Consider the following 134,042-nt stretch of genomic DNA (forward strand, 5'->3'; position numbering starts at 1 on the left):
CAGCCCGAGGATGTGTAGATGGGGTTAGTTTTCATTGTCTACTCCGATCCAAGATAGAGTTTCCGCATCATCTCCTTGTTTTTCTCCGGATACACAATCTCCCTGCCGGGACGTGTATTTGGAGAAGAGCAGGGAGGTGCTGCCGAAATTCTGTCTCGGATAGGAGTAGAGCACTAGTAGAGAACCGAGCTTTACTCCCGGTGGGGAACCCCCTCTAGTCCCGGTTCCCCACCCGGGAGCAAGCATCCGGGACTAAAGGGGGGGGTCCTTTAGTCCCGGGTCAGGAACCGGGACTAAAGGAGGACCTTTAGTCCCGGTGGGTAACACCAACCGGGACTAAAGGTGCCTCCTGACATGCCACGATGGCCGGCACCTTTAGTCCTGGTTGGTAATACGAACCGGGACTAAAGGTTTTTTTCTTTTTTCTTTTCTTTTCATTTTTTTGTTTTCTTTTCAAAATAGGTTTTCGAAGTCGTATTGTACGCTGCTAATTATACATTTATATGCGCATATAGTATGTTTCGGTTCAAGCACAATGAACGTATTAAATCACACAATTCAAGCATAGAAATATATATATATATATATATATATATATATATGCATGCATCATATATATATTTACATGCATGCATGCATATGTGTATTTTACATTATATTATTTCATGTGCATATATTACAAAAGATTGCATTATAGTTGTTGTGACATAACAAGTTTCTTCTCATCCTCTAGCTTGGCTTCAATGGCAGTGTTGGGTCGAAGTAGAACTCGCCCTTGGAATCGATGACCTGCTCATTAAAAAATCCGGCTATAGACTCTTGAATTGCTTTGATTTGGTCTTGCCGTATGACCTTTTCCTCCAACCATCGAGTCTACAGGTTTGAATTAAAGGAAAATAAATTAATATATGTACATATATATATATAAAGACATAGTAACACAATCAATAATAATAATTAAATGAATATATAGTGTATTTTTAACGTACTTTGAGTCTCTCTGTAGGAGTTCTTTGGGAGAGCACCTTGATAAACTTGCAAACATAGTAACCACAGTAGTTGTTCCCCTGTTCCTGCCTCAGACACCACTTTACGAGAAAAAGATTTGTCATCCAATCTGGTGATCCGGTGAAAGCTATATGTTTAATTAATAAAGATGATGCGATTCAGGGGACTTACTTTCAATGGGATTACATTCAGTGGCGCTTTGCATTTTTCCATGTGTTGCTTCTCAATAAAGGTTTTCCAAACACTGCCCAATAAAAAATTTGCCACATCATCAGATATAGTTAATCATCATGTTTGTGTGTATATATAGTTGCTAGAGATCCCGAAATTACCTCTGGATAATATCTATCATATCTTGGTAGTCTTGTTGTGGTTTTCTCATCGAGTCATAGATTATCAAGTGACTTTTCACCAGATCGATGTCCATCAATATCCAGTGATTGCTGCATGTGTTTATAGGATATAACGCATAACACTCATTAATTAACTAGAATCAACATATGAGCCATTAAGGCTATGATCGACATGATTAACACTCACTTGAAGTTATAGGGAAAGAGTATATCCTTCTTGTGGCGTTGGTTCACTAAGAAGTTCATGATGTTACTCTCTGACTCAGACTTCCAATTAGTCATTGGAGTAATTGGGTCTTTGAATACTATATGGGGATCAACAAAACCAATTTCATTGCAGCCTTCCTTTCTGAGCTCTGTCATTGTAAATCTGCATATATATAGTACTTGTTAGGATAATTTATATGCATATGCACACATATGATGAGTTTAATAATAGATCGAAAGAATTATTACTTACAGGCAATAGCAGCTAATGATAACTTTGTCCAGAGAGGTAAGGTGGCATAGTTGATGAAATTCTGCAAAGTCAACATACATAACATCATCGCCACGGAACCAATGTTCGTCTCTAATTCTGACACCAACGCAGAAGTCTCCATTGGTAGACGCCTGCATGTACCACTTGTTTAGCAGGTACATTTGCGTCCCCAGATCAGATAAGGCTTGAGGGTTGTATAGACTCTGGCCTAGTACAAATTTTTTCTTCCAAATATCAACCTCCGCCGCACTCTCAATTTTTCCATCACCAAACATCTGGTAAAGGTCGAGACCAGTCTCATCAAGAAATTCACCAAGGTGATCCAAATCGACATCCGGAGGTATGTTTGCCTGATGCATTAATCCTAAATTCGAACCATATTCATTACCAACAACTAGCGGGGGGATTGATTGGTGCGCTTGTTGTCCGAGTTGGGCAACTCCTTTCCCTGCCCGCTTCTTTTTCTGTGCCGCCTCAATTGACTTGGTGAGAGTGCGGTCATAGTCTGATAACGTTGATTTGGACGGCTTACGAGATTCCCGCTGTTGATGCTGGTAAGAAGTCACCTTTTTTCTTAAAATATCCGGAGCTACGAAGAAGTACGGTTTCTCTGGGTTTCTCCTTGCTTCTTGATTCATTTTAAGTTTGTCATAGAATCTAGACATGTCTTTTTTATATGCATCAGTTCCTTCTTCCTTCTCTTCAGATATTATTTTGGGAATAGCCCTTGGTTTCACGGTGGCTTTCTTTGCAGGCGGGGACTGATTCTTCGTTTGAGGGGCTGGCCTCTTGCTAGGCTTCTTGGTAGGCGGGGGCGGGGGAGGCGTTGGAGACCTCCTTGGAGGTGTTGGCAGCGGCGTTGGAGACCTCCTTGGAGGTGTTGGCAGCGGCGTTGGAGACCTCCTTGGAGGTGGCGGCTGTGGCGTTGGAGACCTCCTTGGAGAGGGTGTGGATGCAGCCTCGTCTTCCAACACAATGTCATCGTACAGAGCACTATGATGATCTGGCGATTGAACAATTGGATTTAGGTTGGGGGAGGATCTGCTACAAAAAAAGGAATGACATATTATTATGAGCAGATTGTTAATTATTTAAGCCAATACAAATTAATGATGTAGTGTTTTCATCCGCACGTACCTATGGTGAGGTAGTTCAGAAGGAGGTGGAGCCGACATCCCTGGAATGATGATGTAGCGCTTGCGCCATAGAATGAATGTCTTCTCCGCTTCTCCTAGAGTCTTCTCGCCATCACCTCCAGGAATGTCAAGAGGCAAATCACTAAAACCTTTTTCAGCTTTATCTACCGAGATGGTGGCATATCCTTCTTGGATTATATTCCCATGAATCCTTGGTGTCTTGGTTCGGTCGATAGGATTAACAAGACCGATAGCCGCCTTGATTGTGGAATTCTCCTTCGGAATGTGTAGCTCACACGTTGTACAAGGTTCAGTGACGTCATCCACAGGGAAGCGCAGTCCTGTGTCCCCTTGATTTGGTATCTCCGTGGAAGCGCAGCTGCTTTTCAACTGAACAGATTGGCTAATGTTGATTCCTGGCTCTGATGCCTGCTTGCTTGCACTCACTGCTATTTGCACTTGCCTTTTGATTTCCTCCTGCATTCTCGCTTCAAGGTTTTTTTCCCGCTCCTGTGCTTCACGCACCGCTTCCTCCAACCTCTGGAGCCGGTGTGCCTCTTCTTCCTTCTTTCTCTGGCGACTTCTGTAGGAAGGTCTGTCCTGAGGGAATCCATGCTCCCACGAGACACTTTCTCTGGCGACTTCATTAGCGGATGGTTCGTAGCGTTGTTTCCAAATAATATATAGCGTGTTTATTATACAAGCCATGGATTTACATCGATCTAATTAATTTCTAAAGTAATTTCATTGGTGATCCTTAATTATACTTGTCATTTAGAGTTCCAAATATTCAAAACTTGCCTTAAGATATGTTTTTATTTAAAATCATTTAGAGTTCCAAATATTCATTTTTAGTTTCTATAGATTTTGTGATTCAAAATTTGGAATTTTCAATCGACCTCGACCGTTGACATGGCTTACACCAAAGTTGTAGTTTTCGACGTGATCTATAACTCGGCAGTGGAGGGCTCGGACGAATGTACAAAGAGATCAACGAATATATCACCTCGAAGCTCGGCAGTGTACGTACTGGAGGGCCTCGGGCCGGCGCGGTGGGGCAACGCGCGGTGGAGGGCCTCGGGCGCGGAGGAGGGCGCGGTGGAGGGCCACGGGCAAGCGCGGAGGAGGGGCACGGGCGCGCGCGGTGGAGGCCGCACGAGGAAGAAGACGGCGGCGCCGGTGTCACGGAAGGCGAACGGACGCGGCGCGAGGTCGAAGAAGAGGGCGGCGGTGTTCGACGAGGAAGAAGACGAGCAGATCGATCTGCCAGGCGCTGGAGGTTATATAGCAGAGGAGAATTACTCCCGATGCCAGCCACCAACCGGGAGTAAAAACCCTTTACTCCCGGTGCGTATTACCAACCGGGAGTAAAGGTGCCTTTACTCCCGGTGCGTGTTACCAACCGGGAGTAAAGGTATACCTTTACTCCCGGTTGGTAACACGCACCGGGAGTAAAGGCTTTTTTTGGCGGGCCACGAAACTGCAGCCCACCTTTACTCCCGGGTGGGCTTCCCACCCGGGAGTAAAGGTGGCCTGCAGTTTCGTTTCCCGCCTGTTTTAAGCAATAGTCTTGTTAAATACAATAGAAATGCAATAGTTTTTATTAAATACATAGTAAATTAAATAAAAGGCATAAAATTATTTTGTTAAAAATATGAATTTTATTTTTGTTTATTGCACATAGGAAAAATCGATAACCTAACTTTTTTTATTTTTTGTTAGAATTATAAAACATAATGTAACTAATATTTATTATTTCGTTAATGCAAAAATGTAGTATTTAATTAAAATTATTAAAATTATTGGTTTTGGACAGGAAATTTGTTTTCACATCATTTTAACGTTAATATTTTAATTTTTCATCACTCAGTATCCTAATTTACCTTTTTGAGAGAGAAATCCCACCAAATCAAACATTGATTTAATTTGAAATATGACATAATAAACATCTGAATTCACAATTATTACATAATATCTCAAACACACACTATATTAAATCACTATATCATCAAGTGGGCACAGCAGTGAACTTCTTCTTTACGTATGTCCCTTGGTTATGATCGCTTCGTAACCATGGAGTGTCCTCATCATTTACCAAGATGCTAGGGTCTTTGTTCACTTTGAAGGGCGGAATTCGGTCATCCTTTTCATATTCTTCTGACATGTCTGACTTGTCCTCAATTCCCACGATGACTCTTTTCCCTGAAAGAACTATGTGGCGCTTTGGCTCTTTGGTTGAGTCATTATTGTTTTTCCCTCTTTTTGGTTTGGTAGACATATCATTGACATAGAACACCTGATTCACATCCTTGGCAAGGACGAATGGTTCGTCTTTGTACCCAATATTACTAAGGTCTACTGTTGTCATTCCATACTCGTTGTCTACTGTTACTCCGCCTCCGGTCACCTTGACCCATTGGCACTTGAACAATGGGATCTTCAAAGTAGGTGCATATTCTAGTTCCCATATTTCATCTATGCGTCCATAATATGTCTGCTTATTCCCATTCGGGTCTGTGGCATCTATGCGGACACCACTGTTTTGGTTGGTACTCCTTTTATCTTGGGCTACTGTGTAGAATATGTTCCCATTTATCTCGTACCCTTTGTATGTGACGATATGCCATGATGGTTGCATAGCCAATAAATACAGTTGCTCATGGATGCTCTCATCACCTTGACATTTTTTTCGCAACCAACCGCCGAAAGTTTCCATGTGCTTATGCGTAATCCAAGCTTCAGTCTTGCCTGGAAACTCGGATCGTAAGAGATCCTTGTGTGTCTCAATATACGGATCTACCAAAGAGGAGTTCTGTAGAACTGTGTAGTGCGCTTTATTGAAATAATCATCATCCGTACCAATATATGTTTTCCTCCCTAGTGTCCCCTTTCCGCTTAGTCTCCCCTCATGTCTCGATTCAGGAACACCAATCGAGTCAAGGTCGGGAATAAAGTCAACACAGAACTCAATGACCTCTTCTGTTCCATAGCCCTTGGCGATGCTTCCTTCTGGGCGAGCACGGTTGTGAACATATTTCTTTAGGACTCCCATGAATCTCTCTAAGGGGAACATGTTGTGTAGGAACACAGGACCGAGAGTGAAAATCTCCTTGACTAGGTGAACTAGGAGGTGTGTCATAATATCAAAGAAGGAAGGAGGGAACACTAACTCAAAGCTGACGAGACATTGAACCACATCATTCTGTAGTTTAGCTAGATCAGTTGGATCAATTGCCTTCTGAGAAATTGCATTGAGGAATGCACATAGCTTTACGGTGGCTAGACGTACATTTGGAGGTAGAATTCCTCTTAATGCAACTGGAAGTAATTGCGTCATGAGAACGTGACAGTCATGGGACTTTAAGTTACAGAATTTCTTCTCTGTCACATTTATAATACCCTTTATATTCGAGGAGAATCCAGATGGTACCTTGATGTTGTTTAAGCATTCAAACATGATTTCCTTCTCCTCTTTGCTTAGAGTGTAGCTAGCAGGACGTAAGTAATGGCGTCCATCATCTGTCTTCTCTGGATGCAGGTTGTCTCTTTCTCTCAAACAACGCAGGTCCTGTCGTGCTTCAAATGTGTCCTTAGGCTTTCCATACACACCCATAAAGCCTAGCAGGTTCACACAAAGATTCTTCGTCAGGTGCATCATGTCGATCGAGCTACGGACCTCCAGGACTTGCCAATAGGGTAGGTCCCAAAATATAGACTTTTTCTTCCACATGGGTGCGTGACCGTTAGCGTCTTTCGGAATAGGTTGGCTTCCATGTCCTTTTCCAAAGACGACTTTCACATCATTGACCATATCGAGTACATCCTCACCGGTTCGGTTGCGAGGCTTGGTCAAGTGGTCTGCTTTCCCTTTAAAATGCTTACCTTTCTTTCTTACGAGGTGATTTGCAGGAAGAAATCGACGATGGCCAAGGTACACGACCTTTCGACATTTTTTCAAGAATACACCTCTAATATCACCGAAGCAGTGTGTGCATGCATTATATCCCTTGTTTGACTGTCCTGAAAGATTACTTAGAGCAGGCCAATCATTGATTGTTACGAACAACAATGCTCGCAGATCAAAGTGTTCCTGTTTGTACTCATCCCACACACGTACACCTTCTTTATTCCACAAAATGAGAAGTTCATCAATAAGTGGTCTCAGGTACACATCGATGTCATTGCCAGGTTGCTTCGGGCCTTGGATGAGCACAGGCATCATAATGAACTTCCGCTTCATGCATAACCAAGGAGGAATGTTGTAGATACTTAGAGTAACAGGCCAAGTGCTATGACTACTGTTCTGCTCTCCAAAAGGATTGATACCATCTGTACTTAAAGCAAACCTTAAGTTTCTTGCGTCATTTGCAAACTCCGGGAATTCTCTATCGATTGCTCTCCACTGGGACCCATCAGCAGGGTGTCTCAACATATTGTCTACCTTACGGTCTTCTTTGTGCCATCGTAACAATTTTGCATGTTCTTTGTTTCTGAACAGACGTTTCAAGCGTGGTATTATAGGAGCATACCACATAACCTTGGCAGGGATTTTCTTACGTGGACGTTCGCCCTCAACATCACCAGGGTCATCTCGCCTGATCTTATACCGCGACGCATGGCATACCGGGCATGCATCCAATTTCTCGTACTCTTTGCCACGGTATAGGATGCAGTCATTAGGACATGCATGTATCTTCTCTATTTCTAGCCCCATAGGACAGACAACTTGTTTTGCTTCGTAGGTAGTGGCGGGCAATTCATTATACTTCGGAAGCATCTTCTTTTGGATTTTTAGTAACTCTCCAAATCCCTTGTCAGATACACCATTCTTTGCCTTCCATTGCAGCAATTCTAGTGTGGTTCCCAACTTTTTCTGCCCTGCATCACAAGTTGGGTACAACAATTTCTTGTGATCTTCTAGCATCCGCTCGAACTTGATCTTCTCCTTTTCACTTTCACATTCTCTTTGTGCATCACGAATGACCTGACAAAGATCATCAGCCGGCTCATCTTCTGCGGCTACCTCTTCTTCAGCTTCTCCCATTGCAGTATCATTGAAGCACGCACCATCAGGAATAATATCATTGTCGTCCCATTGTTCTTCTTCATCTTCTTCCATTACAACACCGGTTTCTCCGTGCTTTGTCCAACAAATATAGTTTGGCATGAAACCCGACTTGAACAAGTGTGAATGAAGAGTCCTTGAGCAAGGATATTCCACCGTATTCTTACATATGGCACATGGGCAGCACATGAAACCGTCGCGTTTGTTTGTCTCGGCCGCACGTAATAAAGAATGCACGCCGTCAATGAACTCTTGTGAGCGGCGATCAGCATTATACATCCAATGACGGCTCATCTGCATTACATGACATAAATATCATATTAAAACCTAAATCATAATTAATTATTTATACAACATGCGTGCCACCACAAAAGATACAAATTTATGAAAGCATCGCTACAATGTAGACAATCCCAACTACCACTAAAAGAACTAAAGCTAAAATACATTTCAGGAGCACAAGGATTTCGCGACCAATCTCAACTAAAACAGACAGATCCCCCGATTGTGCAACATCTTTGGGCTTCTTCGGCTGGATCACTGCCTCATTAGCCGCCGTATCTGCCTGTTGTGCAAGATATTTTTGCACGAGTTCAACATACTCTTCCTCCCAGTAGAAGCCTGAACATCGTCCACTGCCATCCCACTGAAATTAAAACAAAAAACTAGAACTTTAATCACAACCATCATGAAAATAGGTATAAACTAACCATAATCATTAAATACGATAAAATAACTCACATTGCGATCCGGACACTTGTAGAAGATACGATCCTTGTTGGGACCCTCCTTCTTCACTCGGTACTCCATCACAATCTTCATCTCATCACGACACTTGCCGCATGGAATGAGAGGAAGGCCCGGCCTAAGTCACTTTGGAAACCCATGAGAGGCCGAGGACCCGGAAGCAGTTGCCATCTACTCTCTATACTCATTTTTTAATACACTATAAATTTCTTCTTTTATAAACAAATAAAATTAACAAACTATAAAATTATCTAGATCTCTAAACAATGATATTTTTAATGGTCATTGTGTTCTCGTCTTTTACTGCGGCAGGTAAGTAATTCATATGATATTTCCGCAAATTAACAGAAGAATGGGAATGTACACACATAACAGACTACTACGACGATATCGGGACGTGTGAATAAATAACCATCCGTACTAGTTGACCTTGCTTACGTGATCATCTCGGCGAGCATTTCTCCACCGGACAGCACCGTACTTGGTCAAGGAAGAGCTCCGATTCTATGAGGAAGGGAACACGGTCTCCCACGACCGTTGTCGCTCTCCCTCGTAGAATCAAAGCTCCTCCTTGATGTCCGTTACCGCTCGACAGAGAACATGCTTGCCGAGCTGAACACGGTCCGCAAGTTCAACTAGTACGGATTTTCTATAATTTTCTAACTATTTTCTAAGTTTTTATTTATATATACTACGTTTAGGTACGGTGATTGACAGACTACTACGACGATATCGGGACATGTGAATAAATAACCATCCGTACTAGTTGACCTTGCTTACGTGATCAGCTCGGCGAGGATTTCTCCACCGGACGGCACCGTACTTGGTCAAGGAAGAGCTCCGATTCTACGAGGAAGGGAACACGGTCTTCCACGACCGTTATCGCTCTCCCTCGTAGAATCAAAGCTCCTCCTTGACGTCCGTTACCGCTCGGCAGAGAACATCCTCGCCGACCTGAACACGGTCCGCAAGTTCAACTAGTAAGGATTTGCTATAATTTTCTAACTATTTTCTAACTTTATATTTATATATACTTTAACCTTCTTTCATGTAAATATGCAAGCTTAAAGTGATTTTGAGCTCAAATTGCTTACAAATGAAAAAAAAACCACAATAAAGAACCATAAATATATATAGTGAATAAAATGGTATAAGAAAATGGTAAAAAATGAGAGTATGAGATTGGTAACCTTTACAACTGAAGAATCGACGGAGGAATCGAAGAATGGATGGAGGAACAATGGAGGGAGGGAGGAAGCAAGAACACTACTGCAGTGAGCTTCAAAATGTGCTGAGCTCGGGCTCGGGGAGGAAGGAGGAGACGGCCGATTTATAAAGGGAGAACATTTAGTCCCGGTTGATAGATCCAATCGGGACTAAAGGTAACTTTCCAACCCCGGGCGCAGCCACGGCCCGGGAGTAGACCTTTACTCCCGGTTGGAGCCACCAACCGGGAGTAAAAGTATACCTTTAGTCCCGGTTGGTGGCTCCAACCGGGACTAAAGGTCCCTGCCACCTCTGTCTGGCGCAGTAGCCGTTGGGCAGGAACCTTTAGTCCCGGTTGGAGCCACCAACCGGGACTAAAGGTATTTCTAGTCCCGGGGGCAAAAAATTCCGGGACTAGAGCCCATTTTGGCCGAGGATCAAAGGTCTGTTCTCTACTAGTGGAGCATGGAAACTAACCTCATCTACGCATCCTTGGGTGGGATTAGGACCTATCTTCACCTATTAGATAGTCAGATCCTCGTGTAGATGCAATGGATTCTTATATTACTCGCGTATATGGTAAAGGATGGATGACCGTGAGTGGATGTACACTGGCCGAAGGGGTTATGGAGACTGGACTGATTAATGGATGAAGAAGACCAATGCTTTCTTGGAAGCAGCATTTCGGAAGGATTTAGAATTACTTCGGCGATTAGAATTAGGCAATGACAGTGATGACAACATTGCTCCTCGGGATGGTCATTATATCAACATGGAAGTAGACATGCATGATAGTGATGGTGAGACTTGTGATCCAGCTAATACCGATCATGATGATTATTTCTAAGAAATGTAATATTATGTTACCTTCTAATTATGTTTTGTTCATTTTGCAATACGTCTTATTTATTTTACATCTCTTTCTAATTTTGTTTTATTCATTTTGTATCTCTTTGTAATTGCAGGTGATTGAACATAGATGCCAGGCGGCGGGGGTCTCTTAAGGAGTTTAAGGAAAGTAAAGTCGAAATACAAGAGGGTGGAGGAGGTAGCTCCTCCGCCATCGCCAAGGAAACGCAGGGGTCATCAGGTTCCTCCGCCACAGAGGCAGGAGGACGAGGTGGAGGAGGAGTTCGAGGAGGAGGAGGTGCCCGAGGAGCACGAGGAGGCCATGGAGGAGGAGGAGGAGGAGGTGCCCGAGGAGCACGAGGAGGTGGTGGAGGACGAGGAGGAGGTGGAGGAGGAGGACGAGGAGGACGAGGCTGAGGAGGCGGCGGGGGGTTCCTCTTCCTATGGTGCGGCGGCAGGGGGCTCCTCTTCCTCTAGCACGGCTAAACTCTATCAGCGAGGTCCCTCGCAACTCCCGAAGCGACCGATGGTTCGACCCGGTGGTTCAAAGTAAGTAACTTTACATGCTGTCACTATTTTCTAATTTGTTATGTTGAAACTAATAATTTTTCTTGATCACTTGGGCTGGGGTTTCGTGATTGTGGGTGCAGGTGGTCACGGACGCCATCCCAATGGCGTTCTTGGTCTTTTGTGCAAGACACACTTCCCTGGCCTTGTTGACTTTGTCGGAGTGCGGCAGCCGGCTTGGACGTTTGCCCACTACGCCGTCTGCGCAAATGCATATGATCGGGATGGCAGGATCTATGGCCACAAGGCAGAGCGGGTGATTACGGAGCTGTGGGTAACTCTTCGTCACACTACACTGCTCAATTCATCGCATTCATTGGACATTCTTCAAATAATGATAGGATACATTGCGTCTACATACAGGATTTCTTCAGATGCGAGCCGGGATGGGAGGTGGCGGCGAGGGCAGCGGCTAACAAAGCTTGTCACAAACTCGTGGGTGACATGCACTAAGAGGCGCGCCTCTAGGCCATCGTGACATACAACGCGACCTTCGAGTTTATGAAGGTCACAAAAAAGAGGCAAGAAAGGAGACGCTGACCAAGGCACAATACATGAAGGTAAATATATAAGATTAATACTGATTTTTTCTAAGATTAAATAAGCTTAATTTGATCTACATATACTTGATGTCGTGTAGGTGGTTCCGTGGTGGTGCACTGGGCACAAAGACTGCTGGGAGGCAATGGTGGACAAGTGGTGCAGCCCCGAGTGGTGGGAGACGCACAACTCTTGCCGGGAGCGGCGTTTAATGATGCCTTGTGCACCACACCATCAAGGCAACCTTTGCCTCCCGGCCTACGTAGTTAAATGGGTACGCTGAATCCATTTCTTTATTCTAAAGCTCAACTATGCAAATTTCTAATCATCCTGCTGTTTCTTTCGCAGTCGGCATCACATGGTGGCGCGCCCGTCTCCCAGTTCGAGGCGTGGGCAATGGCCCACAAGGGCAAGGTGATGTCTGACGTCCACTACAACCCGGAGGACCCGCTCGAGGCGTACAGCAACTCGTCCGTCCACACCCGCCTCACTGAGTACACATCGATGGCAAGGGAGGTCCATGGGCCAGAGTAGGATCCCACCTCCGAGGACCTTGATGGAGAAGTCGTCATGAGGTTGGGAGGAGGGAAGAAGCACGGGCGGTACTGGATTGGCGACGGCGCAATCGACCCGGCCCGTACTAGGTCTCTCTCCGAGATTCGAGCAAGGAACACGAGCTCGAGCCCGGCCATACGCACATGGCCGGACTATACACAGCACACGGTGCAGGCACTCAAGGTTATTTCTGTTTTATTCGTCGTTCATTGATTTTTACATACCTTTGCTTTGCGTTGTATCATTGGGGTGAAATATTGTAGGCCGAGGTGGCGGAAGAGAGGAGGCGACAGGAGGAGGCTGAGGCGAGGGCTGAGGAGGATCGACGGAGGATGGACAAGATGTTTCAGTATATTCAAGGTCTTGGAGCTTACTCAGGCTATGTTCCGTCACCGATGATATTCACTCCACCAAATGATCCTGCTGTCACTCCTGTGAGTTTCTCTACCTTAAATCTAAATATGAATGTGGATATGGATATATGAATGTGAATCCAAATGATATGTTGAGACAAATGCACCATGATATGTGAATATGCATATGTGGTTGTCGGTCATCGTACCGTTGTTTTGTTGTATGTTTTGGACACCTCACCGTGCAGGGGAGGTGCTGCCGAAATTTCGAACTGACACTAATATGTTGCTTTTTTCAAGTTTTTAGAACCTACCTTAAATCTTGTCTCACACATGCAATCACTTCTCTTTTGTGCAGGGGCAATCGGCGGCGTCGAATGATGTTCATGGCACACCTCCAGCTCAGGGCACACCTCCGTCGCAGTGGGACCGGTGGAGTGGCCGTCAACAATAGAGGTAGATGGACTTGTGCTTGTGATGCTTATTTGTAAATGGTGGCAATTGTGGCGGCACTTGGATGATATTTGTGGACTATGTGATACTTGTGGACAACTTGTGATGATATTTGTCATGGTTATGGATTATTTGTGATGGCTGTGTGATATATGTGATTGTTGTGTGATATGTGATATATATGTGATGGTTGTGTGATATATGTATGTGTGGATGCAATAAACAAAAAAAATGCAAAAAAAAGCAAATTTCCCAGCTATGCCGAGTGCTATGGTCATTGCACTCGACAAAGGCAGGGAGGCTTTGCCGAGTGCCACCAGTAAGGCACTCAGCAAAGCCTCCCTGCCTTTGCCGAGTGCCGCCCATTAGCCACTCAGCAAAGCGGCCACCTTTGCCGAGTGTAGTAGGACTGACACTCGGCAAAGAGGGCGGGCTTTGCCGAGTGCCCTCCGTTAGGCGCTCGGCAAAGCGACCGTCACCGTCAATTGGCGCCGTCAGGCAACTTTTCTTTGCCGAGTGGTTTACAGGCACTCGGCAATGCCTTTGCCGAGTGCCCGACAAAAGACACTCGGCAAAGAGGCCTTTGCCGAGGGTTACACTCGGCAAAGGCTTTGCCGAGTGTATATGGGGATTTGCCGAGTGTCACAGGCACTCAGCAAAGAGCCTTAGTCCGGTAGTGCCTATAGCCTAAACGCGTGTTTGGGACATCATAGTCGCATGTTTACAATACGCGTCTGTAATACTTGCTTATTACATGCGCAATATAACAGATGCGCCAAGGCGCGTCTATAATGTGCCTGAACGCGCTTCTGTAATGTGCTTTTTTTTACATAGTGTACTGTTGTTGCTGGTGCTATCACTCGACGCGGCCTCCAATGTAACGTTGCCCCACACTGTGACTCAGTGACTAAATCGTTTCACAACACAAGGCAACAATTGAATTATATGAATTGCATGTGAAAACCGTTTAATGAAGTTGGGCATTAAAGTCATTGTTTCATTCATTGACTACCATATCTCTTTACACGATCCGACGCTCAAAGAAAACCTGAAATATAATGAAAGTCCTCACTAAAAGGGCCACACAGAAGTTTGAGGGGTAAGGAATGGTAGGGGGGAGGGCGTTATATATGATGCCTACGGTACAGCTTGTCAAGGAAGGAAAAGGTAGAGGCATATAAATGGAGAATGAGCAATGACTAGCATTGAACCCAATCCAAACAGCATTCTTCTTCCTCTCGAGTTCATCTCCTGATCTCCGGCCTCTTCCTTTGTCCTGTACGTGCATGCTACTATAATTCCAACCAAATAAACGCTGGACACAGAACAAGGTTGCATGCCATGTAACCTGCAATGGTGTAGACAGAAGTCTTGGCTAGGGATGGGATGTATCAGTAAGTTTTGGACAAGCCGATGAGTAGCAGGCTGATAAGACGATCAAGTTAGCTGTTCTTCTGGGTAGTGAACTGGTATCCGTCAAATGTCTTATTCTCCCTAAAGAAGGCCTTACAGAGCTCAGGAGCAAGTGGGCTGCATTCAGAATCCATGCCTAGACTTGGAGCTCTTTAACAGTTGGTGTCCTGCGTGCTATCATCTGCGAGCGAGATTAACTCTGTCCTATGATGTAACTGATTGGAACAATTTGGTACTAATGTTAATACATGGGGGCATTAAGAATGTGTACATTTTTTTCCAAAAACAAAGCAGACAAATACAGTTGTAACAAATTAAAAAAAAAATCGCTCACTCCATGAGAAGTAATCATGCACATGCATCTTCTTTTGTCCGGCTAATTAATTACTTTTCAAAACAAAATGTATGTATACGATGCAGTAAATTAAATAGAGTGTCTCGCAAAAAAAAAATTAAATTAAATAGAGTATTTTTGGCAAAGTCAATTCGAAAACTTTGATCCTATTGTGGGTGTATAATTTTCTAATGCAAACTTGGCAAAGAAATCTGCAAATATCTTAGTTAAGGAATATATTTCTACTATACTACTCCGTAGAGTTGAAACTCGGTGCCGTGGGAATGGGTTGGGTTGCCCTAGTTTAGAACACTCTCCAACCCACTTCAACCCGTCCGAGAGATGTCACAGCTTATCCGAGCGGCAGCAGTAGAGATTCTGTGCCTCGTGCCCTCATCCAGCACCGAGTCCTGCGGGAAGAGACCTCGTCTCTCGCCTCTGGTCTGTGCTAGTAAGAAATTGCTCCGAGTAACTCTTGCTTGCTCGGATTGATTCCTTTGTTCGTTTCTCGAAGAATCAAACTCAGATTCTTGGTTTCTCTGCACTGAGTTCCTTGTGAACTTCTCTGCTGCGTGCTATCCTACTAATCAAACCCTTTGTTAATTACGTGGAAAGGACTAGTGTAGTAGGGACTTCAGTTTGACTGAAATTCAGTGTTATTAATTCATTGTTTATTTCAGCTTGGTTCATATCAGCTATGTGTACTGCTGCTGGTCGTTATGAACTGAATGGCCAACTACTTAGCTATATATATATAGGAGAATTCGATAAGCAGCGTTCCGTGCAGCAGGCAATAGCAGTTTGAAGAAGCAAGCCAGTTTCGAACTATTGAAACTGTTGAACCATACCGTCCTAACCTGTTCTGCTTCCAGCCGCCACCGGTATTGTGCCAACCGGGCAAAACCAGTGCAAACCGTGATTGAACAAATTAATGCCAACACAAAAGCACCACTGTGTGGCCTAAAGTAGCACACTTTTCACGAGTTGATTCAATATGGCTTGAACTTCTAGAAACAAAAGAAAAGTTCCTGATTGCACAAATTTCACTCCTGGTAGGCCAATGAACACTCATCTGAGCTGGGGCAGAGGCAGGCCGGTGCAGGGTGCTGACTGCTGAGACACCCATACTAGTATGTTAATAAAATCCTTCCTTTATAAAAAAACGATAATAGTACGTAGTTTGCCTTCAGTGAATCATATAATATCTGGTCCAAAACTCTAGTTTGTGTTACTAATTTCAGTTTAGCTTAGCACCTGCTCACTAGATAGCACCCCTTTGAAAGTTTCTAATTATCTGTGGCTAATGGCTACAACCCTGCATCTGAGAATTACCGTTCAAGAAACTCCACCTTAGGTAGTCTGCTGCAACACGCTAGAGCGCTGTGCACGTGTGTAGAATTTCTTTTCCCTGTGCCACCCATTTCTGTCTGCATGCTAGCATAGGTGGACTCGCATTGCCTTGGTGCTAGCCCCCATTCTCACGCCCGCAGTCATCTCTACTCAAACAACAGCACTCTCAGTCTCTCACAGATGAACGATCGAATGGGAGAGAGTGAGGGCCGGGGGGCGGGGGAGGGAGGGAGGGAACTGCAACAGAAAATATAGGCATAGAGCATATGAAGTGCACTATGCCTGTTATATATTGTGAGGGATCACAGGCTACAAAGTCAGATATGTTAATTAGTTGCACTGATCCGGCAATATATATAGCACGAGCCAGAGCTACTGTTTTCTCTGCACTGCATTTTTTCATTAAGACTGAAGTCAGCTGTCACTGGATACTAAAAACAGTTTGGCTAAAATGCCTTTGATCAACGAACCAAATACCGTTTTAATTTGCTTCCAAAGAAACAGCCTGCCTTATCAATGGACAATTTTAGGCTGATAAGTTTGATCTACAGTCTCATTAAAATTGTTACCAAAATCCTCCTGACTTGATTGGCACCGCACATCAACCGTTTGAATTTGTGCCTACAACTCAGGAATGTTTGTGAGTTGCATGACAACAACCACTTGCACAATGGTATATAAATTGTCTTAAAGTCCTAAATTTTAGCTTGTGAGGTGGTCACGAAATAACCACCTCTTTTTTTTACCTCGGTCTCTCTCTTCCATGTCATAAAAAATTCAATGTGGCACCATATGAGACGACCTATGAGACTGCTTAGGTAAACATTGTCATGCATTTTGCCCTCTAACAAACTGCCTCATACTTGATCCACGACATCCATAATTTCTTGTACTCTATGCCTATCGAGTTGACCGAGGGCAAACTGCACGCCGTGGCCACCGCCAGCGCTGTCATCTCTCACATCCTCGCCGCCATCTGAGCATGCAGCCGACAGACATAAAGAAAGTGATTGTGGCCCTCCTAGACAACATGCTCATGCGTTTCTCATGCACTATAGACATAACTGCACGAGGCTTGAGCTGGTTGTGGTGACAGCTACTTGATGCATTACCTGTGGTTATCGACATCAATGTACAGACAGGGGAGCGCCACCAACGAGTGTTGTCCAAGAAATTAATGGACAAATTTCATTGAAATGCGTCAGGCGTTTTGCAATACATTAGGGAGAAGTGTTTACTGGATTGTTGGTAAAAAATAACACAGGAAAATGGTTTGTGATGAAGGTTCCTTAGGATCAATGAATAATGCCATCAGTGGTTCGTTATCATCATATTCAATAGTCACAGTAGACCACGCGGTAGCCCGAAAAAAAAAATTAATACTCCCTCCATTTCATATTATAACAAGTTTTGGCTCTTCTACCTACATTGCTTTTACTATATATCTAGATATATTGTATATCTATAAGTATATAGCAAAGTCAAAGCCAAAACATCTTATTGTTAGTTTTTACTGATAAATAGCATCATTAGTTACTGACTGATAGATAGAAGAATTTTTCGCTTTCCTATAAATATATACAATAATAAATGGAACTATGTTTTAGCTACATGCCTAGTGAAAAATAGACTACTAGAGGGAAGCTTGATCCCATGGAGCTGCATGTAGAGCTAAAGTAAAAAATACTGCTCCACCAATGAAACAGAGCTGTACCAAATAGATCTTTGATCAATTGTCTGGGCATGTTCAGCAGCTGGTGAACCACCTCTAAAAATTTCAGTAATTATGTACATGCTTCCACTTTGTAGTTTTTAATGAAACAAAATTACTATGGTTTACAGCACTCTCCCTCTGTATTTCTCACCTTGATATGGTTCTTGTAGAAGCCCTTGACAACAGGGTTAGTGAAGAATCCAGCGTCAAATGGAATTGCCTGCCCCTGCCCCTTCGCCCAATCCACGTACTGCTTCCTTCCTCAATACTCATGGTAATAATTCACAAGGCTCAGAATCATCTTAATCCCATACTTCCTAGCCTCAGATAGCTCAAAATCGAACCACGGAATGAACAGCAGAGAGAGAAAAAATGGCAATGCATGTGCATGAGCTCACAAACAACACAAATAAAGATCCAGAAGCCCACAATATCTCAAGAAACTTAGTTGTCTTTACCTGGAAAGTCCTCTCGTTGTAGCAGCCGGGAGATCACAGCTGTGCACTGCTGCGGTTGCCGTCGTTGAACGCCCACGTCCTGGCCAGGGAGATGACAGCGCCGGCAGCCTGGCTCAGCCCCGAGGTGACCTTGCCCCTCTGCGCGTGGTTGGCGCCCAAGTTCATGAGCCAGTAGGCATTGAACCCGTTGATGAAGAACGGCTTACCGTTCCGCACGAAGCGGGTGCCCTGGACCCTCATGAACACATCCCCACGGGCCTCCACTGCTTGCTGCTGCCTCCAGCATGGACGAACAGGAGCATAAGCAGAGCAAGCGCTCCACCGCCGTGAAGCCTCGTTTCCTATGGCGGAGCCAGAAATTACATAGGGGGGTCCGACCAAAAAGGTCTAACTTATAAACACAATTGGTTAGGTTTCTCGTGATGACCATCTAGCTTAGTTCATTGACTTGACATGAATGCTCATATTTTCATATATATATATATATATATATATATATATATATATATATATATATATATATATATATATATATATATATATATTAGTGTAGGATCAAAGACGTTATTTTTTTAGTGGTAGACGACAACTTAACAGCAATGCATCTGGGGTAATTTCATAAACCTCAAGATCTATGTCTTGGTCTTTCTAATGTGCTTCATAGTATTATCTAGTTGTCTGAGAATATTAATAGGTGTATATGACAAAATTTTTGTTATATTCTACCTCTTAATATAAATAAAAATTATAAATTTATACTAGTAAAAAAAGTTTTTTGTCACATGTTAGGGGGCTGGGGGCGGGGGTGCTTCCCTCTGCCATTGCTCGTTTCTCTCATGTTTCCTATGTGTTTCCGCTTTGTTCTCAATTGGATGGCAATGGTGGTGAGGTGAAGCGAGGATGAAGAATGAAACTATGGGAGGAGCTGAGGATGCCTGCAGGTCTCTAGCTAGCTGAGGTTTAAATAGGCCAAGGGTTTGCTGGTTTCAGTGATTCTTCTTGAGGTAATCTGCATCATCACTGGGAAAACAGTCCCTGAACCAGATAGGCCAACTTGTCAATGTCACCACTATTTTAGCGAGCTTAGCGGGAGAAGACAACATCAATTTGTTGATATAGACACTAGTCAATTAATGTTGTCTTTATTAGAGAACGCCCTTCAATTGTATGATTGCGTCTTACAAACAGGATATTACTAATCTTGCTAGGTTAGAGACATTATGGATATTACTAACATTATATTGCTAGGCTATTATTAGACACTATGTATATTACTAATAAACCATCAGTAGGTATGAGATGTAACCTTGCTAGGTTAGAAACATTATGGATATTACTAACATTATATTGCTAGGCTATTATTAGACACTATGTATCTTACTAATAACCATTAGTAGGTATGAGATGATGAAAGGCGACAAAAGAGGGCATACACTTTTGATACTGACTCTATGGTGCTTATGGATGGAATCAACGAAATGCGATAATCTTCAGGGAGCATCAGAAACCTGCGCAAGCTGTGTGTGCCGAAATAAAAGACACGTCATACTGCTGGTCGTTAGCAGGGGACTATTTCCTCATGGTTGCTCATTTAGGTGGCGAGTAATCAGCATTGTATTTCAACCCTACGCAGCCTAGGCTTCTGTAGCTAGGGAGCTCTTCTCGTGCATGTAACTTGTTGTTTGCTATTCCCTCCTTAATAATCAAAGCTGGCTAATACCAGATCTTTCAAAAAAAAACGTATGAGATGATCTACTAATGTTACTAACCTTTTTAATGGGTGGTCGTATGGACAGAGTTAGATCGAGAACAATGCTCGCTCTTTTGTTGACAAGAGGTGTTGCCAATTGCTAGACTGTTGCTTGTAAGAAATGAAGTCGATCGTTTTTGATAAAAGGCAATCTATTTTTTCATCTCTGCTGTGTGCTTGTGTCTTCACCATACCTAAATGCCTGTTGATTGTACTACGTCTCTTGCCTTACCTTTAATTATCCTGACGAATGGACGACGACAAGAGTACGTGACAAATCGAGATTTCATTTGGAGCGTCAGTTACGTGTTGCTTTCTCTGAACGACATCGACCGACTATATATGCGGAGGAGCTCTGAGCTGCAGGCGTCTGACTGTCTGTCTCTTGCGGCCAGCAAATCCTCGAACATTTGTCACAAATAATTCACGATGATCGATCTAGGGCGCTAGCTAGCTAGTAGGCGTACGTACCGACATGATCGATCCTGATACCTTTGCGCCTGCAGTGGGGGCATGCACTTTCTGGGAGATTGATAATAATCCCCGTTCCGATCGATTGGCAATATAATCACGCTGTGCCATCGGTCGACGTGATCGGATTCCAGAAGAAAGAATAGAAGAATGTGTCGCCGTTCGTTTTTGGAATCTTATTTACTTCCTCGTAGCAGCAACAGCCAACAGCAAGAAGCGAGATCCCAGCCGGCGGCGAAGTGCCTTGCCTGCCAGTTTCAGGCAAACCACTGAGGATGCCCCGCTGACTTCATCCGCAATGATTTTGCATATATGCCACAAACATAAATAGACATATGCTGTCTGTGCGCAACAGCCAATGTCGGCTGGCGGACTACTGGAGCGTGCATGACTTGTGTGGAAAGCATCCAAGTTAAAGGCATGCATGATAGAGTTTTTGAGGACGTACGTCCCCTTTTTTAGATTAAGGAAATTGTTTCCGGCCTACCCCATTCACGAGTGAATGAGTACAGCCCTGCAATACAAACTCAAGGATACTTAAGATCCAAATCCGTCGACTCTGAACTGAAAACAACAGAACACCTAACACAGACGGAAAAACACATAGTTCACACAAAGCCACAAGAAACTAGTTCTCAATTCGTCTCCTATATATGTCCCCATTCCACCACCCCCCCCCCCCCCCCCCCCAAAAAAAAAAAAAATCAAGCACCAAGACTTCAACTTGTCTACAGCCTTCCTGCTTCAAAACCATTCCCTCTTCCTCTTTAGACAACTGAGGCCAGTGCCTGATCCCATATATATCCCTCTGAAAATGACCTGCAGGAAAGAGTTAGTATTCGACTTATTAAAAACTACATCATTTCTGCACAATGATAGAGCCCAGCACAATGCTGCTATACCCACTATTACTTGGTTCCTAATCAACGCATCGAAACTCAATAGCCAATCGCCAAACAAATGGGTCATATCTCTATAGGTGGCTGAAACCTGAAGGTGATGTGTGACACATTACAAAGAATTCGGGCTATATGGCAGTCAAAGAAAAGATGTTGGATCAACTCTTCCAATCCACACAAAAAAAAACATTTTGTATCTCCTTTCCATCCTCTCTTTAAATACCAAAGAAAGATTTTAATCTTTATGGGTAGTTTTGTCTTCCAGAAGACCGTCCTCCCCAGGATATTCGCTCTCTTTTCATAATATCTCTATGCTAAGATTGTGTAGTAAACATTCCATCCTTCCTCAACTGCCAAATAAACTTATCCTTATTCTTCTCTCGTTTAGATTGACCGGTAAAACAAGAGCAACAAGATTAATAAGCCTACTGTAGCTTTTCCCCAACTATTGCTCACTACGTAAAAAATGATTTTTAGCAACGGTTCAAATTTTTTGTAGGGACGGCTGGTGATGGAGCCGCCCCTACAGTGGCATGCTCGGGTGCCCAGACACCAGCCGCCCCTACAAATGGAACAGCAGGGGCGGCTGGTGATACGAGTCGCCCCTACAAATGGGGTCTGATTTGTAGGGGCGGCTCAATCACCAGCCGCCCCTGGAAATGGTGTTTGTAGGGGTGGCTGGTGATTGAGCCGCCCCTACAAATGGCCCCGTATTTATAGCTCCGATTTGTAGGGGCGGTTCAATCACCAGCCGCCCCTACAAATGCCCCCATATAAAACACATGCAGCACCTTCTTCCTCCTCGGGTCACTCACTCCAACCTGTGAAAGAAAGGTGGGGAGGCCTTGAGCACCTCCCAAAAATTGTTCTACTAAGGAGGGAAGGTTTTGGTCTCAAATCTTTTGGTGGAGAGGTTGTAGAAGGTAAGAAAATGCTATTCCACACTTTTTTTGAAGTTTTAATGGTTGGTTAGTGAGTAATTAGAGATTTGTTTTTCTCTCTCTTCTATGGTGCTTCAGCTACTTATGAAGCAAATTAGACCCAAGTTTTAAATGTACTAGGGTAAATTAAGGAGGGGAACAAGATCATACCCTTATTTGGTCCATGTTTCATGATTTTAGTGAACAATTAGTTAGTTTTTTGGATGTTTCGTGTGCATGATGATCTAGATCTAGGGTTTGGTTTTTTTATTAATTTCATTTTTGTAAATTTATGTTTGATGAAATTGGACTAGGGTTTGTATGAAAGATATTGGGTAAAGTATAATTATTGCTAATTGTTGTCTTTGAAATTGTTTATTGTAATCAATAAATATGTATTTTAATTATTTATGGATAAATGGGCCATTAATTAATTTTCCTCTACCATGGTGTGTTTGTATGCTTCATGTAATTATATTAGATTTATATTCATATATATCTGAAGTATATACAATTATTCTCAAATAATTATTACTTTGATTAATTTTTATATATATCTGAATAAGTAGTACTTTAATGTTTGTTTTGTTGTTGTTGTAAAAGATGGAGTACAGGAACTCTTGGATGTATGGTTCATTAAGGCTCAAGGCAGGTTTCCATGAAGAGGTGGATAAATTTATTGAAGCCGCAACGAAGCATGCAACGACATTGAAAGAGAATAAGGATACAATTATTTGCCCCTGTAAAGATTGCAAGAACCGTATGGCATGGACAGATGTGACTATCATCATATCACATTTGATTATGCGAGGATTTGTTGAGGACTACACAGTGTGGATTCATCATGGTGAAACGGTTATTGTTAACGACGATGATGAGGAGGAATACGACGACGAAACCATAAAATCCCTGTCCTAATATTCAGCAGAGCTTGATGCACGAATGGATTTCGAGTTTGGTAATGAACAAGGTGGTGATGCTGGTGGTTGGGATGGTAACGACAAAGGTGGTGCCAATAATGATGGTGGAGCACGTGTCGGGGATGAAGATGATTTAGAGGACATGATTCGAACCGTTGGACCAGAGATTTTACTAAATAGCCCGAAATGTCTAGAAATTTTGGAAAGAGTGACAAAAGCATTGAAGGAGACTGTGTTTGGTGTTGAAAAGGGCTGTCCGACACATTGGACATTGCTACATTTCGTGCTTGAGCTACTCATCCTGAAGGCTAAGTATGGCTGGTCAGACTGTAGTTTCAATGATCTATTGCATCTCCTGTCATGGGTGCTGCCACAACCAAACTCAGTTCCCGCCAACACATACCAAGCAAAGAAAAAATACATGCATGCCCCAACCACTGTATACTTTTTCATGGCGAAACGTTCAAGTCACTGGAGAAATGTCCCTGGTGTGGGGCCAGCTGGTACAAGAACAATGACCTTTATGGTGGGGACGAACCCTCCACGGGGAAAAAGAGAAATAAGAAGGGTACAAAAAAAGTGGTACAAGAATCTCAGTCCCTAGAGGACACTCCATTAGGCAACGATGCAAAGCAGAGAAGAATTCTTGCCCTAGTAATGTGGTACCTGCTAGTGACCAACCACTTGAGATGTATCTTCCTAAACCCTAAAGAAGCCGCACTCATGACATGGTGGGATGATGAACGCAAGGTGGATGATGATAAGATTGCACACCCGGCTGATTGTAGTCAGTGGCAAAGGTTTGATGAGAAGCACAAAGAATTCAACGATGACCCAAGGAATGTACGGTTTGGCTTGAGCACCGATGGAATGAATCCCTTCAATGAGAGAATGAGCAACCACAGCACATGGCCAGTGATCTTGACCATGTACAATATCCCAACATGGTTGTGTCAGAAGAGAAAGTACCTTCTCACTATTCTTATTTCTGGCCCTAAACAACCAGGCATTGATATAGACGTGTTCCTCGAGCCCTTGATGCAAGAAATGGAGACGCTATGGAGGCATGGGGAGCAGATGTACGATGTGTTCCGAAAGGAGGACTTCATATGTAGAGCAATAATATTTGTTACTACCAATGATTACCCCGCGCTGTTTGCTTTGTCTAGACAGATCAAAGGGAAGACATGATGCTTGGTTTGCTTGGATGGTACTACATGGGTGTACCTGGATGCATCCAAGAAGATAGTTTACCTAAGGAACCGACGCTTCTTAAAGACAAGTCACAAGTACTGCAGCAAATTGTTCTTTAGATTTTATGACAACACCTTGGAGATTGAACCCCCTCCGGAGAGACGTCATAACGGAGAACATGTGTACAGAATGGTGAAAAACATACGCGTCGTCTATGGAAAGAAGAATCCGGATGGGACGAATAAAGATAGAAGCACACCTCCTGTCGAAGGCGTACCTTTCAAGAAACAATCGATCTTCTTTCAGTATCTGCCTTATTGGCCAGACTTGGAGGTCCCCCATGCCATTGATGCTATGCATGTGCAGAAGAATGTCTTTGAGAGTCTCATTGCTACCTTGATGGACACAGGCAAGTCAAAGGATGGTCTGAAAGCACGGAAAGACATGGTACAGCTAAACGTGATGCCACAGCTTCACCCAGTACCTGAGGCTAATGGAAAATACACTCTGCCCGCGACGTGCTTCAACCTAACACCAGACGAGAAGAGAGCTATATGCACTTTCCTGAGGGGGATCAAAGTCCCGACTGGGTTTTCAGCAAATGTGAAGAAGGTAGTGTCGATGAAGGACATGTCAATAACACACTACAAGGCTCACAATTGCCATGTGATGCTGACAGTGTTTCTACCTATTGCAATCAGGGCTATAAAGCTAGAGTTCTTGAAAATGGCCATCACCCGCATGTGCTACTTCTTTTTGAAGATGTCACAGAAGATGATTGGCAAGGAAGAGCTGAGAAACCTACATGAATTTGTGGTGGAGACACAAAATCAACTGGAGATGTGTTTACCTCCTGCTTTTTTTGATATAATGACACATCTCATGATTCACATGGTTCATCAAATACAGGTGCTTGGCCCTTGCTACTTGCATGAAATGTGGTCCTACGAGTGGTTCATGTCGGTTCTAAGTCGATACGTGCATAATCGAGCATACCCAGAGGGCTCCATGATAGAGGGTTATAGTACTGAAGAAGTCATCGAGTGCTATCAAGAGTACCTAAAAGTACAGAAAGGGATTGGTAAACCTGATTCTCGTCACAAGGGTAGGCAGGCTGGGAAGGGCACCAGTGGTAGAAAAGTGTTCATTGACCATGATTACAAAGAGGTGAGTCAGGCGCATTACAGTGTCTTGCAGAGTACACAACTGATGCAACCGTATATTGATGAACACTTGGCTATCATTATGGCGGAGAGAAATGGCCGTTCGGATGATTGGGTCATGAAACAACACAAGCAACAACTAACTACATGGTTGAAGGACCAAAACATACCGCCTGGAGAAATCATAGACTCTATTACCATCAGTAGGTTGGCGGAGGGGCCATCGAGACAATTGACATCTTGGAATGCTTATGACATCAATGGGTATACGTACTATATCCACGCAAAGGATAGTAAATATGTGAACCAAAATAGCGGCGTTCGAATAGAGGCTCTCAATGGATTAGGGCGAAAGATCTAATACTTTGGCATCATTGAAGAGATGGGAACTTGACTATGGAAGGGATATAACGGTGGCCCTGTTTCGATGCCGTTGGATCAAACAACACCAACTGAACGAGATTGGATTGAGAGTCCTGGACCTCGAGAATCTAGGCTACCAAGATGACCATTGGGTGCTCGCTTCATGTGTCGCACAAGTTTTCTATATGTTTGACCCATAAAGTAACCTCCCTCCGAAGAAGAAGACAAAGCACGTGGTTGCCTCTGGGAAACAACACATTATTGGAGTTGATGGCGTGGACGATGTTGAAGCTTACAATAACTACGATGAGATGCCGCTATTCACAGACTTTCCTAAGAAGATCAGTGTTGTGGAAAAGAACCTCCCCAAAAACATAATACCGTGGGAACAAAAAGGTGTCAAGGGGAAAGTCGTTACAGCAGGCTAGCTAGTTGTTGAATGTGGAGTGTTTGTGTAAGTGTGTGTTTGTAAGACTTCATTTATGCATGCGTGTGAGACTATATATTTATGTACGTGTGTAAGACTACATATTTTTGTATGTGTGTGAGACTACATTTTATGCATGTGAGACTACCCTTTGCAACATCCAAATGACTCTATTTGAACATCCACTCTATTACAAAGTGATAGTAAACATTGTTCACAAATCAACATGTTTCTCGTATAGTTCATGAAACTATGAGTCATATGTGAATTTATGAACAATGTTTACTAATACTTTGTCATATGAAGAAGTGGCCAAAATAAAAGTTGTAGACAATGAGGAGTTCAACAACTTTTATGTTCACGACTTTTATTGTTGAAATCATTTAAGGTTTTAAAATCTTCTTTGAAGTTGCCATTTAGTAAAATTCAAAATTACAACGGTTCCAATTTGGTCAAATGAAAATATGATCAAAATAAAAGTTGTACATATTGATGAGTTCTACAACATTGGTATTCATGAGTTTTTCATCTGAAATCATTTACTCTTTCAAAATATTGTTTCAAGTTGAAATTGTTTGAATTTCAAAATTTGAATCGTTCAAACAAAGTCACATGACAAGATGACCAAAATAAAAGTTGTACATGTCGATGAGTTATACAACTTTTATGTTTACATCATTTTTATTTTATTTCATTTAATGTCATAAAATTGTAGTCGAAGTTTTAAAATTCAAATTTTTAATTTTTGTTTTTTTTTTGTTTTTGTTTTCTATATTGTTTTGACTACAATTGTTTATATACATATTTCTTCATATATATATATATAATAATACAAAATATTATATTTGTGCATATACACAATTATTTTTATATTACTTTTATTTTGGTCACAATTGTTTTATATATACACATTTGTTTTTATAATACAGAATTAACAATTTAAAAAAATAAAAATATATTTCTAGGGGCGGCTGGATCAGGAACCGCCCATACAATTAACAATTTAAAAAAATAAAAATATATTTCTAGGGGCGGCTGGATCAGGAACCGCCCCTACAAATGCATTTGTAGGGGCGGCTGGATCAGAAACCGCCCCTACAAATCATCCTGTCTATAAAAACGAGGGCGCATGGGTGTTGTCTTCATTTGGGCGCTCTCTTCTCCTCCGACGCCGTCAGGCTGCCCCGCACCCGCGCCCCTTCCCCGCCAACGCCGGCCCGTGCCCCTTCCCCGCACCCGCGTGCCCCATCTCCGCGCCCCCTCCCCGCACCCGCGCCCCCTCGCCCCCTCCCGCACCCCCTCCCACACACCCGCCCTAGGGTTTCCAGAGGAGTGGCACCCGGTCCCGCACCCGGCCCCAGGCGCCCGCCTCCACGCACCGACGATGCCGACTCCCGGCGCCCCATGCCCGGCCCCCGGCGTCCCGCCCCCGCACGTCGACGACGAAGGCTCCCGGCGCCCCGCTCCCTTTCACCTCGCCTGCCCCAGGATTGGATTCGGTCGGCTGAACACGGCCTTGCCGACCGCCGCCGCCCTACTCCTAGCTTCCCAGGTATGCCCGCCCCCCTCTCTTCCCTTCCTTCTGGGCCAAAACTGAGCACCCAAACCCTAATTTTGTTTACATGGTGCTGGTGATGAACATGAAATTTGAAGCAGCAAGTACACATGTTATTTCTTTAATGAACATGGTTGGATTGATACATGACGTTGCAGAGAAGAATTTAGTTTTCATTGTTGAGTTATCAGTTTGACTTCAGCGTAATGAGATGTGCTAGATTGCTTGTCAAAATATTGCTGCATTGTTCTAGCATGCTTTCAACTGTCTTGATTGGGCTCCATGGCACTTACACTGCATCATAGACATCTAGATCTTTAATGAAATACATTTTAAATATCATTTTGCGTTTTTGTAGTAATGTAATACTAGGAATCAAAGTTCTAACTTAGACCAGTCCTAGTTGGGCCATGATGAACTATATTGCCGTTACCTTCGCATGTCGGCACTCTAGTCACTGAAATTATTTGCCAGGTCTTTACTGAAATTATAGGCTGATGCTGACATCTGGCATGATAGCAATAATATGCGAGCAAATGTATGTTAAGAACCTAAGATGCCATTTTTTGAGGGACGACTTAAGATATCATTAGAAAGAGTTGGCTACAACCATTGTTCAATAAAATAGAAAAACTATATAGAAGTGTTTTTTTGGGGCATGTATAGAAGTCGTTTTCTATTACGAAGGAACGAAGCTATTTTGAACAAAAAAAAGAAGGAAAGTAGGAAACGTGCATTGATGAATAATTAAGCTTTTAGAAAGACTTGTACATCTTTAATGAAATACTATTGGATTATATACTAGACTTGGAGGATATACTATCGTTCCTTGGAGTCCATCATAACAAGCTTTGTTTGCCAATCCGTCATTTGCTCTACTTGTTGCTTCTCCACATCATTTTTAAATTTCTCCAGCATCCTAGAAACAACACAAGTACTTATCATGTTTGACATAGAAGCTGGAGGATATTTTGTTCTATGTTTTGTGTTTGGTTTTGATTGGGCTCCATGGCACTTACACTGCATACTTTCAACTGTCTTGTTGCTTACTACTTTTAGCACATGCCACTCTGTAACTGTCTTGATGCTTACTACTTTTAGCACATGTCAGTGGTTGTCACTATCTTGATGCTTACTAGAAGTGGTTGCCACTGTCTTGATGCTTACTAGCAGTGGTCGTCAATATCAAATCCTTAGTACCACTGCTACTAATACTTAACTACTACTTAAGCTGTCCTTCCTACTAGTCTGTACTCTTACTCTTACTACTACTTCACTACTCTTACTCGTACTACTCTCTATACTACTACTACTACTGCTCTACGCCTACTACTATACTACTACTACTCTACTCCTACTCCTATACTACTACTCCACTACTACTACTCTACTCCTACTCCTATACTACTACTACTCCACTACTACTACGACTGCTCTACTCTACTACTTTTACTACTACTCCTCAACTCTACTATCTCTACTACCCTCTATTTTTCTATACTATTACTACTACATAACTACTACCACTGCTCTATACTACTACTACTACTCTGTACTACTTAACTGTTGCTGCTACTCTATACTACTACTTAACTAATACTTAAGTTGTCCTTGCTACTACTCTTACACTACTGCTCTATACTACTACTACTTTGTACTAATTAACTGTTGCTTTTTTTGCCAAATCTCCCAGGACTCGCCCAGGACTTGTTGTCCTGTCTTTTGCCATCAGCTGCTGCACTATGTTTGCTAAGCAGCTATTGGTTTTTTTTGCCAAATCTCCCCTCTCATCTCCTCTCCTCTTCTTTGTTTTGCCGATGATGAAATTGTCCAAGTCCATACATTATATGGAATATGAGCTGATGATCAAGAACTTGTGAGGAACTTGGCATCATTAGCAGCCGCCCCTACATTACCTTCTCCTCTCTTCTCTGTTATGATGCTTTGATGCTCCAAGTTCAAGATCAGATGATGATTGACATGTTTCTGAGGCCTCTACTACTGCTACTACTAGTTTTTTTGATATATTGTTGTTTTATAGGACTACTTTGGTTTATAGCCCTTTTTATTTCTTATACCTTCTCGCATACCTAAAGCACACTTTCTTGCATCTTTTAGAACAAAGCGCGAAATAATGTCGCGGACAACAGACAGTGCAGCTCAATGCCCCGAGCATGATGAGCAGCCAACCCTTGAGGAGCAAGCACTAGAGGACCAGCTTACTCAGGAACAGTTCGATAACGAGGTAGAAAAGGATCTAGAAGTGATGCTTACTCAGGAGGAGTGTGACGAGGAGGAAGGCCCCGAGGGAGAGGCTGCTGAAGGCGAAGAAGAAGAGGATGATGATGATGATGACTCAGAAGAGGGATATGAAAGTCCCGAGGATCCTTTCCCACCTGAAGCAAGAAGGAGGCCAACGGAGGAAGATTTGAACAAGGATTTTGACCCAAACGAGGAGGTAGGGAAGAAGCCTTAGCTTGTAAATTTTGCTAAAGCTTTGGCTGTGTTACCTCTGCTAACACTTTGACCTATCCTATATACAGGTCCCTCCTGAAACTCAGAAAAGACGACGTCGATGTCCGCGACATCTCGCTGGACAAGACGGAGTAGAGCAAAGGCAACAGCCACAGAGACGGATCACGATGCCTCTGCTCCACAAACTCATGACACAACCACGACTACCAAGCCTAAGAGGAAATGAGGGGATAGAAAAGGAAATCTATATCCAGATAAGGCTTGCTATGTGATAACGGAGGTCGGGCCAGCAGGGGAGATCCTTGAGCCAAAGGAATTAAGAGGATGATTCTGTAATGCGATCGAGGCCCTAGTAAGAGATAAATTGAACCCAGCAATCCCTAACTGGAAAGAGGTACCAGAGAACATAAAGAATGCACTATGGGATAGGCAGCTGAAGGTCAATTTTAGATTTTCGGAGGGTAAGCACGAATTGGTAAAAAAATGCTATCAGGATGATGGGAGAGTCATTCCAACGTTGGAGGTCGGAGCTAAACACGAAGTATATCCAAAAGGGGTTAACTCCCTTCAACGAGTTCAGCAAAATAACTCTTAGTCAATGGGAGGAGCTCGTGGCTCAAAAGACTTCACCGGAGGCATTGGAGCTCAGTGCCCGTAACACCGAGCTGGCGAAGAGGAACAAACACCACCATCATCTAGGCCTCGGTGGCTACTATGCCAAGGAAGAGCAGTTTAGGAAGATGGATGAAGAGGCCGCAGCTGCTGGGAATATCGATGTGATGAACTTGAAGGTACGCTCAAGGAACTGGATATATGTGAGGAGTACAGAATCATCCGGCAGTAATCTTAAGTTTGATAAGCCAGAGACCCAAGAGGCGGTATCAAGGATACTGAAATATGCTAAAGACAAAGAGAAGGGCTCATTCAATCCTTCTAGAGAGAGGGACGAGCTTAGCCTTGGCTTGGGAAACAAGGAGCACACAGGCCGCACCAGGGGGCTAGGGAAAAGGATGACCTGGAAGTAAGGATTCGAAGAGGACAGGCACATGTACAAGAAACATGGCCGAGACCAAGAGACTAGTCTTGAGCTCCAAGTGAAGGCTCTAGTTGCGAAGGCGCTGGAGGAGCAAGGACTGTCTATGGAGCCATGGATATTAGTGACGCCACCGGGAGAACTGGCATTAGTTGGCAGCCCTCCGAAAGTTCCTAGCAGCCAAGGTTCCACTACAGCCACAACCCTAGTTGATCGCATACGGCAACCAACTAGTTGCACCTTGGTGTTTCTCAGCGGCCGGCAGAACACTGTGATGGAGGTGACAACGGGTGTGGCACATCCTCCCGGTGGCTTACACCACAATAATAAGATACCGCCGGACTACACTAGGGTCGAGATGCATACAGTGAAGCCCGAGTTCATGCAGTGGAGGATAGACTACGCAACTCCTGAGGGGCTGGTGTTACTCGAAGACGTTATGAGGCAGTTCATCCTCTGGCACAAATGGGATATTATATTGACTGCTTCTTCGCCGCCTCCCCCTCTCCCAAATTTGGAGCGAGTTGTTGAGGTCGGGGAGATATTTTCACCGTCTCGTGACCCCCACATTCCTGAGATGCTACATTCTTCCCCGCCTCCTATCGAGCATGTGCCTGATGAGATGCCACAACCTTCTCCAGCTCGTACCGAGCAAGTGCATCATGAGATGCAACAGTTTTCTCAACAAGCACAACCGATACATGAACAACGAGTGCCTACTGAAGAAGGTGATGCACAAGAATATGAGGACGTGCCTGAATGGGAACTTCAAAAGAAGATTCCAATCCACATAAGGCCAGTTTATGTTCTGATCAAAGACATCTCGTCGGTGTCCAAGTGGTATTCCCATGACCAGTTCAAGCCTGAGAACCAAGTTAAAAAAAGTCTCATCACGGGGTTCTGAGGAGGCCGTCACTAGCAAACTCCACCAAATTGCAAAGCAGTATCCAAATTTTGATGCCATCAAATGGTCAAAGGATTGCCCGAAAACATATGAAAGAGGCAAGCCCTTCCTACCAAACCGGGACATCCAGCGCCTACCACTTGGAATGAGAAGGTTCCATGATTGGTACTTGTGTGTTCTCCCAATGAGCATAGATATCATACAAGCATGCTTTCCCGCCAGCACATTTGGAAGCCCAGCCGGGAAAATTGTCTTTGACTTCAATGACATGCTAACATGCTTTCACCTGGGAGAAATGGAGATGAATCTAATTCGCACATGGTGCCTGTAAGTCCTTGTCCTCCCGATATGATATGAATGTAATCTTTGAATTTTGTTGTAACTAACCCACACCGTGATTTGTAGAATGCAAGTGCACATTGTCAAACAAATTTTAATTACCCTAAATAGTGGACACTGGATGCCAAAGAGCTAGTAGCTGCAAAGACTCTTCGGGAGAAAGAGCGCATCCGTAGTGCGAAGCTAAGGGAAGAGTCCCTTAAGGTTGCGGCATACATTGCCTTGGCTTTCAAAAATCTCCAACACCACTCTACTATATGGCTACCATACAACTTCGAGTAAGCTCAACTCTATACTTAAAGCTTTGTTTGATATATTTTATTTGATGCAAAAGGGCTTATCTAGTTCTATGATTAAATCCATACAACAACCACTGGATTTGTATAGCCGTCAATGTCGGGAGGAGCATGGCATGGGTCTTTGATTCATTAGATAAGGACACGGTGACATACAAAGACTTCATATCTATTCTCAAGACGTATACATATCGACAATCCTCATTAGCTTATATGTTTGTATACATACTTGTAACGTTCACTTTTGGATACTAACAAGTTGTATTTGCTAAAATAATTCGAACAGGGCATTTAGGTTCTATGTCACTAATCATCATGGAAGGCATGATCCAGCAAGGAAGGAAAAGTTGGCTATAAAAACACTATGTGCGGTAAGTGTAACTTACTTCTTCAGTACTCCGTTACATGGCTGTCAAAAGCATTACTTAACATTTTCATATGCAAAACACACAGTGCCCCAAGCAGAAGCCTGGGAGTGTACATTGTGGATACTATATATGTTCTATAATGGGTAACACCGGTGCCTACAGGAGACACCCCTTAAGGGTAAGTTTGAACCTCTTCACCCGTAGTATAAAAACTTCGTAAATGGTATGAAATACTAAACCGAAACTTGTTTTCTTGTAGTTGAGAGAAGAGAAAGGAATGAAAAGAGACCCATACAAGGATGACCAACTCTTAGAGCTCGTCGGCGACCTTTGCAACTTCATATTGGACCATATTGTACACGTCAGAGGCGCCTACCATGACCGAGAGTCTGAGTTAGGTACAAATCCTCAGTACCAACACATTCATGAGACTGAAAGGCTAGCTCTAGGACGTTGATAACAATGTGTATGGAATTTGTATATTTAATGATGGATTGTATATATTCTTCTAAATTGGACTTGTAATTGTAGTTTATAGAATACTCTTGTGCTTGTAGTCGCGGTCGCGGGGTGTTCGGCAACGCGAACGCTGGTCGCGGGGCGTTTGGCAACGCGAACGCGGTTCGGAACGTTGGTCGCGGGGCGTTCGGCAACGCGAACGCGGTTCGGAATGTTGGTCGCGGGACGTTCGGCAACGCGAACACGGTTCGGAACGTTGGTCGTGGGACGTTCGGCAACGCGATTTTGAATTGTAAATTTAAAATTTTTTTTTTGCGGGAAAACGTACTGTAGGGGCAGTTCTAGATTGAACCGCCCCTACAAATACCTATTTGTAGGGGCGGCTGGTACTACAGCCGCCCCTACAAATCGATTTGTAGGGGCGGCTGGTAATACAAGCCGCCCCTACAAATTGATTTGTAGGGGCGGCATGGGAACCGCCCCTACAAATGCATGATTTGTAGAGATCCTTGTGTAGGGACGGCTCGGCAAACCGCCCCTACAAAGCGTTACCAGCCGCCCCTAGAAATGCTTTTTGTAGTAGTGGCTCTCCTAAAAGAAACGTTAACAGGGGCGTACTTAGTACATTAGCCACTGTGTCATTCTTCCGCCTCACAATATTGTACAACATTGGAAATCTGTCCATTAAAGGTTCCTGGCCCAACCAAATGTCTTCCCAAAATCAAGTTTGAGTTCCACTATTGACCTTAAATCTTCCATTTTGAAAGAAGAGGTCCTTCACGTCCATGAGACCCGCCCAAAAAATGTGAATCACTCGGCTTCCTAACAACGTACTTGTCATAGGCATTTATTTTGTAGATATTTCTTTCGTAAGACCTCTTACCAAAGACCATCTTCGTTGTGCAGTTTAAATAACCACTTGGCTAAAAGGCAGGAATTCTGAACCTCCAAATTCAAAATGCCTGGGTTCCTGCTCCGGGTCCTGGTGAGATCGTCCTCTTCATTTCCTTTGTCCGCGGCGGACTTTGCCTTCCTGTTTCCGCCTTCCTTCATCAGTTTCTTGGTTATTTCAGGGTTAGTCTGAACCATCTAACCCCTAATGCCGTTCTCCATCTTTCCGTTTTCGTTCATCTCTGTGAAGCTTTCCTTGGAATCTCTCCTTCTCTATCTCTTTTTCGCTACTTCTTTCGTCTGAAACCTCAACCCCGCCGCGAAGAAACCAGCGTTCTTAGCAGTTGCGGGATTCAGTTTCGCCAGGGTCTTAAGAGCAAGTTCTTCGACTATGACCTGGTTGATTCTGTAAAAGATTGGCGTGCCGACTGGTTTTATGCTGCCAATTTGATCCCTTCCCTTGTCGTCCACTATGGATCACCCATACATCTTGGTTTACACAAGATGTTCCATCGAGCCGGTCTATACTTTTTCTTATGTTCATCACAGTGCCAGAAGAATCTGGAACTATAGTAATCTAACTTTTTAATTACTCCTTTAGGAATAGCGAAGCACTATGTAAAAAACGACATTACAGACGCGCCTTTAGAGACATATAGACGCGTCTTGGCGCTCTGTTATATAGCGTCTGTAAGATATCATTACAGACGCGCCCCAACACGCGACTCTAATATGCCAACACACGTCTGTGATCTGGCTTAAGACAGACTGGTGGTAGTAAAGACACATCTGTAATGACCTTACCACAGACGCGCATAGACAACACATGTCTACGACGACACCTTATCACAGACGCGCGTAACCAACACGCGTCTGTGCCTTACCCTTGCCACAGACGCATATTGTTAACACGCATCTGTGATAATGAATTAAAAAACAAAAAGAAAATTCTGCTGCCAGGATCTTATATACATCGCAAATGATACTGTACATCTTGTTTATTACATGATATTATACAACTCATCATACAGTACTGATGAATTATTAGTTCATAGACAGTAGTAGTATTGGCGAAATACAGAGTTGTAGAGACCAAAAAGTTAAGTGAAGGCGATTCACTTGTATTAGCATGCCAAGGACAAATGCCAGCTGTGGTTTCACGGTTTTGCATAGCAGAAGGGAAGGCAGGACAAGGGGCGAGCATACGCATACCTGATAGGTGCAATACTGACCTTTCAGAACCATGCTTTATCAGAATAACCTAATCAAAACAAATAGTCAATCTTATCAGTTAAGCACTAGGTTCTCATAACAAAAAAGATTTATATGGCTCTCTAAATTGCAAGATACATAGTAGAACACGCTTGCCACAAATGCTCTAGAATATATATACACATATGAGCCTAAGACAGATATCACAAAGTATTGTTCAATTGGGTAAAGGGACTAGATTTCAGCACTAGTATATATATGCTTGTGGTTTTCACATCTAATTTAAAAAGTTCAACGACAGAGGCAATTGAACAGAGGCTATAAGCATCTTTCGGAGTTTTAAAAAAGTCAGCATCAGCTCTCATAGGCCATCCTAGCCGGAAACAATCAACTGACCTGACAAGCCCTTTCAATCACTACCGGATTCAGCTTCTTTGTCGAGTGCCTGAGACACTCGGCAAAGGCCGATATACACTCGGCAAAGCCTTTGCCGAGTGTTACACTCGGCAAAGGGCACTCGGTAAACAGTTTATCGGCAAAGACCTCTTTGCCGAGTGCACTTTATCGGGCACTCGGCAAAGACTTTGTCGAGTGCTAATCTGACACTCGGCAAAGAAAAGTCGCCATGACGACGAGCGCCACCGTGACGGCGGCTTCGCCGAGTGTCAAGGTCAAGCACTGGGCAAAGGACGCCTCTTTGCCGAGCGCCGTTGACTCAGACTCTCGGCAAAGGTGGCCACTGTGCCGAGTGCCACCGACAAGACACTCGGCAAACAGGCGACCTTTGCCAAGTGCATGGCCTGTGGCACTCGACAAATCTGTGATGTTTGTCGAGTGCAATGGCCTTTGCACTCATCAAAGCATGTTCCCAGGCATGTTCTCAGGTCATCACTTTGCCGAGTGTCATGGCCATTGCACTCGGCAAAGTGACTGAAAACAACCTTTTTTATTTGTTTTTTACATTCCATCCAAACAAACATAAGATATATATAACAAACATCACCAACATTACATATATATCATCAATAGCACATATATATCACCAACACCACATATATATCACAAACGTCACATGTCTCACAATATATCACAAATAAGTTCACAAGTAATCCAAGTGCTCCATCATCTACAACCACAATTACAAATAGAAGTACCATTAACTACCACAAGTATCATCACCTAGCTTCCTCATCCCACCGCCCACCATCTATGTTCAATCACCTGGAATTAAAAAGAGTAAACCAATATGCACAGATAAACAAGAAGTACTTAGAAAGAGATGCAAAATAAACAAAACATAATTACAAAATAACATAGTATTACATGTATTAGAAATAATCTTCATGATCGGGACTAGCTGGATCATAAGTCTCATCATCACTATCAATCATGTCGAAATAATCAACACTATCCGAATGAACAATGTTGCCATTGTCATTGTCCAAATGTAATCACTCAAGCATTTGTAAGTCCTTCACATTTTGCACCTCATCTCCAGCATCCTCTTCAATAACCGTTTCATTGTCTACTTCCATTCCGATCGCTTCGGTTAAGTCTATCTCAAACCTCCCTTCTAGTCCCTCTTCTTGAAAGAACTCTTCGTCATATGTGTTTGGGTCTAAGTTGTAATCTTCATCGTTTGGGATAGGCACTTTACCGTGTGGCGATACCCTGTGCACAATATCCCAACCCTTAAGACGAATTTTGGTTTGACACGCATATGGGAGATAATAAACTTGTGTGGCCTGTTGGGCCACAATATAGACATCATCTCCTAGTAAGACGGAATCCTGTTGAATTTTGACTAGCCGAAGATTAGAATATGTTCGTCTCGTTACTTCAGGATCAAACCAATAACATTTGAATATGACGGGATTAAAAGGTTTGGAACCATGAAACTTGAGTTCGTATATTTCTTCAATTCTTCCATAATACTCGACCTCATCAACGCCAGGCGTAAAAACTCTGGAACTTGTGGTTCTTCGATTGGGCCGACTCTGCTCATAGCTTGTTGTGCGAAAGCGATATCCATTCATGTCATAACCGGAAAATAACCTGACCCTATAGGCAAAGCCATCGGCAACCTATCTCAACTCGGCACGCATAGATGCATCCCTCTGGCCCTACAAGCTCAAGCAGGATACAACGTTATATTATTCGCATGTACAAGTAACTTGGAATGTCAAACTAAATACGAGCTAAATTGGACAGTACCTTCCGTTTGAACCAAGAAATGAAATCGGGCATTCCATTTCCCGCACCCTGTCTAAGAAGGGTATCTACCTATTGCGGGGTAGGATCCCTTGATTGACGCTAGAATTCATGAAGAAATTCCCTGTACCAACGAGAAACAAGGGGGTTGGATGCAGAATAGTGACGGCGTATTTAACAAGTTAGTTGACAACTTACTGCATGTATGGCGCCACTTCGTCAAGGTTGGTCAACACGTATAGCATGATATGGCGCCACTCTTCATGATTCAAGGTCTTGGGGTCGATGCACTTGTGCTTCCGAGTTGCCCTCGACAAAGACTGAGGTTCGATTCATTTTCGCCAGCATTGTAACGAGGGGGTGGATTATGCATGCTAGGGAGGTTGTCACCATAGTATGTTGTTGTGAAGTTAGCCACCTCCTTGCATACTGGGCATGGGAACTTCCCGTGAACACACCAGGCGCAGAATATCCCATACGCCAGGAAGTCATGCAGGGAGTAGTGCTACCAAACATGCATTTTGAAGTTTTTCTTTGTAGCTCGGTCGTATGTCCATACCCCTTCCTCCCAAGCATGGACCAATTCATCAATCATAGGCTCCATGAACACACCCATATTATTCCTCTGGTGTCCAGGAATTATCAACAAAAAGAATACGTTTGTCGTTGAAAGCATATGCCGGGGGGAGATTGAGGGGGATAACAAACACAGGCCAACATGTGTATGGGGCAGCCATCATTCCATAAGGATTGAACCCATCTGTTGCTAGCGCAACACGTACATTATGAGCCTCTTTAGCATTCTCATGATGAATGCCATCAAAGTGGGTCCATGCTTCACCATCGGATGCATGTAACATCCTGTCGGGATTGTATCGTTTGCCATTTTTGTGCCATGCCATCTATTTTGCAGATTCCTCGGTCATGTATAGCCGTTGGATCCTCGATATGAACGGAAGGTGCCGTAGGATTGTCATGGGAATGTCAAGCTGCCTCTTCTGGCCATCACCAGAATCTACCTCCAGCAACCTAGAGGATTAACACTTTGGATAGTACTTTGCTTCCACGTATTCTTTCCTAAATAGGACGCACCCCTTTGGGCAAGCATGTATCTGCTCATATGGCATCTTAAGTGCACAAAGGAGTTTCTGTGACTCGTGCATGCTCTTTGGCAGAAGGTGACCCTCCGGAAGTAGACAACCAATAACTGTCAACATACCATCGAAGGCGTCTCGACTCAGGCTATACTGAGACTTTAACGCCATTATGCGTCCAATGGCATCTAGTTGAGAAACCTTTGTCTGGCTGTGAAGGGGTTTCTGTGCCGCGGCAAACATGTCGTAGAACGCCTTTGCGGTTGCCTCTGGCTCCTCCTCCATACGTCCTTTAGTGAACTCTGCCTCGTGATAGTCATCTAACTTGTTTGCTACCCTGGCATCAGCATCATAATCCTTGACGCGTGGTCTCACCACCTCCTCTCTCATACGATTGGCTTCACCATGGTAGACCCACCGGGTATAGTCTACTATAAATCCATTCTTCCAAAGATGTTCCCCTATGAACTTCTTCGTTTGTCTTTTCCTGTTTACACATTTGCTGCAGGGACAGCAAATTTTACTCGCTCCTTTAGTAGCCACACCAAATGCCCGTTCCAAGAAAGCATCGGTCTTGTCGATCCATTCATTGGTGATCTGACCCTAACTTGCGCGGCCCGTGTACATCTACTCATGGTCCTCCATCCTCTAACATATAAAGCGGCGAGTAATATAAACATCAATAGCATCTACACGTTGTTCCTACTATCTAATAGGTGAGGATAGGTCCTAATCCCACGCGAGGATGCGTAGGTGGGGTTAGTTTCCATGCTCTACTCCTATCTGAGACAGAATTTCGGCAGCACCTCCCCGTTGTTCTCCAAATACACGTCCTGCCAGGGAGAGTGTGTATCCAGAGAACAACTGGGAGATGATGCCGAAACTCTGTCTCGGATCGGAGCAGACCATGGAAACTAACCCCACCTACGCATCTGCAAGCTGTCCAAAAAACGTGGATAATTCGAAACAGATACAGTTTTAGATATGAAAATATCTGCATATTTCCAACCATATCTCTTTCGAATGGGAGACGCCTAACTGGGTTACGTGATCTACGACCATGATACGGAAAGAGGGGTTATACCTAGGGTGGCGGTGGAGTCAGGCTAGTGGGACCGTGGTGGGTCGGTGCAGTGGCGAGGCGACATGGTGCAGGCAGACCCGCAGCGGCGAGGAAGGCGATCAGGGTCGCCGAGGTACTCTGGCTCCGCTCCGATGGGCTCTTCTCTGCAAAAAAAGAAACATAAAACCGTCAATTCAAAATTTCGGCAGCACCTCCCCTGCACGGTGAGGTTTCCAAGACCTACAAGAAACCAACGGCATGATGGCCGACATGCATATATATATGAACATCACGATGGCCGACATGCACAAGATTATGTAAGGAACACCTAGCAACGTAATCAGGATAAGCAACGAGATGCCCGGATGTGGGTCGTCGCTGCTGTGGGGCCACGCCGTGCCCCGGCGGTGTTGCTGCGGCGCCGCTATAGGAGCGCGCGAGGGCGAAGGCACCGTTGCTTCGGCGGCCTCCTTCTTCCTCCTCCTCCTTCTTCCTCCTCTCCTCCTCTCCTCCTCCTCCTCTCTTTCTCCTCCTCCGGCGGCGCGGCACGGGCGGCGCCACGGGCGCGGGCGGGGGCGGCGGCGACGCTGGCGTGGGCGGGCGTGGGTGTGGGTGGCACTGGCGTGGGCGGCGGCAACGGCGCTGGCGCGTTCTGCCTACGTGCGTGTGTGTGTGTGTGCGGTGTGTGTGGGCCCGCTGGGCCGGCGGGGTTAAATACCCCCTTTGACGAGTGCCCCCGATCTGGCACTCGGCAAACTATTTTTTTTATTTTTTTTAATTCTCTGCCGAGTGCCACCTGGCCTGGCACTCGGCAAAGAGGTTTTTTTTTTAAAAAAAAATTCTTTGCCGAGTGCCCCCGATCTGGCACTCGGCAAACTATATTTTTTAATTTTTTTTAAATTCTTTGTCGAGTGCCACCCGGCCTGGCACTCGGCAAAGAGGGTTTTTTTTAAAAAAATTAAAATTCTTTGTGAGTGCCATACGTCCTGGCACTCGGCAAAGAGGCTCCTTTGCCGAGCGTCAAACTCAGGAACTCGGCAAACCATATTTTTTCACTTTTGATCTCCAATCTTTTTCCACGGTCCTCATATAATACCTGGTACTCCATGTTCCAATGTGGCACATTTCTCAGACTTTTTCTATATTTCTTTAATTTATTTCATTTAATTGAATTTTCCTGGATAATTCAAATTATAACTGCTAGTCATTCGAATAATGAAAAAAATGAATGAAAAAATGATATTCATGTTATTTAGTATAATGTGAGGCCGTATCCACGAACAGACCACCAATTTCGAACATCTTGTTCACGAAACATGACCACGAACTTGCGGTCGAGAATCATGAAACTTGTCAAGATGTCATGATACCATATGTGGAGGCTGTGATAAAAATTTGAGGAGGTTTCGCGCAGGTTGTCACGTGCCCTAATGGAGGCGGTTACGTTACGGCAACCGCCTCGGTTAACAGGCGTTAACCGAGGCGGGTTTCTTACGTTGCCCGCCTCGCTTAACGTATTAACCGAGGCGTTTGCTGGCCTAGCTGTCCTGCCTGGAATAACCGAGGCGGGCAACCAAGCCGCCCGCCTCGGAGCCCCAAACCCAAACGCTATGCAAAAGATTATGTGTAGTAGTGTTCTCCATCAAAACTATAGTATCATCCGCGTACCAGAGAATGGAAAGACCATCCTCCACTAGATTAGGCACTAGGCCCTTTGAAATGGTCATTGGTCTTAGCTCGAGAGGCTAAGATGGCCAACATATCAGCAACTAAATTAAACAAGATGGGGGTAAGGGATCTCCTGCCTGAGACCATTCGTGGTCTGAAAGTAATGGCCAATTTCCTCATTCACTTCAACGCCTACGCTGCCTTGACTAACCACCGACACAATCCACTTACACCAACACGGTGAGAACCCTTTCATTCCTAAGGTGTGGTGCAAAAAAAGCCCAATGAACTTTGTCGTAAGCCTTCTCCAAATCTAGATTAAGAATGACTCCATCTTTTTTCATCCTATGCATTCCTCGCATTGCTCTCGTGAAGGGAGCCGCTCATGGAGCCACGGGCCCAATTAGTTGAGAGTGGTGGCGGCTCTTTGCCTCCCCTTCGGATCTGGCTGGTGCGGATCCCCTTCCTCCCTCGGCCACCCACAAGATCTTCTAGTCTCAGCTAGTCACGGCTCTGCCCCCGGCCATAGGCAGCTGATGATGAGACAGAGCGACTCGATGAAATCTGCAACAGCATCAGCCTCCACTATGGCATGGTGGCATTTGTGTTAGTTTTTTTTATTGATGATTGATTGGTCTTTACCCTCATGGGTTTTTTTTGGAGTTCTATGTATTGTTTCTCCGATTGCCGCTAGGAGCCTAGGGCTGTGCATCCTAGTATATGCTTTGGGAGCTGATGTGTTCAGCTTAGGATTCAGATATTTTTCTTTCCGTCGTCAAAGATATTTGATCGATGGCACGTAGGGTCCATATATCAAAGGTAAACATAGGTTAGCGACACCACGAATCTATTCCAGAGACGGCTAGAGGCCTCTATAGGATTAGTATAAGGAGAGGCAGCAAAAAAAAACAGCAAAAAAATTTGCTTTTAAATATTACTTGCAAAATTGCCCGTGCGTTGCACCGGGATACTAGTTGCATGGTGCTCGTGCAGTTGTGCCAATAAAAATGAGGTAACTATTTTTGTTGAACTTAATTGGACTACCATATATCAAATAGATTCCAAGGCAATAAATGCTAGTGCATGCAGTAAAGTATTGATTATGTGTGCAAATTAATAAAAGATTGATTTAATTTGGAAAAGATAATTATTTGCATGTATCTGTTGTGAGTTTAGAAAGGTAGAAGGCCAGGCACACACATGCACGCGTGCCATGATGCGAACAGGCTCTAACAGCTAGGCCATGACATTAGTGGTGCGCCGTCAACAAACACATATATCCATGTGTTACAACAAAACGTATCAAGCGTTTACTTAGATAACTTATGACTCGAAAATTTGAAGAGCGTAGTTGACTCTCTGGAGTGCGCAAAAGATACAGAAAAACAGTTCAAGGGGTAGTGTCGCGGGGTCGATCGAAACCGCGGCAAGCATTGTTGTTCGAGTTGGTGTCAGAGTACGTGTCTCCGGTGGTGGCCGGTGGGGAACGAGATCCTCTAACTTTGGGCTCTTTCTACTACAGAGGACGTAGGACCTCCAATGCGGTCTGTTCCGCATCCTACGGCACGAAGAAAAGCAAACAGAGGAGAAGGAGAAAACAATTACAGCGTTGGATGGACAGGGAAGGCATCCAGTCTGGTCGAAAATGGCATCCAGTCGCTCGCATCTGGGTGCCATTTCCCGCGTCATCTGCCGTTTCAATTTCAAATGCTTGTAAATCAGAATTTTTCCTATGTGTCACCAATAAGTGAAAGGTTTTTGGTAGGTGCAGTTTGTGATTTTGTTCCAAAATGACATCAGATACTTTATAATTTCCCTCCTTTCGATCCAATTTAAGAGTCATGAGGACTTGACAATCCGTTCTAGTTTCAGCTCGAGGGCATTTAGTTAAATGATCCCTTTTGTCCTGCAGCCTATGACCCTCATTTGCACAAACAAATCTACTTGATGTAAGCATGCCATCAGAAGGTCTTTTGTTTCTATACCTTTTTCTATCTTCAAAACCTTTTTCTCCACCGTAGCTAAGCCAAAATGCACAAGCCTCATTCCATGTTCGAAACACCATGCCAACATGAGGTGCCAAGCCAGGTAGTATATCTCTGCAACAAAAAAGAATAACATGAGAAGGGTTTGTGGAAGTACAGAGAAAAAATTATGAAATAGATTAGCACTACCAGGGTAAAATACTTATGATGTCACATAAGAAATGATAAAGTGGGGTTGTACGTGCTGCTTACGTATTGGAATCATGATGCAATCTGTTAGTTTGTTCTTCCATCGAGCTTCTTACATAACAACAGGAGAAGCAAAAACTAAGTCTGCAACCTAGTGATGAAATTTCAATCAATCTCAGTGAAGCCACTGTAAAGAGGAACGACGAGAGAGAAGGGAGTAAGATTACTCACACCTGCACACAATTGAAGTGCAGAGGAGATGCAAGAGGAGAAGCTCAGTCGTCTGGCGATCGTAAGCGTCGTCTTTGGCGCCTTTTCTCATCAGACTCCCGTGTTTTTTACCAGGTTCGCGCCTTTTCCGTCCATCCGGCGCTGTTATTGGGCTCCTTCTTTCCCTCCTCTATTTGCTTTTTCTCCATGCCGCAGGATGTGGAATGGATGGCATCGGAGGTCTTACGTCCTCTGCAGTAGAAAGAGCCCAAGTTAGAGGATCTCGATCCGTTGGGGGAGCCCGATCTGTTTTAAGTGAGAGACGAGAGAAGAGACGGCGGATGGTGGGTGATGCTCGATCCAGAACCTAAGTTTGTTCTTATATACTCGATGCTTGTAAATGGGCCGGCTGTTGGAGTCCAAATAAACCCATCACTGATCCATGGTGTTTTCGAAATACGTCATATACAAATTGTCATGTATAAGGAGATTTCTTGTAGTGGATGATCACTCACCATCTCCCAACAGAGATCACTCCCCTCCTCATCCCTTGCCATCACCCCTGAGAAGCTAGAGGTCTCCTTCCATTCCTCCTCGTCCGACTCCATCTTCATCAGCCCCGAGAAAAGAGAAGCCTCCTCCTCCTCCTCCTCCATCTTTATCAGCCCTGGGAAAATAGAATTCTCGTCGTCATCCTCCTCCTCCTCCTCCACCTCAGCCCAAAACAAGATCAAAGGCATCCTCGCAGTCACAGAAAAGGTCCTTGGATTCGGTCGCTAATGCTCCCAAAGTGGACCAATAAAAAAACAAAAGGCCATTCAGTGGCAGTGTTACAAACTTGATGAAAGAAAATTTTACAGCACACATCTCGAAGGAAAATTGTGTTAGTTTCTTCAATCTCTGTGCCTCACTACCTCAGTGTTTGTTGAAGTCCGAATTTGAAAGGCAAACATAGAATAAGTACGCTACAATAAGAGCCCAAGAAATACACAATGAAGACTTAAGGAAGATACAGAAGTACGTCGAAGACAACCCCGAATTAACCATGGAAGAGGCCGCGAACAACTATTATGATGTACAAGGGATGGGAACACCGGCAATGAAGTATGAAAGGGGCAATCATTTGGTTCTTGATGACGAGTATAAAAAATTGACAACATATATGCATCATTTGCATGAATATTACATGGCTCAAGCAACAGAGATGGAGGACTTTGGTTTTGAGGTTATTATTCATTTGCCACATGTTTTTCATTATCCTGAAGAAGAGAAGTTCGATGTCGAGTGGGAGTGCTTGATCCAACTATACCAGAAACGCTCTCTCAATGCACAAATGTTGACGTTGTGGACTATGTAAGTACCCTACACGCATGATATTACAATTAACTACTCTCTCGAGACACAAATTGTTAACTTTTGAGCACTTCCCATGATTTTATGTAGGTGTATAGCAAAATTTTGCATACTAAAAAACAAATGGGATAACATAGGCTTCTTGGACCCCGGGCGAGTCAATGAGAAGACATGTTTAGGCCTCCATGGATGTGACGTGGAAGACCTGAAAAAGAGATTGATTGTTGTTTTCGATGAATTCAAGATGAAGAACAAAACCCACGTACTTCTAGCCTACAACTGCGAGTATGTGTTCTCGTCTTTTAATTTTATGCTTCTTTTTTCGTTAAGATTATTCGATAATTAGGATTCTGTGATTGCAGCAACTATTTCGTCTTCGTTTGTGTCAATCTTACTAAAAATCTGATTGAGGTGTGGGACTGGAAGAAAAAACCATTTCATCATCTGGATGCACTGGTGGCAGTGCTGAATTAGTAAGCGATCCTAATAATATATTATTTTCTAATCACACATATCGCTTTCTAATGTTTCTCCTTTTAATGTTACACAGTGTCCAAAGAAGACATATTGGTGGGACACAGGTCTCATTCAAGGTTGTCGACATGGAGGGGAAGTACCTAGGCAATGCTTTGCTACATCGGCGGGAAATCGAAAGAAGCAGATAAGTTGGTGTGGATAATCCTCATTTCATTTATGTCTGTTAATAATTCAATAAAATAATTTACTGATTTCTCTTTGGATATCATCTTTTTTGAACGATAGGGCAAGAAATATAACCACGAAAGGCTGTTAGACATGGAGATCGTCGCACTGCAATCGGAGCTGGCAAAATTCATCTTGGCCGCGGTATTAGAGAAAGATGGAGTATTTTCCATTGCACAATCCACGAAGTTCAAGGACTAGTATAGCCGAGAGCAGCTCGCTAGATTATTGTAAGAAGTCCGAGAAGCATGCATCGTCTTATCGAATAATTTCTTTTTTATTTTGAGGGATCGAGATCTTGATAAGAGCATTTGAACTGTAACCGTAACATTTGTAATGTTTAATATTGATGGACCTGTCGTCTCGTAGCGTATATAAAGCGAAACCCGATTCTATAAAAAAATATAAATTAAAATAAATTATAAAATAATAAAATGCTAACGAGCCATCACTGCGGGTTAGCAACAAACCAGCAGTGATGGCCAAGATGGCACTGCCGGCTTGAGCCACAAACCGACAGCGTTGGGTTAGACATCACTGCCGGGCCTTGTCCCAAACCGGCAGTGCGGGTTACGACAACACTACCGGCTAAAGACACAAACTGACAGTGATGTTCGAGGTTACACTGCCGGGTGGTCTCATGAACCGGCAGTGTTGATGGAACTAAACTCTACCGGGTTCTGTAAAGGACCGGCAGTGAAATTGCAGAACACTGCAGGTTAAAGGAACCGACAGTGATAGCTAACTCTCATCACTGTTGGTTTAGTTGTGCCGGTTCAAAATCTGGCAGTGATGGGGTGTTTTGAACTGGCAGTATTGTCCTGATATGGGGTAGTGGACAGTAAAATCTTTGGTACAGTGCCATGGTGGTAGAAGGAAAAACAGAAAAATAAAAGAAAATTGTCTTACGGGCCGTGGGCCGTGGCACTTTGAGTGTTTACGGGCTTTAGTTTTGGGCTTTTAGTCCACATATGTTTCCATAAACCAAACCAGTACGGTAGCAAGCATGACTGCGCGAGGAGCGTCCAACTTCATATGTGAGCTGCAGCTCCGATCCGACTTGACCACGCTCGATGTTCTGCACATCGAGTTGGCCGTCGACCACGCCAGCACTGGACCTGAAGCCGCCAAGCGCCTCAGGCGGCGGGAGGCCCGCCGCCGCTGTTGACGCGAGGTCAGGCGGCGACATCATCAGAGCGCGAGAAGAAACCCATTCAGCAAATCCAGCAGCCGAGGGATTGCACGGACGTGTTGTGGTGGGAGGTCGACACGGTGGCAGATGCGACCGTGCCGACCAAGATGGCCACGAGGCACGTGGATGGGCACGTGCGGGAGGCGGTGGCGGAGCTCCACGGTCTCATGGTCACGAGGACGAAGGATGCAGTCGTCGATCTCCTTCTATGTGATGGCACGGTGGTGCCGGTCCTCCTCCTCCTTCCGAGCTGTCTCCAACGAGTTGAAGACGACCTCCTCCACCAGAAGAGGTTCTGGTTCCTCCTCCGATGCGGTCTCACGGTCTAGATCATCCTCGAGGTTCACCTCGAGGTCCGATTCGGACGACGGTGTCGGTGGAGGCATCGGGGGGTGATGTGGGGACGACGGGTTCAGCTTCGACCATGTTGTCTTCAAGCGGCGAGGCATTGTGCATGGTGGCGAGTCGAGGGCTAGGGCGAGGTGTGCGTGGGAAGGGCGGTGCTTCGCTTTCTTGACGAGCGGTGGTGTGGCAGCTGACTGTGTGCATGGGGGCCTGGCTTATATAGGCATGTCGATGGTGGAACTGATCACAGTGCAATAACTCGCACCCCTCGGAAGACAGAGCGCGCCTACGTTGGGAAGACGGAGCGCGCCTGCGTTTGGGAACTGGCACGAGCAGCCGATGGATGGGTAAATGCGGCGTCTCTTCGTGGGGAACAGAAAGGCTCTTCATGGGAACCGCGCTTCATGGATCGGGTAATTAAAACAGCGGCTCTTCATATGGGAACCGCGCGACCAGCGTGGCCGGGGAGTTGAAGGGCCTACGCGCAAAGTATGGACAGATAATCACTCAAAGGAATAAATTTCTTCATACTTTCCAAAATCAGGTGATAGCTCAATGGTTTGTCCGCTGCTCTAGAACTTGTACGCTTCGATTCAATTCAGGGATGCAACACATTTATTTTATCTTTTTGACCTTTAGACCGCTTAATAAATTATAAAATTAAACTAAAAAAATTGGGTTGTCTGGGACTCGAACATGGGTCTCAGGGGCTAAGTTTAGGGGTCTTAACCATTGCGCCAGTAGGAGGAGTTCGAAAGAAAATGGAAACTTATCCTACTTAACACCTAAGTTAAACGTAACTGCTACACAACATCACTGCTGGTTTGGGGAATAACCCGGCAGTGATGTACACCATCACTGTCGATTTGCAAGCAAAACCGGCAGTGATGAGCTATTTCCCGAAATAAATTAATAATTTATAAAATAGAACAAAAAAATTTGGGCCACCTAGGACTCGAACACAGGTCTCAGGGGCTAAGTTGAGGGGTCTTAACCGTTGCGCCATTAGGAGGAGTTCGAAAGAAAACGAAAACTTATCCTACTTAACACCTAACTGCTACAGCACATCACTGCCAGTTTGGGGAGTGACCCGGCAGTGATGTGCCCCATCACTGTCGGTTTACAAGCAGAACCGGCAGTGATGAGCTACTGCTATAAAAGTGGTGCGGGTTGAAATTATCCCAATTCATTTCAACCCCGCGCCATCCCCTCCACCCGCGCCGCCGGAGCACCACCCCGCGCCGGAGCACCGCCCCATGTCGGAGTAGCACCCCACGCTGGAGCACCGCCCCATGCCGTCCACCGCCCAAAGCCAGAGCACCGTGTCGTCCATGCCAAGCCGGAGCACCGCGCCGTCCGGAGCACCGCGCTGTCCGTCCCACCACCGAGGCCTTCAGGAGCGCGCAGACAGCTGCTCCCCCCCCCCACGGTGAGTGCGTGGCTCACTACCCACTACGTGTTTGATGAAATGTCCCACAGCTGCTTACTTGAATCGGTTTGATCATGCAGTGTGTGCTATCATACAGTTTGATCATGCAGCTGTGAATGCTAGAACCGAGGTTTGCCACACAGTGTGTGCTATCTATTTCTTTGTGTTTCTGGACGCATTGCTAGTAAGTAGTACATTGTTACTTAGTAGCACGTTGCTTAGCTCTATTGATCAGTATACTGATAAGAACAAAAGCGTAATTTTATTTTTGGTTACTAGGATAAACATAGCAGGGACTCATAATACTTCATAGAAATTGTTCTCTGAACGTTAATGGTAGTTTGTTTTCGGAGTACTTGCATTTTCTCTGTGAATCCATCTTGTGCATCATTGGAGCTTGACCGGATACATATGTGAAACCAATGGCTGGCCTCACCTCATAGCTTGCAATTGCAACTATGCTCCCATCAGGCAGGTACACAATGTTTTTGGAATTGTGCCACCAATGCTCAATGTTTTTGGATGTGAGGATGGAGTATATATACTTTAGACCTATAGAACTAATATATGTCCAAACTTGTCATGGAATTCTCCATGCTATCAGCATAAAGATGCATAATTATTAACTTTTGCAAGATTACAAGTAATACATAGTTATGTAGCCTTGTGCATTAAACTAGGAATATTTTCCAACAATCCTATATTATTATGAGTTTTTGCATGTCACTTTTCTAGGATAGTATGAGATGCATATTTGCCCCTACCAACTATGTAAGTTTCAGATCAAAGTATCACTAATTTGGAAAGATGCTTACCTGCACTGATACTTGTGAAAGAACCTCGCGTCGATGGTTGGGGGATTTATAGTGAGACTGAAGACTCTTAGACATCTCTAGGAGTATATCCAAAAGTCTTAAACTGACTCTAAATCAACATTTGGTTTGTAATGAATAAAAAATATTCTTTATATCTTTCCTACATCTAACAACTATTACTAAGGCACGTGAATAGTTATTTTCCAAACACTCCAATCTATGCAATGGTCGTGTGTTATTCGTAAATATATTAAATTGTATAAGAATATATCATGTTTGAATGACAACCTAATTTACTTAAATGTATAGGCAACCATGGCATGGTATGTAGTGCATGTTGGTCACATGCCTGGGATTTATCGGACCTGGGAAGATTGCTATGCTCAAGTCAATCGCTACCCTAGTAATTTGCACACAAAAAACACAGAAGCTGAAGCTTTGAGGGCCTACTATAGTCATCCGGCCTACCTTGCAAACCATGGGCAACCGGCCTACTATGGTCTAATGAATGCAAACCATGGCCATCCGCTGGCACTGGAGATCGAAGAGAAGCCACCTGCCGGAGATGTGAAGATTAGGAGAATCACTCCTTGGTCTTGAAAAGATGTCATGCTTTTATTTATGGCTATGGTCATCGCTTTTCTTATTTGGAAGTTGATGTAGGCTTAGTTTTGTAGAAGAGTAGGTGGACTTTGTTGTATGTGGTCAATCAAACAATGAATTTGTTCTAGGTGAACATATGCTATTATTTGACTTTGTTGTATGTAAACTTATTATTAGACTTTGCATTAAACATATTATATATATATGAACATATGCTATTAGTAGTTGTCCACGGCCAAAACTAACCACGATCGTGTCACAGCCATGACACATCGTCGCCTATTACCCCGTCGCCGAAGAACTGATCGGCAATAAGAAGCAGCTGATATCGCTAGGATGGGAGAGCCACATGATCCAACAAACGGTGACAGTGTCAATCAGGTCAGTGAGAACGAGCAGCCATGGACCCCGTCCGGCCTGATCGATCTGGGTCAAAATGACCAAGATGGCCAGGTAACTTTGGTATCATGTCACTATGTAGCCACACACGCTAATCAATTGAGAGGGTCATAGCTTACTTAGTGTCTCTAGTAGGAGCCTCCGCCAGCCGAGGAGCCAGAGGGTTCGGGTAGCAGGAAGGCCAGATCCAAGCGAGACATGTCAAAGATTCCTGTTGGTAGGAATGCACACTGGCACATTACTGAGTTCGATGAATTCGGGGATCCACTCTCACCACCTATAGCTTTGACCAAATACAAGACTATCCTTGGGTTACTTGTTAGGGACTTCATCCCGATTAAGTAAAGGAAGTGGATTGGGAAAGATGATGACCGGTGGAGGGTTCTCGAAAGCAAGAAGGATTACATATGGGATGTCAAGATCCTAGAGTATTTCACTTTCATAGTCGAGTATGACAGGGAGTTAGTCAAGAAAAAAGAAAAAGAAATCATGGGGACATGCTTCAAGAATTTCAAGGGGACATTGTACAAGAATTTTGTCCTCCAAAATAAAGAGCCAGATTTTGATGGTGGACAGTTTAGCAAGCAGAAGGACTTCTGGCAGAATTTCAAGGAATACAGGTTATTCGAGGAGTACTTTGACTGAGTAGGAAGAATAAGGAGAATTCGCAGAAAGCGACGAATCCTCATCTCGGCTCTCATGGACGCCTTGCTAAGGAAGGCGTTCAGGTTGAGACCGCTGATTGGGAGCCCAGATCGGTATTATACTGTATGGGGAGAAATGTACGGCACACCGAGGACGGGAGTTTTAGCTCCTCAAATCAACCCATGAGTGAACTCATCCAGAGGATCTCCCAGGTAACTGAGGAGGTGAGGCAAGGGACTCGCACTTCTAATAGGGAGAAAGACGTGCTCACCCAAGCACTCGAAACCAAGGAGCATCCTGTTCGCACTAGAGGAACCAGTGTTGTTCCTTGGAAACTAGCATTCCCCTAAGAATCTAACACTTATCGGAGCCGCTCGAGGGGTAGAGCAGAACATGAGGCAGAGTATTTGAGGAGACTAAAAGAGATAGAAGACAGAATGGAAGCACGGATTGAGGCGACTGTTGAAGCGCGAGTCGAGCAAATTTTGCTATCCAAGGGGTCAGAAGCACCACAAAACCCTACTCCTAGTGCCTTTAGCCCACAGTTTAGGAGTCACAGCAGTTACGGATCGACCCCGCTCGACGAAGAAGAGGCGAATCTGTCTCATCCGTTGGACGACATCACTGAACCCATCAATGTCAGGTTGTACATCCATCAGGAATGGACAAAGGACAAGGTGGTGCTCGGCCAGGCCTGGCCTATGGGAGACGGGACAATTAATGGCCACCCAATTCCACTGGGGTACGCTCGCATCACCCTTGATAGAATACTTGATAAGAAGTTTAACAAGATACCCATTGAGTACCCCATAGCGGAAGGCAGGCCAAAACTTGGTCAAAACAAGGGCTCTCAAGTGGCCTGGCGCAAGCACTTCATTAAGCTTGACCATCAATTGTCCTCTGATGATGAGGACGACTGCGAGTCTTCACCCACCCACGATGATCACTCACCATCTCCCAACAGAGACCACTCCCCTCCTCATCCGGAGCCATCACCCCCGAGAAAACAGAGGTCTCCTTCTATTCCTCCTTGTCCGACTCCATCTTCATCAGCCTCAAGAAAAGAGACTCCTCCTCCTCCTCCTCCCCCTCCTCCTCTATCTTCATCAGCGCCGGGAAAATAGAATTCTCATCGTCATCCTCCACCTTAGCCCAAAACAAGATCAAGGACATCCTCGCTATCGCAGAAAAGGTCCTTGGATTCGGTCGCTAATGCTCCCAAAGTGGACCAACAGAAAAGAAAAAGGTCGTTCAGTGGCAGCGTTACCACCTTGATGAAAGAAAAATTTACAGCACACATCTCGAAGGAAGATTGTGTTAGTTTCTTCAATCTTTGTGCCTCAATGCCTTCGTATATGTTGAAGTCCGAATTCGAAAGGCAAACACAGAATAAATACGCTACAACAAGAGATGAAGAAATACACAATAAAGATTTAAGGAACATACAGAAGTACGTCGAAGACAACCCAGGATTAACCATGGAAGAGGCTGTGAACATCTATTATGATGTACAAGGGACGGGAACACCGGCAATGAAGTATGAAAGGGGCAATCTTTTGGTTCCCGATGACGAGTATAAAAATCTGACAATATATATGCGCCAGTTGCATGAATATTACATGGCTCAAGCAACAGAGGTGGACGACTTTGGTTTTGAGGTTATTATCCGTTCGCCACATGTTTTCCATTATCCTGAAGAAGAGAAGTTCGATGTTGAGTGGGAGTGCTTGTTCCAGCTATACCAGAAACGCGATCTCGATGTTCAAATGTTGATGCTGTGGACTATGTAAGTATCCTACACGCGCGATATTACAATTAACTACTCTCTTGAGACAAATTGTTAACTTTTGAGCACTTTCCATGATTTTATGTAGGTGTATATCAAAATTTTGCATTGTAAAAAGCAAATGGGATTGCATAGGCTTCTTGGACCCCTTCTGAGTCAATGAGAGGACATGTCTAGGCCTCTATGGATGCGATGTGGAATACCTAAAACAGAGATTGATTGTTGTTTTTGACAAATTTAGGATAAAGAAGAAAACCCACATACTTCTAGCCAACAACTGCGAGTATGTGTTTTTGGCTTTTGATTTTATGCTTCTTTTTTCGTTAAGATTATTCGATAATTAGGATTCTGTGATTGCAGCAACCATTTCGTCTTCATTTGTGTCAATCTTGCCAAAAATCTGATCGAGGTGTGGGACTCGAAGAAAAAACCATTTCATCATCTGGATGCACTAGTGGCAGTGCTGAATTATAAGCGATCCTAATAACTATTATTTTCTTGTCACACATACCGCTTTCTAATGTTTCTCCTTTTAATGTTGCTCAGTGTCCGAAGAAGACATATCGGTGGGATGCCGGTCCCATTCAAGGTTGTCGAAATAGAGAGGAAGTACCTATCACAGCCAACGGGAAACAATGAATGCGGGTTTTATGTAGTGTGGGCAATGCTTCGCTACATCGGCGGGAAATCGGAAGAAGCCGATAAGTTGGTGTGTATAATCTCCATTTTATTTATGTCTATTAATAATTCAACAAAATGATTTACTGTCTTTGGATATCATCTTTTTTGAATGACAGCGCAAGAAATTTAAGCACGAAAGGCTGCTAGACATGGAGATCGTCGCACTACAATCGTCGCTAGCAAAATTCATCTTAGCCGAGGTATTGGAAAAAGATGGAGTATTTTCCATTGCACAATCCATGAGGTACAAGGACCAGTATGGCCCAGAGTGGCTCGCCAGATTATTGTAGGAAGTCCGAAAAGCATGTGTGAAGTCCAAGAACATTTTTTTATTTTGAAGGATCGAGATGTGGATAAGAACATTTGAATTGTAATCGTAACATTTGTAATGTTTAATATTGATGGACCTGTCGTCTACGTAGCATATATAAAGCGAAACCCGATTCCACGAAAAAATATAAATTAAAATAAATTATAAAACAATAAAATACGAACGGGCCATCACCGTCGGTTAGCAACAAACCGGCAGTGTTGTCGTAACCATCACTGCCGGTTAGAAGGAAACCGACAGTGTTGGATTGCTCAACACTGCCGGCTTGAACCATGAACCGACACTGATAGTTATGAAAACACTGCCGGTTTGATCCATGAACCGACACTGATATTTACTACAACACTGCCGGTTTGAACCATGAACCGATAGTGTTGGCTTACTCAACACTGCCGGCTTGAACCATGAACCGACACTGATAGTTATGAGAACACTGCCGGTTTGATCCATGAACCTACGGTGTAGGCTTGGTCAACACTGCTGGCTGGAGCCAAGAACCGACACTCTTGAAGCAACAGTCACTGTCGGTTGGCACTACAAACCGGCAGTGTTGTTCAACTGGACACTGCTGGGTGGAGCCAGGAACCGACACTGTTTCCTGTAGATCACTGTCAGTTTTTGAGGACCGGCAGTGATGTTAACCCCCCCATCACTACCAATATGCCACTATCGGTTCAAAATTCGGCAGTGAAGTGGGTTTTTGAACTGGCAGTGATGTCCAGATCTGGGGTAGTGATTTATAGGTGGCAGGTGGCTGGCCGTCGGGGACCACGAGAGGTTAGAACTTAGTAGTAGAGCCCACACGTGTGCCAGGTGTGACTGAGCGTGACCTCCAGCTAGACCATACACGGGTCGTCGTGGCGTCATCCTAGACTCTGGCACCACCGTGACGCGACTTGCCCTCCCAGTGTACATCGCAATCCCTGACGCCTTCCACACCGCGGTAGCCGATCTCGGCCATGTCTCCATCGGCGGCCCCTCCTGCTTCTTCGATACGTGCTACATTGTGGGCAGAGGGGGCGTGATGGTGCCCACTGTGGGGGTGGGGGGGAGGGTGGGGGCGCATGGTCAGGAGAGAGGGAAGGGGCCAGGGAAGGGGAAGTGGTTTTAGATTACTTGCTTCCTTAAGATTGAATGGTTACAGGCCCCTCCTATTTATAGCGCCGAGGTGACAAGCGGCAGAGCTAGGGGGCCATACCCCCCGACATAACATGTCACAACAAAATATTTGTAGTAGTATAAAATTTTATAATTTTTAGGCTTGTTAAAAGAGAGTGTATAAACAAAATAATATAATTTTTATATATACCGATTAATATCTCAAGGAAGGTGCGCAGCGAGGGGACGTCCGTCCCCATCTTGCTGGAGAGGATGACGCTGCGTGGCGCCTCGCGGCTGATGAGGTGCGCTAGCTCTAGCTGGAAGGACGCCGCCGCGTTCTGGATACCGAAAGGCAGGTCCAGAAGGTAGTACCAGAAGCGGTCCGGCGGTGGGAGCACCTCGCTAGTGGCGATCTGATGATGGGAGTGTCATTCCCTCCCACCAATATCACCTCAGCTCCCTTGATTTCCTCTGTGATCTAACTGACATGTCCACCAGGACAAACTCCCTGTCTTCTACTACAGGTACTCCGGAGGATATTTCTATCCTCGCTCGCGTCCCACTGACGCCAATCGGAGCGTGGCCACGTCACCAGCATCCGCCCCACCGAGCGCGAATCCCGTGCCACCACGTGAGGCACCCGCGCCGCCACGCGCGGCCTCGTCTTCGGACCCGCCTCCTCGGGTGGTCGACTGTGTGCACACGGTGCCCTCCTGCAACGACCCCAGCACCTCTGACGCATCCACTGCCGGCTATGCATCGCATGACGACGCGCTCCCAGCACGGCATCATGAAGCCAGGTGATCGACTCAACCTCCACGTGAGCCACTCTGGTGTCTCCCCTGTCCCTGTGACCTACAGATCGACTCTTGCGTACCCTCATTGGCGTCAGGCTATGCAAGACAATTATGATGCCCAAGCCAGCGGGTGCCAACATTGTGATAGGTAAATGGATTTTTAAACACAAGTTTCATTTCCATGCTTCATTGGCTCGCTACATGGCTCGTTGGGATGTCCGTGGTTATTCGAAGCGTCCCAGTACTGATTTTGATGAGACCTTGAGTCCGGTTGTCAAGCCGGCCACCATCCGCACTGTTCTGAGCATCGAAGTTTCTCAGTCTTGGCCCATTCATCAGCTGGATGTCAAAAATGCCTTTCGTCGTGGAAATATTTCTGAGATAGTTTATTGTCAACAACCAGGTACGGAGCCAGCGGTGGGCTAGGGGGGCTCCAGCCCCCCCCCCCCCCCCCCTACCGCTCGCGAGCAAGCGAAGCCCCGTAGAGCCGCCGTACTGTACCACATGGTTTGTGGCTGGTATACTGTACCACGTGGTTTGTGGCTGGTATACTGTACCACGTGGTTGATGTCACCAGTCGGCATTCCACAGGCCGACTGGATCTTTCAGCGCACAAGAAGCCGATAGGATAGATTTAGCGTTCTAGTATAGCCAGCCATATAATATACCTTCATTTTTTTTGTTTAATCACTTCGTGGCAATAATTAACATTTTTTCCTCTCTTTGCTGTATCATCCCGGCTTTAATTCCAACATGACATTATGAACAGCGACTTATTATATATACACTGGTGTATACGTTACGTACACAAATCCATGTATATACATACATAGGCGTGCACATACATGCATGCACGCATGGGCATGTTACCACGACACGTGCGTCTTATTCCTGGAAATCACTCTCCGATACAGCCTCACGGGCAGAAGGTGACCTGGTAGTTGCTGTTACCGCCACACGCATGGGTCTTCATGTCGTTAGGCTGGTGGTACGCGTCGGGGCAGCTCGAGTCCCTGCACACCAGCCCCACGCCGGTGCTGCACGAGAAGGCCATGCCGATGTTGAAGCCGTCGATGACCGAGATGTCATAGAAGTCCTGGTTGCCACTGATCGTGAACTCGTCTAGCGTCATGGGAGGCTTCCCGGACAAGGTGCCGGCGAGCGCGCCGCCGCAGTCGCCCGTCTGGCAGCTCCCGCTGTTGCCGTTGGAGGAGCAGCCCGTGCGGCCCCACGCGGCCCGAGCTGGTGCCGGCGGGGACGTTGATGGTCCACGTCCTGCCCGGGTTTAGCTACGTGCCCCCGCCCACGGGTTTCGCCGCCGGCCACACCGTGAACCCGCAGTTGTTATTGATGGTGAAGGTCGCCGCGCTGGCGCTGGCTGCGAAGGTGGCGGCCAGGAGGAGGAGGATCGAGGACGAGGAGGCGGCCATTCGTGCAACTATGCGAGCTTCTTTCTTGTGGAACTAGGCGAGCTGCTTTGGAAGTTTGGGATGGAGCGTGCGTGTATTCACTACGCCAGATTTGCACATCACTGCCGGCCTGATCACCGCCTCATTTGTGAGAACCGGCAGTGATGTACATTCACTACCGGTTATGAGCTTGAAAATGAAAAAATAATTAGGACTGGGCTAAAACCGACAGTGAAGGAACCACATCACTGCCAGTTTGTGGCTTGAACCGGTAGTGTTTTGGCGGGCACTCATCACTGCCGGTTTAAGCCAAGAGCCGATAGTGATAGGGCTCTATCATTGTCGGATCTAGCCAAGAACCGGCGGTGATAAGCCTACAACACAAAAAGGCTATAGCCGTCCTCTCCTTTCTCCTCTCTTCCATCCCAAGAACAGAGGCACGCGTTTGGACCCTTCCCTCCATTGTTGCGGCTGCTCTTCACTATGAAGCTAGTGCTTGGAATTTGAAGAATGGCTTCATCTTTTTGCTTTAAGGTTAGTAACAAACATCGACTCCTTTGATTTTGTTGCTTAATTAGCTTCGTTTTGATGGCTACATTGCTTGATTATCACTACCATTGATCTCACCAAGACCGCATACAGAGACGACCCCTTCGTCCTTGCAAGAGATGTTATGCAAGTCTTCTATCCAAGGGACAACAAGACAAAAGGAAGGCTAAAAGTAGTCCTAGAAGGGAAAAGGAAGATTGTGGGTGTTGATGGAGTGACGGACGAAGAAGACTACAGGGGCTATCAGGAAATGCCTCCATTCAGGGCGAACGTACCCCTACCTATCCTTCGAGAGGGTGACGAACCTACTTACGTACGAATTGATCACAATGAGGCCCTCATTGTTGATGAACCTAAAGATAGTTAGATTATTGTTAACTATGTAATCATTATGCAGATGTTGTATCAGTAATTCACACTGAATATTTAATTTATATTTTGTGCGCATCTCTATAATTTAATTATTGACTATGTAATCAAATATTAAGATGATGTTCACAAACACTATTATTTGATAATTATATACCATTAATTCATTATCATAGAATTAAATAATCAAGACACAAATTTTTGTGTTATTTTAGAATATAAAATAACAGCATTATTTCTATTAATAAATAAAGAAAGAAAAGCAAAATAAGTGAACTCCCTAGCTCAGCGGTTAAGGCCGCGCACTCTGTACTCTGAGACCCGCGCTCGAATCCCAGCCAGGCCAAACTTTTTTGATTTTGCATTTATTATTTAGTAGTGCATTACAATGGGATAAAAGAAAAAATAAAACCATTCTAACCGAACTCCCTATCCTAACTCAGCGGTTAAGGCTGCGCACTCTCAACCCCGTGACCCGCGCTCGAATCTCAGGCAATGGCAGGCTCTAAATCGACACTGTTTTTTTATATTTTTTTACCTAAAGTTGGCGGCAGAGCCCTTCACTGCCGGTTTTGGTTTTAAAACCGGCAGTGACCATTTCTATCACAGTCGGTTGCTCAAACCGACACAGAAGGCCCCATTCACTGTTGGTTTTTTAACTAAAACCGACAGTGATATATAGATGTTCCTCACATGCCAACAGTGCTCCCATAACCATAACAGTTGGAACATTGCTCCCACCAACCCCGACAACTTTAGTTCAGAAATAAAAATATACCACGACTGCTAGCCCCTATAAAATGGCCCTCGGCCAGGAGCTAGCCTCTCCATGCATGTTGGTTTCAGCCAGGCCTTATCAGTACAATGTTTTCCTCTCACAACAAACCACATATATCGTTATGCATCGTAGTCCACCAAAATGGTGCACACATGAGGTACTAGAAGAATGATACTGAAGATAGAGCAACGCCGAAGATTGGAGATGCCACGAGGTTCACAGAGCCATCCGCTGTGGTGCCGAGCTGAATCCAATGTGCTCTGGACTGTACCAAGAAAAAGGACATGTACAGCAGAGGCATGGATTCATCGATGCCACTTATCATTTCCAACTGGTATAGCTTGTAGACCATCTCGGTGCTGTTGTTTGACCCTAGTTGGTGCTAGACGAATGCTACTGAGGTGGTTAAATTATAATGTGTTGATACACATTAATGGTAACATTGACCTGTATGCAAATAGGTCTTTGTTATCGTATATAGAATTTTAGTGTAAGGTCTTTGTTATCGTATATGTAACTTATTTCTAATTTTTTGTAATTTTTTATGTATTTCATTACTATCTAAATAAATATATCGTTGTTGTTAAAACTTTCCCACTGTAGTATATAAATAAATATATCCTTCACATATATGCACCTTCACTATCAGTTCTATTTAGAAACTGGCAGTGATAGTCACCTTCATTGTCGGTTCTATTTTAAAAACCGGCGGTGATAGTAACTTTCACTAGCGGTTCTATTTAAAAACCGACAGTGATGTCCATGCCCCCCTATATAAAACTCATAAAACAAACTGCCGGCCACATACATCGATCCCACCCACCCACGAACTCTCTCAGTCTCATTTCTCACATTTCACTCTCACTTCTCAAGACATCCACTCTCTCTCTCTACGTGATTTGGTCATGGCTCCTGCATTTTTCAATAGTATTGATATGTTGTCTTCTCCAATATTCTATCTATATTCATTTGATCTATATTTATATTCATGTTTCTTTGCATTCTACATTTATATATATTCTTATTCCTTGCATTCAATCTATATTTAATTATGTTGCCACATTTTACTGGGAAGAATTTTTTGTGCATATATTTTATGTTCATATTTTTTTTTGCATTTTATCGATTAGGTGGTATGAACAACGGACCTCCCCCACCACAAGAACCAGGTTTCCACCCTGGCGATGAGCCATTCGCTCCTAATGTGGCCATTCCACGGTTCCCTGTTCTAGCTATTGTATGAAATATTTTCCAACATCTTTTGTTTTTTGATGCTAACAAATAACTGTAATTAGTTTAATATCATTGTTGCATGCATATATGTCGCAGACTATATCCCCAATAGATTGGCCGCGAACAGCACTTAGCTTGTTCTTTATCTCGAACATCATCGAGAATACGGCATCTAATGCAAGTGGTCGGCTATGGACGTGTGAACTCAGTTTTTTCATCCCTGTGAGGGGTTCAAATCATCGAAACCATATCCATGGGACAGGAATACAGAGCCCGGACGTGATAAGCGCCCAATTAAATGCCGTGCGCATTTGTTTAGAGGTACTTCGACGTATTTGCTATGATGTGCTTGATTTCTCGCACTTCAAGGCACTTGCTTTGAATGCTGATGATATCCCCGTCCTGCAAGCAAGCAAATGGTTTGCGAGCTACAACCATGCGGATGTGGTAAAATGGTCACTTATACCTAAGTCGTGGTTATTTGTTGTTTATTATTGTAATAACATTCTCTAATTTTTTTTCTTTTTCTCCACATGCAGATTGCGCTACAGGACCTTACCTATGCTGCATGTGGCTTGTGGGCCATTCTAGACCAAGCTATAGAGCAACTCGGGTACGATTAGGACTTCTGCAATGAAAACCTCGGCCAGCTCACTATAGAAGGACGCCCATACTGCATAAGGATTACTAACAGGGGCAGTGGTCGTTTAGTAGGTTACATCTATGGCCGACCATTCTTTCGGTATTGTGAGGCACGAGAGAGTGCACTCATTAGGGCATTGGACTTCATCGATACAAGCGGATACATAATCCGTGACATCAATTACCATATATGGCTACAGAGGCATGTTAGTGTGTGTGGCCAGATCGATCCCGGCAGTGATTCCGATAGTAATTAATGTTTATTTAGCTAGGTTTTCAAGGTCGTAGTTTAATTGGGTTCTAATTTTAATATGTACGGCTTTGTGTGTTTAATTATTGTCATGCATGTAATTCATGTAACATTCTAGTGTCGTATTTGTCTCAAAATTATTCTCAGGCTTGCACATGCCATGTGTGAAGGGAACACCAAGTTTGGGATTTTCCGGAGATGGTTTGCTACTTTCTGAGGTTTAATTAAATTTCTGCGCAACGAGACCGTTTAATTATAGGTTGAACTGAGTCTACCCACGAAAAGATCCGGAATGGTGCCAAACTTTTACACAGGCTCTAATGTTCCCTAGGGATAAGAATTTTGTGGAGGTGGATGAAAAAATCTATTGGGTCCAAGATGAAATTCACCCTCTTTTGTCTCATTTGACACAGAGAAAATATAATAAATAAAAAATGAACAGAAAAACCTAAGATCATGTGTGGGGTCTTAATTTGGGTGTACATGCTTGCCAAAAAAAATTCAAGTCATTTCAACATAGGCGGAGTATACATGCTTCACAGAGGTACATGTGCCCTTTAATCGAACTATGACTATACATATAGGTTATCAATGTTTCTGTGGTTCATAGGCATTCCGGTGTCGTATTGGTCTCAAACTTTTTCTCAAGCTTGCACGTGCCACGTGTGAAGGAAACACCAAGTTTGGGATTTTCCGGAGATGGTTTGCTACTTTATGAGGTTTAATTGAATTTCCGCGCGACGAGACCGTTTAATTATAGGTCGAACTGAATCTACCCACGAAAAGATTCAGAATGGTGCCAAACTTTTACACAGGCTCTAATGTGCCCTAGGGATAAGAATTTTGTGGAGGTGGATGAAAAAATCTATTGGATCCAAGATGAAATTCACCCTCTTTTGTCTCATTTGGCACAGAGAAAAATATAATAAATAAAAAATAAACAGAAAAACCTAAGATACTGTGTGGGGTCTTTAATTTGGGCGTACATGCTTGCCAAAAAAATTTCAAGCCATTTCAACATAGGCGGAGTATACATGCTTCACATAGGTATATGTGCCCTTTCATCGAACCATGACTATACACATAGATTATCAAGGTTTCTGTGATTCATAGGCATTCTGGTGTCGTATTGGTCTCAAACTTTTTCTCAGTCTTGCACGTGCCACATGTGAAGGAAACACCAAGTTTGGGATTTTCCAGAGAAGGTTTGCTACTTTCTGAGGTTTAATTGAATTTCCGCACGACGAGACCGTTTAATTATAGGTTGAACTGAGTCTACCCATAAAAAGATCCGGAATGGTGCCAAACTTTTACGCAGGCTCTAATGTGCCCTAGGGATAAGAATTTTGTGGAGATGGATGAAAAAATCTATTGGGTCCAAGATGAAATTCACCCTCTTTTGTCTCATTTGGCACAGAGAAAAATATAATAAATAAAAAAATAAACAGAAAAACCTAAGATCTTGTGTAGGGTCTTAATTTGGGTGTACATACTTGCCAAAAAAACATAGGCGGAGTATACATGCTTTACAGAGGTACATGTGCCCTTTCATCGAACCATGACTATACACATAGGTTATCAAGGTTTCTAAGGTTTATAGGAATTTCGGTGTCGTATTGGTCTCAAACTTTTTCTCAGGCTTTCATGTGCCACATGTGAAGGAAACACCTAGTTTGGGATTTTCCGAAGAAGGTTTGCTACTTTCTGAGGTTTAATTGAATTTTCGCGCGACGAGACCGTTTAACTATAGGTTGAACTGAGTCTACCCACGAAAAAATCTGGAATGGTGCCAAACTTTTACACAGGCTCTAATGTGCCCTATGGATAAGAATTTTGTGGAGGTGGATGAAAAAATCTATTGGGTCCAAGATAAAATTCACCCTCTTTTGTCTCATTCAGCACACAGAAAAATATAATTAATAAAAAAAGATTAGAAAAACCTAAGATCCTGTGTGGTATCTTAATTTGGGTGTACACGCTTGTCAAAAAAAATTCAAGCCATTTCGACATAGGAATACATATGCTTCTATTTATTCAGTATATAAAAGAATTTTTTTAATATATAAACATCACTGTCGGTTTCAAGAAACCGATAGTAATGAGAAGAAACTGACAGTGATGCTTGTTATCACTGTCGGTTTATTTTAAAAACCGGCAGTGATATATAAAAAATTAAAAAAAATTATGTCAGCCCTCGGGTTCGAGCTCGGGTCTCGGGCTACAGAGTTCAGACAGTTAACCACTGCACTAGTATAGGATGTGTGCTATGGTTTATTTATTTTATCGTTTTGACCTTTAGATCGCTTAATAAATTATAAAAGTAAACCAAAAAAATTGGGCCGCCTGGGATTCGAACACGGGTATCGGGGGCTAAGTTACGGGGTCTTAACCGTTGAGCCAGTAGGAGGTGTTCGAAAGATGTAGAAAAGATAATTTACTTATGGTGTAACCACACATAGAAATCACTGTCGGTTTAAAGAATGGCCCGACAGTGATGTGACAGATGACAGACATGTTGCAACACGGTATTATCTAGAAGAGCAACAGTCTTGTTGGCCCCCTCGATCTCCGGTACGTAGCATATCATATACTACGGTCTTCGTGACAATGAGGTAAGCAAAACGAGGTCATACAAAATGCAACATCCAATATGTAAGCAAATAAAATGAGAGGTCATATGCAATGCAAAGTATCAACCCAAGGTGATGATGATCAAACAAAGGATTCGATGACACGATTTTTTCAGCACTAGTAAATTAGTACATCAACCTAAGGCATTGATTAATCAGTAGTGCTACTAATTACTGCCGGTGCTGCCGCATGCGTTGTCCCCCTGCTGCCGGTCCTCTTCGCGCTTCTTTTGCTTAGCCCTGCGCCAGCGCTGTTCCACGTCCATCGTGAGACGCCGCTCGGTCTCCTCCTAGCGGTGGCGCTCCTCCTCGCGGTGGCGCTTCTCCTCCTCCTCGCGGCGACGCTCCTCCTCCTTGGAGATCTCGATGACGCGCTTTAGGATGCAGTCGTCGGTCTCCTTCTGTGTGATGGCACGGAGGTGCCGGTCCTCCTCCTCCTTCCGAGCTGTCTCCAACGAGTTGAAGACGACCTCCTCCACCGAAAGAGGTTCTGGTTCCTCCTCCGATGCGGTCTCACGGTCCAGATCATCCTCGAGGTTCACCTCGAGGTCCGATTCAGACGACGACGTCGGTGGAGGCATCGGGGGTGATGTGGGGACGATGGGTTCAGCTTCGACCATGTTGTCTTCAAGCGGTGAGGCATTGTGCATGGCGGCGGGTCGAGGGCCAGGGCGAGGTGTGAGTGGGAAGGGCGGTGCTTCGCTTTCTTGATGAGCGGTGGTGTGGCGGGCGACTGTGTGCATGGGGGCCTGGCTTATAAAGGCATGTCGATGGTGGAACTGATCACAGTGCAATAACTCACACCCCTTGGATGATGGAGCGCACCTACATTTGGGAACCGGCGCGAGCAGCTGATGGATGGGTAAATGCGGCGTCTCTTCATGGGGAACTGAAGGGCTCTTCATGGGAACCGCGCTTCATGGATCGGGTAATTAAAACAGCAGTTGTTCATATGGGAACCGCTCAACCAGCGTGGCCGGGGAGTTGAAGGGCCTATGCGCAAAGCAGGGACAGATAATCACTCAAAGGAATAAATTCCTTCAAACTTTCCGAAATTAGGTGATAGCTCAATGGTTTGTCCGCTACTCTAGAACTTGTAGGCTTCGGTTCAATTCAGGGATGCAACACATTTATTTTATCTTTTTGACCTTTAGACCGCTTAATAAATTATAAAATTAAACCAAAAAAACTAGGCTGCCTGGGACTCGAACACAGGACTCGGGGGCTAAGTTGAGGGGTCTTAACCATTGCGCCAGTAGGAGGAGTTCGAAAGAAAACAAAAACTTATCCTACTTAACACCTAAGTTAAACCTAACTGCTACACAACATCACTGCCGGTTTGGGAAATGACCCGGCAGTGATGTACACCATCACTGTCGATTTGTAAGCAAAACCGGTAGTGATGAGCTATTTCCCGAAATAAATTAATAATTTATAAAATAGAACAAAAAAATTTGGGCCACCTGGGACTCGAACATGGGTCTTGGGGGCTAAGTTGAGGGGTCTTAACCATTGTGCCAGTAGGAGGAGTTCGAAAGAAAATGAAAACTTATCCTACTTAACACCTAACTTAACACCTAACTGCTACAACACATCACTGCCGATTTGGGGAGTGACCCGGCAGTGATGTGCCCCATCACTATCGGTTTACAAGCAGAACCGGCAGTGATGAGCTATTGCTATAAAAGTGGCGCGGGTTGAAATTATCCCAATTCATTTCAACCCTGCGCCATCCCCTCCCCCCGCACTGCCGGAGCACCGCCCCACGCCGTCCACCACCCCACGCCGGAGCACCGCCCCATACCGGAGCACTACCCCACGCCGGAGCACCGCCCCACGTTGAAGTAGCGCCCCACACCGGAGCACCGCCCCACGCCATCCACCGACCCAAGCCGGAGCACCGCGTCATCCGTGCCAAGCCGAAGCACCATGCCATCCGGAGCACCGCGTCGTCCATCCCACCATCGAGGCCTTCAGGAGCGCGTAGACAGCTACTCCCCCCCCACACGGTGAGTGCGTGGCTCACTACCCGCTATGTGTTTGATGAAATGTCCCACAGCTGCTTACTTGAATCAGTTTGATCATGCAGTGTGTGCTATCATACAGTTTGATCATGCAACTGTGAATGCTAGAACCTAGGTTTGCCACACAGTGTGTGCTATCTATTTCTTTGTGTTTCTAGACGCATTGCTAGTAAGTAGTACATTGTTACTTAGTAGGACGTTGCTCAGCTCTATTGATCAGTATACTGATAAGAACAAAAGCGTAATTTTATTTTTGGTTACCAGGATAAACATAGCATGGACTCATAATACTTGATAGAAATTGTTCTCTGAACGTTAATGGTAGTTTATTTTTGGAGTACTTGCATTTTCTCTGTGAAACAAACTTATGTTTTCTCTGTGAAACCATCTTGTGCATCATTGGAGCTTGACCGGATATATATGTGAAACCAATGGCTAGCCTCACCTCGTAGCTTGCAATTGCAACTGCGCTCCCATCAGGCAGGTACACAATGTTTTTGGAACTGTGCCACCAATGCTCAATGTTTTTGGATGTGAGGATGGAGTATATATACTTTAGACCTATAGAACTAATATATGTCCAAACTTGTCATGGAATTCTCCATGCTATCAGCATAAAGATGCATAATTATTAACTTTTGCAAGATTACAAGTAATACATAGTTATGTAGCCTTGTGCATTAAACTGGGAATATTTTCCAACAATCCTATCTTATTTTGAGTTTTTGCATGTCACTTTCCTAGGATAGTATGAGATGCATATTTGCCCCTACCAACCAAGTAAGTTTTAGATCAAAGTATCACTAAATTGGAAAGATGCTTACCTGCACTGATACTTGTGAAAGAACCTCACGCCGATGGTTGGGGGATTTATAGTGAGACTGAAGACTCTTAGACATCTCTAGGAGTATATCCAAAAGTCTTAAACTAACTCTCTAAATCATCATTTGGTTTTTAATGAATAAAAAATATTTTTTATATCTTTCCTACATCTAACAACTATTACTAAGGCACGCGAATAGCTATTTTCCAAACACTCCTATCTATGCAATGGTCGTGTGTTATTCGTAAATATATTAAATTGTATAAGAATACATCATGTTTGAATGGCAACCTAATTTACTTAAATGTATACGCAACCATGGCATGGTATGTAGTGCATGTTGGTCACATGCCTGGGATTTATTGAACCTAGGAAGATTGCTATGCTCAAGTCAATCGCTACCCTGGTAATTTACACACAAAAAACACAGAAGCTGAAGCTTTGAGGGCCTACTATAGTCATCTGGCCTACCTTGCAAACCATGGGCAACCGGCCTACTATGGTCTAATGAATGCAAACCATGGCCATCCGCTGGCACTGGAGATCAAAGAGAAGCCACCCGCCAGAGATGTGAAGATTAGGAGAATTGCTCCTTGGTCTTGGAAAGATGTCATGCTTTTATTTATGGCTATGGTCATCGCTTTTCTTATTTGGAAGTTGATGTAGGCTTAGTTTCATAGAAGAGTAGGTGGACTTTGTTGTATGTGGTCAATCAAACAATGAATTTGTTCTAAATGAACATATGCTATTATTTGACTTTGTTGTATGTGGACTATAGACTTTGCATTAAACATATTATATATATATATGAACATATGCTATTAGTAGTTGTCCGTCGCCAAAACTAACCATGATCGTGTCACAGCCATGACTCATCATCGCATGTTACCCCGTCGCTGAAGAACTGATCGGCAACAAGAAGCGACTGATATCGCTGGGACGGGAGAGCCACATAATCCAACAAACGGTGACGGTGTCTATCAGGTCAGTGAGAACGAGTAGCCATGGACCCCGTCCGGCCTGCTCGATCTAGGTCAAAATGACCAAGATGGCCAGGTAACTTTGGTATCATGTCACTATGTAGCCACACACGCTAATCAATTGAGGGTCATAGCTTACTTAGTGTCTCTAGCAGGAGCCTCCGCCGGCCGAGGAGCCAGAGGGTTCGGGTAGCAGGAAAGCCAGATCCAAGCGAGGCATGTCAAAGATTCCTGTTGGTAGGAATGCACACTGGCACATTACTGAGTTCGATGAATTCGGGGATCCACTCTCACCACCTATAGCTTTGACCAAATACAAGACTATCCTTGGGTTACTTGTTAGGGACTTCATCTCGATTAAGTACAGGAAGTGGATTGGGAAAGATGATGACCGGTGGAGGGTTCTCGAAAGCGAGAAGGATTACATATGGGATGTCAAGATCCTAGAGTATTTCACTTTCACAGTCGAGTATGACAGGGAGTTAGTCAAGAAAAAAGAAAAAGAAATCATGGGGACATGCTTCAAGAAATTCAAGGGGACATTGTACAAGAATTTTGTCCTCCAAAATAAAGAGCCAGATTTTGATGGTGGATAGTTTAGCAAGCAGAAGGACTTCTGGCAGAATTTCAAGGAATACAGGTTATTCAAGGTGTACTTAGAACTGAGCAGGAAGAATAAGGAAAGTTCACAGAAAGCGACGAATCCTCATCATCTCGGCTCTCATGGCTACGCCAAAAAGATGCCAGAATTTGAAGCAGAACTTCAAAAGATGGATCGCCTTGCTGAGGAAGGCATTCAGGTTGAGACCGCCGATTGGGAGCCCAGATCGGTATTATACTATATGGGGAGAAATGTACGGCACACCGAGGACGGGAGCTTTAGCTCCTCAAATCAACCCATGAGTGAACTCATCTAGAGGATCTCCCAGGTATCTGAGGAGGTGAGGCAAGGGACTCGCACTTCTAACAAGGAGAAAGACATGCTCACCCAAGCACTCAGAACCAAGGAGCACCCTGGTCGCACTAGAGGAACCGGTGTTGTTCCTTGGAAACTAGCGTTCCCCCAAGAATCTAACACTTACCGAAGCCGCTCGAGGGGTAGAGCGGAACATGAGGCAGAGTATTTGAGGAGACTAAAAGAGATAGAAGACAGAATGGAAGCACGGATTGAGGCGACCATTGAAGCACGAGTCAAGCAAATTTTGCTATCCAAGGGGTCAGTAGCACGACAAAACCCTACTCCTAGTGCATTTAGCCCACAGTTTAGGGGTCAGAGCAGCTGCGGATCGACCCCGCTCGACGAAGAAGAGGCGAATCTGCCTCATCTGATGGACGACATCACTAAACCCATCAATGTCAGGTTGTACATCCGTCGGGAATGGACAAAGGACAAGGTGGTGCTCGGCCAGGCCTGGCCTACGGGAGACGGGACAATTAATGGCCGCCCAATTCCACTGGGGTACACTCGCATCACCCTTGATAGAATACTTGATAAGAAGTTTAACAAGATACCCATTGAGTACCCCTTAGCGGAAGACAGGCCGAAACTTGGTCAAAACAAGGGCTCTCAAGTGGCCTGCCGCAAGCGCTTCATTAAGCTTGACCATCAATTGTCCTCTGATGATGAGGACGACTGCGAGTCTTCACCCACCCCCAATGATCACTCACCATCTCCCAACAGAGACCACTCCCCTCCTCATCCGGAGCCATCACCCCCGAGAAGACAGAGGTCTCCTTCTATTCCTCCTTGTCTGACTCCATCTTCATCAGACTCGAGAAAAGAGACTCCTCCTCCTCCTCCTCCTCCCCCTCCTCCATCTTCATCAGCGCCGAGAAAATAGAATTCTTGTCGTCATCCTCCACCTCAGCCCAAAACAAGATCAAGGACATCCTCGCTATCGCAGAAAAGGTCCTTGGATTCAGTCGCTAGTGCTCCCAAAGTGGACCAACAGAAAAGAAAAAGGCCGTTCAGTGGTAGCGTTACCACCTTGATGAAAGAAAAATTTATAGCACACATCTCGAAGGAAGATTATGTTAGTTTCTTCAATCTCTATGCCTCACTGCCTTCGTATATGTTGAATTCCGAATTGAAAAGGCAAACACAGAATAAATATGCTACAACAAGAGACGAAGAAATACACAATAAAGATTTAAGGAACATACAGAAGTACGTCGAAGACAACCTAGGATTAACCATGGAAGAGGCCGTGAACATCTATTATGATGTACAAGGGACGGGAACACTGGTAATGAAGTATGAAAGGGGCAATCTTTTGGTTCCCGATGACGAGTATAAAAATCTAACAACATATATGCGCCATGGCTCAAGCAACAGAGACGGACGACTTTGGTTTTGAGGTTATTATCCGTTCGCCACATGTTTTCCATTATCCCGAAGAAGAGAAGTTCGATGCCGAGTGGGAGTGCTTGTTCCAGCTATACCAGAAACGCGATCTTGATGTTCAAATGTTGATGCTGTGGACTATGTAAGTACCCTACACGCACGATATTACAATTAACTACTCTCTTGAGACAAATTGTTAACTTTTGAGCACTTTCCATGATTTTATGTAGGTGTATATCAAAATTTTGCATTGTAAAAAGCAAATGGGATTACATAGGCTTCTTAGACCCCTTCCGAGTCAATGAGAGGACATGTCTAGGCTTCTATGGATGTGACATGAAATACCTGAAACAGAGATTGATTGTTGTTTTCGTTGAATTCACGATAAAGAAGAAAATCCACATACTTCTAGCCAACAACTGCGAGTATGTGGTTTTGGCTTTTAATTTTATGCTTCTTTTTTCATTAAGATTATTCGATAATTAGGATTCCGTGATTGCAGCAACCATTTCGTCTTCATTTGTGTCAATCTTGCCAAAAATCTGATCGAGGTGTGGGACTCGAAGAAAAAAACCATTTCATCATCTGGATGCACTGGTGGCAGTGCTGAATTAGTAAGTGATCCTAATAACTATTATTTTCTTGTCACACATACCGCTTTCTAATGTTGCTCATTGTCCGAAGAAGATATATCGGTGGGACGCCGGTCCCATTCAAGGTTGTCGAAATGGAGAGGAAGTACCTATCACAGCCGACGGGAAACAATGAATGTGGGTTTTATGTAATGTGGGCAATGCTTCGCTACATCGGCGGGAAATCGGAAGAAGCCGATAAGTTGGTGTGTATAATCTCCATTTCATTTATGTCTGTTAATAATTCAACAAAATGATTTACTGTTCCTCTTTGGATATCATCTTTTTTGAACGACAGCGCAAGAAATTTAAGCATGAAAGGCTGCTAGACACGGAGATCGTCGCACTACAATCGTCGCTAGGAAAATTTATCTTAGCCGAGGTATTGGAAAAAGATGGAGTATTTTCCATTGCACAATCCGTGAGGTACAAGGACCAGTATGGCCCAGAGCGGCTCACCAGATTATTGTAGGAAGTCCGAGAAGCATGTGTGAAGTCCAAGAACATTTCTTTTTTATTTTGAAGGATCGAGATGTGGATAAGAACATTTGAATTGTAATCGTAACATTTGTAATGTTTAATATTGATGGACCTGTCGTCTACGTCGCATATATAAAGCGAAACCCGATTCCACGAAAAAATATAAATTAAAATAAATTATAAAACAATAAAATACGAACGGGCCATCACCGCCGGTTAGCAACAAACCGACAGTGTTGTCGTAACCATCACTGTCGGTTAGAAGGAAACCGATAGTGTTGGATTGCTCAACACTGCCGGCTTGAACCATGAACCGACACTGATAGTTACGAGAACACTGTCGGTTTGATCCATGAACTGACACTGATATTTACAACACTGCCGGTTTGAACCATGAACCGACAGTGTTGGCTTGCTCAACACTGTCGGCTTGAACCATGAACCGACACTGATAGTTACGAGAACACTGCTGGTTTGATCCATGAACCGACAGTATAGGCTTGCTCAACACTGCTGGCTTGAGCCAAGAACTAACACTCTTGAAGCAACAGTCACTGTCGGTTGACACTACAAACCAGCAGTGTTGTTCAAAATGCTGCCAAATTGCCAATTGGAAAGTGCCATGGATGCATGATGTAGATTTTTGTGGCTAACTCTGTCGATAAGCCACTTGACAACCAACTTGTATGGGTATGAACGCGCACGCAACCGAAAATCTAGCTACAGTATATAGTTTACGTGCATGGAGAAATAAATAGCAAAACTCCAATAATTTTATTGAAATCATAATAAAAAAAACTTTTTCTAAATTTGAGCTTATTTTTGCATCTAAATCAACACTATCTTAAGTTTCTCATGCAAAATTGCATCTAGATTTGCACCAGAAGCCCCATAGGATCCCTATCCTAAAGCTGCGACATTTCCCCAGTCTGGGAGCCCGGCGGGGTACCATATCTCAAAATTTTTATATAATAGCTTCTAGATTTGTAATTATTCATTAAAAAATATTATTTAAAAAACTATTTCTCTCTCATTGAATATCCAAATATAGCTGTCCTCTATTCTGAAATTCTCTCTCTAGCTAAAGATGGACAACGAGTTTAGCTCCCTCAAGCGTGGAAAACGATTTTCTTGTTCAAATGATTTTCTTATGATGGTTTAGACAATAAGTTTTAGAAAGACTTTTTGAGATGCTCTTAATCTACTGATCAAAGCAACCATCTCGCTAGCTCCTTTTCCCTTCTCATATGTAACCACCAACCCCTGCGGCCTTAGCAAAACTCAAGGTCACTTCTGATCGAAGCAAGCGACTCGTAACTGACCTTTTATAATTTATACAATATACAGTTATTTTGTTGCCGCTCAAACTTCTCAACTTTTGACTAAGTTTATATAAAAACATATTAACACGTACAATATCATTAAATGCACTACCCAAATATTTTTTTCCTTGGCTTATCTAATTAATATATTTAATTTTGTAAATGTTTATTTGTATTGTTATCAATAAATGTTGTTAGTAAAGATAAGCAAGTCTGACTTTGAACAAAACTAAGTGCATGTTTGCCATGGCTCCTACTCCAACAGCTCCTCCACAGGAACCATTGTTGGATCCAGAGCAGAAGGATCAAAAGTAGCTTCTACTCTACATGTTTGAGTGGTTCCTTGGCGAAGCCAACATACATCGCCAAGATCGCGGTGGGCACGCCGGGCGTCGAGGCACTGCTGGCACTAGACACGGGCAACCACGTCACGTGGCTGCCGTGCCAGCCATGCCGGCGGTGATACCCATAGTCCGAGCCCATGTTCGACCCGCGGCACTCGACGTCATACTGCAAAATGGGGTATACAACGTGCCAGATTGCCAAGCGTTGGGACGATACGGTGGTGGCGACGCGAAGCGCATGACGTGCGTCTATGCCGTGGGCTGCGGGGATCGCTCTACGACGGTGGGAGACTTCATCAAGGAGATGATGACCTTCACGGGCGGCGTCCAGGTTCCACACCTGTCGATCGGCCATGGGGATCCTGGGCCTTGGCCGTGGCCAAATATCGTGCTTGAGCCAGATTGCTGCTCTCGGCTACAATGCCACGAGCTTCTCCTACTATCTCCTTGACTTCTTGTCAAGCCCCGGCTCCCACTCCTCCACCCTCACCTTCGTTGCCGGTGCCATGCAGACCTCCCCGCCAGCGTCCTTCACCCCCCACGGTATGGAACCCGAACATGGGCACATTCTACTATGTGCGGCTTATCGGCCTCAGCATGGGCGGCACGCGCGTGCCAGGTGTGACTAAGCGTGACCTCCAGCTAGACCCATACACGGGTCGTCGTGGCGTCATCCTAGACTCTGGCACCACCGTGACACGGCCTGCCCTCCCAGTGTACATCGCATCCCTGACTCCTTCCGCACCGCGGTAGCCGATCTTGGCCATGTCTCCATCGATGGCCCCTCCTGCTTCTTCGATACGTGCTACATTGTGGGCAGAGGGGGCGTGATGGTGCCCACTCTGGGGGTGTGTGGGTATGGCCCCCAAGACATGGGCCGCACCATCGGAGGTGGCCCGGCCCACAAGATCAAGGCGTGCACAGCGCTGCTCGGCGTGCACCGCAAGACATTGTATAGTACCAAATAGGATACTTTACTTGTAACCCTGCCCCTCCAGAGTATATAAGGAGAGGCAGGGGTCCTCTACTCGACATCATGTATTCAATACAATACACCAAAGACACATGACGTAGGCTATTACGTCGATCAGACGGCCCGAACCTGTCTAAATTGTTGTCCCTGCGCCTTGTGTCACCATTCGGTTCCTGATTACGCGCATCCCCACCGACAAATCTACCATCGTGGGATACCCCTCGGTGGACTAACGAGCATATTCTGTCGACAGTTGGCACGCCAGGTAGGGGTGTGCACTTGATCCATGGCGAGCCAGATGGATCTCAAATCAACAACGCGTTCTCGTCGTCAATCTCATGGAGATCCATCTCGGTCCACGACGATGATTCATCGCTGCTACACCAGCCCCTGCGACAGCAGATCCGATCTCGGAACCACCTCCGAGGTCGCCTTCACCAACAACTCACCGCCCGCCAGGTGCGCGCTATCAACGTCGACCAGATAACATCATACGTCACCGACCAGACGCTCCGTCTAAAGCTAAGTCACGTTTTAATATTCTTCTAAATATTCTCCAATCTCCGTATATCGCCATAATGTTTTTCCGAACTGTTTTATCCATATTTGCTCTTCAAACGATTTTCTGAACCCTCGAACAATCACGTTGATGCTCGGACGCCTCCAGAGATGGCCCTGTCTCCGGCTCCTCCCTACATGTGCTACGGGCTCCACGCTCTGCGTTATGGGTGGTCGGCAGCGGCTCCTTGGTCATGCCTGTTCTTCCTACACGTGCATGGGCTCCGCGCTCGACATTATGGACTATGGGCTAGCTAGGGCTGGAGACTCAGCTACACACTAACTGTTCGGGCGGTTTATATTAAACATAAATATATTTCACGCCAACTGATCGCCGAACTGCATACATTGTTTCATCACCATTGCTGATTTTTCTCCAGAGTTTATTTATTTGTACATCATGTACTACCCATTCTACATGTTTGTATTGCAGGGTCATCGTCCAGGTGATCGGACCACCTGGTGCTCGGACTTCTCCACTGATCAACTGGTCGGACCGCTTGGTTCATGGACTCCATCACCGACTAGTGGATCGGACTATTCACCGGTCATTTCTACTCAATGTTCACTTCGCCGCCGACCAGTCGACCAGACTGTTCGTCACTCGTGCTTCATCGCCAGCGACGCCGGTTACTCCTCAGCCCTCGGATTCTTCGTGCTCGAGGACTAAGTGGGCACACTTCACTGCATGGACGTTGTCAGCTACGTCGGTGCTCAGACCTCGCCGCCTATGTCGGGCACTCCTCGGTGCTTGGACCTTGCTGCCTACGCCAAGGACTCCTCGGTGCTCGAACATCGCCGCCTACGCCGGGGACTCCTCGGTGCTCGGATGTCGCCGCCAATGCCGGGGACTCCTCACTCCTCGGTGCTCGAACATCGCCAACGATGCCAGGGACTCCTCGCTCCTCGGTGCTCGGTCATCGCCAGCGACGCTGGGGACTCCTCGCTCCTCGGTGCTCGGAAATCACCAGCGACGCCGGGGACTTCTCGCTCCTCGGTGCTCGGTCATCGCCAGCGACGCCGAGGACTCCTCGCTCCTCGGTGCTCGGACCTCGCCGCCTACGCTGGGGACTCCTCGCTCCTCAGTGCTCGAACATCGCCAACGACGCCAGGGACTCCTCGCTCCTTGGTGCTCGGTCATCGCCAGCGACGCCGGGGACTCCTTGCTCCTCGGTGCTCGAAAATCGCCAGCGACGCCGGGGACTTCTCGCTCCTCGGTGCTCGGTCATCACCAGCGACGCTGAGGACTCCTCGCTCCTCGGTGCTCGGTCATCGCCGTCTACGCCAAGGACTCCTCGCTCCTCAGTGCTCGGACATCGCCAGCGACGACGGGGACTCCTCGCTCCTTGGTGCTCGGTCATCGCCAGCGATGCCGGGAACTCCTCGCTCCTTGGTGCTCAGTCATCGCCAGTGACGCTGGGGACTCCTCATTCCTCGGTGCTCGGACATCGCCAGTGACGTTGGGGACTCCTCGCTCCTCGGTGCTCGGTCATCGCCAGCGACGCCAGGGACTCCTCGCTCCTCGGTGCTCAGACATCACCAGCAACGCCGGGGACTCCTCGCTCCTTGGTGCTCGGACATCGCCAGCGATGCTAGGGACTCCTTGCTCCTTGGTGCTCGGTCATCGCCAACGACGCCGGGGACTCCTTGCTCCTCGGTGCTCGGACATCGCTAGCGACGCCGGGGACTCCCTTGCTGCTCGAATCTTGCTACGTCTCGTCGGTGTGCTATCAAGCTGCTCTATGTTGTTCGGATCAGGGTGCTGATCTTAGGCAGCATGTCGGGGGTCTTGATACGCGCATGTCAGACGACGTCGGCAAGCTTTCAGACTTCTTTGACCCTGCTACAAGATTCATTCTTTATCTTCCAGCAGGCTCAGGGACTAAGTGGGCACACTTCACCTTGCGGTGAATGTACTTGTTCTCATCTCGAGGCTACGCCCGGGGACTGGCTGCCTGCTTGGCTGGTCTTCTACTTTATGACCCTGGCACCACGTGACTGCATCACCTACTGTCAGGCTCGGGGACTAACTATGGGGGTATGGCCCCCAAGACATGGGCCGCACCATCGGAGGTGGCCCAGCCCACAAGATTAAGGCGTGCACGGCGCTGCTCGGCGTGCACCACAAGACATTGTATAGTACCAAATAGGATACTTTACTTGTAACCCTGCCCCTCTAGAGTATATAAGGAGAGGCAGGGGTCCTCTACTCGACATCATGTATTCAATACAATACACCAAAGACACAGGACGTAGGGTATTACGTCGATCAGACGGCCTGAACCTGTCTAAATCGTTGTCCCTGCGCCTTGTGTCACCATCCGGTTCCTGATTACGCGCATCCCCACCGACAAATCTACCATCGTGGGATACCCCTCGGTGGACTGACGAGCATATTCTGTCGACAAGGTGGGGGGGAGGGTGGGCGGGCGCATGGTCAGGAGAGAGGGAAGGGGCCAGGGAAGGGGAAGTGGTATTAGATTACTTGCTTCCTTAAGATTGAATGGTTATAGGCCCCTCCTATTTATAGCACCGAGGTGACAAGTGGCAGAGCTAGGGGGCCATAACGCCCCCCCCCCCCCGACATAACATGTCACAACAAAATATTTGTAGTAGTATATAATTTTATAATTTTTAGGCTTTTTAAAAGAGAGTGTATAAACAATATAATATAATTTTATATATACCTATTAATATCTCAAGGAAGGTGCACAGCGAGGGGACGTCCGTCCCCATTGTGCTGGAGAGGATGACGCTGTGTGGTGCCTCGCTGCTGATGAGGTGCTCTAGCTCTAGCTGGAAGGACGCCACCGCGTTCTAGATACCGAAAGGTAGGTCCAGGAGGTAGTACCAGAAGTGGTCCGACGGTGGGAGCACCTCGCTAGTGCCGATCTGATGATGGACGTGTCATTCCCTCCCACCAATATCACCTCCCTTGATTTCCTCTATGTCGATGAAATATGGTCGGCAGTCTACCTAGGGGTATGCCCAAGGTAGTAGATTATCGGCAGACAGATGCGCAAGCTACAAACAAGATGGTGACGCAAGACAGACACAAGATTTTATCTAGGTTCGGCCGCCATAAAGGCGTAATACCTACGTCCTGCGTCTGATTGTATTGCTGTATATCAATGAGAGATGTTTTTTAGAGGGGTCCCCTGCCCGCCTTATATAGTTCGGGGGGCAGGGTTACAGATCTAGAAACTAATCCTAGTCAATTACAATTGCCATAGGTGGCCGGATAAGGATTCCTATTCTAACCGACCAGGATCTTGCTTGACCTCCAAATCTACCTTGATTCCTTACACGGGATTCCGAACAGATTGGTCGGGCCGCGCGTCGTCTTCTAGTGGGCTAGACCCCCTGATCCTGGCCAGCCCAAGCATAGCCATAAGGGTATAGGGGTTAATACCCCCACAGCTAGTCCCCGAGCACCATGTATTATGCTACGACACGCCGTTCGATCTCCTTCGACTAATGCGATCCATCTTTATGTCATCTCCAACTGGTTGAAACATTAACCAATCAAATGTGCCAGCATTTTGGTCAGAACAGAAAGCAGTAGACCACGATTATAGCCGAAGATTCTGGTTCTCCGAAGAATGCATGGTGCTCTAAAGAAAAAAGAAAAAGATTTATTTCCTTATCAAGTGTGCCCACTTGTATTTCTGAAAAGAAATGTAAGTGACCCTTGGACAATAGTAATTCTGGCAATCAGTCAAAGCGTAGGGGTCGATAAAATAAACACATTCACCGCAAGGTGAAGTGTGCCCACTTAGTTCCTGAGCCTGGTAGTAGGTGACATAGGCACGTGGTGCCAGGGTCTAAAAAGAATTTCCACTGAAGTTAAGAATCCAATCATCGTACAAGCAATACGAGATGCACCGGCAGGTGCATCGTACCGATGTAGTCCCCAAGCTTGCTGGAAGGCGAAGTATAAGCCTTGTAGCAAGGTCTAAATAAATGCCTCTCGACTATATGTGAGTACAAATCACATGTAGCCGAGGAGAGTGGTCTCCGAGCAATGGTCGGAACAGTCCCCGAGCACGGTAGTTATCTGAAAAGTCCTCTAGCATGGTAGTAGTCGGAGCAGTCCCCGAGCATGGTAGTGGTCTGGACAGTCCCCGAGCACGGTAGTGGTCTAGGTAGTCCCCGAGCACGATAGTGGTCTGGGTAGTCCCCGAGCATGATAGTGGTCTGGACAGTCCCTGAGCACGAGAGGTGCGGCGAAGAACCAAATGCCACTTGTACTATTATTTGGTGTATTTATTTATCTTCTTACTCTATCAAGTCCAATCTGACATGTCTAGTCAAAAAAGTAGATGGATATAGCACGTCATACTGCCTTCTTGTCCTTTCAAGCAAACAGTCACTTGGCACCTGTAAGGAGGTGCGTCAGCGTGGGCCCTCTCACACTGGTAACGAAGAGGCGCATACACTGATAATGAAGAGGCGCCTATATTGGCATAGATCTCGAGGTTGTGAAAACAACCATCTGCGGCGCGTGCGCACATCTCCCAAGAATCTCGGGTAGACGAAATGGCGGAACTCTTGGTTAAATATAGTATAGAATTGGTAAGTTACTTTTTACCGAACCCCATTACCATTCACTACCACAGCCTTCTTCTTCCTCTTGCCAACCCTAATACCTCCAAAATCATCACCAACTCAATCCTCCACCGTATCCTCTTTCATCAGCAAGGCCGGATTCATGGCGAAAAGTGATGCCCAGAAGAAAGCAGGAGTCATGGCTGAAGGAGTGGTGGAAATCGAGAAGCAACGAGCAGACCATCGAAGACCTCATCATCATGGGAGTACTCCACAACAAGGAACTCATAGGATGGCGCGCACCGGAGGGCGAGGGGTACCCCGATCCACAACCAGGTGAGATTGTGGTTTTCGAAGACTTCTTCAAGCGGGGTTTTGGGGTTCCTAGTGCACCCTTTCCTTCAGGGGCTCTGTCTGTACTACGAGATTGGGATTTGCAATCTGCATCCCAACTCGATTCTCCTTGTCTCCACCTTCATTCATCTTTGCGAAGCATATGGCGGCTTCCAGCCCCATTTCGACTTCTTTCGCCATCTTTTCTGTCTGCGGAAGAAAGGAAGCGGTGGCTTCGAAGATAGCCGGAGGTGTGTACCTCAACCTCCATGACGGGATGAAGGCCCAGTACCTGCACTGCCCTTGGAACACATCGCTTGACAACTGGTACAAGAAGTGGTTCTACATTCCGTGAAGAGCCGAACATGATCACACTATGCGACGTGGGGTTCATTCCGGAGAAGAGGACCAGCTGGTCGAAGAAACCCGAGCGCCTAGAATAGACTCTAGAAATACTTGGGATGATCCCGTGGAAGAAACGGGATGGTCCTAGCGTGGTCGAGAACTTCATCAGCCGAAGGATCTGGCCCTGCCAGAGGAGGGTACATCCCGACTACGAGTACCAAGGTAGCGCAGACCCAACAAGGACGAGGCAGGAGGCGCTTGACAAGATCGAAGTCAGAGCCAGAATTGGAGAGCTATTTAACTTAGCTGATCCAAATTATGTTAGATTGAGCGACATCGAGCACGCTTTCAAGCTCGCCCGACCTCCCCCAAAGGTAACTCATCTTGCCTTGTACCCGTAGTCTCATATTGTAGTAGAAACTTACTGTGTGATCTCCTATTTGTATCCTAGATTAATGGTCAGGATAGAGCGATAGTGTTTGTGTCGCCACCCCCTGGTGTAGATTGGCCGCAAGTTGCTGACCCGACCACCCAGACCAGCATCGGGGCGAGGACGTGGACTGGGCCATGCTCGGAGTTGGAGAGGAGGCAGCGGCCAAAGCTGCTGGTAAGCGGCCGGCGACCAGCAAGCGTCGTCAGGCGATCTTGACTTTGTCGAACGACGACATAGAGGATGCAGACATCTTTCAACTCGTCCCTCAAAAGAGGAGGAGGCAACTGGAGTCAACGGAGCAAGGTGGCTCCTCCGTGCTGGTGGGACTCACATCACCGACCACTGCAGTGCCGAGGACAAGCGGCGAAGGGGTCGAGCACCAAGCCCCAGCGTCGGTGCTGGACGTAGAGGGAGACCAGGTGTCACCCACACAGCACGTGGAGCAAGCACGGCCGAAGACGCGCCTTCGCTACATCATTACATGCTTCCAACATGTAAGTATTTGTAACCTTGATGTAAGCTTGCAATTTATATTAATTATGGTTGCCTTCTGAACTTATCTCAGATATATTAGGTCGGCGTCTACCGAAAATCTAGACCAACTAGCTGGGAGCGGCGTGGCTCTACCAGCAATGTCAGAGAAGACTGCCCAGCAGCCAGCCATGGAGGAACCCATAGCAGAAGGTCCGCTGGAGCCTCAGCAGACAAGCTTCCAGACAGCAGTCCCTGAGCAGGTGGTCGAGGGAAGAGCCGAGCCAAGCACAAGTGCTCCAAGCACCATCCCTGCTGAGGGCAACACCTCAGCACCAAGAGTAAAAGAACAGACCGAGGAGCAGCAGCCAAAGGTGATAGCATAGAGCACGTTTGTCGATGTTGCAGCCCATGGAAAGGCCATAGTGATCGCGGAAGCTACTAACTACAGACCAGCGCTGATACCCGAAGAGGAGGCCGAAGAGGACGAAGTAGAGGAGGTCTTAGGCCATCCATAGGACAAACGACAACATGTATATGTGTCGCACTAGGCAGAACGACCAATGGGTTGTTCATGAGGAAATCCCAGAGGTCGAAGAGACCAAGAAGGTTGAACGAGCGGCGAAACGACTGGTGACGGAGGTCCAGGTATGTTTTGCTTCATCACCTGATCTTGCTGTGTAGTCAAACTTTCTTACTTAGCTTTTTGCACATAGGACTTAATGAAGACCGCAAGGTACCGTAAGAAATGCTTCGACCAGATCGAGGGGATCACTGCAAGCAATAAAGAGCTAACGGCGGAAGTGGAATGCTTGCGTCACCAACTTGAAGCCGCCAACCGTGAGAGGACGGAACAAGAGTCCCAGAACCAGAACCTGGTCGTCCTGCTCAGTAACAAAGAGCAGGAAAGAACAAGTAAGTAGTCACTTTATCACAACAAGTGCATGACAAGTGTTGTTGCGTTGTTGGTAGTAACAGCTGTAGTGCAGGCTTAGAAGCCAAAGTGGTCCGTCTCTGAGAGGAGAACAATCGTGCGGTCGTGGAGTGTGATCGCCTAAAGGAGGACAACAGAAAACTGGCGCACGACCAGTCGTAGCTCCAGGACCACACGACCAAGATGAAAGAGGAACTGAAAAGTAAGTTTTCCAAGCCCCTTTGCTCACTTTTGTTGCCCGCTTTATCTTGTCGTGGTATGACATTTTAATGGCTTGTGCGGTTTGTAGTTTTAAAAGTCAATGCCAAGAAGCATCTAGAAGCCATGATGAAAGATCATGACGGCTGGATGGCGTGGTGCCTAAGAGATCACCGAGGATCGGGACACATGGAAAGACCGGTGCCAAGGAGGTGGCAACTGGGCATTTTGCCGGTCCTCAACCTTATCGACCCAGCGCTTATAGAGGACTGTGCCAACGATGCCGCAGCTCGGACTGGTCGATAGATGCCGAAAGGTATGGGGATGGTTCCAAGAGTTCGTGAAGGAGGCGGGTGAGTACACAGGCGCACATGTGCTAAGCATGGTATGTGCTCACTACCCCTTGATCGATCTCAAGCGCCTAGAGGCTGGATACCCAAAGGAGGTAGATCCAGACAAGGCTGAGGAGCTTTGGTTGACCCAGCTAGACTTGTCTTCAAAAATAATTGGCGACATTAACCTATGTGGAGGGGGGACAGCACTTGTACAGGGTATGCCATCAACAAGTCAGCTGGAAACGCCATCAGTTTTGAGCCAACCGGCGAAGCCCGCGGTCTCGACCAGCCAGGCATCGGCGGGGCCATCTTCTTCAGCTCGACCAGTACACAGGAGTACCCGAGACTCGAGCACGATGTCAGGCCCTAGTGAGTAGTAGGTGCCGCGTGACCTGACTAGCCAATAGTATAGGCTATAGCTGTAGAAGAAGATGTAGTTGTGTTATTGTAAACTTAGACCTTTTCAAGCAAGCTTGTAATAACATAACTATATATCAGCATAAGCTTGTTTGTTTTGTGGAAAACGTATTTAAGCTTGGATCTCGTGTTGGTGTAACTAAGTGAGAACATGTTAGTGTTCTGTTTAGTTGTACCAGTTTAGTCAACACGTCATCCTGACAGGTTTGTATGGCCCTGGTTTGTCCTGTGGTCAGAGTGTGAGGTGCGTAGCCTGTGCACACGTAGACGTAGACAAGTCAAACCAGAGGGGACCTACCAATCACCCATAGCGTAGAGAGCAGATCCCATGCACTGCGTTGGGAAGAACCGGAGACAGGGCCTACTCCGAAAACCTGGTAAGGAATGGTGGTCGGTTTTGACTGGTTGAGTTAGGATAACAATAGACTTCAAAGTGACACATTAGAGTGGTCGGAGAAATCATAATAGCTTTATTGAATTAAATCAAAAGTACAAGAGGAGTACATATCTTAGTAGTTAAGCATAGAAACGCCTAAGCTTGTCGATGTGCCATGAATTGGGTACGTCCGTACCTGTCCAGGTGGGCTAACCTGTAAGACGTTGGTCATGTAACTTCCTTGATCATGAAGGGCCCTTCCCATGGAGTTGCGAGTTTGTGGACACCAGCCTGATTCATCTTCCACTTCAGGACCAGGTCCCCAACCACAAAGAACCGCTCCTTAACGTTCTTGTTGTAGTACCTGCACAAAACAGCAAGGTATTTGGCTGTACGTACGCAAGAATCGAGCCGCTTCTCTTCTGCACTATTCACTTCTAGCTCCCGCGCTTCATTGGCCTTGTCTTCGTCGAAGTTCTCTACCCATGCTGATCTGAAGGCTATATCTACTGAGAGCACTGCCTCAGCGCCGTAAACCATAAAGTATGGTGATACGCCTGGTATTGCGACTGGGCTGGGTTCTGAGGCCCCAGACCACGGCTGGTAACTCTTTGAGCCATCTTCTGGGAGCCTTGTCATTTTCTCTGTACATCCTCTTCTTAAGTGCATCCAAGATCATACCATTTGCCCGCTCGACCTATCCATTAGCTCTAGGGTGCGCCACCGAGACGTATTTTACTACTATGCTCCTTTCATCGCAGAAGTCCCAAAAATCGTTCCTGGTGAACTGAGTACCCAGATCAGTGATGATGTGTTGGGTATGCCAAAGCGGTGGATGACCTGGTCGATGAACGTGACAGCCTTTTCTGAAGATGCCTATACCAGAGGCATGTACTCTATCCACTTAGAAAATTTGTCGATCAGCACAAAGATACATGTAAATTTCCCAGGAGCCGGTTTGAAGGGCCCGATCATATCCAGTCCCCAGCATGCGAAGGGCCAAGAGGCTGGTATTGTCTAGATCTCATGTGCTGGTACATGGATTCTCTTGGCGAAGAACTGACAACCCTCACAATGGCGGACTAGCTTCTCTGCATCGGCTACAGCTGACGGCCAATAGAACCCTGCTCGGAAAGCCTTGCCAACTAGCATTCTTGAAGCCACATGGTTGCCATAGGAGCCAGAGTGGATTTGGTCCAGGAGTTGTTCGCCATCCTCTTGGGTTATACACTTCATCAAGATTTCCTCCTTTGCATTCTTGCGCCATAATTTGCCATCGACGAGCAGATACTGCTTACTACGACGCATCAGGCATTCGTTTTCTAGTCCGATCAGTGTAACCGCTGCCATCTGTCAGGTATTTGATGAAAGGTACTCTCCAGTCGAGCTGATTAGTGGTCGGAGGTGGCTCGGTGGTGCTTGACGCCAGAACCGTAGCCACCAATAGCTGGTCTGGAGGCTTGTCGACCGTGGGATCTTCCACTTCGATGGAAGGCGTGAGCAGGTCTTGAACGAATACGCCATGTGGGACTTTGGCTCAGGATGATCCTAACTTTGACAGCGCATCTACTGCTTGATTTTTGTCCTAGACCACATGTGTGTACTCGATGCCATAGAACTTGCCTTCCAGCTTTCTGATTGATTTGCAGTATGCATCCATCTTTTCAATGGTCGTGTCCTAGTCCTTGTTGAGTTGGTTGATGACCAGAGCTGAGTCTCTATAGACATAGAGACGTTTGACACTGAGCTCAACCGCAATGCGCAAACCATGTAGGCATGCTTCATACTCGGCGGCTGTTATTAGATGCTAGGAAATAAATCCTGAGGACGTACCGGAGCTGCTCCTTGGATGGTGACACTGAAAAGGACTCCTGCTCCTACGCCAGTCGAATGTTGAGAGAGCCATCAAAGTACATCTTCCAATACTCATCGGGCCCCTAAGAGGCAGGTGTGCTTAAATCTGTCCACTCGACTGATGAAATCGACGAGTGCCTGAGACTTGATTGTAGTACGGCTTGCAAATTCCAAGGAGAAAGGGCATAGCTCCATTGCCCATTTGACGATGCGCCCGTTCGCATCCTTGTTGCGAATGATGTCCTCCTAGAGGATACTCGGTCATGACCACCACACGATATCCGTCGAAGTAATGTTTCAACTTTTAGGATGTTATCAGTATGGCGTAGATCAGTTTCTGAATCTATGGGTACCTGGTCTTGGATTCATTGAGTACTTCACTGATGAAATAGATTGGTCGCTGTACCTTGTAGGCGTGGCCAGGCTCGTCGTGCTCGACCACCATGGCAGTGGAGACCACTCGATTAGTTGCCGCAATGTAAAGCAGGAGGGTTTCATCTTCTCTGGGAGCAGTGAGGACCGGAGGTAATGTAAGGAATTGTTTCAACTGTGTGAAGGCAGCGTCTGCTTCCTCTGACCACTCAAACTTCTCGGATGCTTTGAGTAGCTTGAAAAACGGTAGTCCTTTTTTGCCTAATCTTGATATGAAATGACTGAGAGCAGCCATGCATCCGGTAAGCTTCTGGACATCCTTCACCTTTTTGGGCGGCTTCATGTCTAAGACAGCTTTGACTTTCTCCGGGTCAGGGCGTATGCCGTCGTGACTAACGATGTTGCCAAGCAGTATACCAGAAGGAACACCAAAGATGCACTTCTTTGGGTTTAATTTTATTGGAATGTATTAAGGGCTGCAAAGGTGCGTTCCAGGTTGTCAACAAGGGTATGTGCTTCCTTGGTTTTGACAACTACATTGTCAACATAAGCCTCGACGAGGTCGTCTTTTATCTCATCTTTGAGGCAGGCCTGTATGGCGTGTTGGTAGGTAGCCCCGGCGTTCTTGAGCCCAAACGACATGTTCATGTAGCAGTAGGTGCCGAAAGGCGTGATGAAGGATGTCTTGATCTGGTCATCCTTTTTTAGAGCGATCTGGTGATAACCAGAGTAGCAATCGAGAAAGGAAAGTAGCTCACAACCGGCGGTTGAATCTATGACCTCGTCTATGCGAGGTAAGCCGAAGGGGTCTTTAGGGCAGTGTTTGTTGAGATCAGTGTAATCAACGCACATTCTCCATTCATTATTCTTTTTGCGTACAAGAACCGGGTTGGCTAACCACTCTGGATGATACACTTCTTTGATAAATCTGGCTGCCAAAAGCTGTGTAACTTCTACCCTAATTACCTCCTTTTTGTCGTGAGCGAACCGTCGTAGCTTCTGCTTGATATGTTTGGCCTTGCCATTGACATTCAAGGAGTGCTCGATCAAGTTCCGAGGTACACCGGGCATGTCGGCAGGTTTCCATGCGAACACACTTACGTTGCTCCTCAAGAACCTAACGAGCGCATCTTCCTATTTAGGATCTAGGTTGGCCCCGATAAGGGCCGTTTTGCTGGGATCACCGTCGACCAGCTGGATCGCCTTGTGCTCCTTGGACTTGATGTTCTTGTGTGGAGCCTCGAGCTCTGGGATCTCTAGGTGGTCGGCTGAGGTCTTCTTAGCGTCGAGCATGGTCTCAGCCATGCGAATAGAGAGGTCGTGAGCCTCTACTATTTTGATGCTGTCGTCCTCGCAGGTATAAGCTGCGTATACGTTGCCCCTGAGAGTTAGAACCCTCTTTCTCGGTAGGCATCTTGAGCACCAAATACCTGTAGTGAGGTATGGCCATGAATTTGGTGAGCGATGGTCGACCAAGGATAGCATGGTAGGTGCCGTCGAAGTCAGCGACCACGAAGTTGACATAGTCGGTGCGGAAGTGGTCCGGGGTACCAAACTACACAGGTAGCGTGATCTGCCCGAGAGGTGTAGAGCTCTGTCCGGGGAGGACACCCCAAAACTGTGCCTCGTATGGTTTGAGATCCACCTGGGTTATCTTCAGGGCTAGCAGACTGTTCTTGAACAGTATATCGATGGAACTGCCGCCGTCAATCAGCACTCTATCGAACTGAACCTTGTTGATACAAGGATCAAGGACCAGGGGAAAATGTCCTGGCTCAGGTATTGTAGCCCATTGGTCCTTTCTGCTGAAGGAGATCTCACGGTGAGACCAAGGAGGGAGCCGCGGATCGGTGATGAGGTTGTCGGTGTTGGCCACGTTCAAGCAGGCGCGGGCGAGCAGCTTGCGTTCTCATTTGGTCTCGATGGACACTTTGCCTCCAATGATGGTGTGGACGCTATCGGTTGGCTTGACGTACTTGTGACGGGGATCTATGTCTTCATTATTGTTGTCTTCGTTGCGCTGTTCCCCTACGTCGTTAGGCTTGTCGGACGTATCCGGAGCCTGTTGACGCGTGTAGATAGACTTGAGAACGCGGCAATTGTCCATGGTATGGTTTGACTTGGGGTGGAGCTAGCAGGGTCCTTTCAATGCTTTCGCGTAGTCTTCTTCATAGTTGCGATGTCCGCCACCTTTCTTAACAATGTTGACCTCACCGTTGTCTTCCTGAGCATGCTTGCCCCTGTAATCGTCACGGCGATTACGCCGCTGATTACGCTGGTCGTGGTGGTCACGGGGGTCGTTGCGCTGGTTGCGGCGATCAAAATTGTCGTTCCGACCACGGTTGCCGCGGTAGTCATCGCGGTGTGGGGGGTGGTCAGAGCGTGGAACCCTTGCTGCTTCTTCGATGATTATCTTTTTAGCATCGTCGGCATTCGCATATTTCTTGGCAGTGGCCAGGAGCGCTGTGACTCATTTAGGTCTCTTGCAAAGGAGCTTGTCCCATAGGGCATCATGGAAGCGGAGACCAGTAATGAAAGCCTCGATTGCCTCATTGTTAGAGATTGATGGGACCTTGATGCGCATCTCTGAGAAACACCGGATGTACTCGCATAGTGGCTCATCTTTCTGGTCTCAAATCCGCTGCAGATCATATTTGTTGTCGGGTTGCTCACAAGTAGCAATGAAGTTGTCGATGAAAGCTTGCTTGAGCTCTTGCTAAGAATCAAAGTAGTTCACCGGCAAGCTGACCAGCCATTGGTGACCTGCATGGCCGACAGCGACTGGGAAGTAGTTAGACATGATGTGCTCATCAGCCATGGCTGATCTGCATGTAGTTTCGTAGAGCATGACCCATAATTCGGGGTTCTCCATGCCGTCGTACTTCTGAAGTTTTTCGAGCTTGAAGTTCTTGGGCCATATGACTTGGTGAAGGTGCAGAGTAAATTGCTTCAAACCCAGAGGACCATGGGCAGTATCATATTCCATACGGCGATAGCTTTCGTGGGATGCATGATCATTGGCTCTTTGGTTGATGCGATCGCGCAGATCGCGTCCTCTGAGGTAATGGTGGAGATCGTTATTGCCATCACGGCGATCTCGGTTGCCATCCTGATTAACCCTACGACTGTGGTTATCGTAGTGATTATCATGGTTGTCTCGGCGGTTGTCGTCCCGAAAGTCACGGCGGTTATCATCCCAACGACGGTTGTCGTCCCGACCACCATCATGGCCACCGTTTCCGCCTTGACGGTTGTCTGATGGGTCGTTGTTGCGTGAGCCACATTGGTTGGGTGGCTATGAGCGACTTGAGTACTGGCGGCTGTGGCTTGATTCGACTAAGATGGATGGAGCTTGGGCTTGATTTACAATCTCTGTGGTCTGGGCCATAGCAGCCGTCAGGTAAGCTTGTATATCATCACGAACTGCCTGTGTTTCCGGGGTGTTGGGTAGTCGTTGCATTGTTGCCATAGCAACAGCTATGTTGGCGCTTGGAGTCCTGAAGACCTACTTGTCCCCCACACTGTCAAAGGCATTGTTAAGGTCGCGTGGCTGGACCCTATGCGTCGGGCCTCCTCTTCTGCCTCAGCTTTAATTTGTCAGCGATTAAACCGGTCAATATTGCGTGCTTCGCGTGCTAGCCTTTCTTGTTCTGTTTCACCGACTGCTGGTGGTTCGTCATTACTGACAACATTGATCAAGTCTCCTCGCCTTGGTGGGAAGGATGGGAATCGCGGGAATCCCGGGGCATGGTCTGGGATATCCAGATCATATTCAATGCCTTCATCGTCATGATGCTGGAGCTCGGTGTGAACGGAGGCATTAGATGCGATGCCGAACGAGGAGCTTGAGCCACCCTCTTGAACTATGTGGACCGATCCTTCTTGATAATCCTCAATTCGGGCCATGTTCACGAAGTTGCGTAGGCCATAGGGCTAGACCTGGTGGTTGTCCATCGAGGCTTCGTACTCGTAGAGCCGGAGACCCGTCATAGGTGCTGGCCGGCAATGAACGGAGCGCCCTTCAGGAGTAGATGTGACCACAAGATCCGTACCAAGTCGTGTAGGACGACTGGCCTGAGCTGGTCTGGTAGATCTGTTGTGGGTCGTAGTTACCTGCTCATTAGGTTGACTTTGAATCAAACTTACCAAAGCCAGGGTTTCGGCAAGTTTGGTGCCGACCCGATCGATGGAGTCGAGCAAGTCGGTGTCGGCCACGAAATCTTCTGAAATTTTTAGCATAGCCTGGTTTGTAAGCATCGTACGTGACAACGTGCACAAAATCTTCTGAAATTTTTAGCATAGCCTCCACATATGATATCACGACATCTCAACAAGTTTCATGATTTTCGGACTTCGTTTCCTTTTTATAGAATTTAAAAACACTTCACACGCAATTTCACGGACATGTTTCATGAACAAGATGTCCGAAATTTTGGGTCCGTTCCTAGATACGGCCTCTCACAACACTCACTAACATGACTATCAATTTTTGAATTATTAAACTCCATTATTCATACCACGTGCAGTTCAAATTTCTATTTTTCGGAAAAATTCAAGTAAGCGAAATAAAGTAACTAAATATATCAAAAAGCCACAAAAAATCCCCAAAATGTAACTAGGAGTTCCTGGTGCTTTAAAAGGGCTGCACAAAAAAATTAGAGGCCAAAAACAAAAAAACAAAAAACACTTTGCCGAGTGCTGGGGCATGGCACTCGGCAAAGGGTGTCTTTGCCGAGTGCCAGGCATAAGGCACTCGGCAAAGAATGGTTTAAAATTTTTAAAAAAAATTCCTCTTTGCCGAGTGCATCCACAAGAGCACTCGGCAAAGAAATTAAAAAAATAAATCTTTGCTGAGTGCAGTGCCAGGGGCACTCGGCAAAGTATTTTTAAAAAAAATATTTTTTTCTTTGCCGAGTGCCAGATCAGGGAGGCACTCGGCAAAGAATTTTTTTAAAAAAAAATTAAATCTTTACCGAGTGCCAGATCTGGGGCACTCGGCATAGAATTTTTTTAAAAAAAATCAAATCTTTGCCGAGTGCCTCCCTGATCCGGCACTCGGCAAAGACGCGACTTCGGTATTTTGGGCCAGCCGGGCAGTCAGAGCCAGGCAGCCCTGCGCCTACGCCTGCCCGCCCCTGCCTCCACGCCGCGCGCGCGCCCACGCCGGCCCGCGCAGCCACCGGCCGCGCGCCCGCGCTCGCGCCGCCAGGTCGCCTACGCTGCCCGCGCGCCGTGCCCCCAGCCAGCCCTTCCCCCGGCCACGCTACCCGCGCGCCCGGCCGCTCGCGCTGCCCACGCGCCCTACCGCCGGCCGCGCCGTGCCCCTGGCCGGCCCTTCCCCTGGTCGCGCCGCCCGCTGCTCACACGCCCGGCCACCCGTGCTACCCGCGCGCCCTACCGCCGGCCGTGCCGTGCCCCCGACCGGCCCTTTCCCTGGCCGCGCAGCCCTAACCTCAGCCGGCCCTGCGCCCCGGCCGCGCCCTTTTCCCGGCCGTGCCCTGTCCCTGGCCGCGCCCCATGGACCGCCTGCCCTGACGTCGTCCGTGCCCGACCCCGTCCCCGACTCCGGCAACCCCGACTCCGCCCGATCCCGACGCCGCCCGCCCCTACCCCAGCGCCCGTCAGGTATGCGTTCTCTCTTATTGTTGTCGAGGTAGTGGTAGTTGTAGTAGTATTTGTTGTACTGGTGGTAGTAGTAGTACAACTAGTGGTAGTATTAGTAGTAGAATTATTGGTAGTAGTAGTAGTAGAAGTAGTGGTAGTAGTAGTACAACTAATGGTAGTAGTTGTAGCAATAGTGGTAGTAGTAGTAGAACCAATGCTAGTAGTAGTAGCAATAGTGGAAGTAGTAGTACAAGTAGTGGTACTACTTGGATATATTCTTCTGCATGGATTGATATCCAAACTACATGGCTTCTCTTCAGACATATGTGCTTGTCGGCCATTGTGCCGTTGTTTTTTGCAGGTTTTGGAAACCTCACCGTGCAGGGGAGATAATGCCAAAATTTTTTGTAAATGACAGTATTTTGTTCCATTTTCGTAGAGAAGAATCCGTCGGAGTTGAGTCGGAGTTCTCGCCATCGTGCCGGTCTGCCTGCACCGCGTCGTCTCGCCACTGCACCGACCCGCCACGGCCCTGCTAGCCTGACTCCACTGCCACCCTACATATAACCCCTCTTTTCGTATCATGGTCGTAGATCACGTAACCCAGTTTGGCGTCTCCTGTTCGAAAGAGATATGGTTGGAGATATGCAGATCTTTGCATATCTATGACTATATCTATTTTGGATTGTCCACGCTTTTTGGACAGCCCGCAGATGCGTAGATGGGTTAGTTCCCATGTTCTGCTCTGGTCCGAGATAGAGTTTCGGCATCACCTCCCTGTTGTTCTCTGGATACGCACTCTTCTTTGGCAGGACGTGTATCTAGAGAACAGCGGGGAGGTGCTGCCGAAATTCTATCTCGGATAGGAGTAGAGCATAGAAACTAACTTCATCTACGCATCTGCGGGTGGGATTAGGACCTATCCTCACCTATTAGACAGTAGGAACACCATGTAGATGCAATTGATGGTTACATTACTCGCTGATACATATGTTAGAGGATGGATGACCATTAGTGGATGTACACGGGCTGGAGAAGTCAGAGTGATTACACCACGGAATGGATGAACAAGACCGATGCTTTCTTGAATAGTGCATTTGGCAACGCTGCTAAAGGACATTGCCTAGTTTTGTGTCCCTGTAGCAAATGTGGAAACAGGAGAAGGATAAACAAGGTGGAAATGGGTAAACATCTTGTGAAGAATGGATTTACGCCGGACTACACCCGGTGGGTCCACCATGGTGAAGCCCATCGTATGAGAGAGGAGGTGGTGAGACCATGGGTGGAGGCTTTTGATGCTGATGCCAGGGTAGCAGACATGTTAGATGACTTTCACCAAGGATAGTTCGATGAGGGACGTGAGAAGGAGGAGATGGAGGTAGCCGCATTGGCGATCTACGACATGATGGAGTCGGCACAGAAACCCCTTCACGATCGGTCAACGGTGTCTCAACTGGATGCCATTAGACGCTTAATGGGGTTGAAGTCCGAGTTAAACTTGAGTCGACCTGGCTTCAATAAGATGTTTGCCGTGATTGGCACCCTGCTTCCGAAGGGCCACATTCTGCCAAAGAGCATGTACGAGTCACAGAAACTCCTTCGAGCACTTAAGATGCCGTATGAGCAGATACATGCTTGTCCGAAAGGGTGCGTCCTATTTAGGAAAGAACATGAGCATGCAAAGTTCTATCCAAAGTGTAAATCCTCCAAGTACCTAGAGGTAGACTCCAATGATGGCTAGAAGAGGCAACTTATGATCCCCATGAAAATCCTACGGTACCTTCCATTCCTACCAAGGATCCAACGGCTATACATGACCGAGGAATCAGCGAAACAGATGACATGGCACAAAAATGGCAAATGGTACAATCCTAACAAGATGGTACATCCATCCGATGGTGAAGCTTGGATCCACTTTAATGACAAACATCGTGACAAAGCAGATGAGGCTCGTAATGTACGTGTCGCATTGGCAATAGATGGGTTCAATCCTTATGGAATGATGGCTGCCCCATACACATGTTGGCCCGTCTTTGTTATCCCCCTTAATCTCCCCCCTGGTGTCTCCTTTCAACGACATAACGTATTCTTGTCATTGATAATTCCTGGACACCCAGGGAGTAATATGGGTGTGTTCATGGAGCTCGTGTTTGATGAATTGGTCCGTGCTTGGGACAAAGGGGTATGGACATACGATCGAGCTACAAAGACAACCTTCAAAAGCATGTTTGGTACCACTACTCCTTGCATGACTTCCTGGCGTATGGGATATTCTGCGCCTAGTGTGTTCACGGGAAGTTCCCATACCCAATATGCAAGAAAGGTGTGAGGTTTATTTGGTTGTAGAAGGGTGGCAAGTATTCGTCGTTCGACAGACATCGTCAATTCCTACCTCTTGACCATCCATTCAGACAAGACATCAAGAACTTTATGAAAGGTGTCAAAGTGACAAACCCAGCACCGCGGATGATGACTGGTGCCAAGGTTCATGCTTAGATAGGTGCTCTCGTGCCCAATGAAGAAGGTGGTTTTGTGGGATATGCTGAGCAGCATATGTGGACTCATATCTTGGGCATGACGAGGCTCCCCTATTTCGATGACCTTCTTCTACCACATAACATTGATGTAATGCACACTAAAAAGAATGTCGCCGAGGCACTTTAGGCAACACTCATGGACACTGAAAAGTCTAAGGACAACCCAAAGGCTAGAGTAGACCTGGCAACCACTACTATAGGATTGAATTTGCGTAGCGTTGCACTTTTGGCCTCTGTGGCGGGCACTGAGTTTGCCCACCACGGTACATACAGTGATTTACCAAGGTGGGCATTTTTTATTTACCGTGACAAAGTTTTTTTGCCTGCCGCAGTAAATCAATTTACCGTGGCAGGCGCCTAAAGACGTCCGCCATGGAAAATACCCTATTTACCATGGCGGACGTCTTAAGGCGCCCGCCACGGTAAATCGATTTACCGCGGCGGGCGCATAACGACGTCCGCCACAGAAAATACCCTATTTACCGTGACGGGCGTCTTAAGGCGCCCGCCACGATAAATCAATTTACCGCGGCGGGCGCCTAACGACGTCCGCCACGAAAAATACCCTATTTACCGTGGCGGGCGTCTTAAGGCGCCCGCCACGGTAAATCGATTTACCGCGGCGGGCGCCTAAAGATGTCCGCCACGGAAAATACCCTATTTACCGTGGCGGGCGTCTTAAGGCGTCCGCCACGGTAAATCAATTTACCGCGGCGGGCATCATTTAAGGCCCGCCACGAAAAATCAGAGGCCCAATAGCAAAGCGAGGCCCACTATTTCTGTCGTCATATATATACACAGACTCACACTCCCAGCAGCCGCGCCTCCCTCTCTCGTCTCACTCTCTGCACCGTGACTCCCTCCCCTCCCTGACTCCCTCTCTCTCTTCGCGTGGGGCAACGGCGGCGCGCTGGGCGATGGCACGTGTAGAGCAACGATGGCGCATGGGGAGACGGCGCGCGTGGGACGACGGCATGCGGGTCGACGGCGCGGGGCTAGGGTTTTGGATCCGGCAGGCTAGCGGCACGGTGGACGTCGATCCGAGGTAGGTGAGTTCATCTCCCTCTTCCTCTCCATCTCCCTCTTCCTCTCTCCATCTCCCTCACTCCTCCCTCTTCCTCTCTCCAGATCCGGCGGTGGCGACTTCCTCCTCCATGGATCGTGGGACGGCAACGACGAGCCCGTCCTGAGGTGGATTTGGCCGGTGGCGGCGCGCGGTGACCGGATCCGGCCGGTGATGGTGTACCGAGGCGGATCCGGTCGGTGGCGGCGCGCGGTGGCCGGATCCGGTAGGCGAGGATGGTTCGGCGCGGCGGCCTCCCTCCACCACGGCCTCCTCTTCTCCCTCCCTGAGCGGCACGGATCTGCAGCCATGGGAAGCCCGGATCCATCGCCGGTGGGCTCGCCAGTGGGCTCGAGAACGGGCTCGTCAGCGGGCTCCTGTTTTTTTTGTTTTTTTTAAATGATTAACCGCAGCGGGCATCCTAACGTGCCCGCCGTGGTAACAGTATATTTACCACGGCGGGCGCGTTACACCGCCCGCCGCGGTAAATCGGTTAACCGCGGCGGGCAAGGCCGCCTGCCACAGTTAAGCCACGATTTACCGTGGCCTCTAGGCCGCGGCGAACGGCTTTGCCCGCCGCGGAAAACCAAAAACGCCCGCCTCCAATAAAGTTTGTGTAGTAGTGAACATTATGCGATAGACCAAATCAAGAGATGCAACCTCCTAGTCGTGGCAAGACCTAGAGAAGGCCTAAGGCCAATTTCGTCTTGAAAAAGGACCAAAGGAGGGAAGTACTTGAATGGATCAAGAAGCTAATGTTCCCTGATGGGTATGCAGCGAATCTAAAGAGGGGAGTTAACTTAGGCACTCTGCGAGTCAACGGGATGAAGAGTCATGACTACCACATATGGATTGAGCGGCTTCTTCCGGCGATGGTTCAAGGCTATGTCTCGGAGCATGTCTGGCAAGTGCTGGCAGAGTTGAGCTACTTATTCCGCTAGCTTTGTGCCAAGGAGCTCTCTCGGACCATCATTGATGACTTGGAAAAAGCGGCACCCGTGTTGCTCTGTAAGTTGGAGAAGATCTTTCCACCCGCCTGCTTCTTATCGATGCAGCATTTGATTGTGCACCTCCCGTATGAGGCACGGATGGGGGGGCCCGTGCAGAACCATTGGTGCTATCCAATCGAGAGATGTCTGAAGACTCTTCGCAAAACATGTAGAAATAAAGCCAGAATTGAGGCTTCCATTGCAGAGGCATACATTCTAGAGGAGGTGTCGAACTTCACAGAGAAATACTACACTGAGAAACTTCCTAACGTTTATAATCCACCCCCTCGCTATAATGCTACCAAAAATGAATCGAACCTCAGCCTTTTCCAAGGGCAACTCGGAAGCGCAAGTGCATCGACCACTAAGCAATTGAAAAATGAAGAGTGGCGCAGTATCATGCTATATGTGTTGACCAACCTTGCCGAGGTGCAACCGTTCATTGGGTAAGTTCTGAACGAACTTGTTTCATTTTGCCGTATGTCCTTGTTTCTTCGTCCAACCCCCTTGTTTCTCATTGGTACAGGGAATTTCTTCATCAATCCTGGCATGGATCAAGGCAACCTACCCCGCAAGAAAATGATACCCTTCTTTCATAGGGTGTGGGACCAGGGAGCCTCGATTTCATTTGTTGGTTCACACAGAAAGCCCAAACTAATGCGCCTATAAGTGATGAGTTGAGACAGGTTGCAAATGGCTGTGCCGTTAGGGTCAAGTCATTTACTGGTTATGACATGAATGGATATCGTTTTCACACAGCAAGCTACGAGCAGAGTCGGCCCAATTGACAAACCACAAACAGCGGAGTTGTTACGCCCGGCACTGATGGACTTGACTATTATGGAAGAATTGAAGAAATCTATGAACCATCATTTTATGGTTCCAAACCTCTTACTCCTGTCATATTCAAATGCCACTGGTTTCATCCTGGTGTAATGAGATGGACCCCTAAGCTTGGCCTAGTCGAGATTTGATAGGATTCCGTCTATCCTGTCTACATTGTGGCTCAACAGGCCGTCCAGGTTTATTATACGTCATACGCGTGCAAAGACGCCGAGCATCTTAAGGGTTGGTCTATTGTGCACAAGGTATCGCCACACGGTAAACTACCTGTCCCAAACGATGAAGATTACAACTTCAACCCAAACACATATGATGGAGAGTTCTATCAAGAAGAGGGGCTACAAGGGAGGTTTGACATAGACTTAACCGAAGAGATAGGAATGGAAGTAGACAATGAAAGGGATGATGACGAGGACGTTGGAGACGAGGTGCGAAATCTGAAGGACATACAAATGCTTGAGTGATTACATTTAGGCAATGACAATGAAGACAACATTCCTCCTTCGGATAGTGTTGATGAGTTGGACAATGTTGATAGTGATGACGAGACCTATGATCCAGCTAATCTCAATCATGAAGATTATTTCTAATACATGTAATACTATGTTTTTTGTAATTATGTTTTGTTCATTTTTGCATATATTTCTAATACATGTATTACTATGTTTTTTGTAATTATGTTTTGTTCATTTTTGCACCTATTTCTAATTACGTCTTGCTTTTCTTTTTTATTGCAGGTGATTGGACAAAGATGGCGGGCGACCGTCATAGGTCCGTGAGCTCGATTTACCAAAGACCACGCCGGCCACAGGAGGGGCGGAGGGGGCGGCAGAGGGATCGAACAGGAGGAGGACCGCTAGCCGCAGGAGGGGGCCGTCTCCTCCCACGCCACGTGAGGAGGACCACCAGCCACAGGAGGAGGTGGTGCCTGTGGACAAGTCAGATGAGGAGCTGGTTCGGCAGATGGAGGAGGAGGAGGAGGGGGGAGGCGGCAGGCACGGGTTCCGCTTCCTCCAACTCCTCTTCGAGTGTCTACTTGCGAGGTCCCGCGAGCCTCCCATAGGTTCCGCTTCCTCACCAACGCCCAGTGATTCGCCCCGAAGGACAAAAGTAAGTAACTGTATATGTTATCACCACTACTTCATATGATATGATGAAAAAACTAATAATTTTTCTTAATCACTTGTGCAGGAACTAGGTGGTTGTGTCGGGTGGTAGCGCACGGCTAGTCAACGGCATCCTGGGTCTTCTGTGCAGGCAACACTTCCCCGGCATTGTCACGTACGCATCGAAGACGGAGCCGGCCTACTCGTTTGACCACTATGTCGTCGCCTCCGATGCGGAGTACCCCAACAAGGCGGCGCGGGTGAAGGCAGAGTTTTGGGTAAGTCTCCCTCGCACAACATTGCTCAATACGTCGCATTCATTGGACTTTTCTTGAAATAATGAATGGATACATCGCTTTTGTATGCAGACTTATTACAGATGCGAGGATGGATTTGAGGCCAGGGCGGAGCAGGCAACTACCAAAGCCTATAAAAAACTCGTCACCGACATGCATCACGAGATGCGCATCTAGGCCATTGTAACCTACTACGGGTCGAAGCTTGGAGAGAGGAAAACCAAGAAAGACGCAAGAGAGATGCAGATGACCCGGGAGCAGTACCTTGAGGTAAATGAAGAACATCAATATTGATTCATTTTGAGATTAAGTTGGTTTAATTTGATCTTCTTATATGTTCAATACTTGATGATGTGTAGATGATTCCCTGGTGGTGCCAAGCATATCCCGAGTGCTGGGCGATGATGGTGGAGAGGTGGTTCATGAAGGAGTACCTCAAGATGCACAGGGATGCCCGGGACCGTTGTTTGCTGATGCAAGGTCCAGCACGCCATCAAGGCAGCCGCAACCTCGTCGGATACAAATAAGCATCGGTACGCGAATTGATTTATCTATTGTCACGCTCAGTTCTGCCTGATTTCTAATCATCGTGCTGTCTTTCTCGCAGTCGGCGTCACATAGTGGCCAGGCTTGCTCGGACTTCCAGGCATGGTGTATGGCCCACAAGGGCAAGGTGACGTCCGATGTCTCCTTCAACCTAGAGGATCCGCCCGAGGCATATACGAACCCGAGCATCCACTCCCGCATCAGTGAGTACACTGAGGTGGCGAGGTCGCTCCATGGGTCAGACCACGATCCGAGCACCCAGGACTTCGATGGAGAGGTCGTAATGAGGGTGGGGCAAGGCAAGAAGCATGGGCGGTTCTGGCTTGGTGATGGCGTCATCGACACGGCCTCTACTCCCTCTCTCTCCCAGATCCGAGCATGGAGCACGAGCGAGAGCCCGGCCATTCACACACGGCCGACCGCTGCACAGCACCGGGTCGACGCACTTGAGGTTATTCCTGTTTTACTCGTCTTACATTGATCTTTACACACCTTAATTAGCTTTGCATTACTGAAACATTAGAGTGAAATATTGCAGGCCTGGCTGGAACAAGAAATGAAGGAACGTCAGGAGCAGGGAGCCCAGCTGGAGGCCGAGCGGGCCGAGCGGCAGGCCCAGGCGCAGAGGCTGATGGATATTACGGATTTCCTACAAGGGCTTGGGCAACGTATGGGCTTGTCTCTATCACCTGGGCTGTTGGTTCCACCTCCGCCTCCGCGTCCTGCAGCTGCAGCTACTCTTGTGAGTATCAAAGTTTTTTACTTTCGCTTGTGCTTTGCTTGTATGGCCTCTATCGTCCTAGATTAGCTATCAAAATAATCTTGTCTCACATGCAATCTTTTCTCCTTTGTGCAGTCTCCATCTGACGGTGGTTCGAATAATCCACCTCATGCACCTCCGAATGATGCATCTGGTCCTTCACCACAGTCGCAGTGGCCGAGATGAGTGCATGTTGTATTTTTTACATTTGTTGTTCACTTGGTGATGGACTTGTGATATCATTGTGATGCACTTGTGTACTTTAATGGACTTGTGGACTTATTTGGATGGACTTGAGCACTTATTATTATATATGTGATATATATTGTGATGGATGTGATATGGGCGGATGGATGTGTGGATGGATGAGATATATATGTGATGGATGAGATATATATGTGATGGATGAGATATATATGTGATGGATGAGATATGGATGAGATATATATGTGATGGATGAGATATATATGTGATATATGTTTGTATGAATGTATTTGTCATGATGGAATATAAAAATAAAATAAAATTTGCCATTTTTGGTCACTTTGCCGAGTGTTGCACTCGGCAAAGCTGGAAAAATGGGCGACCAGAAAATAGATTTCCTAGCTTTGCCGAGTGTTGTGACCATAACACTCGGCAAAGAAATTTTTTAAAAAAAAAATTAACTTTGCCGAGTGCTGGCCATAGGGCACTCGGCAAAGAAATTTTTTTTTAAAAAAAAATCAAAACTTTGCCGAGTGCCATGCATAGGGCACTCGGCAAAGAAATTTAAAAAAAAATAAAAAATCTTTGCCGAGTGCCTTCTGGGTTGACACTCGGCAAAGAAATTTAAAAAAAATGAAAAATCTTTGCCGAGTGCCTTCCGGGTTGACACTCGGCAAAGAAATTTAAAAAAAATGAAAAATGTTTGCCGAGTGCCGGCCATAGGGCACTCGGCAAAGAAATTTAAAAAAATAAAATAAAAACACTTTGCCGAGTGCCTGTAGGGTTGGCACTCGGCAAAGAAAATTTTCAAAAAAAATAAAAGCTCTTTGCCGAGTGCCTTCCGGGTTGGCACTCGGCAAAGAATTTTTAAAAAAAAAAATTCTTTGCCGAGTGCCAAATTTTTTTAAAAAAATTAAAAAATCTTTGCCGAGTGCCTGCATGGTTGGCACTCGGCAAAGTGACCGTCAACGGGACCGGCGCCGTGACGGTAGCTTTTCTTTGCCGAGTGTCCCCGGGGCACTCTACAAAGCCTTTGCCGAGTGCCCGATAAAAGACACTCGGCAAAGAGGGCTTTGCCGATTAAATTTTTGCCGTGTGTTGTTTGCCGAGTGCCGCACTCGGCAAAGGCTTTGTCGAGTGCAATTGGGCCTTTGCCGAGTGCCTCAGGCACTCGGCAAAGAACCTGAATCCAGTAGTGTCAGTTCGCGGATATCATGACCAAAGGTCTGCTGATTCAGCTCTTCTAGGAGTTTCGGTCCAGCCTTTGTATTCGGGAACCTCATGCTACGATTGTTGGGGGTGTTAACGGAAATACATATGTAATTTGTATGCTTCCTTGTTTATTAGGGTCGATTTTATCTTTCCTTGTTTATTGGGATTATTTCCCATTCTAACATATATATATATATATATATATATATATATATATATATATATATATGTGTGTGTGTGTGTGCGCGCGCGCGCGCGCGCGCGCTGTGCTTTCCCAATCTCTTCCACGTTTACACTGGGCACCTGGTTGTTGGCGATGAAGTCGGTGCCCATCTTGTCGTGCCACGGCGGGTTCATGGAGCTGCGGGACGGTAGTGGCAACAAGCCGTAGAAGCCCTCCAGGCCGGCGTCCAACAGGTGGTTGCCGTCGATGGACTTCACGTGCGCTGCCATCTCCGTGATCCACGACTGGAAAATGGCGGGGCAGGTCACGTCGGACTGGCAACGGGGCTCATTCATCAGCTCCCACGCCATGATCGTTGGGTCATCCTTGTACGCCACGCCGGTGAACGTGTTCACCCTCGTCAGAACGGCCTTTTGATCGATTCATGAAAAAAAATATGAGCAGATTTGTAAGAAGCGTGCTCAAACTATCAGGAAAGATTGAGACAAGTGATTACTGTTAGTAGTATACAGTGCTAATACTAGTAGGTAAAGAGCTCTTAAGTATACACTTCTAGTTCTAGAACAAAGCTTGTTTGACTAATTGTCTGATGCAGAGCAATAAGATCCACAGTTTGTTGCCTTTCTCTGCTCGTCTTCATGCTTCTCTTGGCTGTACATGAATAACTTAGGAAGCATGTGCTGGTGGTACAATGATTTGGTGGAAATTCTAATCTATATGCTATAAATGTGTCTTATGCTGTTTGGTACATTTGTGCTTCTTGGAATCAGCTGGAAATCAATGAGAATGGTGTCAATTTTCTGTCAACAGCAAGTTTTCTTTGATGGTTCTATTGTGACAGAAAAATTACAAATACCTTGAAGGCCAACCTACAGAGAAATAGTGTGGCGGCGACAGAAAAAGCTATACATTTCCTGAGGGCTGCCTGACAGGGTATTGTATGAAACCCACAGAGAAAATACTTATATCTTTGACAGAAAAACATTTAACTTGACAGTTTTCTAAACCCAAGGACGCACAATTTTTCTGTGAGCTTGCTGTCAAAATAATACCGTCAGAGATATCTTTCTGACGGGAAACTCAAAGGCAAAAAGAATTTCTTTGTCGAGCTATCCTTGACGGGATTTGCCTGTTTGTTGCCCGACAGAATTTATTTCCCTGACGGTTTTTTCAGCTTCCTTGACGGTTTTTTAGCACACAGGGATAATGTGGTTTCCAGTAGTGGCAGTTTCTCTTTGAAGTGCAAACATTGTGCAGAGAGAATATTATATAAGTTGACTGTAACTTGCAGTATTCAGACCAAAATTGGGCATTTAGAGACATATGAATCTTCATATTATTTCTATAAACTTAGTTGAAGTAAAGAAACACTGACTTGGATTTTTATGAAACGGTGCAAACTATTATGGGTTTTAATGAAACAAATTCACTAAGGTTCACAGCACTCTCCCTCTCACTCTCTCTGTCTCTCTTTCTGACCTTTATATGGTTCTTGTAGAAGCCCTTGATAACAGGGTTAGTGAAGAATCCATCGTCAGATGGAATGTTCTGCCCCTGGTTCTTCGCCCAATCCACGTACGTACTGCTTCCTCCCTCCATAGTCATGATAATAGTTCACAAGGCTCAGAATCATCTTAATCCCATGCTTCCTAGCCTCAGATAGCACGACATCCAACCCGTGAAAGAACAGCAGAGAGAGAGAGAGAGAGTGGCAATGCATGCATGTGCATCAATATCTCAAGAAACTTGGTCGTCGTTAGCACAAGGGAAAGACGAGCTTGTATTATTCTATTAGCAATATACTACAGCGTGTTCGTCAGCTACGGCCCGCCGGAGCAGCGCGGTTCCCAGTGTTCCTCGACACCGTCACCGGCGTGTCCCAGCTCCGGTGCAAGCCGTGCGCTTCAGGTTCCGACGACTGTGGGCCGGCGTTCGACACGTCTCGGTCCTTGACGTTCACCTGCGGCTCGCCGGACTGTCCGACGAACCGCTCCGGCTCCGTCTGTCCGCTTGTCGACCCGCACTCGACCACCATCTTGGGCACGTTTTCACAGGACGTGCTCATGCTGGCGCCATCCATGGCCGTCGACGACTTCAGGTTTGTCTGCCTGGACATACAGCATCCTCCTGATGAGCTGCCGGAGGCCGGGACGCTTGACCTCAGCCGCGACCGCAACTCGCTGCCGTCACGGCTCTCGTCGTCGCCGGCCTTGGCCTTCTCGTACTGCCGCAGTCCCCAAGCTCCCAGGGCTTCCTCTCCCTCAGCCGTGACGGCACCGTCAGAGACGACAACCGTGCCGCCGCGCACGCCCCGCTGGTGAGCCACGAGGGTAACCCCGAGCTGGCAAGCATGTACTTCATCGAGCTCGTCGGGATGAACCTCGCCGGCGAGGACCTTCCGATCCTGGCGGATGCCTTCGGCAACAATGGCGCCAACCTGGACGTTGGGACCGGGCCTTCACGCTGCTGCTGCCGGAGGCGTACACGCCGCTGCGTGACGCCTTCCGGAAGGAGATGTCGCAGTACAACCGCTCGGTGCCAGGGTTCGCCGGCTTCGACACGTGCTACAACTTCTCAGGGCTGCCTTCTCTCCTCATACCGGCCGTCCAGCTCAATTTCGGCAACGGCGAGAGCCTGCTGATCGACGGGAACCAGATGCTGTACTACGACGACCCTGCCGCCGCGCCGTTCACCGTGGCCTGCCTCGCCTTCTCCGCCATGAATACCGGCGACGACGGCGAGGCCTTCTCCGTCATCGGGACGCATCATCAGCTGGCGTCGACGGAGGTGGTGTACGACGTGGCCGGAGGAAAAGTTGGCTTCATCCCAGGCAGCTGCTAATTATCCGACCAGATCCCGGAATATACTATACTACTATATATATATATATATATATATATATATATATATATATATATATATATATATATATATATATATATGACAGTTTATATCCGGCTTCATCTACCATGAGGTAGAATCAGGCCAATTATTTATTACAAGGTTCGACTCAACGGTGAGCACACAACTTACACAGTTCACAAGCTTACAGCCAGACTTTGGAAACACAAAGCGTGAAGTAAAGTCTTGACTAAGAAAGACCGATAAATCTATTTGAGAACCACCCATTGGAACTAAAGAAATGCAAGGCTGATGTCTCCAAAAGCCGCCCAGCAGATGTCAACTGGTCCCGTAGATCATCACGCCGCTACAGTCTTGCCCATTGCCGTAGCCAATGGGTTCCTCTCAAGAGTACCTGCAAAAAAAATTCGGTCTACATTTGTCAAAAACCACTTGATTTCTTGTTATCCAAATTGTCCAACATAAAGCCGATGCTACTGTTAGTAACAATGAATTGTGAATAGTACCACCAACTTTAGACCAATTAACAAATAAATCATCTATGCTGAAGGGAGGTGATATCCCAAACACTAAGTGTACAGCGCGCCACAGGAATTTGGCATAAAAGCATTCGAAAAAAGGTGATGAATAAATTCTGGAGAGTGACAAAAGCTACACCTTGTGTCACCATTCCAGTTACGTCGGGCGAGATTATCTTTAGTAAGGACCACACCTCTTTTTAGGTACCACAAGAATATTTTTATTCTTGTAGGTATTTTAATCTGCCATAAATCTTGTGATACTTTGACCCCATTGTTGATTAACGCAGCATACATAGATTTTACAGAATATCTGCCTGATGAATGTAGTCCCCAAACAAAAGCATCCCTTTCCCCCTGTAAGTTCACATCTTGTAACGAGGCAACAATTCTATGCCAGTCCCTTAGGTTCGTACCCACTAGGTTGCGGCGAAAGGAAATGTTTAGTGGAACTGAAGCAATTACTGTTGCCACTGAATCTTGTTTTCTTCTCACAATATTGAACAACAAAGAAAATCTATCCTTCAATGGCTGATTTCCCAACCAAGTGTCCATCCAAAAACGAGTCTGTGACCCGTCTTTCACTTTGAATGAACCAAAGCTCATGAAGGAATCTTTAACATTCATCAGACCTTTCCAGAAATGAGAATCTGTTGGCTTTTTAGTGCATCCCGCTAGAGTCTTGTCTTTTATATATTTATTCCTCAACAATTCTTGCCACATGCCATCTTCATTCAAAAGTTTAAAAAGCCACTTACTCAGCAAGCATTTGTGTTGTAGGTCTAGATTGTGTATACCTAAGCCTCCTTGGCCTTTTGGTTGGCACAAGATCTCCCATTTAGCCAATCTATATTTGTGTTTGTGTTGATCACTTTGCCAGTAGAATCTTGATCTAAAGCAATCGATCTTTTCTAATACACCTTTAGGTAATTCAAAGAATGACATCATAAACATCGGTAAGCTAGAGAGCACCGAGTTTAATAAGACCAAGCGACCTCCTACCGAGAGCAATTTACCTTTCCATCCACTAAGTTTCTTCTCATTTCTATTTTCAATTGTCTGTCAATCTTTATTACTCAACTTCCTAGTGTGCATCGGTAAACCAAGGTAGCGGAAAGGGAATTTACCCACCCCACATCCTAACAGTTGCGAATAAAACACCTCATTATCCCTTGCTTTACCAAAACAGAAGATCTCACTTTTGTGAAAGTTGATTTTAAGCCCCGAAAGTTGCTCAAAAGTACTTAAAATTAACTTCATGTTTCTTGCTTTTTCAAAATCATGGCTCATAAATAACATTGTGTCATCCACATATTGGAGAATGGACAAGCCATCTTGGACAAGGTGGGGGATGACCCCTTCTACTTGACCTGCTTCCTTGGCTCTAGCAATCAGTATGGCCAGCATATCTACCACTATATTAAATAGTATTGGAGACATTGGGTCACCTCGCCTTAAGCCTTTTTTCGTTTAGAAGTAGGAGCCAAGTTGATCATTCACCTTAATATTTACATTACTTCCTTGTGTGAACTGCTTCACCCAAGAGCACCATTTTTGTGAGAAACCTTATATATATATATATATATATAGAACTACTATCCTATAGCTGGCTGCAGAATAACTTATTCTGTAGCCACTTTGAGTTACGATAATTACTATGTTAATTTACGAGATTTACAGTAACTCCTTACTAAGTGGTTTACTATAACGTTATGGTAAATATTCCCATGTGTTATAGTAACCCAACTATCGTAAATATGTATTGACATTATGGTAAATTAGTATATAAAATTATGGTAAATAGAGGTGGCTACAGAATAACTTATTTTGTAGCCGGCTGCTGAATAGCCTCTCCCTATATATATATATATATATATATATATATATATATATATATTGCTGGCCGTTGCATCCCTCAAATTAAAGATCAGGTGCTAGCTTGCTGTGGCGGAATAATCAGATATACAATTACACAATGATATATATTGTACGTTGATGGATGGGAAGTACATAATACTTATATTTATACAACCTTGAATTTGCTTTGGACTTAATTGTTTATTTCCTCATTATTACAACCTGGTGCAACAATGTTTAGTTTAATCTACTATTACTTATTCCAAATTAAGAGCATCTCCAAATGTCTTTCTTAGATTCATTCTCTAAATTATCTTTTTGACAAACTATTTAAATAATCTCTCTTTATATCTTTCTACACACAAAAACAAAACATCTTCTCTATATCTTAGTGCTCACTTCAAAGAGCCAACCCCTTTCTCTATATTTGGATATTTAGAAATCTAGAAAAAAGGTTCTCAATATTTAGAGATCTATTGATAAAACCTGCTGGAGGCTATTTTTTCACCTATTATTTTTGTTGCGTCTACTGAAATCCGCATTCCGATGCATAAAGAAGAGTATAAAAAGACTTTTAGAGTTGCTCTAATAAAGGAATGATGATTTTCCCATAAGACAATGAGCAGTACGTGTATCTTTATGTCCTAACGGATGGATGGTCATGGGAGTAAACTAACGGATGGACGGCTGAAATGGATGGTAGTGTCATTTACAAAAGGAAATTTCAAGTTGGTGCTAAGATAAGGAAATTCAAAAATTTCAGTGCTTATATAGAAGAGTGATTTGTTTCAGTGCCAAATAGATAATTCTCTTTATATCTTTCCACCCTCCAACATCTTCTATATATCTTAGTGCTCACTTTAAAGAGCCAACCTCTTTCTCCATTTTTGGTTAGTGAAAATCTGGAATAAGGGCCTATTTGGAACATAGGAATTGAAAACATAGGAAGAGGAAAAAATACAGGAATGAGATGAATATGTAGTGGTAAAACAGAGGAAAGAAAAAACGCAGGAAATAACTAAGAATGAGCGTTTGGAACGCAGGAATACATAGCACACGAATCATAAGACCGTGAATGCTATAGTCATTATTAGTGCTTAATGAAATGATAGTATATACTGTATTAGCTGCTCGATTCTCTCTTCGCATTTGATTTTCCTCGGGAAAGCGTGAAGGAAAACGAAACCAGAGGTAAGAGCATATGCTTTTTTTCCTGTGAAACCGTGTTGTTGCTACAGGCTTCCGGAGGAAAGGGTCCGCTCGTTTCCTTCGTTCCAAACAGTCTCCTCGTCTTCCTTTCCTCCGTTTTCGTTTCCTTCATTTTTTCTACGAAAAAACTTTGTTCCAAACAAGCCCTAATGGTTGTTAATATTTAGAGATCCCTAGAAAAACCTGCTGGAGGCTATTTTTTCACCTATTATTTTTTTACATCTACAAAAATCCGTATTCCAGTGCATAAAGAAGAGTATAAAAAGGCTCTTAGAGTTGCTCTCGTAAAGCTAGGAAGGATGATTTTCCTGTAAGACAATGAGCCGTACGTGTATGGTTTTGTCCTGCAAATGATGCTTGGTTGTGATCTGTATGACACTATGACTTGTGCTCGTGCAATTGAGAAGTTGAGAGTTCAGTCTCCCATTAGTGATTACTATGACTAGTAAAAATGCCCGTGCTTTGCTTAGGGGTGGTTTATTATTTTTTAATATATTTTGTACGTTGGTCATTAACGTAAAATTTCATTTGGCATTGTCATTATGTATGATTTTATTTTTTTATTTTGTCTTTTCTTTTGTAAGTTTATCATTGATGTATAATTTGCCAAAGGGCGCCTAGCTCAAACGGTTAGGTGGTCTAGCGGCACTCCTCAGGTCCTAGGTTCGACTCCCCATGGGAGCGAATTTCAGGAGGTTAAAATAATCCCCTCGTTCGTCCCCATAACCAAAGCGCTGGGGGGTACCGGCCCAATTCTCACTTGGGCGACGGAAAGCCACCGTGTAAGGGTGTAGACGGGGGTTTGGGGGTTTTCTCGACCGGGTGAGAAGATCCTTCTTCTTATTTGTAATGCTGCAGGGGCAGTCTAAACACCCCCCCCCCCACCCCCCACACACACAGACCCGGTCGAGTTTTTATTGATGTATAATTTCATATTGGCACTGCCATTATGTTTTTTTTTTACTTTCCATTTTTCTTGATTTTCTGAATCCCTTTTGTTTTATTATTTTTTAGTTTATTCTGACCAATGTGCCTTTTTTATTGTACGATATGATTAATGATTAATAAAAGGAAATTTGAATTAAGATTACAGGCTTTTATCCCATATTTTTTTAGGCCCGTACGAAGGCCCATTCCCAAAAAAAAAAAAAAAAGTACTGCTTCGATTGCGAGCGTGACGTGACCTACGCCCACTGCCCCGCTCCATTGCCATCGCACACTGCAGTGGCGGCTCGCCCCGCAGCCAGGCTTTAGGCCCGCAGAAGCTCCACGAAGGCGTGCAGCGCAGTCCACCGCGACGGCTGCCGGCCGCCCTCCGACGACTCTCCGATTTTCTCAAGCTGTTTTTCCGATTCCAAAGACAAGCCGTCCCTAGAGTATAGAGAAATTGATTTATGGTGGCGGGTGGTGTTATCTGCTGAACGACCGAACTGGCAACCAGAGGGTGATAAATGGAAGCATTATTACAGTTTTCTCGTCGAGCAGGCAAAAAGTTGTGCGCTAAATTACAATTATCCACACGTTGTATCTCTCGTCTAATCAATCAATGGTTAGCTAAAGATGATTTAAATAGTTGATACACTATTACTTGAGAGTGACACAATCCAATGGAATGATACACTGCTGGAAAACTTAGCTTTGCTGAACTGCAGTAGCAAGCGCATAAACAGAACAGCTGCAGGGACTGTCCATGCAGAAAATTTCAGTCACCTGAAGAAACACTGTCGAACTGACCGAGATGGAAAGCTGCAACACCAGAAGCTACTGGTGCACATCTGAAAACCGAACGAGCAAACACCTTAGAAAAATCGAAGATGCAGAGACTGAAAATAGCAGCCACTACTGCCATCAGAGATCGACAAGCAAGCTGCTGCTGGGACTGTTGTGCTGTTCCTCCAGAAGACAAGCATAGACAAAGGAGCAGACATGAATACAAGCTGCTGAAAATAATTTCTATAAGAAAACACGGTCTGCATATTGGTTAAGTGGCCCAGCATAAGCAAGCTGTGATTAAATTGAAAAGACCCTGCTAAGCCTCACAAAGATCAGTCTTCATTGAACCTGATCGATGCATTCTGGTGCTTCTGTTCATGATACATTGTCGTTTCAGAAACAACACAGGAAACATAAGCTAACCAATCTGCACCAAAACAAAATTCCAGAAAATGGAATTTGGATCACATCCTCACCATAACGAGAAACCAAACCCAACTTGATCCATCCAGAAATATTGAAACTTTCTCACAAATTTCAGAATCCAGGAAAAAAAATACAGTTTTACATTCAAGTTAGCATCCCATATCTATATTTATTGTTCAAAAAAAAAATAGTGCAAAAAATGAGCTAGCGTGAAGTTCAAGAACTTCACAAATTGTTAGTTAATTTCCTGACGTAAATAATCCAAGTACTATTGTAGCAAAAACAGCTTGTTGCAGTGTCGGCGGCGCCTAGTCAGCTGTACAATGTAATTAAAGACTCATGACTCATCTCTCACTGATGTAGGCTGTTGAAAATTATGGTTCACTGCCACTATCTCTTCAGTAAAGAGGGCGTACCCAGTGCAGAGAGCTCTCGCTCTGTGCGGGGTCTTGGGAAGGGTGTCAGTGGCAAGCCTTACCCTCGCCTGTGCAATGCGAGGAGACCGCGACTCGAACCCGGGACCTTCCGGTCACAGGCGGTAAGACTCTGCTGCTTGCACCAGGCCCGCCCTTCAGAGCATATCTCTTCAGTGCTTTGTACAAATTCTGTGAGCTAGGTGAATCAAAGTCTATAATGACTGTATGCTCTTCTGTAGATCCAGTTTTCAGTAGTGCATTGTTGCAGTCACCAAGGAAACTTTTCGGTAGCAGCTAGTCATTCTGCTTGCCAACCCTTGTACTAAATTGCATGGTGATTACTAAGCAATATATAGATACTCCTTTCAGGATCCAAAATCCTCTTAGATATTGAAGAAATATAACACTTTGTTGAGGGTGCAGAGCCCTTCAAATGAGTCTCACATGTATTAGGCAGAGGATGAACTAAAGCACAGCCATAGGGTAAGAATTGATTTTAGACTGATTCGATAATCAACAGTTTCAAGTCCTCTAATAATTGTACATAAATAAATCGTCTACATTATAAAAAATATATGAGGAAGCTATTTGATTACCTCTAAATCTGAGTATTTTGTATACATCTAATGAAGTCTTGAACTCCAATAGGTAAGTTGTCTTCACATTTATTTTCCTTCAAAGTCTATGTCCCAAAAATTGTTTTCTAAGTTATAGCCATACCGTTTGTAATAAATGATTATTTAACATATAAGCATCATATAAACTATTATATGGTTTTTACCTTTCTTGGTGGCAATTGTAGTTCTTCATCTTTCCACGCAGACATGATCTCTTTAAAGGTCGGACATCTAAATTTTTGTCTGATTTAATATTGAAAGAATCCATATTCTGCAAAACCAACAAAAGCTAAAATTAGTACATTGTAAAACCAAGATATAATGCAATATAGTGCTAAGCTTCAAATAAACACCAGCTCCAATCTGAATAGAGAGAACACACATCAATTATAGCCTATCCTATAAAAAAATAGACTTCTACAATAGCAATCCATCACAGAAATACATCTTTAATGACATAGAACACAGACTAAAACGAACACCTAGAAATTAAAGATCTGCGCATAAACTAATGAAGTTCCCTTACAAAACAAACCAATCTAGCAAAATATGAAGCCGTAGGTAAAAGAGGTAGAAATTAAAGATCTGCGCATAAACTAATGCTAGCAGGAGGTCACGCACGCATGAGGTGTGAAACAGGATGCCAAACGGAAAGCACTACCGTAAACAGGAGCTTTGCCGTGTGTCCAAGGCACACGGCAAAGCCCAAAAAACACTCGACAAAAGATTTGCTGAGTTTTACACTCGGCAAATAGCACACGGCGTACACTGTGACGGCAAAAGTTTATTTGCCGAGTGTTTTTTATCGTATACTCGGCAAAGACTTTGTCGAGTGCTAAAACCGACGCTCGGCAAAGATGTCATGTTTGCCGAGTGTACACGCGAAAAACACTCGGCAAACATCCAGAGGGACTGTAGAAGTGTATTTCTAAAGTTTTTCTGAATTTATTTTTCTAAAGGAAAATGGCCGTATAATGTGTGAGCATGACATCACGGTGAGGTCATCAAGCTAGAAAGGCATTCTGCTCGCTCCGGCCGCTCGCCCGCGTGGCGTTGCGCGCTTGCGTGCTGGGAGGAGTTGCAGTCGTTGTTGCGGAAGCCAGCGAGCCGCGTAGACCTGCGCCACCCTGTCCTGAGCCGCCGGCCAGCCGCGCGCCGCATCCTGGAGCACCTTCGGCCTGCTGGACCTCCACGAGGAGCACATCGTGAACATCGATTCCGTGCCCTCGCCGTGGGGTCACAAGCGCTGGGTCCCTGCTGCAGAGCCTGAACTCCCGGGCGCGGCCCTGGTAGCCGTCCAGCAGGTGCAGGTGCGCCTCCAGGTTGTGGAAGCACGCCAGGTCTAGCGTTTCCGCCTTGAGGTACGGCGACACCCTGTGGTCCCGCGCCAGCTACGCACCGACGTGCACGTACACGCCCAACTCCCGCTCCAGCCGCGCCTTGAACCGCGTGCCACCCACCCGCGGCCCGGAGGAGGAGAAGACGCACACCGGCACCGCCCTGCCGTCCGGCGAAACGTTGATTTGAGGATGGGGAATTTCGATTGATGTGAGGAGAGACGTGGGGTGCGGTTTATTTATAGAATGGAGCAGCGGTCTCTGATTGGTGGACGAATTGGTGCTGTGGATCGACGACGTGGAGGCCGCGATGTGTTTGCCGAGTGTCCTAGATCTGACACTCGGCAAATCCGGGTTTGCCGAGTGTCGAATCGGGACACTCGGCAAACCCCTTTTTTATTTTTCTTCTTTTCCTTCTTTTCCTTCGGACGGCACACGTACTAACGGATGTGGACTTTGCGAGTGCCTATCTTTTGCCGAGTGTTTTTGTTCACGTTTGCCGAGTGTTTTTTACCTCTTTTGCCAAGTGCAATTATTTTGCCGAGTGTTTTTGTGGTAGCACTCGGCAAAGAGCTTCTTTACCGAGTGTCCGATATAATGTACTCGGTAAAGATTCTTGCACTCGGCAAACTAAGGGTTCCGGTAGTGAAGGTTGCGACGCAGATAAGCTTCTAACCTTGAGTCGTGAAATTGCAGTGAAACAAGATAAGTAGCCTGGAGAGATGAACACTGCTGCAAAGCGTCGATCTGTGTTAACACCAGGGCATGGTTGCAGGGATAAAAAATATAATCAAAAGGAAAAGATCATTACTTTGCTGTGATCGAAGATGACGAAGGGATATTAGAGAAAAACCCTCACCAGAGTACAGCTAGAAGGCCGGGGTTTTTTTTTTGGCGATTGGAGGTTTAGCCTGTTTTTCATTAAGAGGAAAGAAGTTTTTGAAAATAAAACAAAGACGATCAACGACGGTGGTGAGGGGCCATCGAAGCGATATGCCGAGCCCTAGCTACTGAAGTCACGCCTGCCTATTACATATGATCCGAATTTTGCGACCAGACCGCACACAGTTAAGCTGTCGTCGTTCTAGGAGGCGCAAACGGCCCTAGCGTCCCCTGGCTTCCTGCCTGGGAAAAGCACCTCCATTTGCCTCCCGCGTCGATGGCGTGAGCGGTAGAGTGAAGGCCTCCTGGAATTCCTGAAACGATGCTTCATCAGGTAGTTGTGTCTCTACCAAGGTTTTCCTTATCGGAAATAAAAATTTATCGGAGGTCATGGATAAATAGGATAAGCAAGATATATCGGAAATATCGGACCAAATTCAAAAAAAATTAAATTGTTTTAAAAAAATTCCATAGAATTTGACTTGAAACAATTCCTAAGCTATTAAACATCACTTGTTCACAGATAAAAACAAGAATAAAACATTATAGCGTGGGATTGTCGCACGGCTGAATTTGAGTTGTCTGTGTGGAAGCAGGAAAGAAGGAAAAAATTTGGCCGATGTCAAATTTTATCGGACCCTGTGGATAGAAAGGAAATTTCAGAAATTTCCGTGAATTTCGGCCGATAAAAAAAACCTTGGTCTCAACGCTCAGGCGCTTCATCATGACCTTCCTTGCATGCGCTTCCGGCTTTGGCTCCCTAAACCTCCTCTTCGCAGCAAGCCGAGCTCTCCGCTTGGGGATGAGCTCCTCATAGGTGCGCTCCCGCACCGACCGGATGATCCGGAGTCGTGGCGGGGATGAGAGAATGGGTTGCGATAGAGGCTTCCTGAAGGTGTTGATGAAGTCGTCGATCGGCATCGGCGCCACTGTTGGCACTGGAGTGTCGAGGCATGCTGCATCGTCGAGCTCAGAATCCTCGGCAGCATCCACCGGGGACGGGAAGGAACTTCCGGCCTGGTCCAGGAGAAGAGTGGACAGCCTGGGCGAACTCTGGCCGGAGCAGGCCCTGGGCGACATCGGTTGTGGTTGCACGATCGGTGGCGGTGCGCTGTCTTCATCATTGCCAGACGATGAACAGGTGGCCGGGCCGATGGCCCGCGAGACTGGAGGCACGACCGACGACCGAGCAGCAAGCTCTGCCTCCAGCGCCATCCGGTCCGGCGCGGACTCAACGCAGTTGGTGCGGTCGAGCTTGATCTCGTTGGCATCGCCGGGATCGTGCCCGTCTCCGGCAGCGTCGTCTAAACCGGAACGCGGAGATGTGGATCGACCTTGGTACGCGCGAAGGATCCAGGCGCTGACGCTAGTCGTGCCCTCCGAAATGTTGTACACCGAGGAAAGGTGCGTCCGAACCTCCACCGGTGAGACAGCCGGCCGGTTCCCACCAACGATTGCGACGAGAACGATGGAGAGGTGCTCTTAAGCCGGAGCGAGCTCCGCGTTCGTCGAGATGACGAAGAATTCGACCTTGGGACGGCTATCAGTGACACCCAAAGGTGATGATGATGGCATCGTGGTACTGTGGTGTTACCCTTCACGGCAGCTTCGTTCTGTGCCGCGACCGGAGCCCCCGCCGGCGGTGGAGGCGTGGCCCAGAGAGCCTTGCGAGCGGCATCCAACTACGACGAGCGCGTGACAGAAGGAGCGAGTTCGTCGTCGGAGCTGCCCGTGCAGTGGTCTTCCTCCCAACGCCGGAACTTACTCCTGGCAGCTGACCGACGGGCGGGGAAGAAGGGGGCGGCGGCATGCGGAGAGAGGGAAGACGACGAGGACCTGCCCGAGCGTGCAGCATCCTCCTCTTCGTCCTTGTTTTCCATGACGTCCTCGATGACGACCAGCGTCTCCTCCTCCGTCCTTCCATCGGGCAGAGGAGATACGGCAACCTGGGTTCCGGGTCCTCGGCCGAGGGACGCACCAGGAGGAGAACTGGGACGGGGCGGGAGGGTGTGGGGCTGTGGGCAGCTGTGGTGGCTGGGTGCACAACGACGACGGATTTGGGCTCGGGCGCCGTGGGGGCGGCGCGGGGAGTGATAGTGGAGAGGGGGTCTAACGGCTCAAAAGACGAAGTGGCTGCCGGCGCTGGAGAGCCTTCCGGCAGGCTGGGTTGGGTGGGGGAGCTCGACTGCGTGTGAGCACACCGCCGGTGGTCCGCCTCATCAGACACCGGCATGTCGGAGCCCGCGCCGCCGCAGCCGTCGGACATGCAGGCGGGTGAAGGCAGAGCAGCATCGAGCGCAGCGACAGGCTCAGCCACCATGCAGGTCGTCGCCTCCACAACCGTCGAAGCTGCAGCGCTGCATCGGCCATCCGAGCATAGCTCCGCAGGGTGCTGGATCTCAACAACCGCTGCACTGGAGGCGTTTCACTGCTGCGCGGTGAGCCCGTGAACGGCAACTCAAGGGGGCTCTGATGAACGACAACGGCAGCGTCTGCACTGGAACTCAGAGAATGACGGTGCTCTTGGCAACGGAGAGAAGGCTCTAGGAAGCAGCAGCTAGCGTGAGATGGAGGGACAGGGCACTATTTATAGATGTGGCAAGGGAGCTGAGACGATGATCAGGCGGTGGAATTGAAGGCCATCGCTGTTGCATTGTTACATGCATGCTTGAGTGGGCGGCAAGGCTGGGTCCGTGAAGGCTCTGCTAGTGGCCTGGTGGTTCATAAATGCTTGCAAAGAAAACACATGCAAGAGAAAATGGCCATCAGGATTTCAAAGAAATATAAAGGAGAAATGGCCGAAACGTCTAGAGAGAAGAATAAAAACTACTTCCTTCGTTCCAAATTATAAGTCGTTTTGACTTTTTTTTGTTCATCCATTTATCTATGTATTTAGACATATTATTTATCTAGATACACAGCAAAATAAATATACTAAAAAAGTTAAAGCGACTTATAATTTGGAACGGATTGAGTATATGATCACGTTAGATGAAGGAGAGAGATTAGGTTGGATACTGGAATTATTTTTGTCAAACAAGAATTAAAGAATATGGTTTGATTAAATGTGTTGCTCAACATATGTAAAATTGGTCTCATTGTCTTGGTTAAAGGAGATGAAGTCAAATTAATTCACCTTTATCTAAAAAAGAATGGCTTTCAAGAACTTTCCCAAATTAACTATAGAGGTAAATGCTTCGTAGGCTCTTAGAATTTGTCTCGAGGTGCCACTTAGTTCCACAGACTCTCAAAACGTACTTTTAGCACCATAATATTGTTTAAGTATGCCACTTAGGTCCATAACTCATCGGGACAAGGTTTTGGCCGACGTGGCGTGGACAGCGTGGCGCAAGCGCACGTGAGCCGCGCGTAAGGCTGCTTTGGGGCGTGCAAATAAGCAGAGAGGCCCCCAGTTCTTTTCATATCCTCTTCCCAGGATGTGTCGCTGTTCTTGCAGATGCAGAAGCACCGAGGAAATCTGTAATCTTGAAACGGAAAACGCTGCGTGTAGCCTTTAGTTCGCGTCGAGAGTCGAGACATGGAAATGTTGCCGTCCAGACGGAGGCCGGTCTGCTCGTCTCGTCCAAGAGCAACGAGACCGGGCCACCACAGCAAGCAGTGGCCACCAGTTTGAGTTCGTTGCAGAGAACGACGACGACATTCCAATCCCCAACTTTCAAGCGGTTTTTGGTTTCCGCTCTGGTACTTGCTCTCTTTCCCTGATCCTGCTCCTCCTTGTACGGAAGCCGCCGCAAGCTACAGCTCTTCATCGTCACGCGTGTCTGCTGCTGCTTCCATCACCATGGACACGATCAGCCAGCAGTGGTATGCATGCAACGCATCTATATATGATAGCTTCTCTTCTTCAATTATTCAGAGGTGAACCATGCATGCTGTGATGCTGACCTTACCCCTCCTGTGTTTGTGTGTTTGTGTTGGGCTACACACTACTGCAGACGGGCTCTTTGCTGAGTGCTTAGGGCACTCGGCAAAGCCCCTATTACACTCGGTAAAGGCTTTGCCGAGTGCCGCACTCGGCAAAGAGCAGTCGGCAAAGAACCCGTCGGTGAAGGTTTCTTTGCCATGTGCCATATATCGGGCACTCGGTAAAGCCTTTGCCGAGTGTCACGTCAGCACTCGGCAAAAAAAAATCCGACGTCAACTCTGACGGCCTCTTTGCCGAGTGCCACCGAGAATTTTTTTTCTTTTTTTTTAAATTCTTTGCCGAGTGCCATACTCTTGCATTCGGCAAAGAATTTTTTTTCTTTTTAAAAAAAATCTTTGCCGGGTGCCATGGCTCTGGCACTCGGCAAAGCTGGGAAATTGGGTCTCCGCTTCCCAGTTTTGCCGAGTGCCATGGTCACGGCACTCGGCAAAGCCCTCTTTGCCGAGTGTGGCACTCGGCAAAGTGGGGAAAATGCTATTTTTTTTTGTTTTTTGCTTTCCATCAGCACAAACAAAGAAATCACATATATATCAACACACAGCACAGGATATATCACATACACATCCATATTCCATCACATACACATCCATAACCCATCACATACACATCCACCATCTATAATACATCACATACAAATCTATTGTCCATAATCCATCACATACATTCGTATCATCCATGACAATATCCATCACAATATATATATGTCTCTAGTAGTAGTCCAACATAAGGCTAAGTCTAACACAAGTCCATGCAACATGAAAAGAAACAAATAAACGGTACCTACTGCCAGCCTCCCCACCCAGAGTGTGAACTACCACCTTGAGGAGGGCCAGTTGGGCACCCGGTCTGTGGAGAAGGGCCACCTTGAGGAGTCGGGTTCGAACCCGCCGACTGTGGTTGCACAAAGGAGAAACGAATTCATGAGTATCTATAGGAGGGCCGCACAAGCTAAAGGAATAAACAACCATATATACTCACCGGAGTCCCTACAGGAGGAGGAGGAGCCACAACTGGAGCGAGCAGCGACTGGGGCAGATGAAAGTATCGAAGTAGTACAAGAACAAGTACTACTACCACTACAACTACTACTAACACTAACACTACTACTATCACTACTTACTACTAACAATACTAACTACTAACTACTACTACTTACTAACTACTACTAACACTACTAAGTACTACTACTAACTACTACAGGTGTAGGGCATACCTTCGTGACGAGAATGGCAACAACGAGGGTCGGCGACGACGGCGGGGACGACCGCAGCGGCGTGAGGGTCGACGGGCCTAGGCCGGCACCTTCCTTCTCTCCTTCTCCTTCCCCTCCTCTCTTCTCCCCTCCTCCTCTCTTCTCCCCTTCTCCTCTCTTCTCCCTTGCCTCCTCCTCCTCTCTTCTGCAGTGGCCGCCGACGGGGGAGGTGGCCGTCGAGGGGACGCGCAGGCGGGGGAGGGTGGCCGCCAAGGGGGCCAGCGTGGGTGGTGGAGGCCGGGCGAGGGCGGTGGAGGCCGGGCGGGCGGTGGAGGCCGGGTGGGGGCGGCGGCTGCGCGAGGCGCCAGCGTGGGGAGGCGGACGGGGACAGGCGCCGCGGGGGCCCGCGCGGGGAGGCGCGACGGCTGAGGGAGAGAGAGGTGAGAGGGAGAGAGAGATGAGAGAAAGAGAGAGAGAGCGCATCGGCCGGGCGCAGGTGAAGGGATAAGGGCGGCTTTGCCGAGTGCCAGATCGGCGGCACTCGGCAAAGTCAATTTTCTTCGCCGAGTGTCGTGATCTGGCACTCGGCGAAGTTTTAAAAAAAATTCGGCAGCTCTTTGCCGAGTGCCAGCTGGGCGGCACTCGGCAAAGTTATTACTTTGCCGAGTGCCAACCCTAGGTGATATCACATGTGGAGATGTCCTGGTTTGTGAGCATCGTATGTGACAACGTGGTCGAAACTTTTTCAAATTTTTTCCACGGCATACGCATACGATATGGCGACAACTCGATAAGTTTCATGATTTTCGGAATTCGTTCGCATTTTATACAATTAAAAAACCACTCCCACGCAAGTTGGCGGCGTTGCCCCGTGAGCACGTTGATCGAAATTTTGAGACAGTTCCTGGATTTAGCCTAAATTTACACTAAGAAACAAGGATAATATTTTTTGAACGAATGTAATCCATTATTCGATGCACCTGCAGTTCAAACTTACATTTTCTGAAAAAATCAACAAAACAAAATAAACTATAGAAATATGCCTAAAGGCAATGAAAATGTCCCAAATTTAAACATGTTGTTTGTGGTAGTGTACTAAAGCTTCAAAAAAATTGGTGGCAAAAAACAAAAAAAAATATTTTGCCGAGTGCCAAGTTTTGGCACTCGGCAAAATAAATTCTTTGCCGAGTGTCAAACGGGGGGCACTCGGCAAAGAGGACGCCGCTAGATGCTGTTAGGCCCCTACCAATCTTTGCCGAGTGTCTGCCCAGCCTTTGCCGAGTGCAGGTCTTTGCCAAGTGCCAGGCACTCGGTAAAGGCCTCTTTGCTGCACTACTGGAAACAGGGACTTTGCCGAGTGCCTAAAAACACTCGGCAAAGGCTTTGCCGAGCGCTGCACTCGGCACAGGCCACTCGGAGAAAAAACAGTCGGCAAAGCCTTCTTTGCCGAGTGTCATTTGTCGGGCACTCGGCAAAGCCTTTGCCGAGTGTCGACCGGACACTCGGCAAAGAAAAGTAGCCGTTAATGGCGCGCTATCATGATGGTTGCTTTGCCGAGTGTCTCAAGGACGACACTCGGCAAAGAATTTATATAATTTTTTTCCCGAAATTGTTTGCCGAGTGTCGGCTCTCGACAAAGAATTTTTTTATTATTTTTTTTAAAAAGTCCCTTTGCCGAGTGTCACTCCCCTTTGCCGAGTGTCGCGGCCTGACACACGGCAAAGAGCCTAGCTTTGCCGAAATTGTTTGCCGAGTGTCTGCGGTGACACTCGGCAAAGCCTTCCCCTTTGCCGAGTGTCGTGGCCTGACACTCGGCAAAGAGCCCAGCTTTGCCGAGTGTCCTTGCAATTACACTCAGCAAAGCTGGGAAATCTAGTGTTTTCCTCCAATTTTTGCCAGCTTTGCCGAGTGCAGTGGCCATTGCACTCGGCAAAGAGGCCTTTGCCGAGTGTGAACTCGGCAAAGCGTCTATAATTGCCTATTTTTTCTTATTTTTACATTCCAACACTTCCATCACACATTCAAACAGAAAATTTCATAGATATTCATCACATTCTTCAAATCCATGACATTCATCAAACATTCATCACTTACATATCACAAACACCATTTAGAAGTCACAAACATAAGTGTCTGAATATATCACATCGAAATTCACAAGTTCAAAAGTTGTTCATCATCTAACATCTAGTTTATTACCACAATTCCATGAACATGGACAAGTTCAAACTCATTACCAAATATGCCTTTGATCAGGCAGTGACTGATACGGATCCTGAGGATTAGGCAGATTATTGGAACCCGCCGACTGAGGCTGCACAAAGGAGTATATATTCTATGTGTTAGGCATGTACTTGGCTAGCTAATTAGAAATTACTTGCATGTAAGAGACTATAATTAACTTTCATACTCATAGGTGTAGGTCCATCCCAGGGTGAGGCTACAGGTGGAGGTGGTGGAGCGAGCAGCTCAGGTGGCACAGCAAGACCCGTATGTTGCCCAAGGCTTTGAAGAAAGCCCGTGATGCTCGACAACCTACTCTCATATGTCTGACGCTGGGACATCAGCTGCGCCTGCAGCTCTTGACGCTGCCGAGCTTCTTCTTCGAGCTGGGCCTGCAACATTTCACTCCAATGTTTCAGTAATGCATAGCTAATTATGGTGTGTAAAAGTCAATATACGATGAGTCAAACTGAAATTACCTCGAGGACGTTGACCCACTGATGTGTAACGGTCGGCCGTGTGCGTATGGCCGGGCTCTCGCTTGTGCTCTGGGCTCGGATCGTGGAGAGGTCGGGGACAGCGGTCGAGTCAATTGTGCCATGGGCAATCCACATGCGGTTGTGCTTCTTCCCTCCTCCCAACCTCATGACGAGCTCCGTATCAATCTCCTGCGTGCACGGGTCAAAGTCTAGCCCATGGACTGACCTTGCCGCCGATGTGTACTCGCTGATGCGGGTGTGGACGCTTGGGTTCATGTACTCCTGGGGCCCGTCCTCCAGGCTGAAGGAGACGTCGGACGTCGCCTTTCCCTTGTGGGACATGCACCATGCCTGGAAGTCCGAGCACTCCTGGCCTTGATGTGCCGCCCTCTACGAGAAAGACATCAAGAACATTAGAAATCAGTCATAATTGAGCATCAGAATAGATAAATGAATTCGTGTACCCATGCAGCGTTGTGCGTCGAGGCATACCCCTCCGTAAACCAGTTGTCCACGATCTTCTCCCATGCCTCGGGATACGATCTGCACCACTAGGGAATCATCTGCATGTCATCCGGTAATTGACATATAATATGATCGAATTAAACCTACTTATTCTCAAAACGAATCAATCTAGATGTTCTCATGTACCTCAATGTACTGCTCCCGGGTCAGGTCCATGGTTCTGGTGTCGGCCTTTTTGACCCTCTGTCCAAGCTTCGACCCGTAGTAGGTGACAACGGCCTGGATCTTCGCCTCGTGAATCATGTCAACGACGAGCTTTTTGTAGGCTTTGGTCACCACCTGATCCTTCCTGCCCTCAAATCCCTCCTCGCATTTGAAATAAGCCTGCAGACAAACACGATATTTGTATGGATATTTTTTTAAAGAAAAAGTTCAATGAAAGAAGCAATGCTATGCGAGGAGACTTACCTAGAACTCCCTAATGACCCGTGCTGCCTTGTTGGGGTATGGCTCCGTATCAGCGGTGATGGCGTAGTGGTCAAACGAACAGGCCGCCAACGTGTTGTTCTTGTACATGACGACGCTGGGGTAGTGTTGCCTGCACAGAAGACCTAGGATGCCATTGGGGGTGCGTGCACCAGTATCGAACACAACCACCTAGTTCCTGCACATGTGATTAAGAAAAATTAGTAGTTCATCTTTGTTTGAACTTATCATATGAAGTAGGGGCAAATAAAATGTCAAGTTTACTTACTTTTGCCCTTCAGGGCGAATCACTGGGCGGCGGTGAGGAAGCGGAAAAGCAGGGAGGCTCGTGGGACATCGCAGGTACACCCTCAGAGCAGAGGAAGAGGAACCCGTGCCTCCCGCCAATGCCTCCTGCTCATCGAAGGATGCCTCCTCCTTGTCGCCCTTGGGGGCGTCTGTGAAACCTTCTCCTCCTCCTGCTCCTCCTCCTCGTGCGCCCTATCCACGGGCGTCACCGGCTCCGCCTCCTCCGACACCTGGAGATGTGCCGGGGCCTCCTGCTCCTTGGGTTCCTCCTCCTCCTCGCGTCTGACCCCTCGGCCTCCTCCCCCGCTTGGTAAAGCGACCTGACGGGCCTGTGACACCCACCCGCCATCTTTGTTGAATCACCTGAAAAATAAAGAAAAGTATTACATGTATTAGAAATAATATTCATGCTTACAAAACACTTAATTAGAAATAGATGCAAAATGATAATCAACTTTAGTATTACATTTATTAGAAATAATAGTCATTACTTGGATTAGCTGGATCATAGGTCTCATCATCGCTATCAACATTGTCCAAATCATCAACACTAATTGAAGGAGGAATGCTATCTTCATTGTCATTGCCTAAACGTAATCGCTTAAGCATTTGTAGGTCATCCACATTTTGGACCTCATCTCCAGCATCCTCATCATCAACCCTTTCATTGTCTACTTCCATTTCTATCGCTTCGGTTAAGTCTATCACAAAGCTTCCTTGTAGCCCCTCTTCTTGAAAGAACTCTCCCTCATATGTGCTTGAATTGAAGTTGTAATCTTCATCGTTTGGGGTAGGTAGTTTACCATGTGGTGATACCTTGTGCACAATAGCCCAACCCTTAAGCTCTTCGTCTTGGCACGCGTATGGCATATAATACACCTGGTAGGCCTGTTGATCCACAATATAGACATCTTTTCCTAGGTAGATGGAATCTGGTTGAATCTCCACTAGCCCAAGATTAGGGGTCCGTCTTGTTGCTCCAGGATCAAACCAGTGGCATTTGAATATGACAGGATTAAGAGCTTTGGAACCATGAAATGAAAGTTCATAGATTTCCTCAATTCTTCCATAATATTGGACTTCATCAGTGCCTAGTGTTAAAACTCCGCTATTTGTGGTCTTTCGATTGGGCCGACTCTGCTCGTAGCATGTTGTTTGAAAGCGATATCCATTCACGTCGTAGCCGTTAAATGACTTGACCCTAATGGCACAGCCGTTTGCAACCTGTCTTAACTCGTCACTTATAGTAACATCAGTTTGGGCCTTCCGTTTGAACCAAGAAATAAAATCGGGCCTCCCTGGTCCTGCACCCTTTGAAAGAAGGGTATTAGTTTCTTGCGGGGTTGGATCCCTTCATCCTTGCCAGGTTTGACAAGTGAATTCCCTGTACCAAAGAGAAATAAGGGGTTTGGATGCGAAATAATGTGATGGCGTATTGAAACAAGGGGGTTGAGAACTTACCCAATGAACGGCTGCACCTCGACAAGGTTGGTCAACACATATAGTATGATACTGTGCCACTCTTCATTTTTCAATTGCTTAGTGGTCGATGCACTTGCGCATCCGAGCTACCCTTGGAAAAGGCTGAGCTTCGATTTATTTTCGCCAGCAATGTAACGAGAGGGTGGATTATGCACGCTAGGAAGGAGGTTCGGTTTGTAGTATTTCTGTGTGAAGGTTCCCACCTCCTCCCTAACGGTTTCCTCTGCAATGAAAGCCTCAATTTTGGCCTTATTTCTAGATTTTGTTCGAACAGTCTTCAGACATCTCTCGATTGGATAGCACCACCGGGCCTGCACGGCCCCCCCCCATACGTGCCTCATAGGGGAGGTGCACAATCAAATGCTACATCGGCAAGAAGAAGCCAGGTGGAAAGATCTTCTCCAACTTACAGACCAACACAGGTGCCGCTTTTTCCAAGTCACGAACGACGGACCGATCAAGCTCCTTTGCACAAAGCTGGCGAAAGAAATAGCTCAACTCTGCAAGCACTTGCCATATATGATCAGGGACATAGCCTCGAACCATCGCTGGAAGAAGCTGCTCAATCCAGATGTGGAAGTCATGACTCTTCATCCCGTTGACTCGCAGAGTGCCTAAGTTGACTCTCCTCCTCAGATTCACTGCATACCCATCAGGGAACATTAGCGTTTGGATCCATTGAAGTACTTCCCTCCTCTGATCCCTGGTCAAGATGAAATCGACCTTAGGGTGCCTCCATGTCTTGTTGCCTCTAGGAGGCTGCATCTCTTGCTTTGATCTATCACATAACATTGCTAGGTCCACTCTAGCCTTAGTGTTGTCCTTAGACTTTTCAGTGTCCATGAGTGTTCCCCAAAGTTCCTCGGCGACATTCTTCTCGGTGTGCATTACATCGATGTTATGTGGCAGAAGAAGGTCATCGAAATAGGGGAGCCTCGTCAAGCGTGACTTATGTGTCCACATATGTTGCTCACCATATCCCACAAACCCACCATCTGGAGTAGACTCGAGAGCATCTATCTGCGCATGAACTTTGGCACCAGTCATCATCCGCGGTGGAGGGTCTGTCACTACGACACCTTTCATAAGGTTCTTGATGTCTTGTCTGAATGGATGCTCAGAAGGGAGGAATTGCCGATGTGCGTCGAACGACGAATACTTGCCACCCTTCCGTAACCAGATGAACCTCAAAGCTTCCTTGCATACTAGGCATGGGAACTTCCCGTGAACACACCAACTGCTGAATAACCCATACGCCAGGAAGTCATGCATGGAGTACTGGTACCAAACGTGCATTTTGAAGCTTGTCTTTGTAGCTCTGTCATATGTCCATACCCCTACCTCCCAAGCATGGATCAATTCATCAATCACCGACTCCATGAACACACCCATATTACTCCCCGGGTGTCCAGGAATTATCAACGATAAGAATATGTTATGTCGTTCAAAGGAGACACCGGGGGGAGATTGAGGGGGATAACGAACACGGGCCAACATATGTATGGGGCAGCCATCATTCCATAAGGATTGAACCCGTCTGTTGCCAACGCAACGCATACATTACGAGCCTCTCTAGCTTTTTCACGATATATGTCATCGAATTGTTTCCATGCTTCACCATCGACTGGATGCACCATCTTCTCCGGACTGTACCGTTTTCCATTTTTGTGCCATGTCATCTGTTTCGCGGATTCCTCGTTCATGAATAGCCGTTGGATCCTCGATATGAGCAGAAGGCGCTGTACGATCTTCACTGGGACTGTTGTCTGACTCTTCTGACCATCACCAGAGTCTGTCTCCAGGTACCTAGATGATTCACACTTTGGACAATACTTTGCGTCCACATGTTCTTTCCATAATAGGACGAACCCCTTCGGACAAGCATGTATCTGCTCATACGACATCTTAAGTGCCCGAAGGAGCTTTTGTGAATCGTACATGCTCTTTGGCAGAATGTGGCCCTCCAGAATCAGGGTGCCAATCACGATCAACATCTTATCGAAGCCGTCTCGAATGATGTTTAACTCGGACTTCAACGCCATCAAGCGTCCAATGGCGTCAAGTTCAGACACCGAGGACCGATCGTAAAGGGGCTTCTGAGCAGAGTTCATCATCTCGTAGAAAGCCTTTGTGGCTGCCTCCATCTCCTCCTTCTCGTGTTCATCAACGCTGAGTGCTTGGTGAACATCATCTAACAAGTCTGGTACACCAGCATCATCATCAAAAGCTTCGACGCGTGGTCTCACCACCTCCTCTCTCGTACGATGGGCTTCACCATGGTAGATCCACCGGGTGTAGCCCGGCATATATCCATTCTTCACAAGATGTTTACCCATGTCGACCCTGTTTATCCTTCTCCTGTTTGCACATTTGGAGCAGGGACACGGCTCTAGCAGATGTGATGACGAAGCCTTGCCAAATGCCTTGTTCAAAAAAGCCTCGGTCTTGCGAAACCATTCATCTGTGTACTCCATGTGACTTTTCCAGCCCGTGTACATCCACTGACGGTCATCCATCCTCTAAAATGCCAGCGAGTAATGCAGCCATCAACTACATCTACACGACTTTCATATTGTCTAATAGGTGAGGATAGGTCCTAATCCCACCCGCGGATGCGTAGATGAGGTTAGTTACCATGGTCTGCTCCTTTCCTAGACATAATTTCGGCAGCACCTCCCCGCTGTTCTCCCGATACACGTCCTGGCAAGGAGAGTGTGTATCCGGAGAACAACAGGGAGGTAATGCCGAAACCCTGTCTCGGATTGGAGCGGACCATGGAAACTAAACTCATCTACGCATCCGCAGGCTATCCAAATAATGTGGACAATCTGAAAAAGATATGGCCGTAGATATGCAAAGATATGCATACCACCAACCGTATCTCTTTTGGACAGGAGACGCCTAACTTGGTTACGCGATCTACGACCAAGGTACGCAAAAGAGGGGTTATACCTAGGGTGTCGGTGGAGTCAGGCTAGCAGGGCGGTGGCGAGTCGCTATAGTGGCGAGGCGATGCAGTGCAGGCAGACCCGCAACGCTGAGGAAGACGATCGGTGTAGCCAAGGTGCTCCGGCTCCGCTCAGATAGTTCCTTCACCTGCATGAAAAACAAATAGATTTGGGTCAATTCTAAATTTTGGCAACACCTCCCCTGCATGGGGAGGTTTCCAAAACCTGCAAAAAACAACGGCACGAAGGTCGACAATCACAACGGCTCGAAGGCCGACAATCACAACGGCTCGAAGGCCGACAATCACAACGGCTCGAAGGCCGACAATCACAACGGCTCAAAGGCCGATAATCACAATGGCACCTCATTATACCTTGGCGGCAAAGGCATCGACGAGACAGGAACACAGGGAAGATGTCACCGGGAACGGAACGGGAAGGCAACCTCCTTCCTCCTTCTTCCTCCTTCCTCTCCTTCCTCCTTCCTCTCCCCCTTCTTCCTCCTTCTGCACCGGTCGTTCGGTGGGGCGTGGCGGGGCGGGGAGCGGCGGGGCAGCGGCCGGCAGGGACGAGTGCGGCACTCTTCGCCGGTCGCGGTGGCGGGAAGTGGGGCCGGACGCGGCGCGGCACAAATCAGCGGCGGGGAGGGTCGGGGCGGGGCTTGATGCCGGCGTCGGGGCAGCGCGCGTGTAGCGGCGGCGCAGGGCGGGGCGCCGGGGCAGCGCGTGCGGGCGGCAGGGCAGCGCGGGGCGGGGGCGCCGGGGCAGCGCGCGCGGGCGCAGCGGCGGCGCGGGCTGCGCAGGCAGCGCGCGCGGGCGGCGGGGTAGCGCGAGCGGGCAACGTGGGCGTGCGCGGGCGGCGCGCGGCGGCGCGGGTGCGGTTGTGTGGATAGGGTTTGGCCGGGGTGGGCCGGCCGTGGCCCAATTTGATGTTAGATCCTTTGCCGAGTGCCACAGGCCGGCACTCGGCAAAGGTTTTTTTTTCTTTGCCGAGTGCCCTGTCTCTGGCACTCGGCAAAGACCCCCTTTGCCGGCAAAGAATTTTTTTTTTTGCTCCTAGATTTTTTCTTTAGGGTTGCTACAGTGCTTTAAAGTACATGTTAAATTTTGGTTGAATTTGGTGACTTTTTACTATATTTTTAGAATTATTTTTGTTTTGTTGATTTATTTCGCAAACAACAAGTTTGAACTGCAGGTGCATCGAATAATGAAATCTAATCATTCGAAAAATGATTGTCACGCTAGTGAGTGTGTTTTGAGGCCGTATCCAGGAACTTGCGGGATATTTTTCACATCTTGTTAACGAAACATGAGGACAAAGTTGCGGCCAAAGTGTTTTTAAATTGTATAAAATTCAAACGAATTCAGAAAATCTCGAAACTTGTGGATGCATCGTTATATAGCATGTGGAGCCTATGGTAAAAATTTGAAAAAGTTTCATTCACGTTGTCACGGTTTCTAAGCACCGTACGTGACTATCTACCAGCGGAACGGTAGCCGAAACGCATGCCAGGGGCAAACGCGTCCAAATACTCCCCAACGAGTTTAGAACGACATCCTATATGAAAACGCCCCACTCGCCCAGAACGACATCCTTTATAGATATGGAGGGAGTATGTATTGGGGGCGCGGATGCCTGGGAATCCAACAGAAGAGCTGCAGAATCCGCGTTGAGGAACGCCATAGACATGCACCCAGGTGGACGTGTAGCCAACATCAAGTATGATGCCGATTTACAGTGGCTATTTGAGGACTCAAGAATTGAAGATGATGAGCGGGAGGAGGATGATGATGTGAGCAACGGCGGCACTTGAAAGACGAATGCAAGCTGGTATGTAACGCTTTCATCCCACTTCATTAATTACGATACTAGCATGCACGTGGCAAAAGCAATTAGTGCTACTATATAAGCTAGCTAGACGTAAATATTACGAGTAGCATGCCTGTATACCTACTAACTAACAGGCCGTGCCTTTTGGTGTCTTAACTGGCTGACGTGCATCCATTTTGTTTTGTACTCCTAATTGGGAGGCACCAGGAGTTTCCTGGGCTTTCACCACCACCAACCTGCCTCGATCCTCCTCCATTGGCTCCGACCTGACCTTTGTATTTGTTTCTCGATCGTCCTGCATTGACTTTGACTCCCACCAGTATTTCATGGTGTGGGCTTGTTGAGTCAGCGGCTCATTTGCTTTGTAATAATATATGGATGCTCAAAGTGAACACGTACGACCGTTTCATTTGTGAGTGCCGAGCAGGCTGTTCATTCGTTGACACTTTGTTAAATTTATTTATTTATTTTTCAGACTTGATAATCCTGTAGACGCATGCTGTTGGTTCTTAACGTACCTGCAGCATCACCTGAGGTGTGGCGTGGGATTCGTTGACACTTTGTTAAAACTTTATACCTCTGTTTGTGAGAATGCTCTATTTTTCTGTCAAGAATGCTTCGTTACATTGGTGGGGCTAGCTAGGCCTCTGATTGTCGCCTAAGCTGTCCGCTTCTTGGATTATATATACTTAATACACTATTTCAAAAGTTAAATCATGCCACATCACTAATTCCAGTTAAGTAACAGCTGGAAGCTCGTCGCACCTCACGGGAATCTGACTGACTGCTGAGATATACATACATGCACCAGTATCAAAGACATGATCACATTCGAGTCATCAAAGACAAAGAAAACCACAAGTCTTCAAAGCAAGCAAAACCAGCCGACCTTTGGTGATTACTCAGTTTGCAGAAAGAGTTACCATCAATCAACTAACATGGTACATAGATTCGAGTTTTGGTGAATTTCGTACATTTGAGTGAAGTGCCCGGCCGTTACAATGTAGCATCCATTATAGCAAAATGCACCAACAAGGCAGGGCAAGTCAGCAAAACATATATAGTCAGGTGCAGAGGAAATTCTCCTAAGAAGCCATCAGCTCCCCCCGCTAGTCCCGCCGGTGGCCACTCCGGCCCTGGCGTCCACCTTCCAAAACGCCGGTGGTCACTCCGGCATCGCCGTCCACCTCCCAGACAACGCCAGCTGCCCCTTCGGCTCTGCCATCCACCTTCCCCCCCTCTCCCACAGCAGCTCCTCCGCGTCTTCCTAGGATGTCGTCCCCAAGTTCCCCAGGTGGGGGGTCGCCGCTGCCACCCCTCCGCGTCAGCGGCCAGGGTGTCGGCCTCGTCCCCCCGCCTGCATGTTCCTCGTGAGGGTGCGCCTATCGAAAAGGATGGCTTCACTCTCGTCCAGAGCCGCCGTCGCTGGCGTAGGCGCGCGCCGCCCAAGCCACGCCGCCCGGTGCTGCCGGCTCTTGTGTGGGGTTCTGCTTCAACTGCCTCGACGGAGGCCACGTCAAGGCAGACTGCTCCTTCCGGTCGCACTACTTCCACTGCCACAGCACGCAGCACCGGGCCAAGGCGTGCAAGCGCGGCCGCTCGCCTGGGCACCAAGCCGCATTCGGGCCCAGGGAGCGCCCAAGCCGTCGTCTTCGGCGTCACGCGGTTCGGGGATCGTCGGCTTCTGCTGACACGGTGTCCGGGAGTGCTCCACTGGCCGGGAGACATCGGTGCCGCCGGTGTGCAGTGAGCACTTCGGCTCGCCACACCGCACACCATCATCGTCGGCTTTTCTCTTGGCTACTACATTATGCTACTATAAAATTACAACTAGTTGAAACAAGTATACTCTGCTTCCAGTAAAACTTCATAGCCCTGTGAGAATGATCTTTTCTGCCAAAAATGCTTGGTTATATTGGTGGGGCTAGCTAGCTACTTCTGGCCCTGGTTTTCCCCTGGCCGGCTGTCCGCGTTTTGGGCTAAATATACTCTGCTATATATTTGAAAAAAAAAATCATATCATCACTAATACACTACTGTTCCCTATTAAGTAACAGGTCAAGCACAGAAATCAGCTGGAAGCTCATCACGACTCACGACCATCTGGCTGACTGATTGCTGAGTAATACATGCATATGCACCAGGATTGGAGTCATCAAAGACAAAGAAAACCGCAAGTCTTCAAAGCTGGCTTCTCGATCTCCAACGTAACTGAAGCAAAGAAATCCCAATTTATCAAAAGCAAGCAAGACCAGGAGAGCTAGCTATAACTACTTACATTACAGAAAGAGTACATTATATAGTAGGTTTGAGTTTTGGTAAATTTCATAATTTTGAGTGAAGAAGTCGATCGGCCGTACATGTAGCATCCATTATACAGTGGGAATTAGTACAGACAAATGAGCCAACAAGGCAAGAACAATAAGCCAGTACCGATCGACAACCCAACAGCATCTCTTCATTACAGCGTGTTGCATATTCATGTACCAATCAGAAATAGCAAGTCTCAAACAACCAAGACGAGAAATACAAAGGTCAACATGAAGTCCATGCAGCTCGGTGTTGAAAGCAGAAAATCCTGTAACGAAGGCAAGGGCTGTCAATGATATTGATGTCCTGATTACTGGTCGGCAAAATATTTCTTCATGCATACAAAGTGTCCGCAACATCCCCTACAATACACATGAGGAAGGAAATTAACGAGCTGAGACAAGAGCAGAAACATGTTCATTCTGCTGCTACTGTCACTACTAGAGAACAGACTTTAGAACGATGTTCCAATTTGGCATTAGCCTTGGCATTTTTTGCCCCCGGGACTAGAAGGCCTTTAGTCCCGGTTGGTGTCTCCAACCGAGACTAAAGGTCCCTGCCCAACGGCTAAACCGGGACTAAAAGTCCTCCAACCTTTAGTCCCGGTTGGTAATACCAACCCAGACTAAAGATAGACCCTTTAGTCCCGGTTGGTAACACCAACCGGGACTAAAGGTCCTTGGATGGGTTAATTCAAAAGGAAAGCATCCCATCCATTGTTAGATGTGTTGTGTAGGTGGGGTGGTAAGCTACGCGCGAGGCAGTGCATGAGGTCTTGGGTTCGAATCTCACAGGGCGCAGCGGTGGGAGACATTATTTTTTTTAAAGCTGGGAGGATCTTTAGTCCCGGTTGTGGCAAACCGAGACTAAAGAACAACACCTTTAGCCCCGGATTGCTAGTCCCGGTTGGAAAATCGGGAGTAGAGCTAGTTCCCAACCGGGACTAAAGCTCATTTCTGTAGTAGTGTGTCTTACTGCTAAAACTTTTGTTTTATGCCACATTAGTGATGGAGCTCGCAGCAAAATATTTTTTTTTGTGAGAGGGCGGGGGAGGGGGGGGGGGGTTTAAGTTTGCAATGCTGAATCTGGTTTCGTTCAAGGAATTTAACTCCCCCAAACACAAAAGATGGATATTCTTGTTGTTCCTTGTCTTGTCTTTGTTCCATTCCAGTTAAGAGATTAAGAATCAGAGATTTTTTGTAAAATACATACGAATTAGGAAATTTGGTATAAGAAAGTAGCACAACATCTCACTACCGGAGTCTGGCTCATTGCCGAGTGCCAAGCGGATTGCCGAGTGTTTTTTTTCGGGCACTCGACAAAGAGCTTCTTTGTCGAGTGCGGAAAAGAAAACACTCGGCAAAGAGCTTCTTTGCCGAGTGTTTTTTTTTTTGACACTCGGCAAAGAGCTTTTTTGGAGAGTGTTTTTTTTGACACTCGGCAAAGAAGCTTCTTTGCCGAGTGTTTTTTTTGACACTCGGCAAAAAAGCTCTTTACTGAGTGTTTTTTACACGAGGCAAAGAAAATTTCAAAGCACATTTTGAAACAGTAAATTAATTCAAATGAAAAAGTTTTCAACTACAAAGCTGTATAACTCATCAAGATGTACAATGTTTGTTTTAGTCTTTTCTTCATATAACAAAGTGAAAGTAAATTTGTTCACAAATCTAACATATCTCTCTTGTAGTTTATGAAACTACAAGAGAGATATATAAGATTTGTGAACAATGTTAGAACGACCATGTCGGATGAACAGATGATCAAACAACCAAAATAAACTTTGTAGATCTCGAAAAGTTATGAAACTTTGTAATTGGCAACTTTTTTATTTGAAATCATCTTGTCATGCAAAACTGCGTTTGAATTTCAAAAATTTTAAATACGAACTTTTCAAACGACCTCGGATGGAAAAAACAACTAAAATAAACTTTGTAGATCTCGAAAAGTTATGAAACATTGTAGTTGGCAACTTTTTGATTTGAAATCATCTTGTCATACAAAACTGCGTTTGAATTTCAAAATTTTGAAATTCAAATTTTGTAAACGACCTCGGATGGAAAAACTTTCTAAACTAAAAGTGTAGATGTCAAAAAGTTATGAAACTTTGTAGTTTATAACTTTTTTATTTGAATTCATTGAGAGCCTCAAACAAGCAATTTACACTCGGTTTAGTATAATATGTGGGGAACCAAAATGGAATCTAGACATAGGTGGCAGTGTGGTGCAGTGGTTAGAGGAGGGGACGCGCGGGGGAGAGGTCGCCGGTTCGAATCCCGCCGGCCTCGTAGCCGTGAATTTTACGCGAAAAATGCTAGAGATGGGCGGTCGCTGGCCGGTGGGGGCCTCCACCGATTAAAAAAAATCCCATTTTTTCGGGTTTTTTCGATTTTTTTGGGTTTTTTCGGTTCCAACTTTGCCGAGTGTCGGCAAAGGATTTTTTGCCGGCAAAGGATTTTTTGCCGAGTGGCCTTTGCCAAATGCAGCACTCGGCAAAGCCTTTGCCGAGTGCAAATTGGGCTTTGCCGATAGTGTCTTAATTTCTCATAAAAACAACATCAATCAGAAGTAATTTACCAAAGTACCAACTCATGAGGAAAGAATTTATAAGGAATCAAAGAAATTGCACTACAAACTCGGTAAGAAAAGCTAACATAGAAAATTCTACGGCGTGGCTAGCGCCCGGACGTATCTGCGCCCGCCGGTCATTCCCCAAACCCGCTCCTCTCTCTCCATGCGGGCAGCACTCTAGAGCCAGGACACGGCGTGGCCCAGACCGGAGCACCCGTCCGCCCGCCCCCAGCGCCCCCGTCAATAGCGCCCCCCTCCCGGCGCGCCGCGAGCATGGTCCGCCTAACCCCTGGCACGCCCCTGGCCGAACAACATAAAACACTTGCAACATGAAAAAAATTAGAATGCAACATACATCTGAAAACAGATGAAACACTTAGAACTTGCACTTGCAACATATGTGTGGAACACATAAAACATCCAAAAAATAACACTTGCAACTTGCAATATGAAACCACCTGCTGCAACATAGGACTGAAACAGCTGAAACATTTTGGAACATACTGTTGCAGCATTTGTGTGAAACATATGCAACATCCAGATAAAAAACAATTGCAACATACGTCTGGAAATAGATGAAACATTTTGAACAAATGCTTCCAACATGCATCTGAAACACTGCAACATATGCAACATGTGCAATATCCCCCGATCTACTTTTGCAACATCAAAATGGAACAACTGCATCATACATCTGAAACGTCGAAAACAATTGAAACATACATATTCAGCATAGTGGAGGGGAAGGCCGACGTTGGTCGATTCCAGCCGCCGGGGTTGAAGCCGGCAGTGAGCAGCGGCGTGCGAGCCCCACCGCCACCAGCAGCAGGCTTGGCTCTGCCGGGCGGGCGCACTAGCCCCAGTGGCG

At 46.3% G+C, this 134,042-nt stretch overlaps 4 pseudogenes; 1 reads left to right on the top strand and 3 right to left on the bottom strand.

The window, feature by feature from the left end:
• Window positions 1–18,239: 18,239 nt before the first annotated feature.
• On the bottom strand, window positions 18,240–45,381 carry LOC136507811 (mannan endo-1,4-beta-mannosidase 1-like; annotated as a pseudogene).
• Window positions 45,382–57,686: 12,305 nt separating this feature from the next.
• Window positions 57,687–58,256, bottom strand: LOC136509150 (thaumatin-like pathogenesis-related protein 4; annotated as a pseudogene).
• Window positions 58,257–65,494: 7,238 nt separating this feature from the next.
• Window positions 65,495–81,676, top strand: LOC136507812 (aspartyl protease family protein 2-like; annotated as a pseudogene).
• A 405-nt stretch (window positions 81,677–82,081) lies between these two features.
• Window positions 82,082–104,797, bottom strand: LOC136507813 (mannan endo-1,4-beta-mannosidase 1-like; annotated as a pseudogene).
• Window positions 104,798–134,042: the final 29,245 nt, after the last annotated feature.

This window comes from Miscanthus floridulus, chromosome 15, assembly GCF_019320115.1.
Source record: "Miscanthus floridulus cultivar M001 chromosome 15, ASM1932011v1, whole genome shotgun sequence".
NCBI classification, from domain to species: Eukaryota; Viridiplantae; Streptophyta; class Magnoliopsida; order Poales; family Poaceae; genus Miscanthus; species Miscanthus floridulus.